The sequence below is a fragment of the Mirounga leonina genome, unplaced genomic scaffold, assembly GCF_011800145.1.
Source record: "Mirounga leonina isolate KUSES-001 unplaced genomic scaffold, KU_Mleo_1.0 Mir_82, whole genome shotgun sequence".
NCBI lineage: Eukaryota > Metazoa > Chordata > Mammalia > Carnivora > Phocidae > Mirounga > Mirounga leonina.
The window spans coordinates 3,389,342-3,511,340 of NW_023270825.1; the positions used below are offsets into that span (position 1 = coordinate 3,389,342).

The window sequence follows — 121,999 nt, forward strand, 5'->3', positions numbered from 1 at the left end:
CCTTAGGCCGGGCCCTCCGTGTTACGCTGTAGGGCGGTCCACCCAGCGCCCCCGGGAACCCGAACCCCGACTCTGCACGGTGCCGGCGTGAGCAGGCCGGGGGGGGGGGGTGTGCGCGTGCGGCAGAGAGACCGGCAGAGACCGAGCGCCTCTATTAGACGCTGCACAGAAGCGGTTTCCTGAACGTGCCCGATGCCGGGGGTTGCTTGAAGCTCCGTGGGCTTCCCGCGGCTGAGAGGCCCACTCCCCCACCGCTCGCTGCTCCTCCCCCGGCACATCGGAGTGGTCACCCAAGTGTCTCCCACCGGCTGTTCTTACTGCAGGAACCTCGGAGGCTTTCTTTGGGGTCACTAAGCGAGGAGGTGGAGGTTAACTAAACTTACGGTGCTCATGTCACAAGACCGTGCGTGAGTCATTACGCGGTGCCCCTGGACCTGACACAGAGCTGCGTGCCAGCCGCATCTCAATAAAACTGGAAAAAAAAAAAAGATGGGTCAGAAAACTCCTGCGATTGACTAGTCATCAGTTATGCATCATCCTATAAAATGAACCACAGAGCTGAGTTCAGGTCCAGCTTAAATTTACTGAGCTGTTTCTAAATGCCCCACAGGAGTAAACCAGGCCACATTTCCCCTGAACCGGGTATGATCAGAAGAAAGATGAATTGGGGGGGGGCCCGGGTGTCTCAGGTGGTTAAGTGTCTGCCTTTGGCTCAGGTCATGACCTTGGGGTCCTGAGATCGAGCCCCAGGTCAGGTCCCCTGCTCAGCCGGGAGTCTGCTTGTCTTTCTTTTTCCCTCTGCCCCTCCCCCCTGCTCGTGAGCTCGCTCTCAAATAAAAATCTTAAAAAAAAAAAACAAAGATGAATTTGGAGATTCCTCCACTACCGCAGAGTGGTGTGGAATTTACGTAATGCTTTTGTGAAGAGCAGAGACACGAGCTTGCAGGCCAGAGTGGGGAAAGGCTCAGCCCTGGGCCGTCTGGGGGCACCGTTCTGCCTCTACTCCTCCCATTTCCTTCCCTAAAAAAGTTAATCTTAGTGGATTTCAAATTTTTGGATCGTGGAATCTACTTCCCTCACACCCCCGAAATGAAATCTTACGTAAAACCCCGTATATTAAACAAAGAGGAGCTGAGGTTCTGATACATTTACGGGTTCACACAGTAACAGGATGAAGTTACGGGGGGCAGAAGCTAAGGAGCTGGTGGTCTCCAGGGGGCTGGAAGTTGGCAGAACGTGCCTGAGTTTGAGTAAACTCTTACAAACCTTATGGAAGAACGGTGGCTTCTGAAGCGCGTGTGAAGGCTGCGGGACTGGATGGTGGCCGGGTTCCTCCAGCTCTAGAAGTGAGGTGCACGGTCAGAAGCGCTCCCGTGTGCAGCCAGCCCCCACCCCTGCGCCCCCGGCCCCACAGGACCCAGGTGTTCCTCCGGTGCGACGTCGTGGTGAGGGGAGGGACTCCGGGGCCACACTGCGTGGGCTGAAAGCTGGCTCCACTCAGTACTTACGTGACCTTGGGCAAGTGACTCGACCTCTGCGTGCCCCCGTCCTCCCCCGTCAATGGGGGTAACAGCGGCAGACGCTTCGGCGGGTCGGGAGCCCCCCGCAGCCCCCGGCCTGAGGCGCTGGTTCGCACGGAAGGAGACACACGGCGGGCTCCACCTGCCAGGCTGACTAGGAGCAGCGCGAGGCTGGGCCCTGGGCTCGTGGCGAGCGTCCATCCCGAGTTCTCTCGGGGGTTCCCGAGCCACGGATGCGAGCGGACACGGTGGCTTCCCCGATTCCAAGACGGGAGGCAAGGGACGGCTGGCCCGAGGACCCGGCCAGTTCCTAGCTGCCCCACATTTAGGGTGTCCTCTGACCAGCGCACCTGCCCCTGCGTGAAGCTCTCCAAACTTCCCCACGGAGTCCCCACGGGCACGGCCCCCCCCCCAAGCCCCAGCTCCGGAGCGACGTCTCCTGCACTCTTGTCCAGGAGGGCGTCACGAGACCACCGGACAGAGGGGAACGGAGGTGCACAGGTGACCCCCGCCTGCTGGAATGTCGATCCAGCGCGGCCAAGGAGATGGGTGGTTTGTGGCAATGACTGGAGGAGGACATACCTTGATTCTCGGCCTACTCTGTTGACTTTTCGCTCACGGCATCAGTGAGGCTGAGGTTCCCCATGAAGAAGGGGGGAGGGGTCAGCTGAGACCCCGGATTCAGATGCCCACTGATTCTACTCTGTTGGCAAGACATTCATTTCTTTTCAAGAATCATTTCAAGCATCACGATTCGGGCTCAAATAATTCCATTTCTATAATTGTGCTCTGACTCACATTTACCTCCTCAAAGACGAGAGGGGGTGGAGAAAGGCACCTCTACTTTTCTCCCTGAGGGAGGTGAACCACGGGCTCACGGAACGAGCTGGGGAAGCTGGGCGGGGGCCTCCGCTCCCCATCTCCCGGCCGCATCCCTGGCGTGGCTGCCCTCGCCCGAAGGGAAGCCTGCTAACCACCAGGCCCGGCTGGCCCGACACCATGGCTAAATTTAGTTTCATGATGAGCAGTAAAATTCACATGTTCTTTATTTAGTCCATATAATACACCGTTTTTAGAGTTTTTCTTTTAAAATTGGATAAAAGAGCATATTAAATGGCACGTGTATGAAGTTTTCTCTTCATAAACAATGTCAGAACAAAAAGTTTTGAGAATTACAAAATGTTAAAAAATATGTAGGTACTTAACATTTCACTAAAGCGTAAAGTTACAGATATCTTCTAAAGAAAAATAATTGTGCCACTTACCTATTTTTGCTGTTTCTATGAACTTTTTTTATTCTGTACATAGGACATTTTGTACAAAATATGAAGTCTACATTTTTATTACTTATTACCATAAAACAAAGATACAATGTATGTACAATATTAAAAGGAAGCCATACTAAAGCCACACTAAAAAGACACTCGGAATAGTGACATTTCAGATGTACAGATACATTTCAGAAAGAGTGAAGATGGGAACGCAGAACTTTATGAAGAAAAACAGTCACCGGTTTATTTTCAATGTAGTACTTTTGAAATCAGTTTGGTACAGAATAAACAGTGTATCTATATAATAATATATAAGTTGAACAATTAGCACAGGGAATCTGAGTACTAACTAGGAAAACTTTAATAGGCCAAAATATTAAATAATAGTCTTGTCAAAGAAAATTAGTCTCTCTCAAAACTTTTTTTCCACCCCCCTTTTTGGTGAATGTTTGTCTTCAATAAAGAGCGGAAATAAAACTTAGACAAGAAGGTGTTCTTACAGGTTGAGCTTTATACAATCACCCAAATCATGGATATTTTGCTTTTTACCTAGGGCAGAAGAGAGTCTTCCCAGAACCCTCTCTCACACACATACTGAACATCCAAAATCAAGGATATTTGAGAATCTATCAGCTAAAGACGGAAGTTCAAACAATGGTATATCAAAATACATAAGACGCTGCTTTATACAATAAAAAGCACCCTTTTTCCCTCAAAAGGAGAAGGCATCTAAACTTTTTTTTTAAATTATAAATTTCATAATGGTAAAATGGATAGATAACTTGTCAAGTTTCTCAGGAAGTGTTTCTTCTCGCAAAGTGGCCTTTCCCACTTTCAGCTGGGGCAAGCTTTTCAGTTAGTACTTGGCTCCTAACCCAGAACCCCCCCTCCCCCCATGATCTTCCTCCAGGGACACAAGGAAATCAACATCGTGGGTGGGCTAAGTGACACCGGGGGCAGCAGGTACCACAGCCACGCGGGGAACCGGGTCTGCTTCCCACAGTGTTTCCGTGGACACCCAAGACCTCGATTAAAATACAGATCCTGAAAGAAGCCACCTTTTATCTTTTTAGGCATCAAGACGTTTAACAAGAACTTAATATAATCTTATGCCAGAGACAAAAGAAACTGGAGTCACTTGTTTAGAAGAGCAGGACGCATCTCAGACGGCTCTCAAGCGGGGTAAAGAAGTCAAAACACGGGCCACCCTGAGAGAAATACGGAGCAGACCAAGCACTGAGTGTAAAGGTTTTTCTCCTCGTGCTATTCCATTCCTAACAAAAAGCTCGACACATGCAAGGAAGTCCGTGAAATCTAATAGCAGCATTTGAAGACCGAGGGGAACTTAGACGCTGTATTTTCCTCATGAGGTGTTTGTAATGTGTGCTCTGTTCACCTGGACACGGTTCACGGTAAGCCCTCGCGCCGCCGCCGCCCGCTGAGGTCTGGGGACCGCGTCCCGGCAGCGAGGGGACGTCAGGGTGGCGCCCCGCACGCACCGTGGCATTTTTGTTACTTTATGCCCAGAGGCAGCTGCAGCTCGCGTCCGGCCAACATGTGGCCTGACTCAAGATGATCTCGTTCTAACCTTCTATAAAATGTAGAAAATGGATTCTCAGAGATGATAACTTTATCACTTCAAGAGCCTTGTGAAAGGGCAACAATGTTTAGAGAAAATAAAAGTCTGCAAACAAACAGAAAATGGGACACATCATTTGAAAATTCCAATTGCGGTCAAGGTAGACGGAGAAAGCTCTCTTTAAAGTAAGTTTCTCCTACGAGCCTAACTCCCGGGGTCCCTGGTGCTGGACCCCAGGCTCGGAAATATGGCTTTAGCTATACACAAAAGAAGTGACAGCATCGATGTCACTAATCAAAGGAAAGAGACACCATCAGAAAACACAGCGGCTGAGGATTGTCATGTCACTTTTCCCAGTAAGTTACGTTAGAACGAGGACAGCAAAGAACCATCTCAATGAGATAAAAAGAAAGGAAAGAGAGAAAGAGAGGAGGAGAGAAAGAGAGAGAGAGAGAGAGAGAGAGAGAGGGAAGCTACTGGCGTAACAATCACGGAGAAACAATGGAAAAGGTTTGTAAAGTCTTCAAAAATATGTAATAAACTTTTTTTAAAAGTGTTCCTTTGATTTGAAGAACATTGATATTATCATAGAACCACTTATTTTTAAATGATCACGAATTCCGGTTGGGTAGAACATGAAGGTGATGACCAGGGTGCTCTCCTTAGCTCTGATTTTGGGAAGTAGTCTCACGGGGGCTGTGCCGGGGCTGAGCCCACTGGCTGGGGACGCGGCCAGTGGCCCTCGGCACTGCCCACCCATCTGAGAGGCCACCATTGTTTGAACTCCTAATCTCGCACTGAGGCAGACGTGCATTATTGCCTACGGGACGGGGTCGAAGAAAGCTCTGACTCTGAGTGTAACTGATTTGTATGGCACAAAAAGGATGTATTTTCTACAGAATCCAGGAAAGAACAGCATCCCCAGCCCGACGCGGTCCTCCGGGGGGTGGGGGGGGCGGCTAGCGCCCATCCTGGGAGACCAGCTCATCAGCTCGGCAGTGAGCCTCCAAGGCGTTCTTGGTGTGGAGGTCCTGAGGCAGCTCGGACTTGCGGCGCACGACAGGCCGGTCCTTCTTCAGATCTTTCTGTGCCTGGAATTAAAAAGGCAGCGGCGTTGGCTACAAACGAAGCCACCGGAGGAGTGAGCTCACGTCTGCATGCTAAGTCCAAGGGCAGCCGTGAGCGGGGTGCCCAGCATCCACATTCTAAGGCTGCCCGAGGAAGTCGGCGGCGCGCGCACAGGCAAGTGCCCCCAAACGGTCTCGGCCGTTGGCAATGATCTAACAGCTAGTGTGAAGGGCTATGTGCGCCACACTGCAGTCTGGGCTCCTGGAGAGGGTAGTTCTGTACCGAGTACTCGGTACCCCTATTTTTGCGACGTCGCCCGTTTTAGGAAATGTCATCAAGAGCAGAACCCCATTGTGTAAGATGTTACCAAAGGCATCTTTATGGCTATGGCCATTGCAGAAGCCTTTCAGAAAGTGGAAATTTCCTCTGGAGGGATATAAAAAGAATGAATGAAAACCACATTAAAACTGGATTTCAAGTCAAAGAAAGGTCTAAAACTTCTACTGAATTTGAAAAAAAGGTCTTTAAGGTAAGAGACATTAAATGGGTCACTTTGGGGGAACAAACCCGCTAGAACTTAGAAAATCTGTACTTAATTATTTACGTAAAATTTCCTAATATTAAGAATAAGAAACAAAAGGGGCGCCTGGGTGGCTCAGTTGGTTAAGCGACTGCCTTCGGCTCAGGTCATGATCCTGGAGTCCCGGGATCGAGTCTCGCATCGGGCTCCCTGCTCGGCAGGGAGTCTGCTTCTCCCTCTGACCCTCCCCCCTCTCATGCTCTCTCTCTCTGTCTCATTCTCTCTCTCAAATAAATAAATAAAATCTTAAAAAAAAAAAAAAAGAATAAGAAACAAAAAACTCCCTTTTCCACACCATTCTCTTCCTGAAGTTTAGGACCAGTGTGGTTTTACTTAAAAATTTTTCAAAAAATGAACCTTAGTTTTGCATGACGATTTAGAGAATTGTGTCTGAAAGAAAGCGGGGTGCGGGGGTGCTCATATGGGGAGTTTACACCAAAGGCACCCATTTCCATAAATAACAGTTAAATGAGTCACTCAGTTTTGAGGTAGGGTCACTGCATTAATGCCAGGATTTCTGAAACAGAACGAGCCACCGAGATCATCTAAACACAACATATACACCAGGAGACTGCCAACTCGTTCTAAACTTCAGCCAGAACCAAACCTTTCTGCTTGGCGTCTCCATTAAAAAGAAGACAGACTTTAAAGAGAACATAATGACTTTCGTGGTGGTGAACAAATGTCTTGTCAGAGAAAATTCGTTTTAAGTCAATCATCTGACAACAAAAAGGACAAAACCCCAGCCACCTCTCATAGTTTCTGGATATCTAACCTCAGCATAAAGTATACATTTCCTGGCTTTTAAAAATGATTCCAGAACCCGCAGAAGTCAGACATGAAAAGTTCACATTTTTGCAGAGCTAATATTTCTTAGGGTTCTTGGCAAATTTATCTGTGGAAACGGCAGTAACATCAAGGTCTAGAAAGAAAGAGCCTTGTGTGACATTTTAGGAATATTTCTAGAAATGTGATGTGAATCTTAAACATTCATTTATGGGAAAGGCGGGAGTTTGGCTTTTCCCCCCTGAAAATTAGTGTAAGGCGGCTTTGGGAGAACCACCCCCGTCAGGGGGACTGTGAAGGGCACGGTGCCGAGGCGTGTTTGCTTTCGGCCCACAAGGAACTCAAGGGGGAAAATTCTACCCTGAAAACAAAGCAAAGCGAAGCCAAACAAAACCAAGACTTTCACAGACTCGGAATATTTCATCCTTGCTGAAACAGGCATTCCAAAGAGAAGAAGCATTTTAGCAGAAAAAGGCCACAGTTGAAACCGTGGACCTGGAACCAGGGAGAGAACACACTTGACCCCGGGAGCATCTGGAAGGACAGAGAGTGTGCTGGACACGTCTGGACCCTCCTGTGTAGGCATCTTAGATTGGTGTGTAAAGCAGGGCTTAAGTTTCACGAACCACAAGAGGAGAAAGATCAGAAACAGAGCAGGTGGGGAAAGATGGGAGGGCGTGCAGACAGTCACCCCGAACGGAAAGCCTGGGTGGAGGGGGCGTGCGGGCAACGGTGGACGCGCGAGCAGGGGGAGCATGAGGCACGGCCTCTGTCTGCCGCGTGTCGGCAGATCTAAGAGGCTTAAGTTTACACAGTAAGTGGGAGCAGAACACGAGGGCTTGGGCGAACATAATCGTGCACGTTTTCACCAAGCAGTTGAGGACACAGCTAACCAAAGTGTCTAGAGGGACCAGATTTGTCTTCACCATCACCAGCTGGAATGGCAGGGAGGAAAGGGAAAATACTTCATGTACACGGCATTAATTTGTCAAGTCTTGTCCTAAGCATATGAGCCTTAAACACACTCTACGTATGGAGTAAGGAGTACCTTCACTTCACACCTCTCCGTCTCTCTACACCTTCCTTATCTGCATGGCTGACACTGCTTTTCTCCCGACCGACTGTTAAAAATGAGAATTGTAAACATTTTAAATGTCTCTGGTATAAATGTCTTTCACATGAAATTTACTTTTCTTTGGATGTTCTATGTAGGGTTAGACACGTTTCTCCCCCCCTCAAAAAAAATGCAAATTATGGTTCTGACAGGTCAATACATAATTTCTCCACAGAATTCCAACTGCATCCCACTTCCTTCCCTCCTCCGGTGCACAACGTTGCCATTTACCGCTCACACGCGTCCCGTCCTGGCCAACGTTCAAGTCATTTTAAAGAAATGTGGAATTATTTCGGAAAAATAAAATTAGCCAAAGATAAAAAAAAATTAAAAGGGCACCGAAAACATTCAGACTTTAATTTTTAGCTGTAACTTCTTATGTAATTTGGTCTCCAAATTGTGCACATGAAGTTCTCCTGCATCTAGGTATTTTTCTCTTTGCTTTAACAACAGTGTTTTTGAGAATTTCAGGAATATAGGACTCCAACATTTTTCAAATTCAGGAGAGTCTATTATATCAAATATTATACCAAAACGACTGCACTATAAATATCTTCACCTAGTTGGGTTGAAATGGGGGGGGTGGTGTACAAGTGATCCATAGAAATCTGTAACAAGTCCTAAAATTGGGTAGTATTAGTCTTCTAGTTTTATTCTTTTTCGAAGTTGTTTGGCTATTCTGGGTCCTTTGTACTGCCATGTGAATTTTAGAATCCATATGTCATTAAAAAAAAAAGTATGCTGGGATTCTGAGATTGCATTAACTTGGGGAGAATTGGTATTTTAACGCCAAGTCTTCGACCCAGGAGCGTGATCATAGAGATCTAAGAGGTAAGAGCGGGGGAATAATTATGCAGAAAACTTAAGCTACTCTTTTTGCAAGAGTCATGCAAACAAACAGGCTACAGGAGTTCTGCAGGAAATGCCCGTCTGCCTCCTGTTACTCAGAACCAAGTGAGTGGATGAGTAGAGACTGCTTCACGTTATAGCGAAGGACATATGCCCCGCGCTAAGGCAGGGGATAGATAAACCAGGGGGGCGTTTTCTAGGGACCGGCTATCACATAAATACTCGGGCCGACTTTCAGAGGCAATTTTCCACTCAAGATGAGAATGCTATTTTGGTTTGCCTTCTTGATCAAATACTTGAGTCCTCGTAGAGTCACCCTAAGTCATAAATAGGACCATAATTTATGTGTTCATTACATTTTGGACATAGGTTATTCTTTTCCTAGCATTCATTATGACCTGCACTGGACCCAAGGATGGACCCAACCCCCCCCAAACCTCCAAACCCCAAATATTTAACCCGTACGAACTGGCTTGTAAACCATCGGTTTCCTATCCATCGCTGAAGGGTCTACGTGACTTAAAAACTGATGTGGTCACAGGTTCCTGGGCAGGCTTTCTGGTATGAGGGGAGCTGATTTGATATCCTGTGTCTGCAAGGCCTGGGCGAGCTCTCATGTCTTTAGTGCGCTTGAGGCCGTAAAGTCAAAATGGCAGTTTAAAAAAAAAAAGACCTCAAATTCCTGTCTCAGTTAAAAAAAATGAAGTAGGGAAATTAACACCCCCCCCCCCCCGCCAGGACAGGGAGAAATAGAAGGATTTTTGGGTGTTTTATTAAATCTGTTCACTGCTAACAATTATGGAATCCAAGTGAACTAAGTAAAAATAAGTTACTGACATTCACTAGGAGCGTATGGAGTCTCTTCACTGTATTTTTGGTATTTTCAAGTTTTGATCTGACGCTAAGGCTGGGAGCTGGCCGGGCAAGAAGGGGCACGAACGTGGCCAATGCAGCCGCCCTCTTCGGGCAGCTCTGTGAAAAAGGAGTCTGGACCAGCGCCGTCCAATTGAAAAATAACGTGTTCCAAGCATGGGACTCCAAATGCCCTAGTAGCCAAATTAAGAGTAGAAAGCACTAAGTGAAATTAATTTTAACAGCATTTTTAAATTTAACCCAATATATCCAAAATGCTATCATTTCAGCATACAATCAATAGTAAAAAGTTACGAATGAGATGGTTTTGCATTCGCTTCTTCCTGCTGAGCCTGGGGATTCCCGTGCTTTAGACAAGGTCAGCACAGCAGAGCTCAGCGAAGGTGGCCGCACTGAGTGCTCAGCAGCCCCGTGGGGCTTGTGGCCGCAAGTCGGGCCAGTGCAGTCTGGGTGGTGGAGGCCCCAAGCCTGTCTGATCAGGTGGGGAATGAAATTCACTTGAATTAAAACCTCTGCTTAAGCGAGTTCCAAATGACATGAGCATCGGTAAACCGCCTGCACCCAGCGCACAGCAGGGTCTAGCCCCTGACCTTTCGCACTTCAGCATCTCAGCGCTGGGTGTCGTTAGGAGTTCTCAAGCAGGCCGCAGGGGCTTAAGGTGTCAAGTCAGAAAGGCCCCTGCCCGCCCCCCCTCCCCTAATCCGGTCAAGACTGCGCCAGTTTCCGTGGACCGGAGAGAGGCAGGCACGCTCGGAGAAACACGGCCCGCGAAAGGCTCCTCAACGCACAGGCAGGACATCTCCCTCTTTAAAGCCTAATTGTATATATTCCCAATTTAGTAATGACAGTCTGTCTCTGAATCAGCGGGGATCTGAATATGTATCTCCACCACCATGGGGACAAACACCTGAGCACAGGTGTTAACCTGACAAAGGCCCCAGCCTTCGGGGGTCCCCAGCTCCGGACCCTTCCTGCAAGCCAGTGTGGTTCTGCTGTCGGGGAGGAAGACTGGGCCCCAGGGACTGCCGTGGGTGGCGGACAGGGGACTCTCCGCGCCAGAGCACGAGTGGGAGACGCCACTTTCCACTCTGCGAAGCGTTTGGGTTTTTTGTTCAGGTTAATAACATTCAGGGGACAGTCAGGAGCTAAGATTGTTACTGTTAATATACATGAAGAAAACACTTAAATCTCAGATTTAAAATGATTTCTAGTAGTTTGCTCACTGAGATGCATGGACAAAGAACCTCCCACGAGCTTAGCCAAACTTAGTTTTTAGCTTGAGCTTGCACAGAAGGCACTGATGGAGATCACATCTAAAATTCTATGCATTTCTTAGGCAAATCTACCAGGGGCGCGGCCCGGCTTAGCTCTGTGCACTTTTACCTGGCGAGCCTCTTCGTTCACAGCCTTTCTCAGCATCTGCACATCTTCGAGTAAAGGCCCATCTGTGTCCATTGCAACTGGAATGGTCATGGTGCTCGCTTGCCTATACACTGCATACTGCAATGCAAAGTGCGGAATCACTCTCTGCTGGCGCTCAGGTTCTGGGCTGCCAGGGGCACATCTTCCCACCGGCGCCCTCCCCAGGGCCCTCTCCTGAATGAAGCCCGTTGGGTGGCAATTAAACCAGCCTATACCTGCAGCGCCTCAGAAACCAGAATACTTCCACTCTTCTAGGCCCTTCTAGGCCCAGTGGCACCAGGTGGGAGTGTGACGTAGGCTCCAGCATCCCCTCCAAGGCCTCCCTGGTCCCTGGGGCCCGAGGGACGGTGGGCGGCACCCCGCCTGGCAGCCTTGGCACCTGAGTCCACGTGCTCACCTGGACTGCTTCACGCTCACAGCCTCCCCTCGCCTCCCAGGCTGCGCACACCTGCCGACCTCACTCCTTCGCCCCTCGCTCTAATTCGCTGAAACACCGTTATCAATCCCACCCCTTTGTCCACACCCTCGGCGTCTCGGCCCTCTAGCAAACTCTGCGACCTGGTTCAGTCCAACAGCTCGGCTGCAAGCTGCAAGCCCGTGGCCGTGGAGCCTCGGCCCGGCCCGCTCCCTCCTTCACGCCGCTGGGCGCCCAGGTGCCCCAGGGCCCTCTGCCCGCCACACACTCTGAGAGCCCCTTCCAGGACACCAGACGAATCGCTGCCGGAAAGAACTTTCCGGAATGCAAGTCTGACTGGGCCACTTTGCCCTTTAGGACACTAACACCTGCACCCATTCTGGGGGATGAAAATCCACACTCGTTGCTCTCCAGCTGCGTCCCAAGTGCGGACCACACCCAGCCCCTCCTCCATGGCTAACAGTCCACCTGTGCTCAACAACTCGGTTTCCTTCCTCTGCTCTCTCTGCCTCGAGGACCTTCCCCGGGTTCAGACCGGGTAGCTGAGACTTCCCCTCCAAGGGGCTCAGCCCTCTTGCGGGGGACACCTCGACTGCGGCCATCCCGCAGCGTGGCTTTCTGAATCCCGGGTGTGCTACAATCTCACCATCTGAAACGAATTCTCTTTGCCTCCGTCTGGCTCCGCTCATGGATCCCTAAGCTCCTCGGAGCTGTATCCTGTTCTCATCTTTGTATCTCGGGAAAGTTCCACGATTCGGGACACTGGTGCCCATCTGCCAAGTGAAGTGGCTGCCTGCTCCGCCCCGCGCCCCCAGGGCTCTCAGAAGCACAAGTAACCGCACGACTCATCAGGCCTGTGCCGAGCGTAGCGTGGGGCTCACAGTGCTCACCGGGGCTCAGGGCAAAGGGAAGAATGGACAAGGATGCTACACAACGGTCCAGCGAAGTGCGTACCACACAGCAGGCGGCGGCAGGAGCGGCTTCTCACTAAGAATAAAAGCCTCTGTCGAGGCTGGAGTCCACAGCAGGGTAAAGGAGCACACATGTCGCCCAGAGAAGCCCACCTCCAAAGGAAAGCGGCCAGCTGGGCCCCGTGCCTCCCCTGAGCCCAGGGTTCAGAGAGGGGCCTGTCTCCATTTCACACAATTCCGACCAAGGTCAGGGAGAAGTAAGCAGCAAAATGTCCCCTGGCCTCTTTGGTGGACTAGGAAAACACATTTATGTTAGAAATCCTCACTATTCCACGACTTAAACAAATTAAACCCTGCGTGACCTTCAAAACTCCAACGGAGCCACCACAACTGTTAGGACAAACACGACTGAAAATTCTGGAGGCGCCGCCGACTCCCCAAGCCCAGCGCAATGGACGGCGCACGTCTGGGCTGAGCAGGGGCCTCGGGGAGACTTCCAGATACAGGCCAGGGGGCAGGTCTGAGACGGAGAGCCACGCTCCAAAGACCCCACTGTTTTCATGACAGAGACAGAAACAGGCTGTACTGTCCACACAGTTATTTACTTTCTGGCGTCGTCGTTATAAATGGCAAGCAGTGACTGGAACTTAGAAAAGATGCCCTCTCTCTCAGGTGAAAACCAAGTCCCGAGGCCTTGCTTTTCAGCCCTGAGACATTATTAGCCCATGAAGTATTTTCCTTTGGGAGACACTGCGCCGGGGACTGCGCATGCAGACGGGACTCAGGGGGGTTGACTCACACACGGTTCGCAGGGAGACGGTCAGCCCAGCGCCCAGTGAGCGCAGGCAGAGCCCGGGTGCGTTTGCTGTCGCCCGCCTGGGGCACCGCAGAGAGCAGCCCAGAGGAGTAAAAACGTCGTGTAGGAAAACTCAGGAGCAGCTCAGAAAAAGGGAAATGAGAACAGTGTCTATTTCGGAAGGGACACCTGTTACCGCAAAGCAGGGAAACCAGGCCACGCTTGTTACACAACCAACCAGCTCCTTCCCGTTTGTGACAGGAAAGCTTTGTGCGGGTTTTCACGAGACTGTTTCCATATTCTTGGCAAAACGGATACAAGCAGGCTCTCTGAGTTGTGTGTATTTCCCGTGACTTTGCGTGCGCGTGGGGCAGGGTCTCTGCCGGCCCTTTGCCCTCGGCCGTCAGGCGGGGCCCCTCTGCCCCCACCTGCCCCAGATTTCTGCTGTTCCTGTGTCTTAAAAACAAATGGCAGTATTTCCACCTCACATTCTGTTCCTTACAGCAGGTCCCGGGAGCTGTCTACCTCACGGGGTCACGGTCACCTTACAACGGCGTTTCTGTGAAGAGCACAGAACAGACGCTGTAAGGGGGACGCTGCCGGGTCGTTCCACGCAGGGACCGAGACCTCACTTAAGAGAGTCATTCCATTTACTGAAGGTTTACGTTTCCTGAATGTGGTTTTATCCAGGGGAATACAATCAATATGTTACACAGATCAAACATATACGTCTAAACCTTGTGTTTAGCGTCACTTTTTAGGAAATGTCAGACTGAAAAACCGGCACAATGAACTTAGTGAACGATTTATGCACACCTCTCACCCAAGAAAACAGACTGCTTGTAATCCAGTTCACCTGAACGAACCCCCTTTAGGATTTTAAGGGTAGCTGTGTGGTTCTCATAAAGTACCGTGTTGTCTTTCCTGGGAGGCTGAGGACAGCTGGGACGGTGCCTGTGGTGAAGATGCGCCCCACGGATTCTCAGGCCCCGAACCAGGAGGAGCACCTGCCAGGACAGCACTCCAGTCCGTCGGGACCAGCGGACAGAACACCAAAGACCACCCAGCTCAGAACCCCCGGATGCCGGTCGCCCCGGGAGCCGGCCCCACGGTGGGCGCTGTGCAGGACGCCGCTTCACCTGCAGGTGGCTCCGGGAGACACGGCACGTGCGCCCGCGTGCCAGAGCGCACTGGAGCCTTCTAGCTAGGACGGGAGGAAGGGTCAGTGGCCCACATGACAGAAGTCAGGCAATTTTTAACAATTAAAGGCTCAGCCTACAGGACCCTGGCTTTAGGAAAAAGGATACCCAACTTCGTACTTGATCTATTTCAAATCTCACTGTTTTTCTTTTCGAATGATTTTGATAATTAAAAAGAAAGGGACGTATCGTTTGAGCGACAGCATCTGTGACATTTGCGGGGAGAAAGCAAACTGCAATCTTGGCCCCCAAATAGAGGCTGTGCCCTGGTTTTCTTTTTACCACAGTCTATTGGTAAGATTTAGATCTTATTGAAAAAGCGGAGGGAAAAAAAAAAGGTCAATTCTGTGGTAAAAACTTTGTGGGGCAAAAATCAGTTGTACAAAAGTCGAGATGTACTTTTATTGCAGACATTTCCATATACAAGGTTAGTGAGAGTGCCCCCCGCCCATCCCGTGAGGAAGCCACATTTCTAGCTCATAAAAACATTCAAGTAACACCCTAGACGTTTTCATGTTACTCTTTTTAGTACCTGGGGGTTTGCTTTGGCTAGATTTTCTATTTTAACCCACGCTTCTTCTCGTTCTTTCATTTTTAGCTTCTCTCTGAAAAATAGTAAAATGTCATTGGTATTAGAGACATGGATCACACGCAAGGGAAGGCGAGAGGTAAAACTGACATGACCAGCAACAGTCACCTACTCTCCTCTGTCACTTCTGGTCTTACTCTGCAAGCTTCAGAGTGGTGAGCACAACGGGATGTGACACGGAAAACGAAATAAGAAAAACAAGCCAGACTTAAAGGAAAAGATTTAACAAATATGCTACAATAAGAACATGCTGAAGACTGTAGGTTCCTAGGAGCACTTATACGAATATCTCAGGTCTGCATCCTTCCTGCTTTAGCTGCTTCTTCGCAGAACCTGGATAGCTCTGAAGACAAGCTTATGGAGCCGTGAAAGGTGAGACCATCCCATGGCATGCGGGAACTGAAGTTAAGGGCCGACATCCCAACAAGGATGGCTTTAAAAAGGAAGTCTTCAGACCTGGTTCTCATCAGATCCCACTGCCAGTGAGTCAGGCGACCTTCTGTAAATCCCTTCACCGGGACCCAACTTTTTTTTTAAATCCGGAGAATGTGTTACATGATCCTTAAGATCCTTTTCAGAAAGCTAAGATATTCGCCATGTGAAAAGCGGAAGGCACGGGTGAACCCTGTGCTCAGCTCTGAGGGAGCCCGGGCCAGAGACTGGGAGCCCGGGAGGCTCCACGCGCACGTGACCCTGGGCCCCTTCCCCGCCCTGCGGACCACACCTCGTACACAGTGTGTCTCCCTCACATGGATGTCCCTGTCTTTCCTTTCCACACCACCCGTGAGGGCAGGGATTTTTGTTATATTCACTGCTGTGCTGTCAGAACCTGCAACAAGGCCTGACGTATGGGTCAATGCGTACGTGCTGTTTAAAGTATGCGCAGGACGGCTGGTTACGTATATCCCACGATTCAAGTTACACTCAAAGTTTCTCTCTCTCAGCCAGCTTCAAGTGACAAGCAAACAAGAAAATCTGCCCAGAGCCCGGACTTGACGCCGACATCCTCCTCCGAGCCTGAGAGCAGGGCCCTGATTTTGTGAAGGACACTGGCTAAGCTCCTGGGAAGGCCCGCATTAAATGGGCTAAAGCTATGTTGAGATGAAGATGCTTGCCCCTTCAAGTAAACCTCATGGGACAGAATTCAAATTCCTGCCTTATAAACCCGAGAAGTTCCTATACCTTCAACCTCTCGCTGTTCCTTGGGAAGTTAAATTCTTGACTGCACGCCGTTTTGCAGAAGTGATTAAACTAGCAGCATAATGGAAAGAACAGCGATGTTCTCTGAAAACAAGTTAATGTCACAAACATTGTCATTTGTTTTCCGAGTATGACAGAACTGATTTTGCTTTAAAGTGAAGAATGTTTTAGGACACACCCATGCAAGAGGTTTATTCAGGACTGAGGATGACAAAATCCTTGGAAGAGTAGCTTTTGAGAAGGGCAACTTACTTCAGTTTCTCTGCTTTAAACTGCTGGGTGCAGTCATCAAACAGTTTCTGGTTCATCTCCATGAAGAGCTTCAGCGCGTTGTAGATCAAGCCGTGTATTGTCCTGTAAGTAGACCTTGGTGTTCAAGTTCTGAACCCTCCATCTTTCTGTCCACCCCCCTGCCCTCCTCAGCCACAGCCCCTGCCCCCTAGCCCTCCAGCTACTTGGCGGCCCTACGTCTCACGCCCCTGGGCTTTCCAACCAAAGCCCGGTACTCTGGATGCATCTGCGTCCACACAGCCTGCGGAGTGCACCCGACTGGCCCTCGCTGAGCACCCCGGCCCTGAGGCCCCTTGCTTTCTGTCCCGGCTGACAGCAGCCAAAAGCCACCTTCCGTGGAAATGGAATAAAAAGCATCGACCCTTGAAGAAATAGAATTCAGACAAACAGCAATGTGTAGGGGACAATAATGGAAACATTTTTACTTCCTATAAACGTCAGTTTCCTTTTCATCTTCTTATTTAAGGGCAGGAAAGTTTTTAATAATGCCAAAACGGAGCCTTGGAAGGCAGAAAATAAAATCACCACGGAATGGCTTAATGAAACTCCGCTTCCCGGCTCTGACATCCACGAGAGGGGGGAGGCACAGCTGCTCCACGGCCCAGTGGAGCCTGAAGAGGACGTCAGTCCCACCTGCCTTCAGGCGACAGCCCACACGGGACCCCCGGCGAGACGGGTGGCAGGATCGCGCCGCGGAGCCCGGGCAGCCGCAGAAAAACTCCGCTCTCGCCCCAAAACTGCTCTCATGGCTGCCAGGACTACTGCTGTTTTTGCTGATGTAGATTCACAGCGACTTCTTAACTCACTTCATGACAGAACCCAACTCGTATTGGGAAACACTGGAGTAACACTTCTCTCTGCAACGGGGAGCGGTCACGGCTGTTCTTGCCTCGTACTAAATGACACACGGGACGGTGGCTGAGCTCCGAGGCCTTTGTTACCACCTGCTACGCATAATAAAAAATGAATGTGGCCAAGAAAAGGCTGTTGACAGCCGATACACTGATGAGGTCCGCTGGGCGGTGCCGGGAGCGCCCCAGTGACCCCCCCAGCCGCGCGCCAATGGCGAACGCTCGCCAGATGCCTGTCAGGGGCCAGGGACTTCCTGTACCTTGACTGCACCTGCATTCACCTTCTCAACAAGGTGAAGGTCGCTGCAAAGTGCTTGTGTATGTTAATGTTAACTGTCTTGGTCGAGGGTGCAGGGCCCCCGAGAACGGGGTGGGCACCATGCTCCTGCAGGGACTGAGCTCCGCGAGCTTTGCAGCGACCTTCAGCCCGTCTGGAGGGGATCTGAGATGAGGCCTGGAAGACGCTGCTGCTGATGCGGCCAGGCATAGTGGGCGCCAACCAAGGCGCCTCCACACTGGCCTGAAACGGGGCTGAGGGGCAGATGAAAGGCCACAGATACAACCCACACTTCATCCCAATTGTAAGCCCACAAAGAAATCAACGTTCCTTTTTAAACTGATATTTTGGACTTGGATTTCAATCCTAATTGAAGTTTCACTGAGATACAGGAAATTTCAAATGCCCCAGTGGACAGCCAGATCTTTCTTTCCTTTTTTTTTTTTTAATTTTTTAAAAATTTTATTTATTTGACAGAGGGAGCACAAGCAGGGGGAGCAGCAGAGGGAGAGGGAGAAGCGGGCTTTCCGCTGAGCAGGGAGCCCGACGCGGGGCTCGATCCCAGGACCCCGGGACCATGACCTGAGCCGAAGGCAGACGCTTAACCGACTGAGCCCCTCGGGCACCCCCTTTCTTACTTGTTCCAGTGGGTCTTGGAGTTGCGGTACAAGGAAGGAAACATGATGGGTAGGATCTTTGCTGCATTGTCACTGATCAGGCTCATGATGTACTCATTGTTCCAGTAATACAGCGCTCGCTCCGCCACCTGGAAGAGAGAGGGCACAGTGTTGTGACCGAGACAACAAATACTCACGCAGCAGGACCCTCCCCACGACTGCCTGTGGAGGTGAATTATACTGGGTCAGCCAATCATCTCCACAGACCCAGCACACTCGAAACCGTCATCCTGAAGAACCCTCGACAAAAGGGCAGATGGTTTCTTGCCCATCAAAAATACACTCATGTCTCCACTCATTCAAGAAATATTTAGGCTGCGCCCTGGGCTCCATGCAGAGGACACAGGCCAAACGTGCTCCTTCCGCCCACCCCCTCCGTCGTGGGTCCAGGAGGTGCCGAGGTGTCAGAGTGGACGAGGCGAGGCAGAACTCCTGCCCTCGTGGAGCTTACGTTCTAGCGGGGGAGACCAATGATAGGAGAATTAATTCCCCAGAAGTGAAAGGCCACGTGGCAGACAGCAGCACAGAAGGGGGCCAGGAGAGGGGTCACCTTGCTCGGGGTGAGCTCACGGTACACGCCAGCACGTCCAAGGGAGGCAGATGGGCTGAACCAGGGTCCTGGGGACGACCCCCGAACGAGGCTGAATGAGAAGCCCAGGAGAGGAGAGCGGCATGTGACTGAGGCCCCCCTCACACAGGATTTGGGTGGGGGGGACAAAAGTCGGAATGTGTATGTATCAGAAACAAGTGCTTGTGGACGGGGAGTTTCAGGGCTGAACAGTTTGTCTACAAGTGTCCGTCCCTCAGTTGCGGAAAGCGAGGTTTTATGCATCTGGGGCACACCGAACAAAAAGACAAAGAAGGCTTTACAGGGGAGCCGTTTTAATCACTCTTAGTGAGAAACAGGTGTTCAGTGATGCGCTCGAGATACTCAACTGTTTTATAGAATTAGCCTCTTAGCATCTTATTCTGAAGTACGACTAAACTGCCCATCTCCCTTCAAACCACACGACAAGCAGAGCGTGACAGTGACACACTGAAGCCGGTCACCTCCGACGTGGACGCCAAATGGGGCCGTTCTCTCTCCGCCCTCGTACCTGGAAGTGTGGGCTGGACACACATTTGGCCAGCTGCCGGAAGAGCGGCTCCATGATCTTCACAAATTCCGATGGTTCGATCACATCTAAGATCTCTTCTAATTCATTTAAGAACATGACTTCTTTTGGACTGTGAGTCTTTGGCCAGTATTTGAGAAGCGCCATCACCACCTGCCAGAGAAAAAACACAAAGCGTGATGCCCGTCTGTGGTTCGTTGACGTGTCCCCCAAGCAAAGCAACGGAATCAGGGGGTGCTTCCTTCCTTGTAGAAGGAAGAGCCACACCGTATATCAGCACTGGGGCTTTTTAGAATCACAGAAACTGATCTAATTTTATATACTTAAGAATCACCACTTTAACGTGACCCACTCCCTCTGATTAACCACCACTGCAGTCAGTCCCTTTAGAAAAAAAAGAATATAAAAAATAAGCAGTTAGGAGGGTTGAGAGAGAAAAAGAACAATGGAGAAACATGGGGCGTATGAATTCGCATGTTCGTTTCCGTGCAGGAGTGGTCCGCTCTGAGGCTGCCAGTCACACATGTGCACAATCCGTTTCTATCTCAAACTAACCGTTCATATATATTTCTACACAAACGTGCATACTGTGTGCGTACACATGGTGTTTTCGATTGTGCTAAAATAAATCAGAAGAGGGAGACGTGAAATAAGCGGATATGGTTGTTAGCTCACGCCGAGCGGGGCTGCAGAGGGACCTGGGGTCGGGCCCTGCTGCCCTCTGTGCACATGACCTGTGACCCTGGGCTGGTAACTGCCTCGGAGGCTGTGAGGACCTTGCCTCTGAGGGGTGCTGGCCCGTGGGACCCTGCCAGAGAGCATCTGGGCTGCCCGCCCCCGCAAGGCATGTTCGGCCAGTCGGCAGCGCCTTCCTCATTCCTGGGGACTGGACGTTACCTTCCTTGCCCAAGTCAGACAGGTGGAAAGAGTTTCTGTGGGACAACCTTTCTTTATCTCACCCCTATAGTTTCCAAATTTCCTACCACAACCACACCAGTAAAGATAGTCCCCGCAGAGTATCAGATTCAGCTCGGTGAGGGTTAGTAACATTTCTAGAGTTTAGCTGTCTTCATTCTAAAAGAGTACCAGGGCCCACAACATCTGCACGCAAGCCCACGTGCACGCTTGCACACGCAGGGCCGAGGCCCATCACGGCCATTTCGGGAACCACTGTCCCAGCCCCTAGCCATCACGGCAAATGCCAGCTCTTCTGGGCTGGCGGGGGGCCTCCACCGGCCAGCCCTCCACAGCCCTGCAGACGGCGCCCAACTGCCCGGCAGGCCAGGTGACACCCTGACCGTGGTTAAAAACACCGTGGGCCTTTGAACAACATCCATTCCGAACAAACAACTCTGCTCAATGCTTTCAGCCTTCAGGCTCCGGGATGATCTTTCATGATATTATGCTTTATAAAACTCCAACATTTATAAAAAAGATCGTGCTCCTAGCTTTGGAGTCTGACGTAAAACTTTACAACACGATTGTCTCTAAAAGGATTTCCTTAAAAAATCTAGCATTTAATGATTTTTGTCCTACTTTTCGATCAAAACCACTGAACAGACATTTAGTGAGCACCTACTACTCCCCAGGGTGGGGACCACTGTTAAGAATACAGCAGATGCCAATCACTTCACAAACCCACTCTTCCTTGCCATTTTGTCAGCGGTACTTTATTAGGAAAAATACATCAGCATGTGAGATACAAAACACACCTGGTTTAGCTATTCAATGTCTCTGCAAGAGGTTTTTTTTTCTGGAATCGGAGCCCCAGGCTGGACCAAGTTATCACACTATCTGGAGCGAGCTATGGTCAATACCGTGGGTTCAGAGCGCGGCAGCTTTTTGCAAATGAGGGGGCTGCCCGGTAAAGCTGATCTAGGCAGAAGTGTCTGTGCTGCTGGCATGGGTCACATGCTGAGCTCCCCTTCGGAGACTCGATGGGCTGTCGCTCTCTGGACAGGGCTGGGGGGCACAGGCAAGCCCCTCCCCACACACCAGGGAAAAAGAGGGTTCCCACCGGGCCCGGTAGTAAAAGTCGATTATCCTAAAGAAACAGGTGGGCGACAACACGATTTTACTTCCCATCCACAATCTGGTGAGCTCCTATTCTTCGTACAATAGTGTACGTGTTCAAGAAAGTTTCTGAGCACTGTACACGGTTTACAAGTAAAAATATTAATTGCAGACCTTGAACAGGAGTGACGCCGGTCTTTTAAACGGATCGTACTGTAAACACTCCCGACCTTGGCCACGCTGACTTCAGGAGAGCCTTGGGCCCAGGACCCTGAGACCCTTGCGGCTGCCGTGTCCTTCTTAGTACTGCCGAGTGGACGCACACCTTCCCAAGCCTTTACCCCATTCACCTTGTTGTCGACAGCTTTCAATGCTGAAATAGTATGGGAATTTCTTTTTTTTTTTTTTTAAGATTTTATTTATTTATTTGAGAGAGAGAAAGAGCACAAGAGGGGGGAGCGGGAGAGGGAGAAGCAGACCCCCTGCCGAGCAGGGAGCCCGATGCGGGACTCGATCCCGGGACTCCAGGATCATGACCTGAGCCGAAGGCAGTCGCTTAACCAACTGAGCCACCCAGGTGCCCTAGTATGGGAATTTCAAAGAAAGGAGTTCACCGAGGTGAGGGTCTGCACGTTTTTGAAGTGCAGAAAACAAAATCTGCTCTCTGTGGTCCAGAGAGCACTAGTATGTTGTCTGTGCTGCGGGAGATTAGGGAACGAAGCGGACCTGGGTGGCAATCCTGGGGCCTGGGTGTGTGGGGGCCTGAAGCTTCTCTGTGCCAACTCTGAGCTTCTGATCTACGATGGAGGGACCCAGCGGAAGCCAGTGGCCGCCCCTCCCCTTCCGTCATACGACCGCAGCCAAGGGCTCCCGCAAACCACTGTCAGCTTTCACGCCAGTCTCAGGGGAAGGAGAGAACAGAGGTGCGCTGGGGCAGGATTAGGACTCGGGCTGTGACAGACCTGGCTGGGGACCGGGGCACTATGGCGGGGGCCTGGCCCACGGTGAACGCAGGGCAATGATTCGTGGATTCTTTAGCCCCTGGAGAGTGTGAGAAATACAGAGAAAAGTCATAAAAGAAAAGTGCATGCTTTTTCTCTCCTTCCATGTTTCTCTTTCCCTTCTTATTTTTGAGGTAGAAAAAGCAAGGTGGGTGTCAGAACTTGTTCCCATACTATGTCTTTAGTAACGGTCGCCACCCGTTAGTGGGGAGCCACCCCTCAACAGAGACGGAGGGACTGAGGACGTGGCATCACTGGAGAAAAGGCTTGACCACTGGGGCCACCTCACGTGTCCTTCCTCCCAGAGACACGTCTTCGGTTTAGTCAGGGGGATAAAAAGAACCCTACCCTGATCGGGAGTCAACACTCAGGGTTTGATACTGAAGTCTGGTAAGTTTGGTGCCTTTCCTTGGGGGCTTCCAGAATCTCAGACGGAGCTGAGGCAGAGGCATGCAGGGGCCGTGGGGACGCGGTCAAGGGCTTTTCCTGAGTTGGTGGGTGACTCTGGGTGTCCACGCATGGGCCAGAAGCTCTGAAGAAGACAGAGATCAGGAGCCGGTGTAGCCAAGAAACAGAACACTAAGGATTTCCCACGTATTTCCACTGTAACACTCATGACCTCACGGGACCGCTGTGGAGGAGGCCACGGGGACAGAGAAGATGCTGGAACGACGACACTTGCCTTTTCTATTCCAACAGTAACTGCGAAAAGTATACTCAAACACTGCAACTGGCACTCAGTACTTCTTACTTTGTTACCGAACAGTAAAAAACAACCCACTTGATGAAAAATGGGCAGTGGATCTGAAGATGTTTGTCCACAGACAGGTGCCCAACAAGTATATGAAGAGATGCCCAACATCTTCAGCCGTGAGGGAAATGCAAACCAAAAAGCCACCGAGAGACGCCACCGCACACTCACTAGATGGCCAGGATAAAAAAAGGGACACCACCAAGTGTCGGCGAGGATGCAGAGAGAGCGGAGGAGAGTGGGGAAGTTCCTCACAAAGCTAAACACAGGATCACCAGTTGACCCAGCATTTTCACCCCAAGCTGAACAACCAATGGGACTGAGAGCGGGGACTTGCGCAGAGCCCTGCACACCCACGTTCACAGCGACCCCAGCATCCACCGACAGAGGAGCGGACGAACAAAACACAAGGGGGTCTATCCAGCCACACCCAGGGATGGAGTTCTGACACGGCCACGGCGTGTCGGAACCCTGACGACAACAGGCATGATTCCACCCACGTGAGGTGCTCGGATGAGGCCAACTCGTGGAGACAGAAAGCAGGTGATGGGTCACTGGGAACCGGTGGGGGGGCAGGAGGGGAAGCGGGAGCCGGTGTTTCGGGGGGCAGAGCTTCTGCCTGGGGCGGTAACAAAGTTCTGGGAACAGTGGCAACCAGCTGCACTGGGATGTAATTAACGCCACTCGCTTGTACAGTGAAAATGGCAAATTCTATGCTGCATGTACTTTAGCACAATTAAAAAAATCACTGACGTAATATACCAAAAAGCCACTGAATTGTACATTTTAAATGGGTGAAGTGTATGGTACGTGAATTATATCTCAATAAAGCTATTAAAAAAAGTGCATTCAAATGCTTAAACCACCCCTGACAGGCTCAACTTGGGTAATCCAGGCTATGACAGCCCTTCATTTTGTCAAGATAACCGGCCAAGAAATCTGGAAATCTACACGTTCAAGGGCAGCCACGTGGCGCTGGGGATGCGCTGATCACGGAGCAGCTACCCTCGAACCTGGAAGGAATGTCGCAGCTCACAGAACCTCTCCGGCGCAAGCATTTCGAGAGCTCACTACAACCGGTAGGACGGAAGGCAGCTGCGCATCCTTAAACCAAGATGGGGAAGTGCCCAACGGCGCGCAATCCAGCGGCCTCGCCCACGCCAGCGCCTCATGTTCAGAGGACTGAGGTCCAGCTCAGACTAGACGGCAATCTGAGCGCATGGAATCATCCTCACCGCAGTAAAGGAACTCATAATAAAGTCACCACGCTCTGAAAACACACAACACGGCAGGGAAATCAGCGTGTTCAGCAGTGGACCGAGCAGCTACCTGGCCAGCAGAGCCATGGCGACACTGACATTTGGGGACGCCCCCACGCCACATCATGGGCGCGCCGGCGCCCGGACCAAGGCCCCGGCCAGAGAGCATACTTACTGGCTCGGTGAGGGTGCTGTCCTTTTCTAAAAACTGGACCACACAGTACGCCAGCTGCAAAGTACAGGAGGGGGGGTATTAGTGTCTCGCTTCAACGCAGCAACGCTGCCCCCACCCCCCCGGTGTGGACCCCCGGGGCGGGCAGGGGCTCCCCTGCAGGGGCCCGCCAGCTCTGGGGGTGGGGTGGGGCGGGGACTCTCAGGGACAGGGTGCGGCAGAAAGCCAAAAAAAATTACGAAACAGTCTTTCGGACTAACATCGACAAGTCAGCCCGGGTTTGACGGGGTTTTTCTCACGCTGTTTTCGGAGACTGTAATCCACAAGGAATCTAACAGCTCGAAAAAACCAAATTAAAATCTGGTTCCATCTTAAAACACTGAACTATTAATCTCTTCTGTGGAACGATTCACAGGGTAACAATCTGGCTGGAGGTAAAGCAACAGCAGGAGGAAGAAAAAAGAAAAAAACCACCTCGAAGTAAAATACTTCCCAGGAAGCCAAAGTGCTTAGAATCACGTAAATACACTTCCTGGAATTGATCCCGCACCACCACTCCTGATAGGAGGACCTGCAGGACGGTGCCTTCCCAAGAGTTTCCCTTGACGCCTGCCATCCACCCCCTTCTCTGTGCTTAGAATGAATTCTGAAATTCTCCATTCCTGAGATGTTCCTGATTTTCTTAAAAGGGAATCTCTTGACCCGTGTGTCCTTTCAGTTATCACCAGAACCAACACTGGCAATGCGGCGTAACAAGAGCGCACTCCCAGGTAACGGGCTGGGCTTGTGTGTCTCGGGCTCAGCGACGTTCACGCGGAGACCCCATGTCAGTGTGCATTCCCACCCACGCGTCACTGCTGGGCACCCCTTACCTGTGGATGGTAGACGCTCAGAGATTTCACTTTGTGCAAAGGTAGCAACACCTTCAATAAGAAAATCTTGTGCTCTTCTTTCAGTGGTAAGGCAAATCCATTAATTATACTGTGAAAACAGAATTTATTCAGAGTTCGAGTATTTACAACTTCCAGATTAAAAAAAATACCTTGCCGGTTTTTTCTCATTTTCAGCATAAAAAAAACTGGTAAGCAAAATGTATGTTGCACAAAAGAGGGTATTAGCAGAAATTAAAAAACTAAATACCTTCCAAGAAGCATAGTCATTTTTATCTTTGTTACATATGAGAGAGTTCTAAAATGCTGGGTTTGCAGGGCAATACCCAGAACAACACAAGTCCCTGGGGCAAAGCCTCCTTCTTTAGACAGGCCGCAGAGGTCGGGCAGCTCCGGTGGGGCCCCCAGTCTAGGTTTGCCCACCCCGGGTCTGCCCACCCCTGGCACCTTCCATTGCCCTTCACCCATTTTTAGGAATTCGCACTTCTCTGGAGCAAGCTGGGTTCGTTATTCTAATGCTGGTGGGAGGGAGTCCAGGTGTGCAGAACGGGAGCTGGCTGACAATCAGCCAGGAGGCAGCTCCCTTCTACTCCTGCCTCCAAACTGAAGCTCTGTGTCTAACATCAAGTAGTTCATCCACTGGTTTTCAGTTGGGTGAGGGGGCTTCCTTATTCACTATTTGTTTGGTTTTATTTTTGGCAAGCACAGACACGTGTTGGAAGTACGGGGCAGTGACAGTGATTTCCAGACTGTTCTGCACCATCCAGGGGTCCTGGGCACGTGTGTGCCGCAGGCAGGGCCCGTCTGAAGTGGGCATTAGGGACAGCCTGCTCATTCGCATCGGGGCAGACCTTCAAGGTCAAACACCTCTTCTGGAAGGATAACATTATCGATCCCAGCAGTGGGGAGCACAGAGTCCTCTCTGTGACATGCCGGGCTGTGCGGACACTTCACGCCGTCCTCACGACACGTAGGAGGCGAGTGGAGTTCCCACACCTTACTAAGAAAACAGCGGTCAGGACTAGTTAAGGAAGGTCATATAACTAGTAAGGGCCCCTCGACTGCTCACCACACTCTACTGAGCGAGAGAAATCGGCTGACTGCGCCGAAACAGGTCAAAGTAGACTTTTCCACAAGGACTAGTGGTTTTTTCAGATTGTATCTAAAACAGCAAGGACGATTTTCTCATCGACCCGATGACACCAGTGTTCCCGGAGAGCGGCTTCCTGTGTTCCCAAAGCTTTGGGGGTGGACAGAGCTTCCCTCCCTGCAGGGCCCCTTGGAACCTTTAGCTGCCAATGCAGCTGAATCCCCAAGGAAGGTGCTGGGGGAGAGCACTTCCAAGCTTATTCAGCTGGGGAACCCCGAGGAACTCCGTTTGGGAAACGGTGGGTTGGAGGTCTGATATAAAATCTACAGGTCACTGATTTAAAAAAAAAAAAATGATAGCAGGCAAGAACTCCACTTGGCTTAAGATGGTAAAATTTTTGAAATGTTAATTACTTTCAAGGACACATATGAAAAATTTATAAAATCAAAGCAATCTGAAATACTAGCATTTACTCAATACCCCCAGTGTACCATAAATGATTCATTCTTCCAGGTGTCACACATAAACCTTCTTAAGGTAACGGTCTTCGATTAGCTGGGGGAAACGGCATCTGTGCGCCGAGCCAGGCACGCAGGCGGGTTTCTCATCAGTGGCTTCTAGCCCCAGACCTCACCCACCCCTTCCATCAAGGGAGAGCTCAGTTCCTTTGGGAATGGTTTCATTGCCTCGCTCTGCGGAGGGCTGCTGGACTCAGTGAACTGGATCATTCTGGAATCAATTCCACTGGCTGCCAGGAACAGAGACGACTCACCTCCCCAGGATTTCCAATAATTCTGCTATGCCGTTGTGATGCTCTGTTTCATAAATAAACCTAGAAGAAGCAACGTACCATTTAGACACTGAAGTTAACAGCTGAAAGGACTAAAATCCTCTGAATAAGGAAACAGATGCGCTTTGGGGGGGGTGGGGGTGGCGTGCAAAGACCCGGAGGGCAGAGCGCACGGGCCTGCTCAAATATCCCAACATTTTATCTTGGATGTTTTCAAACACAGAGAAAGGCTGTAGGGTCTGCACTGTGAGCCCCCCTACTTCAACCGCCCAGATGCAACGATGAGTAATCTGCCGTCTGTCTTACCACACATACATCCCGCGACCCATCCCTCAGGCCTCATTTTTTGCTCCACGTCAACCTAACTCGATGCCCTACTCAGTTTTAAAGCCTCCGACGTTGGCTGGGTCTGTGCCAGGGCAGAAGTCCTTTCCTGCCCACTCGGGCCGTCTTGCCTGCTTCCTCACAGACACCCTCCACGGCCCCCACGCGGAATTCAAGCACCACCTCCCGGAACCCCAACGTGAGCAGCTGATTTGTGTCCTCTGAGAAGCCTTTGTGCTGTGCCCGCCTGGTGGGCTCTTGGGGGGGCCCCTGCAGCATCCGGCCACACCTGAGGTCGGCCTGAGGTCAGGGCAAGGACTTTCTGTCACTGTGTCCCCAGTGCTAGGACTGGGCCTGGCATCTGTCCCATGCTTGGAACACGTGTTGACAGGCTGGGGACGCTGAGAGAGAACAGGGACACCAAGCAGGGCAACGTCTCCCCACCCCCCGAGGACTTCCTCAGAAGCCAGGAGCCCACTCCTGCCCACACCTCGCTTGCCTGGAGTCTGCCTCAGCCAAGGCACGGGCGCCTGCCTGACGTGAGTGGGGTCTGAAAAAGGTTTCTGCCTCTCCATCAACAAGGAACAGTTCAGAGACAGCTCTAAGCCAAAAACAAGTTTGTGATGATTAAAAAAAATCTGACTCTGAAATTCCGTTGTCCTTGTTTGCAACAAACGGACATGGGACCTCAAGGTAAAGAACAGGTCAAATACCCACAGGACGTGAAATACTCCTGAAGGGTGGGCCTTAAGGTTGCTACACTGTCGAATGGGCAGAATTCTCGGATGGTCTGGTGCTTGAACCAGGCCGTGAAGGAGGGTCTGACAGACGTTTGGGGCATGGAGCGAGACGGCAGGGCTAGAGCGAAGGTCTGTGAAATGGAGTGGGGAGTGGGCCGCGGGCAGGAGGTGGGCAAGGCAGACACGCAGGGGAACCCCGAGCGCCCCACACGGGTCGGCTGCAGCCACTGAGCAGAGAACCACAGTGCCACGGAAATGAGTGTGGCCACAGCACGAAGGGGAGGTGGGGAGGTACCCATACGGCATGGGGCACCTGGGTGGTGAGAAGTGGGCGGTATGGTCACCCTGCAGGGGACGTAGCCCTCGACTCCCTGCCGCCCTCTGCACTGCACCCGCCCGGAGACTGGGAGCCGGCCCCCAGGAGTCCTGTCCTCCGTGGCGCGTCTGCACTCAGAAGCGCTTGAATTTACGGAACTCAACCTGAGGGCTCTCTCGTGCATCCCTTGTTTTCTCAGTTTCAATGTACAAAGTTAGAGCTTTGTATAAAGTGCAGCCACGCCCCCTGAGTCACCGCTCCCCTTGACGACCCGGAGGGCTGTGGAGGCAGGAGGGCTGCACGAGGTGCCCGGAGACCTCGGGGCTCGGCTCTGCCCTCCGCCTCGCTCGGGACCCAGACGCTCCAGCCGTCGCATTTGAACAAGGACAGCCTTCAGCTGTAAGCCATTTTGTTTTCCTAAATCAGCATCACTATATTCTTCTTGAAAAATTCTTCATTTCCTTTTTTCTTTTTGTCAGGGCTAGTTTTTTTTTTTTTTTTAATTTAAATTCAAGTTAGTTAACATACAGTGTCGCATCAGTGTCAGGGGTAGAATCCAGTGATTCATCAGCTGCATGTAACACCCAGCGCTCATTACATCACGTGCCCTCCTTAATGCCCATCCCCCAGTTACCCCATCCCCCACCCCACCTCCCCTCCAGCAATCCTCGGTAAGAGTCTCTTATGGTTTGTCTCTCTCTCTCTTTTCACCTTATTTTATTTTTCCTTTGTTCATCCGTTTTGTTTCTTAAATTCCACTCAATTCCATGAGTGAAATCATATGGTATTTGTCTTTCTCTGACTTATTTTGCTTAGCATAATACCCTCCAGTTCCATCTATGTCATTGCAAACAGCAAGATTTCATTTTTTGATGGCTGAGTAGTATTCCATTGTAAACACACACACACACACACACACACACACCCACATCTTCTTTATCCATTCATCTGCTGATGGACATCTGGGCTCTTTCCATAGTTTGGTTATTGTGGACATTGTTGCTATAAACACTGGGGTGCACGTGCCTCTTTGAAACAGCATGATAAATTCTTTGTTTCCAATTATTTTGACCTGATCTGAAGTAGATATAAAAAAGAGAAAGCAGGTATAGTTCTCCTTCTTACTTTCCCCGAGACAGGCAGGAGAGGAAGGTGCAGAAAGGGAAGGAAACCATAAAGACGCATGTGGAGTAGGCTAGTGTTTCTCACTCTTCCAGCAAAAAAGGAATCAGGACTCTCTAAAAACGGAGCCAGAACCTGCTTATTGGAGGCAGTCTCCAAAACGGAAACCATCAATACCTCTCCTCCCTGTAGGCTGTGCCCTGAGCCTCACAGATGAGGCGGAGTCTGTCTCCCTCCCCGTGGATCTGTCGTCCTGTGAGTCACTTTTCTCAGCACAGAAGGTAGAGGAGAGTCTGCTCCAGTTACGGGCCAGGCTCGCCGAGGCCCGGCGGCTCCCACTTCTTTCCTCCTGGAGATTGGCTGAGGTCCTGCCCTGAGCCCCCTGCACAGGCTGGCACCTGCAGATCGCGGGCAGCGGCAGAACTGCCCGCGGAGTCCAGTTCCGATTACAGATGTGTGAGAAATAATCGACTGGGGGTGAGTCCAGCCGCTAGGCTGTGGGGCCGTCTGTTACGCAGACAGAACCGGAGCCCTGGGCTGCCCCGCCCACGTCCAGGTTCCAGGTCGCTGTGGCTGGGCCGTCCACAGCGCAGATCCCTGTGTCGCTCACATCTCGAACACGCTCATTAGAAGGAGAAACTACACGAACAGGGACTTGATGTTAACATTTTCAGTGAGACGAACCAAACAGGTTGCAGAGATCTTTTCTTACAAGATGGGGTCGTGCCGCGAACTTCTCTCAAGGTCTTTCTCCTTACTTCCTTTCTGCATGAAATCAGTGGTGTGGAAGGCGGAGACCAAACCAACGACGGACTCCACGTGACATGCTTGCTTTTGATCGCATCAATCAAAAATGACAGTTACAGAAAAGATCGCTAAAACGCAACAGGGACACACTCCAGCACTGAGCACTCACTGAGAACAAACTAAATCATGTGCAGTAACTTTCTAAAAATTTAAATATTTTAGTTATTATACTGAGGTTCTGCATGATTTGTGATTCTGCTATCTGACCAAAACCTACATTTTAACGAGAAAAAAAAAACACCACCTCATTTTAGGTAGAGCTTAGGCCTAAAAAGTCAGAATTTAAATCGTACCTGTTCTTTGCTGTTTAAATAACGTATAAAATGTTTTGACAGAAAAGTGCCTCAGCCACATAATGATCCTGTTCAGAAGGAAGCATGAGGCCAAGAAGCATGAACTAGGAACATGACATCTAGGAAACCTGACGTCCTTCTCTGATCACAGTCAGCAGGACGGGTTCCAGAAGCCCCAGAGGCTGCTGCTCTCCATGGTGGGATCTCCATCTGTCTCTGCCCCCTCTCCCTTGCTGGGTCTGTTAAGAAGGGACCCGCCTAGCCTCTGTGGCGCTCCTGGCGACGGCCTGCATGTCACCCTCACTCTGGGACTACAGCTGGACGGTGTGAAACCCGCCTTTATCTCACAGGGGGACCTGCGCACGCGGCTGTCACCGCTAGGATCTGTCACCACCTTGAGCCGGCCTGAAGTCAGGGGCCTTCCAGGCAAGCTGACTGGGAAGCCCAAATTCTTAGAATAAACTGCTCACAGGAAGCTTTCCAGGGACGACTAAGACGCATTAACTCTTTCATGCATCAACGTTCATTCGGTGCCACCGCAGGGCAGGCGCGAAGCTGATGCTGGACGTGTGTGATAAAGCCCCCAGCACAAGGCCGGCCCCGCAGGTAGACCTGTCTGCCAAGCCAGGGGGGCTTTCTGGCGGGGGGATGCGTCTGGAAGCCTGCGAGGTTGCGGAGAAGGGCAGGTGGAAAGAATGTTCCAGGAGGCGCTAGAGCAGAAGGAGCCTGGAGGTAAGCAGAGACACGAATGACGAAGGCCGGCCTAGACTGGCACACGGCCACACCCAGGACTTAGGCTCATCCACCCAAGCATGGCCAGTCACCTGTGTGACTCAGGCGGCGGCAGAACCGTGGGGATGGCAGCGGGCGGGTCGCGAGGTGTTCAGACTCTAAGAGTCAATGAGAGGCGGTGGCCAGGACCGGGAGGAAGGGAGTGGAGGAGGGCGGGGTTAAGGTAAATACTGCACTTGGAATGTCATAGAACATTCTTTCATGAGCCATGGGGCTGTGCCCTCCTCCACGTAAACCCAGACAGGGCAACTTCTGCACCCAGCTCCCCAGACCGACCAGTCTCCGTGGTCCCGCAGGCCTAGGGATGGCCATGCCCACCTGCACCTGCTGCTTCCGGCAGGCCGTCCTCTGCCCCGGGGTGGACAGGGGTTCCAGAGCTCCAGTATAGTTCTCCAGCTTGTGAGAGCTGCTAAGGATCCCTGCTTTATTCCTCACTCCTGCCTGCTCTCTGAGATGCATCGGGGAGGATGAAGGAACACGCAGGTGGGAGGACTGACAGCTGGCTTTGGACAGGTTCTGGGCGGAGCGACACCCAGGGTACCGGACAGTTGGGTGAAAATGCAAACCGAGGAAGGCCGTGTGGTGAGATGCTGGGGGTGGGTGAGGGAGGGGAGCAGGAAGAGAGGGAGGGATGGGGGAAGGAAGAAGGCGGCCACTGCGGCCCAGCACGCCACGGGCAGGCAGGCCCACTCCCCAGTCACCTGCCAAAAGGAACGATGGCGGGGGGGAGGGGGGAACACTGAGTGTGAACACGAACATCATCATGCAAAAAGAGACACATCACCCACACACTGACTTACCTATAAAATATATTATTTATCTGTTTTCTGATGTAAGCTCTTAAGCCTAAGAATTTTCCATAGATTCTGTGAAGGGTAGTTTTAAGAAAATCTCTCTCTCGAGGATCTTCACTGTCAAAGAGCTCTAAAAGCTTCAGGAAGAAAAAGACACTTAGTGAACCAGTATTCCCGCTCTGTAGATTACGGCTTTTGTAGCTTCAGCTAATTTGTACCTTACCTGCAATACAAACTTCTGATCAATATATTTCTTCGCTATATTAGGTTGGAAATCTGGAGACTCTAAAAATCTTAAGAAAAATTCATAAACAAGCTAGGAGGAAAAAAACAACAACGAGTCAAATAACATGGTATTTTATTAGATGGCGATTAAAGATATACAAGTTGAATCTCTGTCCAAAAATATTAAGCCTTTAAAAAAAAAAAGCCACGTATCTACAAATTAATGCCAAATACCATGGCTTCATTTAATTATAACTGATGCTGGCAATTGTTTTATTTGGCTCAGAACCACAGACTATATACCCTTAAATGGCATTTAAACAAAACGATACCCACGGTGGGTGTCAGTACGCTTAGCTGACGCTGCTGGGAGACCCCAGCAGGGCGGGACCTGCAGCCTGCCACGAGCACGTGTCCTGGCAGAGCCGGGGGACAGGAAGCTGGGACGGCTCGGTGAGCGGGTCACGGATGCAGTCACCCGGGGCTGGGACGCTCCTCCCTTTCACGAGTGGGTTGCAGGCTGTCATGGTTACACAGCAATCCCACATGCCTTGGGGTGATGTCCTGCCCCCGAGACAGCCCCCTTTTGTGATCTGTTCCCCATATCGCTCGTTCCCAGCTTCCACCTCTCCATCTCCCCTCCTGCAGACAACCCAGGCCCCGGTGAGGCGCGTGGCTTGCTCACACTCTGCTCACACAGGGCTCAGTGTCTTCTCAGGCGTCCAGCTTGATCTATGATCAACTTTTTGCCTTACAAATGTGTGAGTCAGGAGGTGAGCTTTGGGGTGTGTTAAATCTACGTCCTGGAAACAGGGGGAGCATCTATCTGCAAAAGGCCTCGACTAAGGGCTATCACTGAAGAGGTTACTTCCATTACAAACATATTGGCAATTCTGTATCTTTTGTAGTTTGTGTCAAGGGTCCAAACAGACAAAAAAAAAAACCATTCAATGTTCTCACTTCTGCTAAAACACCTTCCTTGTATGCACAGGTTTGCAAGGTCAGAGGTCCATTTGCAATCAGCCGGAGTGAGGCCCTATGGGCCAACACACTTGCTTTAGAGACAAACCCCGTGAACACACACACTTAACTTGCGCCCGTTTCTGGGGCACTCCCAGAGTTCAGTACCTGTAGATGAGGCCAGGCTGCTTCTAACGTGGGCTCGTCTTCCTCGGGGTCAAATTCTGCTCCCGTAGGATTGGAGGAAGGTGGTAATGTTCGAAACATGTTAACTGCAAACTAAAATCCACATATTCTCGAGTTATAACCAGGACATTCAAGGTATTTACAGAAAACATTTAAAAAAGCATTTACAGAAAACATTAAAAAGATAGTTACAGAAAACATTTTAATTCTAATGATAGCTGCTTCCAGTGGTTATGGGGCTCGTCCTTATTCTTTTTCAGAAGCAGTGCGGATCCCCAATGAGATCTTGGGTCAGAAGTGCAGAAGGAAACCTGGCCCGTGGACAGACGGCCACCGAGACTCCTGCTCGATTCTGAGCTGCCAGACTCACGGACAACCAGCATTAACCAGTGCTGGTGGGCAACAGTGAGCCCACGGTCTCCACCATGCACAGTAAGTACCAAGCAAGGAGGCGGGTGTAGTGCTGGGAAGAAAAGGATGAGATTATGCAGGCAACAGCAGAGACTGAAGACCTGACCTCCTGCCCCAGAGGAGCCTGCGATCGGCACCGAGAGAACCATCAGAGGGCAGCTGGCTGTGTGCCCGGGGCTGGACGAGTCTTGGTCTGTCTGGACTCAGGAAGAAATGACTTAGGAAGAGATTTCTCTGGAGTGTGAATGACAAATGTGCTACCTGTTTTTCTTTATATTGTCCTTCACCATGGACTTCCACCCCAGGCTCTGTTTATTTCTGACTTCATAAAAGTCAAGTGTTTTATAGATGTTTCTACATAAAATCTAGAGTTCTCTGGAGCACAAGTATACTTTAATGCCCATATGGTGCAAGCACAACATACACTGATAAATTTGTGATATAAATGTTGTTTTCTATATCAACTTACAACTTACTCTTCTTTTATAAATATGATTAGTTACCTTACAGAAGCTGTGAGCCTGCCACATGTGGGTTACAGGACTGGGCTCCGGTGACGGGCGCTCACATGACCAGAGCAAGGCCTCTGCCCCTCCACCCCCCACAGCACACAATCCAAACACCTGCCGCACAAGGTAAGACTCAGCTCCATGACAACGGGCAGGAGGTATCTGTGGGCAGTCAAGGGCAAACCTGATGCTCAGGTGTCCAGTCTCATAGAGACAGAGCTAAAACTCAAGGTCATCTACTGTGTTTCTTCTCGTCTTTACTGTTACTGACACTGAACTCTGAGCCCTACCATTGTGTTCCGTGAAGGAACATGCCCCCACTTCAAGCCGTCAGCTATAAAAGCCCTGAGCCTCAAACATTTGTTGTCTGAGAGGAGGAGCGGGTGCAAGGAATCACAGCAATGGCGCTGAGATAATACAGGAATGGAAGGAACAAAAAAATGGTTGGGAATCCAGAAACAAAAAAATCCTTTAGTAAAAATAAGATAATACTCCTAAAACCTAAGTCTATAGTAAAAAAGGTTTGGAACCTGTGAACAGGGTCCTGGAGGAGGCCTCCCAAGTAACAGGTGACTAAGGGACAGAGGCTGTGACAGGTGCTGCCAGGTGCACGGGGCACATCCTGTCACCGGCCCCCAGGGGAGGGACTCTCCTGGCGCCCCGATCCCCAAGCCCACAGAAGAGAGCAAGCAGACAGCAAGATCTCTCACACCAAGAAAAGGCCACACTCAGGTGCCCTCCCCCCTCCCCGGGGCTTGCCGGGGGGCAACAGACCGGCCCTGTCACTGCGAACCTTCACCCCTTCCTTCCCAGGCTGGGAAAGTGCGGAGAGCGGGGTCAGATGGAGTCTGAGGCTGAGCCCCAAACCGCTGGGGGCTCTGAGACAGTCACCCAGGGACTGCAGGTGCCCTGAAGAGAGTGAGGCAGAGGAGAGCCGCAGGCCCAGCGTGGGAGGGCAGAGCCCACATGGCGTCCTTCAGTGGCAGAGGCTTCTGTGGACACATGCTGGGCCTGCCTCTTGGAGACTCGTGTGAGCAGCCCGTGACATCTGGGTCCCACGCAGGAAGGGAGCAAGCACGGGGGTGGCGGCTGCCCCCCCTGCTCTGCTCAGGGCCAGGCCCCCCCCGCCCCAGGTCCCTCACTGGCCAGGCGTTACACCGGTGGGGCAGCTGTCCCCGGAGAGACTAACCAGGGGCAGGAAAGCAAGACTGGGCCGATCGTGGCTCGTCTGAGAGCACTCCGGTTTCAGACACTGATGGGAGCCGCACTCTTAGAGGCATCTGTAGGCGGTTGACACTGGCCGTCAGCTGACTCTACGCACAGGAGACGACCCCTGAGGACGTGGGTGGGCCTCAGCCACTCAGTGGCAAAGTCGGAAGAGCAGAACTGGTTTTTCCTGAGGAAGAAAAAAATCCCCCTGTGGGGGCGGCCTTAGCTCCTGCCCCACGGAGTTCCTGAAAATCGATCTCGGGCTCTGTCTCTGTTTCTCTCTCTCTCTTACTGGTTGTTTCTCTGGTAGAACTCTGACACACCTGCTTAGTTACGATTCTTAGTAAACTGGTTAGAGTCTACCAGTAGTGAAGCTGAAGTTTCAAGTTGAAGCCCAGTGTGGGGTGTCTGGTCACCCACGGCCCGAATCCCAGATGCGGAGCTGGGAGTCTGCAGGGGTGGTAGACCACCTTGCTTTTACGGCTTCGGCATCGTCGAAGGACGACCAGCCCAGATCCAGGAAGTTTTACTATTGGCCAACTCTAATCGATAGGAAGTTCTTTCTTTCACAAGATAAAAAAAAAAACAAAAAACCTCACACTGTAACTTCTACCCACCTTTCCTACCACATCACGTTGCATTCATTCGATGCTCAGCTCTAGAAAAGGCTAAGTGTATAAAACTAACATTTGGAAGAAAAGAGCAGAACACAAACGGTTTGCCACCTCGAATTATTCTTGGGTTTCAATAATCCTGAGCACAAAAGCTTCACGGTCAAGCGAGCTGAGCACTGTGGTGCCGACATCCGGGTGTTAGGAGGGAGGACTGAGCTGTCTAGACACGTGGAGTTTAGTCTGAGCACCACAGAAGGCTGGTCTTCGTCATCCTCATGACACAGAAATGGAAGGGAATCTCGTTTGTACTGTAGGTCGGATGTGGACCAGACGGATTCATTTTAACCTCTCAGCTCAACTGAGTGAGAGTGCACCCAGAGGTGTGGACCCAGCCAGGATCAGGCCACACAGAGAGGGTGGCAGGGCCTGGTGGGGACAGCCTCCCGGCCCTCTTCCACCCAGAAGCAGGAACTGTGCCCTGAAAAATCTGCCCACGCTTTGGTTTTCCCACGTGTAGGAAGAGGGTGAATCTTCTCTCTGCACTGGGCCCGCGTGAAGTGGGACGGGGCGTACATGTGTGGTTCCCGCGCACGCGGGTGTGCACGTAGGTCATGCGCGCGGCGGCTGGGTGGGGTGTGGACGGACGCTGTAATATTAGGAAGCACCTGCTTTCACAGCTTTCTCGACACTCCTACTTTCAGTACTTAAAATCAGCCTTGCAGATGCTCTTCTCCAGAGTGCTAAATTTACTGAATTAGATGCAAACCACGCTGGCTTGAGAGGCAACCTTGTGGGAAATTCCTGCGATTCAGCAACATCATGAAGCCTTTCTGTATCTGTGATATTCACGACCAGCGGGTGAAGTAATAAAACATTCGTGCCAAGTCATAACTGCAGTATGGCAGAACATACAGAGGTTTAAGATAATGAAGACATGCTCCAAAGAACACCAATAATCTAATTTCAGAGACAACGGGTCAAGGAAGGTTGATTATTCAGTTCTTCCTTCTAAACACAAAGGTTATTCCACTACTTTATGTATTCTGTTTTATGCACGCAAACAGGTTTTATAGAGGTGGGTCTGCTAAAGGCCAGATCTCAGTTCCTCCAGATGCTCATCCTCCCACAAACAGAAACACTAGGTTCTGAGAGTCATGAAATACGTTCTGGGGGCGGGTGGGCTGGGGGGAAGTGGGGAGGGAGCCCATCAACACCATTGCTATTTTTTAATAGAAAATTGTGTTTGTAAATGTTACAGCATATCTGGAAAAAACAACAGAGGCAGCAGAACAGACCATCGCAGCTGGGCTAGGATACAAAAACCAAAAATACAAAACTAACAACAGCAGCACCCTCTCCATCAACAGCACCGTAATTAGGGAACAGAATTAGTGCGAGGAGCCCAAGAACACAGTTCCAGAAGGGACCGAGGGCCTGGGAACTCGATGCCCAGTTACAAGGCCCCAGTGGAGAGAGCACAAAAACCCTAATAAAGGGCATGTTATAGAGTATCTGAATGAACAGAGGAAACTTCGGGCCCCAGGGTGGGGTGACAGCTTATTACAAAGGTAACTTTGCCACAAAGCAATCTGCACACTGAATGCAATCTTAAATATAATTCTAACCGGATTTTTGATGAACTCAATGAATGTAATATAAAATTTAGGGGAATAATAAAAATCCTAGTGGCAATCTTAGGAGAAAATCTGGGCCTTTCCTCATTTATGACGTTGGTTCAAGCCTGCTTTCATGGTAGAGTCCAGGGGTCGTCCTGGGGAATGCACACACACAGAAGGACAGCCGGCTTAAACGAAACAACACCAATACTCACATTGAAAGTAAGTGGTTTGCAAACCCTCATCAATCAAAAAGCAGAGACCTTCTGAAGGGATAGAAAAGTAACACTCCATGCTGTCTGCAACAAGCCCCCATTAAATATAAGGATACAGATTGGTCAAAAGTAAAAGGAAGGAAAAAGACATACCAGGCTCACACTAGTCAAGAGAGAGCTGGAAGTGTCCATATGAACATCAGACAAAGTAGTTTTTGGAGCAAAGACTACCAGGGATAAAGAGGGCCACTCTATAATGATAAAGGAGTCAACTAATAAACGCTACTATTTATGCACTGAATAACATGACGTAAAACTTGACAGAACCACAAGAAAAATGAGACAATAAGCAATTAGAAAAGAGAAAATGAACAGCCCTAACTACAACAGCACCAAAAGCTGATTTATGAGCCTGAAAAAATACATGTAGGATCCGAATGCTGAAAGCCACAATACATACCTGTTAATGTATGTTCAAGACATACTACGTTCATGGACTAAAAGGTTCAACACAGTTAAGGTATCAGCTCTCCCCAAGTCTACACAGTAATGCAATTCCAATCCGAAGGATATTTTGTAGATAACAGACCGATTCTAAAATTTACATGGAAAGGTACAGTAACTGGAGAGTCAAACAACTTTGAGAAAGAAAAACAAGATCAAAGCATTCACACTACTTGACCTCAGAATTTGCTATCAAGTGATGGGAACGAAGACCATATGGTATTGGTGAGCAGATCCCTAACTGATGGAACAGAATGGAGTCTAGAAACAGACTCACAAATATGGTCAAATAACTTTTGACAAAGGTGCAAAAGCACTTCAAAGAATGATCAGTCTTTTCAACAAATGGAATACTTGGACATCCATGTGCCAGAAAATGAACTTCAGCCAAAATGAATCACAAACCTAAATGTGAAATGTAAAACTATAAAACCATAAAACTCTTAGGAGAAAAATCTTTGTGAGCTCGGGTTAGGCAAAGACTTCTCAATATGACACCAAAAAAAGCATGGTCCATAAAAACAAATCATTAAGTTAGACTTCACCTGCACTAAAACTCTGTAAAAGACACTCTCAAAATAAAAAGACAAGCCGCAGACTGAGAGAAAACATTTGCAAATCACATAACCGGCTTTACATGTTCAATATCTAGAACATGTAAAGAAGTCTCAAGCTCAATAATAAGAAAACAAAACACCCAATGAAAACATGGGCAAATGATTTTGAATAGACACGTCACCACGTAAGACCTACAAACGACAAGCAAAGGAAAAAGTGCTCAGCATCATTAGTCATTAGGGAAATGCAAATTAAAGCCAAAATGAGAGAGGCACCTGGCTGGCTCAGTCAGTGGAGCATGAGACTCTTGATCCCAGGGTTGTGGTTTTGAGCCCCATGCTGGGTATAGAGAGTAGTTAAAAATAAAATCTTTTTTTTTTTTTTTTAAGATTTATTTATTTGAGAGAGAGAGAGAGAGAGAGAGAGAGAGAAGGGGGAGGGGCAGAGGGAGAGGGAAAGAGAGTCTTAACCAGATTCAGTGCTGAGCACAGAGTCTAAAGCCAGGCTTGATCTCAGGACCTGAACCGAAACCAAGAGTTGGGCGCTCAACCAACTGCGCCACCCAGGCGCCCCCAAAATAAAATCTTTGAAAGAAAAAAGGCCAAACCGAGATAAAAGGGCTGACAACCGGGCGCCTGGGTGGCTCAGTCGTTAAGCGTCTGCCTTCGGCTCAGGTCATGATCCCGGGGTCCTGGGATCGAGTCCCGCATCGGGCTCCCTGCTCAGCAGGGAGTCTGCTTCTCCCTCTGACCCTCCCCCCGTCTCATGTGCTCTCTCTCTCTCTCAAATAAATAAATAAAATCTTTAAAAAAAAAAGAAAAAAGAAAAAAAGCCAAACCGAAATAAAAGGGCTGACAACCGGGCGCCTGGGGGGCTCAGTCGTTAAGTGTCTGCCTTCGGCTCAGGTCATGATCCCAGCGTCCTGGGATCGAGTCCCGCATCGGGCTCCCTGCTCTGCGGGGAGCCTGCTTCTCCCTTTGCCTCTCTCTGTCTGTCTCTAATGAATAAATAAATAAAATCTTTAAAAGAAAAAAAGCCAAACCGAGATAAAAGGGCTGGCAACCCCAAATGCTGGCAAGGGGGCATCCTACCCTACTGGTGGGGGGTGCAAAAATGGCACAGTTGCTTCGGAAAGCGGTTTAGAAAGTTAAACATATGACGTGACCCAGGAGTCCTGCCTGTTCTCCCAAGGTAAATGAAAACCTATGTCCAAAACCTGCACATGAAGATTTACAGCAGTTTTACTGGCCCAGATGGGAACCCACCCAAATACCCCTCCAGTGGGGAACGGGGGGGCTGGGATAGGTCATGTCGTCAGGCACTAGTGGGTGGTTCATAGGGACAGACTGCTGGGGCGGATCTCAAACCCACCATGAAGAACAAAGGAAGCTGGACTCCAAGGGCTACAAACCGTGGGAGCCCATCGACATGACTCTCTGGAAAAGACCACACGGCAGAGCTGTGGACAGGTCAGTGGTGGCCGGGGACAACGGGGTAGGAGAAGAAGCCTTGACTAAGGGGGTAGCAAAAGTAGTTTTTTTGGAGCATAATTTTGATTGTGGTGGTGATTCCATGATTCTATGTATTTATCAAACCTCAGAGAAATGTCCACTAAAAAGAGTGAACTCTGCTGTATGTAAATTAAGATTTAATTTTAAAACATGCTATGAAAGGATACTTCTTGGCCATAAGTTCCCAAACCTCGGTTCACAATGCCCTTAGCGTCTCGGTGATTTCTCCACTGTGCCCCTAGATCAAAAGACAACCTTCCACTTCGGAGCTTAAAAAACCCTGGCTTTGCTGAGGTGTAACTGACACGCCATTACTGTGTTCAGTGTCGGTGTTTAAAGTGTACAATCTGATATGTGTATGATACGCATACATCTGTGAAATCATCACACAAAGCAAGATAATGAACATATTCGTCACCCCCCCCAAAGCTCTTAGAAGCCTTTTGAAAAAATAATACATATAAATCATTTGGCTGCAAGTGGGGATGGGCATAGGCAGAATTGGGGAGGGGTGGAGGAAGGAGAAAAATTAACTTTTACTTCCTATGCTTTTATATTTATTTCACTTATTAGAAAACGACATGCCTTTCTTCTATAATTTAAAAGCATCAAACAAAACAAAGGGAAATTCTCCCAAGATAATAAGAACAAAACTCCAAGAAATGGCTTACTGATGATATTTAAAGTAAAAAAATCATTCTCTGGGTTTCAAAAAGCACCGTATGTTTTCATCTTCCTCCAGCTCTTTGCTGATGTGCATCTCTAACCCATGTGTCGGTGACTTTGGCTAAACAAACACAACGAAGCCCAAGAAGGGAATGCACGATTTAAATCCTCACTTGAGAGAAATCTGTACACTGTTTGAAGCTTTACTGGTTAATATACTATCTCCTTTATTCACTACATGCTTTCCTCTCCCATTTCCAAAATATCTTCACCCTTACAGCAAGCAGTGCTTTCCAGAACACACTGTAAATACCAGATGTAAAAATAGACGAAGGAGAGCATCCAACGTCAACCCTGAAGTGAGCACAAGACAATTACCCTGGGGCTGTGGGCAGGACACCTCTCCCAAGGACCCAAGAGACACTGCTTTGCCCTTAATAGAAAATGCTGACTTGAACCCTAAGCATAAAAGTACAAACTTCTAAGGCACTATCTGGTCATTTACAAGCAGTACAGATGAAAATGATGGGATGCACTCGTGTTCCCTGGAAACCCAGCATGCGTCCTGATAAGAACAGCATTACTGTTCACTACATATACAAGGCTTGGTAGTGGTGGTGTTTGAAGAAAACATATTTATTGATTTTTGATGATGACAACGTGGTATGTCATCACTAAAAGTTGTAAAAATTACAAAAATATGGTAAAATGGAAAAATCTGCGTCACCACAGCATCCAAAAGCGGCTGCTATTAACAGCTTGCACTCTACTCCTCTGGAATATACGTAGTCTCCTGGGTGAGTAAGGGTGATGGTGTCAGGGAAGATAGTGTGTCTCATTCACGGTCCTCACCCGGAACCGCAGATGTGGGCCATTCTAGAGCAGTCCATTTGATGCAAAGTGCCTGGAGCCTCCCAGCTCATCCTGCCTCCAATCTAACCTTCTCTGATCTGCAGGTGGCATTACCACTAAGCCTAATTTTAATGTTTTCATCTTTGCAGAAAGCTCCACGCTGAATGAGCATCTACTGAGCTTACAAAAAGCACCAGCCAAACTCAGAAGAAGAAATGGGAAAGCAACACCAGTCTTTCTCTTCTGGGATTTACAGCCTAGGGGAGGTCAGAGTTGTCACTGGGGCTCAGTGAGCAGTGCAGGAAGGCTATTCGGAAGTTATTCTGAAACTTCTGGTATGCTGAAGAATGACCTGGGGAACGCGTGGGAACAGGGCTGAGAAGTGGCATTTCAGGCACCCAGTGGTGCTCATGTTGCAGCCCCTGAGCAGTGCCCTTCTGGAAGAGTGGTTCTCAAACTCTTTGGTCTCGGGACCCCTTTAAACTCCTAAAAATTACTGAGGACCCCAAAGAGCTTTCGTTTAGGAGTCATTTCTGTTGATGTCGACTGTATTAGAAACTAAACCAGAACCACCCCCCAGGAATCTATTAAAAAATAACAAGCCCACTGTCTCAATACAAATACACATTTATATTGACATAAATATATACTATATATTACATATAAATATAAAATGGTTTTTCATAACACTTAATGTTAGTTATTTCATAAAATCTCCTATCTCATAGAATACAGGTAACTCTCCTGAACAACACATGGGTTAGAGGTCTCAACCCACTGCACGTAACTTTTTTTTTTTTTAAAGATTTTATTTATTTATTTGACAGAGAGAGACACAGCGAGAGAGGGGACATAGCAGGGGAGAGCGAGGGAACACAAGCAGGGGGAGCGGGAGAGGGAGAAGCAAGCTTCCCCGCGGAGCAGGGAGCCGGATGTGGAACTCGATCCCAGGATCCTGGGATCATGACCTGAGCCAAAGGCAGATGCTTAACGACTAAGCCACCCAGGCACCCCTAATTTTAAAAATTTTTTAAAAAGACTATTTGAGAGAGAGAGCACACAAGTAGAGGGAGGAGCAGAGGGAGGGGGAGAAGCAGGCTCCCCGCTGAGCAGGGAGGCCGACGCGGGGCTCGGTCCCAGGAATCAAGACCTGAACCCAAGGCAGCCGCTCAACCGACTGAGCCACACAGGTGCCCCAGATTTTATATATGTATATGCATGTGCCAGGCTCTGTTTTGGGTACTGGAAACACAGCAGTGCATAAAACAAAATCCCTGTCCCCATGAGCTATGTGTCCAAGTGGTTTTACTATTTACAGAATGAAAATACAGTCATTAATATATTCCTATAATTATATATATATATATATACTACTATAACATAACCACTGGGTGGTTCATTCTGTTGAGCATCTGCCTTCGGCTCAGGTCATGATCCCGGGGTCCTGGGCTTGAGCCCCGCGTCGGGCTCCCTGCTCAGTGGGGAGCCTGCTTCTCCCCCTCCCTCTGCCTGCCGCTCTGCCTACTTGTGCTCCCTATCTCTCTGTCAAATAAATAAATAATCTTAAAAAAAAAAAAAAATCCATGTATAGCTGGACCTTCCCAGTTCAAACCTGTGTCGTTCAGAGGTCAACTGCATTTCCCAAAACGAACAACAATTTAGGGAGAAGAGTGGCGTTTTTTCCATTTTTGCTAATCTCTTTACTGTCTGGCTTAATAGAAAACAACTGGATTCTCATGTCTGCTTCTACATTCTGAATGTTGGTTTGGCTGAAGTACAGGAAGAACATGTCTCTTACAGTTTGCAGTTGGGAGAAGGGAGGAGTAATCAACGGCCCTTTCGGATAACCGTGGGCTTTTGTGGTACTGCAAACGGTGGTCCTCCTTATCAAGGAGGGGTCTCTGCATCAAGATCCAATGCTGTGTCTTGCACTTTGAATGGGTCTCTGGCCCACGAATGATTATGGAACATCATTTATTGCACATGTGGAAAACACTGGTTCCCTGGATTAGGCAGACCTTCCAGTGGGGACTCATTTCGCCTGCTGGTTCCTATCACCACTGACCTCAGCAGGAGAGCCCGCGGCCCTGGAAGCTCATGGGCGTGAACTTTCCAAAATTCAAATTTCTGCCCCAAAACTCAAACTTTGTCACTGACAACAAACACCGTCAGCTGTTTCCCTTTAAGTGGGCTTCTCATTTTATTTTTCGAGAAGATGCTCACTAACGTTCGTTTGAATAACCAGGCTGGCTGAGGGTGACGACACGGCAACATGGTGTCTGTGGAAACAGTGGTTTTGCTATCGGTGTGTTGACTCCAAGAAAAATGCCAAGGCCTGAAAAGCAGATTAACTAGAGAATCTAATTGAAACAAACAAACAGATGGCTGATTATATTTAAAATATGACTGAAATGAAGAGATAATGGAGTTGATGTGATTCAGGCCTGCGACTCTCCATGCCTGGGGCTCCCCCATGGCTAGCAATCCTTTTCGTCCTCGTCTCTTAGAAGTTGTTTTTTAATCTGAAAATAAATGGGCTGGCTGCTCTGTAACGTTCTCTTACACTCTAGGACTAAAGGCTATGCACACGTGAACAAGATGCTCACCATCATCGGTCCCCGGGGAAATGCAAACCAAAGGTAGAGCGAGATCCCGCTTCACCCCCCACCCCCCAGGGTGGCTGCATCCAGAAGACAGACAACAGCAAGTGTTGCCAAGGTGGACAAACTGGACCCTCACGCCCTGCTGGTGGGGACGCCGAAGGGTGTAGCCTCTATGGAAAACAGTCTGGCCGTTCTTCAAAACATTAGACACACACGGTTAATATGGGACGTGGCAGCCCCACTCCGAGGTAAATACTCAAGAGAAAGGACTACATACGTGCCCATGGCAGCTTGGACACGAATGCTCACAGCGGCATTACTCCTAACTGCCACGTAGCTGAAGTGACCCAGATGCCCATCGACGATGAATGGATAAATAAACACGTGGTTCGTATCCATATAAGGAAATATTATGTAGCAATAAAATGAACCAGTAACACAGGCTACGATATGGATGAACCTTGAAAGCATTATGCTAAGTGAAAGAAGATCACACGTCCTATCATTCCAGTTATGCGACATGTCCGGGTTAGGAACATCTATGGAGACCGGAAGGCAGTGAGTGAGTGATTGCCAGGAGCTGGGGTGACAGGTTAGAGAGCAATGGCAGTGACCATTAACGGGTATGGGGCTTCTTTTTAGGGGGATGAAAGTGTTCTAAAAAAAAAAAAATAAGATGTGATGACAACTGCACAATACTGTGAATATACTAAATACCATGGAATTATATATTTTAAAGGGTGAACTGCATGGTATATGAATTATCTCTTTAAACATTTGTTAAGAAAAACCATACAGCAGTCCAGTCTAACACGCAACATATTTAAAAGAAGTAGCATAACAACATATAGGGGGCTTCGGATTCTTCAAAGTAAGTGGAAATGAATGTCTTTAAAAATTGGGGCGCCTGGGTGGCTCAGTCGTTAAGCATCTGCCTTCGGCTCAGGTCATGATCCCAGGGTCCTGGGATCGAGCCCCGCGTCGGGCTCCCTGCTTGGCGGGAAGCCTGCTTCTCCCTCTCCCGCTCCCCCTGCTTGTGTTCCCTCTCTGGCTGTCCTTCTCTCTGTCAAATAAATAAAAGCTTAAAAAACAAAACAAAACCCTGACACCACACACACACACACACACACACACGCCAGGCAATGCTCACGGAAGCTAGCTAAGTGCTGCCTCAGAAGTCAGCAAAGCACGGGGCATCTGGATGGAACCACAAAGGGGTCCCCATTTCTTCCACCTGCCACACTGGGTCCAGGCACTGCTTGGGGTGGAGGCCTTCTCTGGGCCGCTCAAGTTCTGCACCCACTCTCTACCTCTAACAGGGCCAGAAACCACTGCCAACTATCATCCCCACCATACTTTCTTCTTTATGCCTGTCCCCATGAAAAGGAAAGCTTTGGGAGGGCAGGAATACTGTCCACTACTCTATTTCCTCCCCTAAAAAAGTTCCTGGCCTGCAGTGGATGCTCAGTAAGGGTCTGTAAGTGTTTTAGAGGGCCCACTGTCTAATACTCCAGAGACCAACTTGAATTTTTGGGGATGGAGACAAAGCGAAGATAGCAGGAAGAGAACCCAGTAAGGACACGACTGTAACAGGGAGAAAAGTTAATGACTATTTAATCTAAAAAAAAGTTCCAGGGCTTTAAGTATCCTGGGTAGTTCTGGTAACATGCACCTGCTATGTGAATTCAAGCGACTGTGATCTGAGCAGGAGGGTGGGGCCCCAGTTCAGGGATGGCATCTGACCCAAACCAGGCCAACCTTAGCCTCATGCTCTGCAGACTCTTCCCTCTTCCCTCCTTAAAAATGGAAAAACCTTCCAATCATGTGATTTAATATATAACAAATTGATGTGCTTATAAATTAAAATATATTAATAAATTGATTTAAAGATAAAATAAATTTAATATGCAATAAAGAAGCATTTAAAATGAGTGGGGAAGGGGCTTCTGGGTGGCTCAGTCAGTTAAGTGGCTGCCTTTGGCTCAGGCCATGATCCCAGGGTCCTGGGATCGAGCCCCGTGTCAGGCTCCCTGCTCGGCAGGGGAGCCTGCTTCTCCCTCACCTCTCTCTCCCTCTGCCCCCCACTCCTCGTGCTCTCTCTCTCTCTCAAATAAGTAAATAAAATCTTTTAGAAAAATTAACGGGGATAAGGGAATACATGATGTAGAGACGAGTGATTTTTTAATCACCTTACAAGAAAATAAAGTTATATCCCTCCTCTGTACCATAAAAAAAACAAAGTTCCAGGAGGATTATAAAATGTATTGTGAACAACAAAATTATGAAGGTGTTAGGAGAAATATTAGATTGTTCTTTGAGAGTCTGGCATTTGGGAAACCTTCCAAAGTAAATGAGATTTGAAATTGAGTGAAAAAAAGAGACTTTCTCATTTTTCTTAGTCTGAACAGGAGAAGAGGACACTCATCACGCGGAGTCTGGGGAGGGGACCCACGTGGCCCTTGCAGCCTCGGGCTGGCCACACGCTGGTAAATTCTCAACTCTGAGTTAACAACAAGTTAAAATAATCAAGTTGATCTCAACTTCTGACAGAACAGATTGTGAAAACTACAAAAAGGATCATTACTTTCAAATTCTTTTCCCAAAGCAACGTATGAAAGTGAGAAATAAACATATTTTAGGTCATGAGATTAGTCAATTCTGAAATATATAGCTTTGGGGGAAAAATCAGTAACTTAAGAAGTTCAACGAAAATCAGGATATAAAATTTTACTTTAAGCAACAAGGACTCCCTTATAACCAGGGAGTACTAATTTCAAAGGTGGATAAAACACCAAAAATTCCAAAAAAACTCAAGAGAAAACGAGTTCAGGGTGAAACAAGTATGAGTTCGAAATGGGATCCTGCAGAGGGCCTGGAAACAGGCTGCAAAGTAGGAGACGGCAGAGGACTGAGATTTGGGGGCTGAACGAAACCAACAATGAACTGACCGCAGGATGATAGAGGCCATCAGCCAATCAGGGCGGCCCGTCCCGACACCAGCTTGGTCCCACCACTATTTTAACTCTGCCCCATCATTAGAATTTTCCTGCAATGTATGGACATGTTTACTTTTAAATTATAATCGGCACTATTATAAATATAAATACAAGTGAGAACTCTAACATATCTGGCCATAGGGTACTCGTGGGAGTTAAATGAGTTCACACACACAGAACACTGTGACTGGACCCAGAAGGTACCAATTTCCCTCACTGTTACTGCTCTAACACTGGACACATTACAAAGATTTTCATTCTTCAAGCACACACTTTGCAACAGGAGGGTTTTCTGAGGGAAGCGTTGGGTTAGGCTCCATCGGCTCAGCTTACGCTAAGGATATCAGAGCCCTGTTTATAAGTCAGGGCTGGGACACACCGGTCAAACTGTAATCACTTACCATATGGACTACTTCTGGGTAAATAGGCTCTGTGATCACATTCCGATTATGGGTGATATATTCTACCATTTCACTTAAAGCAGCTCGTTTTACTTCCTTCCACTTTAGGTCACTTAGTGGATCGGAAACAAAGTCAAAGAGGACACAACACTGACGTAACTTCTGGATGAAAAGCTTCTCTTGATCAGCAGGAGGAACATCTGAAAAGCAGAAAGCAAAGGATATTGATCGCAAAGATGCTTAACCCAAAATGACTGTGAAGCACTTTTAAGCCTTCTACTATTTTTATTTTGAATTAATAGAGATTCAAGATGAGAGACAGGGTAGGGATGAAGAGAGGTCAAACATTCCCCCAACAGAAAAACAACTAGCAGCTAGTCACTGCTCAGCTCATATGCTTCTTAGGATAAAATTTCTATACTATTTGCTCTCTGAAACCACATCGAGAGTCCGGTTCAAAATAAACCCTCTAGATGCGTTCGTTCACTCAACAAATATCATCCGAGTGCCAGTTATCACACGCTAGCGCTGTGCTGGGCTGAGCGCTCATGGAATGAGCCGAACTGCAGGCCCCAGTCTGGGGCGCGGGGCAGACCCTCCCACCAGCGACACCTGCGGACGTAGGTATGGGCAAGGTGAGGAGAGTGACAGGGAAGGGCACATGGGTGTCCCCTGGCTGGCTGGCAAACACACAGGGTCACCACCCTGGCGCTCCACAAAACACGCTTCATTCCTCATTCTGGGCCACGGTCAACACATACCACATAGGACACCTGGTGATCTTCATGAGGACAGCAGTATAAAAACAGTGCAAACAGTAAGTACCAACACTCACTTTTCTTAGTGAGTGCTTGTTTGGGCCAGGGACCATACTAAAAGCTTTATCCATATTTACACGTTTTTGGTTTTTTTTTGTTTTTTTCCCCACATAATCTTTACCATGATACAAGAGAGATAAGAAACAAGTCTGGAGGGTCATCTTGGGGCTGGACAGTGAAGGAGCTCTGCACAATCTTCCAGTACTCTGGGAAGTCTGGAAAACTACCTGCCAGCGTGACTCTGACAGCTTCCCTGGGGTGAAAAGGAGCTCGGTGGTGACACAAAGGAGTGGGATTTATCGATATACAGATATATAATGAAATGTGTCCAACATTTGCAAAATGCCTCAGAAGATCTGCACAACTCAGTGAACCAGTATTTTCAAAGTGATCAATAAATCGTGTTACAGTATCATTCAAGGGCAAGCGAACCACTCAGAGTGAAAGTCAGTCTACTGGATTTTTAACGGAATAAAATGTATGGATAGCTCATTACATGATTTGAGACTCTACACTGCAGATTACTTCAAGAAGCTGCCCGTTTAAGTTTTGGTGTAATATCGAGAAAATGTCCATAGCCATCTGAAAAGGCTATTAAGATACTCCTCCTTTCCCCAAACATGTGTCTTTGTACCCTTCAACCGAAACATATGGCAAGAGAGTGAATGCAGAAGCAGACAGGAGAATCCAGACCTGAGAGAGATTTGCACAAGTATAAAACAATGCCGCTCTCTCACTCAGTTTGTCTTTGTTTCATAAAATATGGCTCTTTTCATAAAAACCGTTCTCTCTCTTAACATGTAATTGGCTTATTAATTTTAGCATATGTGCTGCCAAAGCGAGCACATAGGTTTATTAGGTTTAAATGGATGAATAAATATACACTTTATTTTTCTGCTTTAATTTGGAATACGGTCAATATTGGTAGCTAAGCCCACATACACAAAAGCTCCTCAGGATCCTACATAATTTTTAGGAGTGTGAAGGGGTCCTGAGCCCAAAGCTGAGACCCACTGCCCCCCACCCACCCGCACCCCAGTGCGTGCCCCTGGGCCTTGGGCTTTCCTGCCTTCAGCCGCTCATGTTGTCACCCCCTACACACCAAGGGTCCCCTCCCTGCTCCGCCTTCCCTTTCCTGCCCCTAACTGCCCACTTCCTGTTCAGAGTCCTTCTACAAGGCCTTTCCTTACTTCCTGGCTGGCTGAAGTGCCGTGCGTGCTCTGAGCCAGCCGCTGAGCACCTGCTATCGTTTTCAACAGTCAGCTATCCTGCTTCCCCACACATGCTCCTTGAAGGCGCAGGCCAGGTGACTATGTTCCCTAGTTCTCCGTACCCCCTAATGCAAACAGCAGGCACACAGGCATTGCCATCTGAACGGACGCATTTGGTGGGAAACTGCGGTTCCCACAGAAGCAGCAGAGGGCAGGACAAGGGGATTAGGATATACTGCCTAAGGGATTCTCAGGAGACTACGGGAACCCAAACCTGACTCATAACCATTCTGAGTGCTCAATGACTGCTGAATCATTTTAAACGAGTGACCATCACGACAGTGTTTGGGTCCAACCTTTTCCAATGAAAAGGTTTCCTTTTCCGAATTACCTCTTCGCTTGACTTCCATCCTCTCCATGCTACCCTTTGTTCACCTTCCCGTTTGCTAGAATCATCTTAATGCGTTCAGTTTGTCGCCATGGCTTGTATGTTGGGACCCTATCTGGCATTCTCGTGTTCTTGACACTAGAAAGCAAAGAAGCCTGTGTTTACCCCAAGAGACACCTGATGAGGACCCAGACAGATGCCCAGAGCTCCAACGGCGTGCCCAAGGCCACCACGCCATTAAGTGGCAGAGCACAGATATGACGCTGTGATATACTCTAAAGCAAGGGCATGCTAGGGTCACTTGGGGTGCTGCCAAGTCTTGCATACATCAAAAACATCCGAAAGCATCATTCACTCCTTTAACACGGTATAAAGACTGACATTCAGAATAAAGACTAACTTGTCACCAAAAACACTAAAATCTATTCCGACTAAGAAGAGCAGAGGGCGCCTCGGTGGCTCAGTCAATGAAGTGTCTGCCTTCAGCTCAGGTCATGAGCTCAAGTCCTGGGATCGAGCCCCCGCATCGGGCTCCCTGCTCAGCGGGGACCCTGCTTCTCCCTCTCCCTCTGCCTTTCCCCCTTCTTGTGCTCTCTTTCTCTCTCTCTCAAATAAATAAATAAAATCTTAAAAAAAGAAGAGCAGACTAAACTAGTTTTAAAGCTTTCTATCTAAAATTCTTCTAAAAGGCAATAAAATTTCAACTTTCTGGAAATCATGTCAGTCTTCCAGGGTACCAAGCAGCTAAGGTGTTACCATACTATTTTCATTTATAGTTTACAAAGAAGCCTGTGATTATAATCTCATGAACTCTACTTTTTAGAACCTCATCTGGCTATTTTTACAACTTCACGGTTTAAGTTTTAAAAATCTTTTAACTTAGCACTGCTAATTTCCAAAGAAGAAAGAGGTATAAGTGGCATGAGCTGGACCTGTACTTGATGCTACTCCTCTGACTATCCCTGTAACGTGAACCGGATGTTACAAAACCAACCAGGCCTGGCAGTGCTGTACATTACGCCTGGGTATTCAAGACCACCCGACTCTTAAGTAATGAGCCACCACCCTGCATTTGACCCAAACCTTACAATTACTTTCATGAAGCAGAACAAAAACCAAAAATGGGCTCTGCATTTTGCCCACGAGTGACAGTGGCTTCCTGTCCTTTTAAACTGCAGACAGACCGATAACACGGACAAACTTGCTTCAGAACGTGTTGATGAAGTCCTGATCCCAACAGGGACTAACAGCTAAGAAGCACCAAGAGGCAAAACTCAGTCTCAGCCTGTGGGTGTTGCCAGGAACCCCAGTGACAGGCTCTTTAACTGGGGGGGGGGGGGTGGTGGTGGTAAGAAGTACACCTGCCGGAGACAAGCCCAACACTTAGTGTTGAACCTGCTAAGATCAAGAGGGAAATAAAAGATGATCACAGTTTTGGCTAGAGAACACTCTTCATTATTATTTCTTAAGTTAAGAGCTATTACATTCTGCACATATAATATCACAAACACCTTGGGTCTGTATAAATCTTTCAGGTCCCCCCCTTCCTTGTCCTCATGACTCTGTTATTGTGAACTTGGGACACTTCCCAATTGTTTCAAGGTAAAGCCTGAAGGATACCCACGAGCAAAATGTAGGGACACACTCATGCCAAACCGGGAGGGAGAGAGGAGCGGGGAGGACGCTAGCCCACGGAAAACAGCACAAACAAGGCGGAGAGAAGATTGTGTCATTCTTTTAAAAACGTACTCGCTAAGAGGAAGCCAGTCATTTGTAACTGACAGCCGCTCCATGAAGGTTACCATCAGCGCAGGGTGAGAGCACCCTCATGCTCTTAGCCTCATGCATGCTCCTGGTCCCCACCATGAGGGAGGGCAGCATGTCTACATCCACGGCACCAGAGTAGCTACGGGGAATGGGCTCATCACGGCAGAACTTCTAGGTACCTAAACTTCCTTCTTCGTAATCTACAGGGGGACACACACTGGTGGTGCGTGCTTGAGCCTTCTCTGCCGCCAGCACGTGGGGTCGAGCCTGGAGACCACGGCAGGCTTTCCCAAGGGAGCCCTAAGTGGCTAAACACATCACAGCTAGCTTCATCAGTGTGTGCCTCAGTCACAGGAGGGGCAGGGTCCCGGCACGACATACTTTAACCACCGAATCGTAGGCTATGATCTGGTAAGGCTGAATTACTAAATTGTAGCTACACGGGAGGAGGAATCATGTGAACTGTTTGTGGGTAGAAAAAGGATTCAAATAAAAAAGCCAAGCGAGCCCACTTCCACCTGACAAATCTTGGTGGTGAAAAGAAACACTGCAAGATACACTAGAGAACCAGCTTTCAGCACGAGAGCCGCACAAAGACAGCAGAGCCGGCACTGGTGGGACCCAGGTGATGGCTTTTCCCAAATAACCCTGACCCCAGTGAAACAGAGGACGGAACCGCCCAAGCCGTCAGCCCAGAGGATGCCACCTCAAAAGATGCTCCCCCCACAGGCACACACTCATGAGTTGGGAGCCACTTCGTGGTCACTCACAGAACATTGGCTAAGCAGCCGATGCGGCTTGATTTCCAAGGACAGCGACCACCGTGTAACCACAGGACCTCTGTGAGCTCTCGTGCCGTGCTCTCAAAGGCCTGGCGTACGGGTCCCATGGGGGTCTGTGAACATCCGCACGTCGTGAGCCCACAGACAGGAGACAGCTCATATAAAACGGAGACAAACAAGCATCTCTCCAAAAGGAAAGCACCAAACCACCAGCTATGGCGTCATCTTGTCTTTCCAATACATCTATTCTTAGTCCCAGGTGTGTGGGAATAAAGTTGGATTCAACGACTAACAAGATGGAGTAAATCTGGGATTCTTTATTAATATGTGCTGAGTTCCACTTAGCTCTAGTTCTTACATGAGGAAGCAAGGCAGACGGCAAGTTTCTCCCGCTAGAAAACAAAAGTCTAGCAATACTATTTTGTTTTTGAAGGAGGAAATTTATGTGCCATTTCTGAAATGACCCTTCTTACCCACTGCTGCCTGCGTCCCCCTGTCCTAGATCAAGTGTCTGCAGGCACGGACTGTTCCACTGTTGTGCGGACGCCCCTCCCCAGCACCAACACCAGCCTCAGCTCCTAGAGCCTCAAGACTCCATATCTGTTAGACTAAGTTCTTTCACCTTGTTCTGTTCATGCCCTGACTACTCATGGCCCTTTAAATTCCGTTTATCAGTTTGGGAAGAATGGAAGTCTCTGCAATATTGAGTCTTCCAATCCATGGACACCGAATGTTTCTCCTTAAACTCAAGTTTTCCTTAAATGTCTTCTTTTTTTTTTTTTTAAGATTTTATTTATTTGAGAGAGAGAGAGAGAGGGAGGGAGAAAAGGGAGGGGCAGAGGGAGAAGCAGGCTCCCCGCTGACCAGGGAGCCCGATGTGGGGCTCGATCCCAGGACCCCTGGGATCACGACCTGAGCTGAAACCAAGAGTCAGACGCTTTACCAACTGAGCCGCCCAGGCACCACCTTAAATGTCTTTCAATAAAGTTTTATAATTTTCTCTTAAAATGTGTTACATGTTTTTTAGTGGTATTTGTTATGTTCTGATGCCACTGTAAACGGTATCTTTAAAAAGGTTTAATTTTCTAACTGCTGCTGTGATGCACACAAACTGATTCTGGGGATTACTTCTGCATCTAGCTACCCTGCTCAACTCCCATGAATTCTAACACGGCTATCTGTAAATCTTTTCTGTGAATACCCAACCTTTCATCTGCTGAGACTGACGGCGTTCTTTTTCTTGCCTGAGCAATGTGCCAGGATGTGGTGGGAGCAGCCCCCTTTGCCTCTCCCAGCTCACAGGGAAGCTCCCGCCAGCTCCCACTGGGCCTGACGGATGCGCTAGGACCCTGGATAACATTCACCCGATGCAGAGACGGACCTATAGATCCAGTGCTGCCCCATCCATATTCCATCAGAGACTTTTACGGAACCGGGTATGTGGATTCTAAAATGCACAGGAAATGTAAGGGTTCAACACTAACCAAGACCTTCTTGGAGAAGAACAATGGGGTGGGTGGGTGGGGGGCAACTTGCTGTTCCAGAAATAATTAAGTAGACTTACTTAAAACTTTATTAACGAAAACAGCCAAGCCACAGAGAACAGAGGCCAGAAACCGGCATGTGCATATATGGATTCTCGATTTATGAAAAAACTGTATTCCAGAATAGCGAAGAAAAGTGTGTTTTAAAATATAAGACACTGGGACAACTAGGTACCCAGGGGTGGAAAGGAAGGGAGGGAGGGAGGAAGAAAGAAGAAATTGGATCCCATTACATATAAAAACAAAAAATAAGCTCCTGGTGGGTTATGACTTAAATTTGAAAGACAAAACTCTAATCCTTTAAGAAAATAATACAGAAGAGTATCTTTTGTCAAGAAAGAAGTGGAGAAGGACTTTTTTGAGTATAGTTGACACACAATGTGACATTAGTTTCAGGCGTACAACAATGATTCAACAACTCGATAGTCTACATTATGCTGTACTCAACACAAGTGTGGCCGCCATCTGTCTACCATACGACACTGTTCAATGCTATTCACCATATTCCCTATGCTCAATCTTTGATTCCCATGGCATATTCATTCCATAGCTGGGAGCCTTTTTTAAAAAAGATTTTATTTATTTTATTTTAGAGAGAGAGAGCGAGCGTGCACGTGCGCAAGGGTGAGCAGGCAGAGGGGCAGAGGGAGAGGGTGAGAGAATCCCAAGCAGACTCTGTGCTGAGCGAGGAGCCCGACGTGGGGCTCAATCCCACGACCCTGAGATCATGACCTGAGCTGAAACCTAAGTGACTGTGCCGCCCAGGTGCCCTCATCCCCTTCACCCATTTTGTCCATCTTCCCACCCTTCTCCCCTCTGGAAACCATCAGTTTGCTCTATTTACAAGTCCCAGTCTGCTTTTTGTTATGTTTTTGAGATTCCACATATGAGTGAAATCATATGGTATTTGTCTTTCTCTGACTGACTCATTTCACTCATCTATGTTGTTGCAGATGGCAAGATCACATCCTTTTTTATGTCTGAGTAACATTCTACTGCATTTGTATGTACCACCTCTTCTTTATCCATTCATCTATCAATGGATACTTAGGTTGCTTCCACGTCTTGGTTATTGTAAATAATGCTGCAATAAACACAGGAATGCATATATCTTTTTGAATTACTATTTTCATTTTTTGGGGGCAAATACTCACTGGTGGGATACTGGATCTGACAGTATTTCTATTTTTTTTTTTTTTAGGAACCTCCATACTGTTTTTCACAGTGGCTATACCAATTTACATTCCCACCAACAGCGCACAAGGGTTCCTTTTTCTCCACATTTGCCAACACTTGTTATTTCTTGTCTTTTTGATTTTAGCCATTCTGACAGGTGTAAGGTGATATTTCATTGTGGTTTTGATTTGCATTTCCCTGATGATGACTGATGTTGAGCATCTTTTCCTGTGTCTGCTGGCCCATCTGTATGTCTTTGAAAAAATGTCTATTCAGGTCTTCTGCCCATTTTGTAATCCAATTATTTGTGGCTTTTTTGATGTTGAGTTGTATAAGCTCTTTATGTATTTTGCATATGAACCCCTTATAGAACATATAATTTGCAAATACCTTCTTCCATTCAGTAGGTTGTTTTGTTTTGTTGATTGTCTCCTTTGCTGTGCAAAAATTTTTTATTTTGATGAAGTCCCAATAGTTTATTTTTGCTTTTGTTTCCCTTGCTTTAGGAGACATATCTAGAAAAAAGCTGCTATGGCCCATAACAAAGTTACTGCCTGTTCTCTTCTAGCAGTTTCATGGTTTCAGGTCTCACATTTAGGTCTTTAATCCATCTGAGTTTTATTTTTGTGTTTTTGCACGTAGCTGTCCAACTTTTCCAGCACCATTTATTGAAGAGACTGTCTTTTCCCCACTGTATATTCCTGCCTCATCATAGATTGACCATATACGCATGGGTTTATTTATGGGCTCTCCATTCTGCTCTACTGATCTACGTGTCTGTATTGTCTATACTGTTTTGATTACTACACCTCTGGACTGTAACTTGAAATCTGGAATTGTGATACCTCCAGCTTTGTTCTTCTTTCTCAAGACTGCTTTACCTATTCAGGGTCTTTGTGGTGCCAAATTTTAGTATTATTTGTACTAGTTCTGTGAAAAATGCTGTTGGTATTTTGATAGATACTGCACTGAATCTGTAGACTGTTTTGGGTAGTATGGACATTTTAACAATATTAATACTTCCAATCCATGAGCATGGTATATCTTTCCATTTATTGGTCATTTTCCATTTCTTTCACCCACGTTTTAGAGTTTTCAGAATACAGGTCTTCCTTGGTTAAGTTTACTCCTAGGTATTTTATTTTATTTTTTAAGATTTTATTTATTTATTTGACAGAGACACAGCAAGAGAGGGAACACAAGCAGGGGGAGTGGGAGAGGGAGAAGCAGACTCCCCCCGAGCAGGGAGCCCGATGCGGGGCTCGATCCCAGGACCCTGGGATCACGACCTGAGCCGAAGGCAGACGCTTAATGACTGAGCCACCCAGGCACCCCTAGGTATTTTATTCTTTTTGGTGCATTGTTGAATGAAATTTTTCTTAATTTCTGTTACTTAACTATTAGTGTATAGAAATGCAACCAATTTCTGGGTGTTAGTTCTGTATCCTGAATTCACTGATCACCTCTGATAGTTTTTTTGGTGAAGTCTTCATTATGTATAGTATTGTGTCATCTGCAAATGACATCTCATTTATTCTAGAGGCATCTTGTCTGACTGCTGTAGCTAGGACTTCCGGTACTATGTCAAATAGAAGTGGCAAGAGCGGATAGCCATGTCTTCTAGAGGAAAAGCTCTCAGTTTTTCACCATTGAGTATGATGTTACCTGTGGGTTTTTTACATATGGCTTTTATTATGTTGAGGTATGTTCCCTCTAAACCCACTTTGTTGAGAGTTCTTATCATGAACAGATGCTGAATTTTGTCAAAGGCCTTTTCTGCATCTACTGAGATAATCATATGATTTTTATCCTTCTTTTTTTTAATGTGGTTTATCACACTGATTTGGAAATGTTGAGCCATGACCGCATCCCTGGAATAAATCCCACTTGATCACGGTAATGATCATTTTAGTGTGTTCTTGTATGCGCTTTGCTAATATTTTGCTAAATATTTTTGCATCTATGTTCATCAGGAACATTGGCCTGTAGTTTTCTTATTTTGTGGTGTCCTTGTCTGGTTTTGGTATCAGGGTACTGCTGGCCTGGTAGAATGTATTTGGAAGCTTTCCTTCCTCTTCAGTGTTTTGGAATAATTTGAGGAGAACAGACATTAACCCTTTAAACATTTGGAAGAATTCACTTGTGAACTCATGTGGTCCTGGACTTTTATTTTTTGGTAGGGTTTTTTTTTGTTTTGTTTTTTTGGGTTTTTTTGATTAGTGATTCACTTTCATTACTAGTAATTGGTCTGTTCAGATTTTCTATTTCTTCTATATTCAGCTTTGGAAGATTGCATGTTTTTAGGAATTTATTTCTTCCAGGCTGGCTAATTTGTTGGCATACAATTTTTTGTAGTAGTCTCTTATCTTTTGTTATTCTGTGGTGTCAGTTGTTACTTCTTTTTCATTTCTGATTTTATTTATTTGGTTCTGAGAAGAACTTCTTAACACATAAAAATAATAATCATTAAAAGATTGATAAATTTGTAAGTATTCATCCTTTCTGAATTTAAATTAAAGAAAAGATTGATAAATTGAATATATAAGATCAAATATTTTTCTTCATCATGACGCCACCAAGAATGAAAAGGCAGGCCACAGAGGAGGGAGCTATTTGAATACATAAAGCCAACAGACTCCTGCGCTGTGAGCCAGGAACTGCATTCCTGGGCATAATCTATGAATCTCACGCACGTGCAGCACAATATAGGTAAGAGAATGCTCACATCAGCACTAACAGCCTAAACTGGAAACAACCTGAATGTGCATCAGCAGTGGATATTCTAGAACATCCCGAAACTATAGAGATGAATGAGCCCTACACAATATGAATGAATCTTACAAAAACACTGTTGAGTGAAGAAGCTGAGATAAAAAGGATTTATTCAGTATGATTTTGTGTTCATAAAGTACAGAAATAGGCATCCCTCAACCTATTCAGGACCCACAGGGGGCTATGGGGCGCCTGGCCTGGGTGGTGGTTATGTGAGTATTTGCTTTATAATTATTCATTACACTTTGTTTCATGTGCTCTGTATATGAGCTGTAGTTCAAACTAAAAAGGCTGCAGAGTAAGTGCAGATAGCAAAGCCACAAAAACACAACACCCCTCAAAGGCACATAAGAACACGGAGAAATGAGTCCCTTTCCTCCATACCCAACCTGCCTCCATCTCCCCTCCCAAAGGCAGCCACTGTCCCCAGGGTGGGAGTCCCACAGAACCATCCCACATGAGTCCTCCTGGTGTGCACATACACCTAAGTCTCTTCCACAATGGCTTTAGATGAACCAACACTATGATGAACCAACAACCTCTAAATTAACCTTGATCTACTTGGGCTAGAATACATAACATAGACGCACACAAAATCCCAACATATTCTCTATTGTACATAGTATTTATGGTCGAGAATTTCAGCTTGGATATCTTTTTTTTTTAAATTGAAAAACTTTTCTAATCAAAATGCAGTTCTAAGTGACCTCTATTTTTTCCTATTTATATAAAGTTCCTTCCTTTCCTTCTCTCTTGAAGATCAGCAATTATGATCCCAAATGTGTAACAGAAAAATGGTAGTATGACTTGTTTATCAGATCTAAAACATCTGAGATGAAGCCACCAGGAGGTAGAAAGTAAGGTCTCAGAGGAGGCCCCAACCTTCACTATGTAGCCTGGACCATAAGGAATTAATTTTAAAGATTCATCCAACACATACCTGCCAGGCACCGTACCAGGCTTTGATAGCACAAAAGTAAATTAAAACATGATACTGATCTACAAGAAAAACGACTATAACATGTAAGAAGCCCCATGACGGAGATGTGTGAGGTGCTGGGGGACCTGGGGCAATGGATGACAGGGAACCAGGTTCAGGAAAGGTCCTCCTAGGGACTACCTGAGTTTGGTCTTAGGAGCAGAGCAGGAGCCAAGTCAGTTCTGCTGTGGAAGGACTGAGGCCACACTCAGTGGGGAAGAGTGTATCTCTGGGTGCCCACTTCTCACATCAGAGGGACTTGAAGTTATAGGACAAATTAAACAGGAAAATCAATCTTCCTCAAAAAGACAGAATCTTGAATGAGCACAACACTGCTTACATTTTACAAACCCCGAATTAATCACACTGGGTCCTTAATCCTAAGTTTTCACAGAGGAGGGACTCTGTCTTGTTCACCTCGTTCTCCTCAGGATCTACAACTGGACCAGCACATACGTCACGTCAAATATTTGTGGAATGAACAAAGCAGGGAAACACACTCAGGTAATGTAACCGAGAGGTACCATAATTCACGACCTATTTATGTGTCAGAATAGAAGGCAAAGTCTCCATAAACTCTTCAGATAACAACCAGGTCTTCAAAGACCCTGCCTGTGCAGGCATCTGAGCCCTCTGGACGTGCAGAGGTACTCTGCTGCAAGCACACAGATTGAATCACAGAGGGCTGTCACAGAGGAGCAACGCCGCCTGATCTGGGAATGAGAACACTCTCTTCAGAAGTGACAGCGGGACTGGAATGAAGGTGCCAGAAGCAGGAAGCCCTACGTCATGAGAGAAGGGCTGAGTACAGTCTAGACCCCCATCTGTCTCTCAGGAGGCAACCATTCCTCAGGGTGCTGGCTTGGCAGGGACCATTTCTGGTAGCGGTTTATCTCTTACTCCAGAAAATCCAAACTTTCACAACTTGAAAGCATGACAAACACAACTGGATGAGATGTCCACTTCCATGGAGACTTGACTTCAAACGCTGACCCTTTGTACCTGCCTAATTTCAAGACTGAGTCAATCCTCTCAATCTGTACCTAACTTGATTATTTTCAAAAGTATAATAAATCTTTCCCCATGTCAAAATGGGTCTGTCTATCCATTCTTTTTTTTTTTTTTTAAAGATTTTATTTATTTGACAGAGAGAGAGAGAGAGAGAGAGAGAGCACAAGCAGGGGGAGTGGGAGAGGGACAAGCAGGCTTCCCGCGGAGCAGGGAGCCCGACGCGGGGCTCGATCCCAGGACCCCAAGATCACGACCCGAGCCGAAGGCAGACGCTTAACGACGGAGCCACTCGGGCGCCCCACCGTCTATCCATTCTAATGTATACATTTTTCATATCAATGTCCCTGGATCACGTCGTGTCTCTCAGTTGATGGTCTCCCTTTCTTTCTTGGTAATCCTTAAAACATGCTGGACCTACAGTCAATCAGTCGTGTCTTAGATTGGATGAGATATGGCGGCTTGGCTTCACCACACGCACTGTGCCCGTGGCCAGGCTTCTCAGTGGGTGCCACTTCATTCAAATACAGCCCAGGTGCACCTGCCCAGGTTCTGTCACACCACCTACCATGGGAAGTAGACAGGACTTTGAAGAGCCAGGTCTCTACGCTGAGAGCACTCATGTGCTTGAGAATGCAGGGTGCTCTCTGCCTGCACCTGTCCTGTGTTTGGTGGGGTTCCAAGAGAATCCCCCGAGAGGCACTGAGCATTCTTTCCCGTTGTGAGTATACCGAGACCATCCTTTCCCAGTCCCTCCGGGTGAAATTCCAGGGCTCAGACAGAATGAAAGCACTGCCTGCCAAGCTAATTTGGATATAGATTTGGTAATGGAAGACTGGCCAGCAGCTTCTACAGTTACACTTTTGCTTTAAACATGTTTTATTAGAGACAATCTGTGGCTCAAAATCCATCATGAATGTTCCCTTTCAAATCCCAGTTCTGCAGCTCTTTCAGCTTTGTTACACACAGTCACCAAGTTTATATTCCTCCTTCCCAGAGGAATAGACCTGCGGACCCCAGAGCCACGTCTGGGCTGGACGTCTGCTCAGGATGGCAGATCTTGGCTCAATCCCACAGCCCAGCGTCTCCCCACAAACCTGACGTGCTCCTCCTCAGACATTTGAGATCCTCTCTCTCCCTTTTGGTTTTTCTACATTTGCCGACAGAGAAAAGGGTTTCCCCCCCACTGGCCCCCAGCCTGTCATCCCTTCTCATGAAATTACAGCACAACTTAATGAGGCAGATATTTTCATTTCAAAAAGCAGTGGCTGGAGCCAGGCTGTAATCCATTCATGCTTTCAGCCTCCCCGGGAACTGGCAGCCTCCACCAAGTGAGTGGGTGGGGAAGGCACTGGGGCGAGGACAGCCCAAAGCAGTGGGTCGGGCTGAGATAAGACAGAGGCCAGGGGAGACTGGTTTCCTCAGGAAAGCTCCTCATTAAGGCAAGTGAATTTTTCAGTGAAGGAAGTCACACGAGAGAAATAAACTGAATTCTTGTCTAGACTTCACCATAATAAGAACGTGGTGAAGTCATGACATTATTCTCAGCCTCGGGTTCCTGAAGCTATAAAACCCCGTCGACACGCACGTGTCATCAGGAACGGGTCCCCACCTCCTGGTAATACATACGGGGAATTCAAGAGATATCAGCTGAATCTGAAGCCTTATTTTTGGTTTTGTTTTTATAGGGAAGGATGAAGACAATGTCAAACTCCTAGGGATAAAGATATAAATCCAAAACTGTGATTTGTGGACAGAAGGCCGTATCTACTGCTTAAGAGTTCAGTTCTAAAGTACCTTGTGGGGAATGAAGTTAGACAGTTACCATTAATACAAACGAGTAAAGGTTCAACACCTCTGGTTATATCATTTCATCTTCCACTAAGACCAGCATTTCTGATGAAATCTTGAATAACATTATTGCATCTGGCGACCAATAGCTCAAGCAACACAGTAGCTCATTTATCGAAAGCGTGAGGGCGGGCGGCCTTTCAGGAAAAGTCACTGCTTGCATGACATTGACACAGAAGATCCCAGAACTTGTCATACGCTTGCTGGCAGAACAGGGGTGAGCTGTGGGAAGGGTATACTGAGGACATGTACATATTTTTTTCAGCTTTGATTTTATATCCTCTACTTCTTTTCTCTGTATCTCAAATAGATGAGAGAGGCTCTTTCTGGACACGAGCACTCTTACGATGATTCCTGGGCTCTTTGTACATGATGTCTGGCCCAGAGCTGCAGCGGGAACAGTCAACGAAGGACACACTCAGTGAGTCTGGTGGGTGCGTGTGCTGGGACCCACCGAGAACGAGCCCTGGGGATCACAGAGCCCTGGGAAACCGGGAAGCCGTGACCCTGTGTGTGTGTGCGTGTGTGTGCACGCCTGCCCTCCGGGGAGGTGACCCAGATAAAAAGAGGTGCCGACCCCTCCAGTGCCCCTCCCTGGAGCTGCCGACCTCTCTCGGCAATGCCCAGCGCCCCACCCCTCCAGGATGAGTACATACTTAATTAGTGTTAGTATTTTCCTGCTCTGGGTTCCGGTCTTCATCTCACCGGGCCATCAACTAACACCTGCCAAGAGGCCAACAGTGTCAGGGCCACCAGCCAGCAAAGGCGGATGACAGCTCTTCTGTCCCCAAGGGCCAGCGGCACCCTGACGGCAGGGCAGTGGCTGACGCCCTCCTGGGGACCAGACAGGCCTTCCCTGGGGGCTTTCTGACTGGCTCCGGCAGAGACCTCGGCCTCATCGCTGTAATCAGGCGGCTGTTCGGGGAGGAACCCAGAAGCAAAGAGAGGGCGCAGCCTCCCCCACCTCTGCCGTACCCCCAGGAACGGGCGCCCCATGAATGGGCTACATAAGCTAACAACGCTGATGGGATCAAACCCCAGGTGTTCTTAACGCAGGATTTGCACACTTCTGTGCAGGGGGAGCCAGGGGCCGGGCTGGATGGGATATCCGGTGTGGGGGGCCAGAGAGCACTCTGAGGCGTAAACAGAAACCTTCTACACTGCTTACACCTGTCACGTTACTGTCTCAAGTAATACACAAATTCTAAAGAGATGGATTTTCATTCAGAGCTTGGAGACAAGACAGAAAAACTGGAAGGCTGCTGGGGTGGGAAGGCAGGTCTGTGCACCTGGGCCCGCCAGGTGTGACGGGCCCCAGATCCGTGACCCTGGAGGGTGACCTGGAGGACGCGCAGCGCCACATGCCCGCCCACGCCCGCACGTCCTCAGATGTGGGCCCCCTGATGGCGAGGTGGCAGCGGTAATTAGCGGTGACCCACGGCTCCACAACACAGCCCTCCCCCTCTTGCCCGGCACAAGGGATGCCGCGGCTGGGCCAGAGAGTCTAGGTGGGTCCTTGGACGAAGCACACACAGCTGAGGCCAAAAGCCAGGCTCGCAGCTCTCCCATTTCTCCAGGAGATGCTCCTGCAGGGGCCCCCCAACCACACAGGCCCACCGTGAAGCAAGGCAACCCACCTGGAGTGCTTCACGCCCTCGCTGTTCTCCTCCTTTTGTTTCTTTTTTTAGTCATCTCTACACCCGACGTGGGGCTTGAGCTCACGGCCCTGAGATCAAGAGTTGCACGTTTTCCTGAGCCGGCCAGGTGCCCCCACTCTCCCTTTTCAGGGGAGACCCGTGTGCGCTGAGACCCTGGCTGTGGGCTGCACGCACAGCCTGCTGCTTTATCAAAGGGCCCGACTACATCACGTTCCCCAAGTCACACACAGTCTAAATACACTGAGTGCATTATCCAAAGAGTCAACCAAAAGGCTCATTTCTCCCTTGGAGAAGAACATGCCACCTAAATATTTGATGTGTTTATTACTAGTTCAAACAGGAAACACTCCAGTGTTCGGTATGTGTTGAAGGCATTCAGTGGATCCTTTTCTACATATTTGATCCCACGCTGCATGGGAAGCTGAGATGATGCTTCAGATCATGTGTACATGCTTCCATCCACGGGGGGAAACCTGCTGGGGGAAATCTGCTTGGCTGTTCCCAGGCCTGGGAAGAAGAACCTCTGCAGCCAACCAGCGGTCCCTGAAGGACGCCGGGGTGATGCCCCGAGTTGGCCCCAGAGGGTCCCTGATTGGCAGGCACTTCCCGCCCGTCTCCCAGGGACCTTGACTCTCAACCACTCTGTTTGCAGCTCCAAGATTTCATTCCAAAGGGACCACCACGTGGGGGTCGCCACCCTTGGAAATGCTTGTCTGGACACCCAGAGTATGGGTGGGACCTGGATGGGATGCGACCCCCAGGCGAGCTGGGGCCTCGGACAGACTTGGTGATCTGGGCAGGAGCCATCTGGGGAAATGTCCTCACCTAGTCGACGTTTCCGTACAAAGTCCTGCCGAAGACGTGTTCTTTATGGTGCTGTTTTACGGTTAGATCAGAACAACTTCTGCTCCTGGCACTTTGAGGTCGTCACCAGGTACAGCTGCCCCTTGCTTCTCACTTTGAGTCCTTCGCTTGGCAGAAAGCAAGCGGGAATGCCCGGGTTGGAGTTCCAGCTCCACCTGTTACCACCTCAGTGACTTTAGGGCAGAATGCACCACCTCTTCGGGCCTCAGTTTCCTCAACTGTACCCAAATGCTGTGGACGAACCCATGTCATGTGCTCAGAGCAATGCCTGAACAGCATGGCCCCAATCAGCGTTACTGGTTTTTGTTTTTGCTAATCAGATGCAGTTAGCTACTATCACTCAACCTACTTTATGCTCTTCTCCTTAAAAAATGTCTGTTACGGAAGCATCGTTTCTCATCCTCTGCAGGCACTTCCAAGCAGGCCACTAACGCACTGCACTCAGCAGCTACATCTGCACCCAACAAAAGGCGGAATCTGACGGTGCCTGGCTGCGCGTAATTCAATTACGCGGGTGTCCTGGCAAAAACCGAGCCCAGCGACAGTGCTCTGCTGTCCTGGTTCTTAGAACAGTGCAGCTCGAGAGCAGCCACTTAAATGTTGTCTGCAAGAGGCTGAGCGAACCTCAAATCCAATTACTACCCTTGTGCCCGCCAGGTCATGGAGGAGCGAAGCTCGGGCGAGCGCGGGGAACATCTTCGTACTATCAGTTGGTGGCGTAATTAGATTTGAATGGAAAAAATATCCTTGGAGTTGGACAGATTTATGAAGGATTATGGTGGAACTAGATTTCTGGGCGGTGGGTGCTGAAAGCTCACATGGGTAAGAAGATAAAAAAGTGGAAGGTAGCAACAAGATGAGGTGGGTGGGAGGCACGGCTGTGAGACAACTGTAACACCTGCTTGATATTTCTGGGCCTCAGTCTCCACATCTGAACAAGAAGGTCCTTTCTGGTTCCCCGAGACTCTCAAAGCCCAGAGTGCCAGCAGCAGTTCCTAGAGACGGGAAGAGGGGAAATACGACAGGGTCTCTAGACACAAACGGGGTCTACACAGAACAGCCTGATTTTTTTTTTTAATCCCAGAAGAGTAACTTACAAGTGAGTACCATGGGGAGGAACATATAAAAAGCCAAGGGCTTGACCCTACGCGTGACATCGCTTTCTCTGCACACAGTTGACCGCTGGTCTTTAAATGAAATCTGGACTTAGTATTCAGTTGCTAACATCTGATGTAATACATATTTTTAAAAGATTTTGTTTTCAGAAAAATGATGCTCACCATAAAATTAAAAAAACAAAACAAAACAAACCAAACAACCCTCCAAACATAAGAAAGGAAAATTCAGAGCTCAGCACTGTTGGCATCTTGATGCACGTCTCCCTAGGGGGTCTCCCCGTGTGCGCAGATGGGCTGCATCGTATGCACGTGCTATCGAGAACCACGCTTCATACACTCTTCGGTTTTTTACTGCGCTCAACCCTATGTCAAGAACGTCCTGTAGATCAACAAATAGACCAAGAACATTTTTTAATTGTTTGGAATTTCACTCATAGGTGCTATAATCTCATAAATGGAGCCAGTCTTCTCATGGTTTTCTTTTAAAAAAAAATTACAAATAATGCTTTGATTTATGATTACTGATGGAAGACGAACACCCTGATCTAGTTTTGCTCCCTTCTAAGACCTCACTAAAAAGATGGTGAATTTTGTGACGGACTTACACCCTCAAGGCAACGGGGCTGCTGGGCTGGAGGAGGGGAGCTGGCCGGACACCCGGGAGGAGAGGGACGGCAGGACAGCGGTGTGGCCGTGCGATGGCGGAGAAGCAAGCTGACACACTCTGGCAAAGCCCCAGGGGCCTCGGTAAGGACGGCCACAAGCACCACGAAGCAGGGGTGCAAATGGGTCCCGAACAGGAGTGCCGTGGAAAGGTACCTCGCTGTCCTCCACAGACCCCTTTGCCCACGGCCAGGTCTCTCCTCCGGACAGTCAAACGCTGGCTCCTGTCCCCTCAGGGACTTTGCTTCTGGGAACGGCAGAGTAGGTAAGAGCCGACCTCCCGCTGGAGCAGCGAGAAAAGCTTGAGGAAAAAAAATACACAAAGAATCTGTTTAAAGGGCGACCGTGAGCAGGAAAAATAGAAGGACTAAGAAGAAAAGATGACAGAAACCCAAAGGGATGGCCCTGCATCTGGTGTCTGTCTGCCCTCCGTGAAGGCGGGACCAGCCTCTGGGGGGAAAGGGGCAGAAAGGAGCCCCGGGCCCTGAACATAAATACACGTGTGTGAGACCTGACAGAGCAGAACTGGGGAAAGCAGGCAACGCCGTGAAACCTGATAAAGGAAATTAATTAATTAATTCAAGTAGGCTCCGCACCCAGCACGGAGCCCAACGCGGGGCTTGAACTCACAACCCTGAGATCAAGATCTGAGCTGAGATCAAGGGTCAGACAGACGCTCAGCCGACGGAGCCACCCAGGAGCCCTAATAAAGGAAATTCTTTACACCGTCCTTCAACTTGCTAGACGTTTGGGTTTATTTCAAAAAGTTTCAATGACAAGCCACTGAGAATGGAAGCTGAGTCTCACTGGATGCTGCCCTCGAGTGCACAGCGACGGGCCTGCGTCCTCCCTGGGAGCCGGTCCTGCTGCGGACTCTGGTGTCTCTCCTTCGCAGGCTAGCCCCAGCTCTCCGTGCCCTCCCTCCCCGAATGCCGCTCCTGGTGGCCTCCTGCTCTCCAGTGTCTTGGATTGCTCACTTCTGCTCTCGTCTTTAGGGAAGACAGCTCTTCTTTCATTCATTTTGGTCCTTTCCCTGCTCTCCAGTGTTTCCACAATCTCCCCTCATCCCAGGGAATGAGCACGTTTGCACGCGGACTCGGCACCCACCGGAGGCGAGGGGCTGCCACACACGAGCACTCAGACCCACACACTCAAGCCTGGCTCGCCTTCTGCCAGTTCTGGACACGTTTGCTCGCCCGACGGCACATCGGGGACCACAACAGTTCCCTCTTGAGGGTGAGCACTACGGCTGAGCTAACAGAGGTAAGGTGCCGAGAACAGTCCTTGCAGCATGGTCACCGTGATCACTGGGCCTTTTTAAAAAAAATTTTTATTGTTATGTTAATCACCGTACTTTACATCATTAGTTTTTGATGTAGTGTTCCATGATTCATTGTTTGTGCATAACACCCAGTGCTCCATGCAGAACGTGCCCTCTTTAATACCCATCACCGGGCTAACCCATCCTCCCACCCCCCTCCCCTCCAGAACCCTCAGTTTGTTTTTCAGAGTCCTTCGTCTCTCATGGTTCATCTCCCCCTCTGATTTCCTCCCCTTCATTCTTCCCTTCCTGCTATCTTCTTCTTCTTTTTTTTTTTTTAACATATATTGTATTATTTGTTTCAGAGGTACAGATCTGTGATTCAACAGTTTTGCACAATTCACAGCACTCACCATAGCACATACCCTCCCCAATGTCCATCACCAGCCACCCCATCCCTCCCACCCCCCACCACTCCAGCAACCCTCAGTTTGTTTCCTGAGATTAAGAATTCCTCCTATCAGTGAGGTCATATGATACATGTCTTTCGCTGATTGACTTATTTCGCTCAGCATAACACCCTCCAGTTCCATCCATGTCGCTGCAAATGGCAAGATTTCATTCCTTTTGATGGCTGCATAATGTTCGGTTGTATATACATACCACTTCTTCTTTATCCATTCATCTGTCGATGGACATCTTGGCTCTTTCCACAGTTTGGCTATTGTGGACATTGCTGCTATAAACATTGGGGTGCATGCACCCCTTCGGATCACTACATTTGTATCTTTGGGGTAAATACCCAGTAGTGCAATTGCTGGATCGTATGGTAGCTCTATTTTCACCTTTTTGAGGAACCTCCGTACTGTTTTCCAGAGTGGCTGCATCAGCTTGCATTCCCACCAACAGTGTAGGAGGCTTCCTCTTTCTCCCCATCCCTGCCAACATCTGTCATTTCCTGACTTGTTAATTTTAGCCATTCTGACTGGTGTGAGGTGGTATCTCATTGAGGTTTTGATTTGGATTTCCCTGATGCTGAGTGATGTTGAGCACTTTTTCATGTGTCTGTTGGCCATTTGGATGTCTTTTTTGGAAAAATGTCTGTTCATGTCTTCTGCCCATTTCTTGATTGGATCATTTGTTCTTTGGGTGTTGAGTTTAATAAGTTCTTTAGAGATTTTGGATACCAGCCCTTTATCTGATATGTCATTTGCAAATATCTTCTCCCATTCTGCCGGTTGTCTTTTGGTTTTGTTGACTGTTTCTTTTGCTGTGCAAAAGCTTTTTATCTTGATGAAGTCCCAATAGTTCATTTTTGCCCTTGCTTCCCTTGCCTTTGGCGATGTTTCTAGGAAGAAGTTGCTGCGGCTGAGGTTGAAGAGGTTGCTGCCTGTGTTCTCCTTTAGGATTTTGATGGACTCCTGTCTCACATTGAGGTCTTTCAACCATTTGGAGTCTATTTCTGTGTGTGGTGTAAGGAAATGGTCCAGTTTCATTCTTCTGCATGTGGCTGTCCAATTTTCCCAACACCATTTGTTGAAGAGACTGTCTTTTTTTCCATTGGACATTCTTTCCTGCTTTGTTGAAGATTAGTTGACCATAGAGTTGAGGGTCCATTTCTGGGCTCTCTATTCTGTTCCGTTGATCTATGTGTCTGTTTTTGTGCCAGTACCATATTGTCTTGATGATGACAGCTTTGTAATAGAGTTGGAAGTCCGGAATTATGATGCTGCCAGCTTGGCTTTTCTTTTTCAACATTCCTCTGGCTATTCGTGGTCTTTTCTGGTTCCATACAAATTTTAGGATTATTTGTTCCATTTCTTTGAAAAAAGTTGATGGTATTTTGATAGCGATTGCATTAAATGTGCAGATCACTCTAGGTAGCATTGACATCTTCACAGTATTTGTTCTTCCAATCCATGAGCATGGAACGTTTTTCCATTTCTTTGTGTCTTCCTCAATTTCTTTCATGAGTATTTTATAGTTTTCTGAGTACAGATCCTTTGCCTCTTTGGTTAGATTTATTCCTAGGTATCTTAGGGTTTTGGGTGCAATTGTAAATGGGATCGACTCCTTAATTTCTCTTTCTTCTGTCTTGTTGGTGTATAGGAATGCCACTGATTTCTGTGCATTGATTTTATATCCTGCCACTTTACTGAATTCCTGTATGAGTTCTAGCAGCTTTGGGGTGGAGGCTTTTGGGTTTTCCACATAAAGTATCATATCATCTGCAAACAGTGAGAGTTTGACTTCTTCTTTGCTGATTTGGATGCCTTTTATTTCTTTTTGTTGTCTGATTGCTATGGCTAGGACTTCTAATACTATGTTGAATAGCAGGATCACTGGGCCTTTTGTTCATTGGACGACACCATTCAAAGTCTGAGTGCGGGCTGCGCTCCAGACACGGAGCATAAGGCTTTCAATGAGACAGGTAAGCTCTTTGCCCTCACGGAGCTGCCCCTTGAGCGGGGGAGACAGCAAGGAAATCCCCAACTCCAAAAGCCAACAAACAAGACAATCTTAGGAAAGAAGAGCCCCCAGGCATGGGTTTGATGGGGCCGGGGAGGCCTGTCGCTGGAGGGAACTGCGGGCTGAGACGTGAATGCTAAGGAGGAACCAGCTGTGCCGAGACCCACGGGGCGGCGCCAGCTGGGACCCCGCCAGGAGCAACGCCCCCTCTGCCCTGAGGGCCTCCCTGGGATGACTGGTTTCTACCTCTGTATTTATTCCTCTTTTTATTGCATTATGATGACAGTCAATGGTTTCTACTGATTTCAACTTTTTGGAAACCGCAGAGCTTTTCTCTGTGAACTACGATATGTTAAACTCACAACTTTGTGTCCACCGTCTCCTGAAGCCTCTCCTGGCCCCTCGCTGCTGCATGTAGTCACCGCCTGACCCTTAACGGGCCGCGGGGTCTGGGCGTGTCTCCCACCACCCCTCGCCTTGTCCATTCTGCCTTCTAGTCCCTGCAGCTCTTGTGGTTACGCCATCGAGGCCACATATGTCTATGGTGACTCTGCCATCCGTGGGCCCTGTATTCCTGCGTGGTGTGGCGAAGCGATTCTGTCTCAGTGATGCTTTTTCGCCTTGAATTGAGATTTACCCGCTATTAACGACATGCTCTCTGCTTTTCTTTTGTGTCTGCCTAACATATCCCTTACCCTCTGCTTCTTTTTAATACCCAATTTTATTTTATTCATCTCATTTCAGGATTTAAAGCCAAAGTTAGAAGAGCCACATTTGTTTAATTTGTTATATACAGTAACATATATATATATATAATGCATATAGAGAATACATAACCGTATAATATACGTGGTATATATAATAACACATATATATAATATAATATATAAAGGTAAATATAACTTTTAAAATTATGGCAATACAAAAAAATTATGGAAATAATCTCTAAATTTTGCTAACCTAGAAAAATGTATGCCATACCTCAGCCAGATGTTTAGCACTGAGATATATTTAAATAAATTTATTCAGTTTAAATAGCATTTTGGGGAAAAAAAACTGTCTTCAGGTACTTGAGACGTAAATTTCCAAAATAACAAAATGACTCATTTGCAGTAACGGAACACTGTCACAAACACTAGCTACGAGGGTGTGTGTGATCCGAGGTCTAGAGGGGAGAAGGGAGGCGGGGGCAGGGAAGTCCTTGCCTGCAGGCCTGGGCTCTCTGCGGCGGCCTTACAGCAGGGGACCCCCTGCCCTCAGCTCTCCGTCCCGTTCAGCTGACCCCCGTCCAGCTTGGTGGTCTCACAGGCACAGAGCATTTTAGTTGCTTTTTACTGGAAGTCTCAGCTTCTTATTTTTGCTCCGGGATTAAAGAATTTCCTTCAAACAATTCTGAAAATCTGATTTCCCCACAGTATTTTATCTTACTTTCCACCCTGTTTTCACTTCTGGTCGTTTTGAGGAACTCTGCTCGCTCGCCGCTCCTGAGTACGGCCTTGTGCTGGGTTTCCTTCTGTGGCACCACGCAAACACCACGCAAACACCACGCAGGACGATCCGCACAGGGTTAGAGGCACGGGGCTGGCGTCTGAGCCAAGGGCTGTGCTTTCAGAGCCTCTTGACGGCGTCCGGGAAACCACCAGCACCCGGGTGCGGGGGCCGCTCTGGCCTCCACATCAGCATTGGTCAGCTGGCTGGCAGCCCCCCCAAACCTCCCGGGGTGGTCGCCCGCATGCTGCTTACTCCGTACCCGGGCAAGCGTGGTCTCATGGCCCCTGTTCCAGATAAGGATTGTGTCTGTGCCTCAGGAGACTTCAGAAACCTTCACAAAAACATCCTAAGGACTTACAGTTCCTTGATGAAAAAGAAAAAAAAAAAAAGATCCATGAATTAAAATCACTGGGGCCGAGCATACATAACTTTGACGTGGGCCAAGTGCCCCATTAGACCGCAGCAGAGATGAGAAGGTTGGGCATACAAAGGAGCCCTTTACACAAACTTAAATGTCGGGGATTTTGCCTTCACGCCAAGTCTGACTTGGTAACATTACTGCCCACCAAAATCCGAATCATCAATTTTTCCTTCTCTCGAATACTCAGCAGACTGCAAGATGTGCCCCAAGCTGGGAGTCTGTGTGCAGTTCAGACGGTTCAGTTCCTTGGTGTAATTCACCTACAAGCGCTCGGCCCGTGCCCAGACCTCAGGCTCTGCCCCCGAGCCTCCTCGGCCACGGAACACCACGGAACACGGTCGTCTGCTGCATCCTCCACACAGTCCTCCTTGGAAGGCCTGGGCCCGGGGGCTGTGCTCTCTGCACTATAAGGTACGGTTTCTGAGGCCACCAGCCAGGCTGGAGTCAAAAGACAGGGGCTGCATTTTTCCTTACTGTGCATGTGCTTTGAATGCACGCCTAAAAGTAAAATGCTTCTCCAGGAACCTGGCAAGGAGGAAAAGCGCAACAGAAGATCCTGCCAGACCAACCCGTTCTCTGAGGCTTTCTCTGTCATGTGCTCGCAGGCGAGCTGAAGTGAAGAAAGTCAATCTCCAAGATTTCAGGACTTTTTCTCAGAGCTTTTTGGCAGCTGTCTTGGGAGAGGAAAGGCTACTCGTCGTCAATTAGGGCTAATTTCTGGTTTTCCCAGCGTGATACAGATTGACTCTTCTAACCCCATCCAGATGCCTGACAGGAACACAGGGGCATCTTAACGCATACATTCCTTGCACCAACGCCCCCAAGCACCCTGACAGCCCTCGAGCATTAAGCACACATTATGGGACCTCACGCTTTTACGAGACTCGCACACCAGGACTGGCGACGGGCCTCTGAGGTTTCACCTACAAGACACCAAGTCTGGGAAGAACGTTCTCTCCTGGAACAGCCGCCTGAGCCGGACAGGAAAACACGGGCTCAGACTCAGGGGTGGACTGTGGGGTGTCAGCGGCCATACTCCGAGGCCTAAGCCAGCGGCCACTTACTGTCGTGATCTTTCACCTCTTTTGGGGAAGACTGTTTCTCGTCTCGACTGTAAAGACCACTTCGTCCCGAAACGAGCCTCTGCATCGCTGTCACTGCTTCTGCCCTCACCAGGGCCTCGCGGCTGGAGCGCGCACACCAGGCCCGGGCCAGGCAGGAGCTTTCGCTCCCCAGACAGGCTCTGGGGCCAGGTGCCACGCAGCCCACTGCTCCGACTCTCATGGGGACCCTTTCCGGGCGCTATAACCGCCCTGACCGGACCACATTTGGGCAAGCAGAGGAAGAGGCCATGTTCAAACTTGGGATGCCACGAAGACGGGAAGTCAAAACCAAAGCCCTTCCAGCCATATTAGAGTGAAATTTAAAACAAAACCATGTTTACAGTACTTTGATGTTTTAGACAGCGTATTTACAAACATTACGCTGCCTGATTCTTAGAACAATCCCATGAGAAAATTCCGTCTTGGAACGATTAATGGACTTGAAAATTAGTTGAGAGAGACGGAACTCAAACTCAGGTCCTTGTCCTTCCTCGCACTACTGTGTGCTCTCCAGAAGGAACCGAATGGAACACAAGGGAGGGCTCTTTGGGGCCAGATGATCGGAGTCAGGAATGGATGCAAAATTAAGAATGGTGGGCTACCTAGGACGTAGTTCCTGAAGAATGTTCAAACCATGTAATTAAATTAATCTCTTAGGTAACTTTGTCATCCTTACACAGTCTAGAAATCTCCCAGCTGACCTGCTGTGACCCCATCTTCTTCAAACACCCGCTCCCTTGTCGGAACAAGCTGGCTACGACTCTGTACCACCAGAGGGCTGAGAGCTGTTCTAGAGCAGGAGCTCACCTCCTTGCTCATGCTGAGGAACACCCCAACTCTGGCCAGTATTAGTGGGGCCTGCTAGCCCCCCATCAGCCACAGAGGCTACTCAGGCTGCAGGTTTTTCTGACACTAGGGCCTCACTCCCAGGCAGCTTGGGTCACGAATAAATATCCTGACCCCATGATGATGCTTTGGCCAAGTCAAAGCTCTTCTCCTGAACACTGAAGCGACCATCACTCAGTTTTCACCAACTGGAATCTGGGTTTGCAAACATGGGGAAGAGCGGGCAGATCTAATCACCATCCTCCGGACATGTCTCATGTCACTGCTCCAGACTCGGTGCCAAGTACTCTCACCCCTCCTGTCACTGAATGCCCACAAGGCTTCGTGAGAGAGATTTATTATTCCCATTCTGCAAGTGAAGAAATAGTTACTCAGCAGGTTACGTAACTTGCTGGAGCTGTACCACTGAGCAAAAGTTGAGACACGCAGAGCAATTACCCGTGAGTGAGGGCACCAGGGGCTGCGACAGCAGAGACTGGGAGGCAGGGGAAGACCAGAGGGAGACCCGAGTCAGGATGGAGGCCACCCTTCAGCTCCACGGTTCAGCTCCTCCGTGGTCACTTACTTGGAACCAAACAGAAGAGACTGGGGGGCTCTGTGGAACAGTCTTGTTGGAACGAACTCGGAGGGGGCCCATCTCAGGGTTTCCCCAGCTCTGCGCACTCACGGACACCTTCCTGACTTCGCTACATCTGTGCAGAGTCGTGCTATTACTTGGTGCTTCTCTTTGAACAGACGTAATTTTGACTAAGCTCTGTCCTGAGCAATAATAACCCAAGAAATCACGGATTTGACATGCTAATTATATATCTTTATACCTGTTAACATATAATTATTAAAATGAGGTCCAACGCCACATCACTTGAAATCATCTCTTGTGCCACCAGCAGGAAGGACCTACCACCCTTGGAGGGATCGGGGCTGCCCCACAGCATAAAGGAAAGAACAAAACCAGAACTCCCCCATTTCGTCTTTATTTATGGATTTCCAAGTTCACTCTTACTGCTTGACAACGTGCAGGCTTTGAGGGCTCCTACCTACTATCCTGAGTGGGGGACAACAAGGTCATTCTACCTGTTGTTGCTGCACAGGGACCAGTCGGATGCCTCCTGGCCGCTGCGGACCCCCTGCCGGTCTCTGGTTCTATGACCAGAAACTACTTAGCACCCCCGTGTGAGGGCCTCTCCATCCACCCCAGCTACCAAGTAGTTCTTTTTTTTTTTAATTTTATTTTTAAAGATTTATTTAAAGACAGAGAGAGAAAGCATGTGCCCGGGTGTGCATGACTGCATGCGTGGGGGCGGAGGGAACGTGGGGAGAGGAAGAGGGAGAGGGAGAGAGAGAATCCCGAAGCAGACTCTGCGCTGAGTGTGGAGCCCAACCCAGGGTTCAAACCCACGACCCTGCGATCATGACCTGAGCCAAAATCAAGAGTCAGATGCTCAACCGACTGAGCCCCCAGGAGCCCCCCAAGTAGTTACTTCTTTTGAGGTTTGCCTTCAAATTCCCATCATAATACTGCTGCGAAAATAAGACTGCCTTTGGACAGATTAAAGTCAACTTGAACCAGTGTAAACAGCTGATGTACTGCAATCTGGAGGCGCGTCCTGTCGTACAAGTGGACAGGAAGAGAAGCATCTTCTTGGGTCTGCCTGCAATGGTTTCAGCACCACAAACCAGGAGGAAGCTTAAAAAGAGGCTAAGCTAATGGGTCATATACAATTTTTCTGACACCGTGTTCAAGAACTCCACCCAGAAGGGGAACTGGCCCTCTGCAGTGGCTTCTAGTTCCTTTCTTTCCTTTAATAGATTGTTGCATATTTTCTAATATTTTAGGCCATATCATATTCTTTTTTGGAAGTAGCCAAAGTATAAATAACACCCTAAAAATATGCAAGCATATCTTATACATTAAGAGATCACAGATACCAACAAGAACAACCCTATTTCATTTGTGGTAAAATGAACAAACACCACACCTCTCTTGCCCAGAGCTGAGTTGAGGTGCGTGCACGGCACTGTTATTTGCACACGGACTGCTGGCCTTTACACACTTCACTGGTGTGCAGCAGGTGTGGACATGGAAGTGCTCAGAAGCGTGTGCAGGATGAACACATCAACAGCAAAATGGCCATGCACCCAACTGCCGCCCCCAAGATCAGCACCCCTGCCAGCTCTCACCCCCGTGCGGTCTGCTCTGCCAGGTCCCCCCCCGCCCCCCCCGCATCACAGTGGCTCTTGCCCTGCCCCTCGCCCCACGGCACCTGTGGCTTGAGCCACTTCCGTGTGACTTTCCATCCCAGAGATTTATGCTCTCTTCCCCACCTTCCTTCACCGCAAACTCCCTGAGGGCAGGCTTCTGTATCTTTGTGCCCCTGCTTTATGGACTTGAATTTTCCACCTACACCTGTAAACACAAGCATCTGATACGGTCGCTAATACTCCGACCCAACTTGGTAGAAACCGTGTTTCTTTTCAATAGAATAACACGATGATGTCCTATTTCGGCTACATACCTTTGCTAGGTATTGGCTAGGACGCACACTCAGCGCACAGACAAAGCCCGCTGCCCATGTCCCTCTCGGACGCATCCCCGCGGGAGCCCCAGCGCGGGCAGATTTTCTGCTGCTCTGGGTTAATGCTGATCTGGGCCAGCCCTCGGCTGTCGTTGGCCGCCACGCGGGACCAAATCAGGTCAGAACTTTCAAAGCCACAATTGAGGCTCTGTTTACAGTTCTGGGGTAGATCATCCCTTGTTAGTGTCATCCCTGGTCTCACATTGAGAGAGCAGTGCGGGGCTCGTCCCACGCGGTTCTGCCAGTGATAACGGGGGGTTTCGTGGAAATAAAATGGGATGGGGTGGCAAAATGTCAACGGATGGGTTTGGAAACCCCCTCTCCCATGGACTGGCGCGTACTGAGTCCTGAAGAAGGGGTTGGAGGACAACTGGACACGTTTAGGGATTACACCTCGGTTTTTCTCTGGGCCAGAAAGCCAGTAACAAGACCTTCTGCATCGACGGCAGGCGGAAGGCAGATGCTTTCCTGACACACACGGCACTCACGGCTTCTGACGCCCCGACAGAAGCACATGGGTCCCGGCAGGAGTGCCCAGCGAGCCGCCGCGCTGGCCAGGGGGCTAAACCCCAACAGCTGCCGAGAACTTTCCCCTTCTGTCACCATGGGCACGGAGCCAGCACTGGGTTTCTAGGAGCACCGTGTCAACACCGCAAACAAGGAAATGACAAGGACAACAAGCATCCCGTAGAGAAATGCAATTGGAAAGCGCCTCCAAGGATGCGGGGGGGGGGGGGGGGGGGGGGGGGGGGGGGGGGGAGGGGGGAGGAACCGCCAGGCAGAGCTGTGGTCCCTTCCTCCCCCTGCAGGACCCAAGTGCCCTGCCCAGCCCTCGGCCACCAGGGGCGATGCGCGGAAACCCATCGAAACGTCGACGAAGCACAAACATTCACAAAGTTTAGTGGCAAAATCATCTTCCTTGAAAATCTCCAACTTTATGGAATATTAAAAGAGATCATCTGTTCTGTTACAAGTAAAGCACAGTCTGTATTTTAAAAGAGGTGAAACTTTCTTTCAGGAAACTAAGAAACCTGGATAGCAGTGAGCAGGTTGCCCCAGATCCCCAAAGGCAGGCAGGGCTCTTGGCCCAGCATTTCCTGGCTGTGGGTTTCCTTCTGGAAGCGGCAAGAAGAGAAAGTCTTAGAAAGAAATACTGTACTCAGAATTCATAAGAATTCCTGCTCCCTTAAAAATAATGTAGGGCCTTTCCTTTTCTGGTCCTTTCTTTTTAGGGGTGGGAGGAGGGGAGGCCAGATCTCATGCTCCCCCTCACAGGGTTTATAGGACAGAGAACGGACTCCCTCCAGCGTGATGGCCGGCGTCGCAGTCAACACGAATAACACGGCCACTAAAAAGAGCAACACGAGGAAAAAAAAAAAAAGAGCAACACGAGAAACTTTATTTGGATTTCTCCTGAAGGTGATTTCAAAATTTTAACTTCCCGGTGTGAAAGGCTGTAAAAAGGTGGGGAAGACATATTGCTTCTGAGGTGAGAATAAAGGGCATCTCTGAGTCTCAGGGCAGTGTCAGAACACACCTTTCTGCTGTCCCGAGGCAGGAAGTCTGTCTCCCTTGTCAGCTTCTGATGACGACGCCTGGGAGCACAAGAACACGGCATATCACGCGTGTGCGGGCGTGTCCCACGCGCACCTGGACTCTGTAACCTGATAAGACACACCCCCACCCACCCTCTGGCCTTCCACATAATGACACCATTGAGCGGAGTTTTTAAATGGAGGTGCAATCACGTGACATCCAATTAGCCATTTTAACATGTACAACCGCACTCTGAGGCATGTGGGGCTCACACAGTGCAGCCCCCAACTAAGTGTGTGGTTTCCACACTCTCATCCATTTCCCGTAATCACACCTCACTCCCCTCCCCCAGTCCCCGGCAACCTCCAACCGGCTTTCCGTGTCTACAGGTGTGTCTAGTCCGGACATTTCATATTAAAGAAATAAAACAATGAGCATTTAGTTACATAAACTGCCTAATATTAGGTGGTAATTCCAAATGTAAATAAGGTAAAAACCTGAGATTTGTGGCTTAAAATGATGTTCTGGAGTTAGGATGTCACAAACCAGTAAAATTTCACAAAGAATCTTGAAGATGGACATTGGCTTACCTCTCTGACAAATAAGAACATTAAAAAAAAATTCAACCAGAAAAGATCTTTTAATAGCACAAAGGACAATCTGAGAATGAAGGAGAGTCCGGCAAATTGAATAAATTTAGCTTTACAAAAACCCATGATTTTTGCCCTTGGCACAGACCTTTGGAAATGACTGATCCTAGACCACCATCCTTGGTCCATTTGAATGCAGGTAAACTAAGTATGCATGCTCCCTGGCCAAAGGGAGCTCCCCCACAAAGACAGCCTAGGGCACGAAGTGGATTTCCTCCTCTAGGAATGAAATCTTTTTGATGGTTAGGAATGACAAGATCTAAATCTAAGCTCAAGAATCAAAGAGGACCGCAGTATTGCAAGAGACACCAACATGCTGTAAGGCAGGGAATGCCACTTCACCCAGTGTGGATGGATGCCAGCCTGTGGTCTGGAGAGCTTACACAGCACGCAGCCGAAGCAACAACCCTGACAAATAAATAAGGGACCTCTGACAGGCAGGTTCTCCCCAGCTTGGCCTTTTAAACCGGGGTATGCATTCTGCGGGCGGGGTGCATAAAGCCACAGGATGAACATGACACTTCCTGGAGCATCGGTTTGACAACGCAGCTAAACCATGCTAAACGCTTTTACTCTAACTATAATAATTATGAAACAGGATACAAGATTCAAATAGCTTTTTAGGACAACACCTGAGACTTCAGAAACCTCAACACCTTGGGGGTTCTCGGTGGATCGAGTCATGAGTCAGGCCAAGGCCCCAGACTCGGACAATAGTGGGCTCGCCTCACTCAGAGTCAGAGGGGCTGCCGGGGAGAGTCTGAACGGTACTATCCTGATCTAACCGACTCTAGCCCACATAGGGCTGCAGGGAGGCCAGAAGGGCGAAGAAACTGGTTCTAAAATTTACATGGAAACACAGGGGACCCTGACTACAAAACAATTCTGAAAAAGAACAAAGCTGGAGGACTCCCATTTCCTGATTTTAAAAAGTTTTGACAAAGCTACAGCGATCAAAGCTACAGACATATAGGCCAACGGAACAGAACAGAGTCCAGAAATAAACCCACACATTATGGTCCACTGACTTTTAACAAGCGTGCCAAGCCCATTCAGTGGGGGAAAGGACAGTCTTTTCAACAAACGGTGCTGGGAAAAATTGGATGTCCGCTTGCAAAAGGATGAGGTTGGACCCTTACCTAAGACCATATACAAAAAATAACTCACAATGGATCGAAGACCAACTAAGATCACAAAACTCTTAGAAGAAAACACAGGAGCAAATCTTTGGATTACGCAGTGGTTTCTTAGGTCTTAGCACCAAAACCACAAGCAGCAAGAGACAAATCAGATAAACTGGACTTCACCCAAATTAGAAACTCCTGAGCGAGAAATGAGATCATCAAGAAAGTGAAAAGATGCCCTACAGATGGGGAGAAAATAGTTGCAAAGCGCATCTGTGATAAGGGGCTGCTGTTCATCTGTGATAAGGGGCCATGAAGACTCTGCAGTGAGTTGTGACTGTCACCCTGGCCTGCGTCCTTCAGGCCCTTCCACACGCCACCGATGTCTGTCAGCTCTTCACTCCTCACTGGTTCCCCCTGGATTCTTGCAGAGGCACCCCCCCGCCCCCCGCCCCCACCGGGAAAACCAAAGCCACTGGGCCCTACCTTCCCCAACCTCCCCTCCCACCCTAGAAACTTCTGAAAGCCCTGTGTGCTGAAGAGGACACTGCACATCTGGTTCTCAGCAGATCTGGTTTTGACAGCTTTGCCATTTCACACATAAGAAGGGAACAGGGCTGACCGCATGCTGACAAGGTCTGAAATACAGCAAAACTGGTTCACTCACCTAGTGAGACGTGATAATGAACGGTCAGTCCAACCAGTAAGACAGGATGTGAGTGAGGCCCTGGCGGGGAAGTCTAGGGGTGACTGACCTGCCCCATCCACCCGCACCCTCGTGCTCTGCCGTCCTCACGAATGAGGGGGTACACTCAAACAGGCTGGGCCAGGGCGGAGAGTGTGCACGCAGGGAGAGGACCAACAGAGTTCAATTCTGGTCAAGTCTCAACACAAATCCATGATCTTTTTTTTTTTTTTTTTTTTTTAAAGATTTTATTTATTTATTTGACAGAGAGAGACATAGCGAGAGAGGGAACACAAGCAGAGGGAATGGGTGATGTAGAAACAGGCTTCCCGCGGAGCAGGGAGCCCGAGGCGGGGCTGGACCCCAGGACCCTGGGATCATGACCTGAGCTGAAGGCAGACGCTTAACGACTGAGCCACCCAGGCGCCCCAACAAATCCATGATCTTGGCTTTCCGTAAAAGCACAGCAGTAATTTCCAAAGCACAGAAAAACAGCAGCCTCAGTTTCCAACTGTGAAGATCAGTAATCAGTGTCCGGCCCCCACTTTTAATGCTACGCCTTTTCTTAACTTTTTGAATAGGTAATAGGTAATACCTTTGCATGGTTCAAATACACACACACACACACACACACTCATGGTGAAAACCCTGATTTCCTCACCGAAGTATCGCTTTTAGTTTGCCTGCCCTTTGAGCTTCGCTGCGGAACCACAGGAACGTACCCAGAGCCCTCCCTCCGTCGTGGGCTGACAAGAGCGGTGGGCCACACCACTGCGCTGTGTCCTGCCTTTCCCCTCCGTCGCTCTGAAGCCCACCACTAACCAGTCCATAGAGAGATGGTACGTGAGAGAAGCCCCTTTCTCAGATTTCTCTCACTATGTCGCCACACCCCATCCCAACACACTCTCTAGTGCGCGAACTAATCCCCCGGCCCCAGCAGCGTCCGGGGACCACCACGGGGCTTACTGAGTGTCGCTTCTCCGGGGAGGCCCTGCCCTGCCCACAGGGCCGGCTCACCCTCCTGGGTGCCGGGCTGAAGCAGGTGCAGACACGCACCTTCAGCACCCAGCACACCGCCAACCACCTGGGGAGAGATTTCTAAATATTTGCCAAAGGAGCAAAACAAGGCTTTAGGTGGCCATGAGGCAGAAGGTCAAAACGAAATTTTGTTCTTTCTGTGTTAGGTACAGTCCATCAAGGTTTCCTCCCTTTTGAAACGAACTCATTTAAACATTTTTCGTCTTACCTTTAACCTCGTTCGGCACAACAAAGGATGTAGGGCTGCATGCTACCAAGGCTTAAGTCAACAAGAGCACACACACAGACTACTTGAAAGCCAGGAATGAGGAAGGAAACATTTGCAGAGCTTTATGAAAATGAGGAACTCGAGTTCACAGACTGTTTTTCTACTACAATGTAAACATCCCCTCAATTGTATACATCATCAATAAATAGTTGTCTTTACTATGGTTTCCCCCTTGGACAAATGCCTATACTAAGTTTTCAGCTAAGCTGCAGACAAAAGATGCCTCTCCCCATCCAGACCTCCATGCTATATACTACTACCAGGAGAACGATGTAGCTAATTTCGTACTAAATTTTAAGAATTACTCATGAGGAATCTTCACGAGTAGTGAGTTTCTGTTCAGCACTGCAAGTACCCCTGTCAGCTTTGTTGAAAATGAAACAAAACACGTGAGTCTCTGAGGATGCACCAGGTCCTTAAGTCAAGTGGAAACCAGTCAGTCCGAGGTCCTCCAATAGGAGCTCCGGGCTCGGCTGAGGGGCGAGTGGGCGAGGGGACATGAGCACCACTGGAGTCTCCCCGGGGTAAATTTCATGCGTGCCCACAAACTCCCGAGGTACGGCCTTACTTTCAGGACCCAGAGTCTGCGTCTCTTTTCTAGATGACGCCAGAATATCAACCAAGCTGGTTTCCGCAGCCCTGCACGCTCCACCACGATACAAACCCGAGAGCAGAAAGTACCGTGTAGATGGTTCTCGGTGGCAGAGGAACCTGCAAGAGCAGCCCCGGTGCGCATTCGGAGGGGTGTGAGAGCCCAGAATGGTGAGTCAGAAGACCCGAGTGCTCATCTGGTCTGTCACCAGCTCCTTGTGGGGACCTCAGGCAAGTCGGGCAGCCTTTCTACTCGGGATTCCACAGCTCTAAAGGTGGGACTAATGATACCTCTCTGCCACCGCATAGGAAAGAGGAAGGTTAATGAACACATGCAGGGAGCTTTGAAGATTAAAGCTTCCTGGGCGCTAATGACCGACAATAACAGTCTGTGTGTCCTCTTCTGATATCCACTCCGCTGCAGCCCGCCGTCCGGACCTCCTCCTAGCAAACCCGTCTCCCCCAACCATTTGTTCTCACGGCTCCACCGTTTTGGAAGACCCTGGAACGACGGTAATGCTCGGTGCCCCGGATGACAGGCAAGAAAGCACGCACAGATGGCGGCTGCTGGACCTGCTCTGGGGCCGCCGTGCCTCGGCTCGGCATGCTCCTAACTGGCATGAATCGTAACACGGGCAGCATGTCTCGCTGTCTCTGGGTGCCAGGGTGAAGGCTGGCCACTGGCTGAGAAGTCCCCGTTTTCTGCCAAAGAACGTTTGCCTGAACATGCTTCTTAAACTTCCCTTTGTCGTTACTGTTTTTCATACTCAGAAGTGAAGTCTGGTGTGGAAAATTATCTGGGGGGCTCCAGGTCCCGCTTCTGTTTCACTCAAAAGGAGGCTCTCCTTTTGTTAAAATAGAGAAAAGGCTCACACAGGCAAACGATCAAGCCCACGTACTAAAGAACAAGACTGTCAACTGCACTGGTTTTTACAGGTTGATATTTGGCTTTAAATAAACACGAGTGCGTGCACACATGCATTCAAACACATGCACCCATCAAAAGGTATTTTTCCAACCTATGTAGGCAGGACAACCTATGTTCAGTTCACTGAATGCAGAGAATTACAACTCACATCAAAATTAAATGCAAAAAAATTTTCAAGACGAGTTATTTTGATAGATGTTTATATGTAACTGATGCACAACATTTAGAAGTAGAAAGTGCAGGGTCTGAACTACTGGAGCTACTGATACTGTATTGTTTGAATTAGAAAAGTCCACCCAAAGGAAGTGAGGCCTTAGGAGGTCAGTTTGCGAAGGCCTCATCTGGGAAACAAAGGACACACAGGAGAAAGGAGTGCTTTAGGGGAGGAAGCAGGGGGCTGGGACAAGGAGGTAAGAATTTCAGGGCACCCTAAATGTGACCTGGTTTCAAGTACAAATTTCGGTTAACCTTTAAGATTAATACCTTTTCAATGCAATGTCATTTGTGACTGGCTTTACTGCAAAGAGGAAAAGTGTCTGGAATTATTAGAGTTTTAAAAAGCCCTTAGTCACTGGACAGCCACGTAAGTTTTCTAAGGCAAAGCATTTCTCCTAAGAATAAAGTAAAAGGAGGCACTTGCTCATTCTCATGACATGCTTTTGTCCTCAGGGATACGAGAGGAACACAAATCTAAGCACCTTTCTTTCAATTCCTTTGAAAATAGGTAATTTAATCAAATGCATATCTTATCTATCTATCTATCATCTGTCTTTAAGCAATCTCTACATCCAACATGGGGCTCGAACTCAGGACCCCGAGATCAAGAGTCACACGCTCCCCCTGACAGCTGGCCAGGCGCGCCTCTACTGCATCTTTAAACTAAGGCATTTGCAGACTCAGGAGGGTATGGAGACTTGGTCAAGGACCCCAGCAAATGACCATCAGGCCCGGACTGTGGATCTAAGAGCTCTGGGTTCTGGTAGGAAGGGGCAGGTCACTAAACTAACAAGACCTCCATGTTTCCAACCTCTACTGAAAGATTTTTAGAGCGAGCACAGGAGGGTCAGCGATGCTTTCTGAAGTAAAATGTCTCCCTGGGACCAGGTCTCAAGCGTGGAGAAGCAAAGAGCCACATTTCTGGCAGCCTGGCGTGGCAGGAGTGGCCTAAGTTCTAGGCGGACAGTTCGAGGTTCCTTCCGGCCTTGCACTCACTGGTCAGGTGCGCTCGGGGGATGGTTTCTGACGCCCGTAAACGAGCACAGAGCTTCTCTCCTGCCAGCCTGTGGGTGTTAAGGGCCTCTGACAGCCCCTGGGACAGTCCCAGGCATGTGGGAGGTGCTCCACAGGTGCTCCTCCCAGGGGCCCACCTGGTCCAAGAGTTTAAGCCCAATTAGCAGGAAGACGTGGAAGACCACACTTAGTTTATGTCACACCCATGTACACGGTTCGATACAGGACAGTATAACGTAACGATGTCACCTTGGGGCATCACAGCGCCGCAGACAGAGATCAGATACTCAAAACCTGTAAAAAGTGTACATTTCTAAAACCGCTCTCATGTCAATCTTTTTCTTAAATAAACAAAAAATACTTTATACTTTCTGTGAATACGAACATATATTATGTATGTGAACAGGCACGCACATCTGGGATGATACACAGTGAACCCAAACAATTAACTTTGAGATCGTAGGAAAGCTAGGAGGCTGATCTGGGGGAGTCAGGCCAGAGAGAATTTTAGATTTGTAAGTAAAACAAATTTTCAAAGTGGCTGTATTCACATATGGATTTTTTTTTTTTTTAAGATTTTAAAAAAGACACCAGGAAGCGGACTAAGGTAGAAAGGGAGGCTCTGTGTCCCGGGTGACTTTACCCCCCCGCGGTGCAGGCTCGGGGCACAGGCAGCATCCTGTCACTGTGGCCTGAGAGACCTGCTCCCACTACCAGCTGACTGACTTTAATTTGGATTTTTTTTTTTTTTTTTTTGAGGTGACGGGAAAGAGAAAAAAATACAGAGGCTTGGTAAAAATAGGGCCAGGGTCACATCCAGCCCAAGGTAGAGAGATTTCCCAGGCCAGTGGCTTCTAATTTTTTTGGTGTCAGGACCTACGTACACTCTAAAAAATTCAAAAAAAATTTTCAAAAAATTGTGGATATCGTTCCTTGATTCTACGCTAACATTCAACAAGTGGTAGTTTCTCAAAAATCAGTTGCAACACAGAAGCTGAAACTATACTGATGGATAGTTTACGCCCAGACCCCATGGTGTGTCCTACACGCTGAACGTCTCTTCTGCCTACACGTGTTGGTAGCATCATTTCCTGCTCATTTGGAACGTGCTGGTGTGTGGGGTTATGCAGACCTTCCACAGAACACATCGGGAAGCCCCATTTGTTAACATTACCAGGATCGTCAGCATGAGGAGCAGCCAAGCTCACGTTGGCAGATACAAGTCTTCCGAAATTCAAATTTTTTGCCTGCAAGCTTGAATTTTATCGTGGGCAACAAGGAGTGTCACTCCTGTTTCCTTTGAATTGGCTGACTCACGTCATTACTTTTCAAGACAGTGTGTCTGCCTTTTGTTCTTTCAAATAAGAATGTCGGTCCTGGAAAAAGGGGCTAGTTCAGCTTGTAACTCGCACAACCATTTCGGCTTTGGAGACAAGCCCCCACGCTCCAGCATGCCAGAGGGCTCCGCGTTCTGTCACAAAGAACATCGAAAGGTGGGTGGCCAGGGTTGAAATGGAATAAAACGAACCGCCTCCAGCTTCCCCAAGGACATTGCCGGGTCAGGCTGGTGGGCACGTGGTGGAACGCAGCATCACCTGCTCTGGGGAAGGAGGGTGTCACCCACCACTGCCTTTGCACCTTTGGGGCAGATGGCCCCACCGTGACAGAGGTACGAGGCCTTGGCACTCTTGTGAAGACAGTTTTGGCCTTGCACATCCCTTGAAAGCATCTCTGGGACCCCAGGGGCCCCAGGACCACACTTGTGAACTCTGTCCTGTGCAGAGACTGAGGACACCTTCACAGCCTCAGAGTTCTGAAACTACGGTCATCAAATGGGTCTACCACATGAAGGTGAAAAAAACCAATTCCTAGTTGTGTATGTACCCAAACTGTCTGCAAACGCAAACCCACATGCATGTGCACACCCTCCCCATCTCCTCCTCCTCGAGGCCTACCAAGAATAAGGGACCCGAGATGAGGGAGATTGGGCTTGTTCCCTCCAGTGAAACATTACTATTCTCATAACTTTGTAAGTCAGAAGACTGAAATCAGAACGCATCGCTCGTGAATGACACAACCAGCAGACAAAAATCCTAAAGGAGTACAGAAGTGCATGTGCATCAGTGACAAAGGACAGATCAGCCGGTGTTCAACGGGGCAAGTGCTATGGTCAACAGCACAGCATGAACACTTAAAACAGTAAGCGTGAGTCCCACATCGGGCTCTGTGCTCAGCAGGGAGTCTGCTTCTCCCTCTCCCTCTGCTGCTCCCCTGCTTGTGCGCCTTCTCTCTCTCAGATAAATAAAATCTTTAGGAAAAAAAATAAACACAACTAAAGGGGAACGACAACGGAAGTCATCCTGTTTGGGACTAATCACAGATCATGTACCTCTGACTCTGAAAACAGCATTCTTCCTGAACGTTAGCGAAAGACCTTCTTCAAAAGCGTTAACAGAGGGAGGGGAGGAACGTAAGCAAACGCTCATCTCCTGTTTCACGGAGCCGACCGAGCAGACCAGACCCGAGGGCGCTGCAGGACTGAGCACAGGGACTAGCGAGGCCACCAAGGTGGTGCTTGCCATCGCCTTACTGGGTACTTTTATACACCGTCTCTAAGCAGGACACAGTCCACATGCCACGATTACCGATGACGCTCGTTTCTTCAGGTGGTGAAATGGCAAGCCAAGCGCGAGAGGAGAGGAGGCTTGGTGAGTGGGGGAGGGAGACAGAAACAGATATGCTTCAAGATGAACCAACCGGGTAACACAGCGGAAGGGAAAAAAAAAGTGTGGTTAAGATGCTGGGCTCCGAAGTCCACGTAGCAAAGGGGTGACAAGTTGTGGGGAGCCTCGCAAGGCTTCAGGCACCATTTTAAGCCCTTCAGATGCACTCGTTCCTTTCACCCTCCTAAAACCGGTCAGCTTGCCCAGGATGGCTCCGCCGGCCAGTGCAGGGTTGGGGACGCAGAGCCCGCAGCACCTCTGCCTCTCCCGCTCAGAGGGAACCCTGGTTTAACCTGCGGGTGTGCCTGAAAGGCTGCTATGCTTTAGAAGACCAATAACAACGCCAACAAACGTCCAAAAAGGTGTACACCCCCAAAATACTGATGGTGACACGATGCTGCTGTCCGGGCGGCATGTGCTTAGCAGCTGTGCCCACTGGCCCCTCAACGCTGCCCGCCCAGGACGGCCGAACCCTCACCTCATTATTTCAGCAACAGCCACTGATTTGGCAAGTGGAATAAAGGCAGAAAGAGGAAAAGCCAAAACTTGAGCATAAAGACCACCGCTCACTGTTTAGGAAACAATTTCTGAATAATTAAATTTCCTCTGTACATTTTTTTCTAAAGCAGAACATTTTCAGGATACTTCTAACATTACGAAACAGTTGAAACCTATGTAGAAGCTGAATGAACACTTGGATACCCATTTCCCTAGATTCAACAGTTGTTCATATTTTAGTGTATTTGCTTTACGGTAATTTTTCTCTGTGTTATTTCAAGAAAGCTGAAGCGCTCTTCATACTGCACTGCTAAATCCTCCATCTCCAGTCCCTAAGAAGAAGGACCGTGTCTACGACACCCCCACCCCTTTGCTGCACCCAGAATACTAACAGTTGATTCCACAGCACCCCGTATCATTCTGCACTCAACTTTCTCCAATTGCCCCCAAAATGTCTTCTACATTGGGTTTTTGTTTTGTTTTTTAGAACAAAGGTCTGATATAGATTCACTTACTGTATTTGTTATGTCTCTTTATTTTTTAACAGACGGGCTTTTGATTTATGAACAATTCAAGGGCCAAATGCAAAACCAGAGTCACCTGCTCTAATTCTCTGTCCTCACGGACTCCAGTCAGTGTCCTTCCAAGATGAAAAGAAGACTTTCCTTTCAGTACGTTAGTGAGAGAAACTAATCACCCCCTGTTGTGGAGCTCTCCACATCTCCACATGCTTGGTGGTCCTATTTCCATCTGCTAGGGAAGAGGTTTAGTCTGAAGCCAGGCCCAGCACAGAGTGGTTACCCGTGTCCACTTTTTTAACCAGTTCCCTTGGAGAGCTTCTCATGAGCCTGACAAGTACTGTCTGACTGATCAAGTAGTTAGCTAGAAAATACACCAAATCAACAGTATCTGAATGGTCCTTCAGAGAAACAGCCTTTTCTGTTCAATCCACCAACACCGACTGAGTGCTTATACTCTAGGGATGATGCTAGAGGTCATGGGAAATATCCAGCTGACCGTGACCTTCCTCAGGATGCTTACAATTCGTGGAGGAGGCCAGAAAAGAAAGCCCATAATCAACACCTGGCAGATGAGGTGGTGAAACAGGACAGTGGGGAAGGGGAAGGTTGTGCTGAGAACGGACGGGCGCAGTGCAGCAAGCTCTCCGGTTGTCAACCTCGTGTCTTTATTTTTCTCTCATTCTTCATATTTTAGTGAAAAAATTCTGGGAGTTTAGCTTTTGCTGCCAGGCAGGAGTCATGATCGGAAAACCCTTGGAAGACATTATACCCAAGTTCAAGGGAAGACTGATGAACAAAAAGAGTGCGGACTTGACGCAAACACCCCCCACCTCGAGGGAGATCCGTTACTTTGGTTACCTTTCACACACCCTCAGGAATACAAAAGAAACGACGTTGCATACAGGATCACTCCAGGTAAGCTTTAAAGGTGTATTTCTAAAAAGTTGCTTCAGAGAGAAGGACAGGTGCACAACATCCAGATGTTTGTGAAGTAGAACTCCTGAGCTGATCTGAGGCACTAGGCAGAGAGACGTTCACGGGTCTGAGCTTTCGAGAGGTCTTTTATTTTTGGTCACCACTGAAACGCTGGGGGAATGTGGATACCACTGGGCACCGCCCTCACTGTGATCACATCGCGCAGGAGAGCGGGCCCTCTAGCCAGCCACCTGCATTGTGCACAGGGGTCAGGAGCTTTGCTGGCTGAGCCACTGGATCCGCTCTGACCTCCACACCGCCTCTGGCCCCTTTTACTCGTGAGAAAACAAACTTCTGCAGTTAGACCTCAACATCGCAGGAAAAATGGGTTCCCACTAAAGGAATAGTTTGCTCTTGAGCTCCCCAAGGGGCCACAGCTAGATCGCAGTCCTTCAAAGACAGACTCATCAACCGAGTGAGTTTATGAACAACTAGACCAAGATGCAGTTGACTCTCTGGAGGCCGGAATTACACAGCTGGAAAGGGGTCAAGAGCTCTCTCCTCTCTGGCCATTCACATCTTTTTGGCCTTAAACCTGATTCTGGAAGTGACACGTTGTACTACACCAACAGGCCATTCAAAAACTCACGGAATGGTCTAGAATGGGGGTTGGCAAACTGGGTCCCATGGGCCAGATCTGGCTTGTCACCTGCTTTTGTAAATAAAGCTTTACCGGAACACAGGCGTGCCTATTCATTTACTTACTGCCTATGTCTGCTTTCCTGGCCAAAACTATTTATCTACAGGCACACCTCATTTTACTGCGCCTCACAGACACTGTGTTTTTTACAAATTGAAGGTCTGTGGCAACCTTGCGTTAGGCAGGTCTGTGGGCGCCATTTTTCCCACAGCATTTTGCTCACTTTGCGTCTCTGTGTCCCAGTGTGATCATTCTCGCAGTGTACCAAACTTTCTCATTATTATTGTATCTGTTACGATGACCTGTGACCAGTGATGACAGCCTGCTGAGAGCTCAGGCAATGGTCAGCATTTTTCAGCAATGAAGTATTTTTAAATCAAGGTATGTGCACTGTTCCTGTCACTTAACGGACTAGAGCAGAGTGCAAACGTGACTTCTGCAGGCGCTGGGAAGCCAAAAACTTCATCAGACTTGATTTGCGGTGACATGAGGTTTCCTGCGGGATCTGGAACAGAACCTGCGACATCTCCGAGGTAGGCCGGCCCTTTTCTGAAAAAGCGTGGACCCCAGTCTAAACCTGCGCTGTCACGACAGAAGCCACAGACACAAGTGTCTCCTTAAATTTGAGTAACTCTCATGAAATAAAATCCCAAATCCAGTTTCTGAGGGGCACTGGCCACATTTTACGTGCTCCCTGGTCAGAGGTGTCTGGGGCCACCGCCGTGGTCAGCACGGAGAACGTCGTCACCAACAGAGGCAGTTCTCTTGGACAGCGCTGGGAGACCAGGATTTAAGTCATCGAGCTAAATTTACAGCCGTCAAGTTCAGGTGACGCGCTCTCCTTCTACAGACAGAAAAGTTTATGTAGATTTCCAACAGTGTGTCCCTCTCACGCTTGAACTTTTATAGGATGTGCCAATTCACCACATTAAATTGCAAACTCTAGATTATTTAATAGAAGAGAACTGTCCAACCCACTGGGACTACTAATCAGTTCAGTGATCGGATTGATTTATTTGTTTACTCATGCCACCCACCCCGCAGGGGGCTGTAAACTCCCAAAGCTGGGCCACGGGGCTCGCTTCCTGTGGTGAGTTAGGGACCTGCTTGGCACAGCGTGGTAGGGGAACTGACAGACAGATGTAAAATAAAGAAAGAAATGGAACCCCGGGCTCAAACTGTCACACACAAGAGGCCAATAAAACAGATAAATGTTGATAAGGCACTGGGAAAAACCGCGAGTATAATCCTGTGGCAAAAGGTTCTACAAACTGCCCAAATTTCTATTTTAAGTTGTTTTTTTTTTTTTGGGGAAAAAAAAAAAAAAAAGATGCCAAACAAGACAACACAAATGCCTGGGTTTGGATTCTGGCCCAACCATGTGCAGGCTGTGTGTGTGACCTTGGAAGGTCATTTTCCCTTCTGTGTGGAAGACCCCCTCCTCCCTAAATGGGAACCGTGGTGCACCCTGAGAGGGAGGCAGCCCTCAGCGTCGCCCCCTCCTGGCTGCCGCCTCTCCCCAGCATCATCACATCAGTCCCTGCTCTCCCAGCACCTGCGTACCCCCTGCACAGGGGGCAGGGCCCCTGTGGGTCTCTCCACAAAACCACTGGCTCTGGGGTGGGGCTGCGCCTCTCAGTCACGGTCACTGACCCACAGCACCGGACATCACAGGAGAGCAGCTGACTGGGTGTTCAGCTGGTCGAGAATCTAAAAACCAATGTAAGTAAAACCAATCTTGCTGAACTGCACACTAACATGCTTGCTCCAAAAACTGCTTATGAGTAAACACAGTGTTCTTCAAGTTTTGAAATTAGAAATTATTCCCATTTGAATTAAGAGTTAGTTTCAGGTCCCTTCAGGTCACCCCCTCTTAAAAACTCAAGTCTCTTTCGGGTTAATACACCCCACTACTTTTTCCCTCCACAGTCAGACAGCAACCAACCAGTGACTCAACCAAAGGTAAAAAACCCAACCTGGCTATAATAAAGTCTTGGAGTGAAATTAAAAAAAAATCAGTGTGGTATCATAGGACACAAAACCAAGTAATTCCATTTCAGAATAAACCCTTAGCTCAAAAAATGACGGGGGCCTTAAGTGTTTACTAAAATCAGAAAAACTCACGAACCAAAATAACCTACGTTATTTGTAAGGTATCTTAAAACTATAAAAATATATTTTATATGTAATAAAATTATCTGATTGCTAACTAGTCAGTATTTAAGAACTAACTTAAACCTAAACACAGTTACATTTTGCTTTTACCCGTTTGGTTCCTGCCATTAAAATAACTACATGCTGTCAACACTGGCTCCTTTCTGGGCACACACCCTAAAACAATGAATGCGTAGCCCAACCTAAAGGTTGGTCACTGTGGGTATTAATTTTCACCAGCTTTATTAAAGAGGGTTTGGAGAGAAAAGCAACACCCATTTTATTCCAACAGATTGAGTATTCGTGTGGTTTATCTTCCCTGGATACACCCTAGGATCTGAAAAATCTTGTCCGGCATTTTAGTCATAAGGACTATTAGTCACCTAGGAATATTGCCCCCACCCTTCCTTAACACGGGTCCTTAGAGGAGATTCTGACAGTGACAACTGTTTTGTCAGGGTGTAGCTGTGACATTTTATACATTTTAAAGTGATCTGATAAAGCTTAACGTCCATTTTCTGTCTCTCTCAATTATGAACAAAAAAATTTTATATAACACGTGCTTGAAAATGCCAACTAAGAACAAGTATACTACTACCCGGATACTTATATTTTAATGTAATAATTATTAATTACTATGGTAATTGTGCTTTTCAGCTCAATTCTGAACCCAAATTTTGTATAAACTACCAAGAAGCAAGCGAGACCCACGTACATCACACTGGAAACTTGTTGCTGTTTTAAATTTTAAAGTCAAACGTCAATACGGAGCCTATTTAAATGCCAAATATTTCCTACTACTCCATGAACCCGCTAACATCTCAGACATTATGACCCACAATAGATTTCTGTATCTCAAAGCTTGAGCATATGTCTCTCTGAGGCTCCACGGCAGGAATGAAAACAACCCCTTTAAAGGAAGTTCTCTTCCGAGCATTTCTGCATTATTTCCTGACGGTTCATCTTCATGACGGAGATGTGCCCCCGATGAAACGTTTGCAGCGTCGAGCGACCCAGATGTAACAGAAACTCTGCGGACAGACAACTTGGCCCGGCGCTGCCGCCCGCCTCTCCTTCCCACCTCCACCCAATACCTTCCCCGGGCAGTGACTTCACATCCTTTGACATCAGCACGGCTCGGAAAGGGGGATGGGAGAGCGAGCAGAAAGCAGAAAAACCAGCTTTGAACTATGCGTGCAAGGCCTCTCTCAAGACTCCGATTCCGCGAGTCTTCGTAAAATGCCAGACCGGGGTGGCACAGCCCACCTCCGCGGGCTAAGTGGGCAGCGCGGCGCGACGGTCTGCCAGCAGGGACTTCCTGCTCCTCTTATCTGAAGCACAATAGCCATTTATTAACTAACCACCGAAGGTTCCGATTCGGCGACACACAATAACTCACCTCGAATATGGAGAAGGGCCACGGGCTGGAAAGGCCCGTTGGAGTTCGCCGCGTCCACCACCATCCTGCTGCCCGCTTTATTACATGTCCACATCTAGACTCCAGCGGGAAAGGCGATGTACTCCTTAAGGCAAGAAACCAGCCTCCATTTTAGTTTAAAAAAAAAGACAAACTGAAGCTCTCTGCAGCTGGAGGGAACTGGCTGCCCCGTGATGTCAGCAGGCATGGGGCTCGCTGATTGGCCTGAAGCTGCAACTTAAAATGACACTAAAAAAACTGCAAATGGAGAGAGCGCCCTGCTCGGCTGTCAGTGTGCACGGCCGGCCGGCTCCCGGCTCCCGCAGGCTTCGCTCCCCGCTAGCTTCCAGCCCGAGAGCCCCTCTCCGAGGGTGCGGGGGCTGGGGCCGGCCCCCCACCCTCCGCCGGACTGGGAGCGGCCTCGAGTGCCAGCCACGGAAGGCAAGTGCGTGCGAGCCGCAGGAACTCCACTGCCGGCGCCCCGGGGCCGGGCCCCCAAAGTCAGAGGCGCCTCATTCCCGCCTGGCCGCCGGCAGCTCCGGGTTCCAGGCGCTCCGACATCCGAGCCGGAGTTAGCACGTGGGCAACCCGGGTTTCGCGGTGTTTAGGCAAATGGCTATTCAAACATTATGCAATCCCAAGCCGCTAGTGTGGACTCGGGCTCAGCCCCTCCTATTGCCGAGTTATGAGCTGGATCCTCAAACGCTGGTTTGTTTTTTTTTTTTTCCCTCGGGATCTAGTGTTTTTATTGGGAAATTCAGTTAAAAAACTGCACGGGAAATGAAAGCTTCCTTAAACTGAATAGCTAGAAAGCGCTACAGATCAAAGGCAGTTAAAGCGATAAAATGAAATGCAGTGTTCGTTTTTTATCTTAGAGATGGCAACACGTTAGATACTTTGAAGTTTATAGAAATTTAAGTTTAAAATCTCTAAGCTACAAAAGGATATTTCCCTTGTTATGAGGCTAATTTTAAAAGCTCTTATTTAGATCTTTGTTTCTTATCTTAAAAAGGAGTTAATGTAAAAAGCTGTGCCAAGGAGACAGACGTTTCTGGAGTTTGAGGAGGGGATCAAAGAGATGATCCCCTAACAAAAAGAAGTATCACTGCTACCTCCAACTAAAAACAAACTGCAGGGAAAGTCACCGACGGGTACAACGGAAAACAGATGCCTCACTTCTTGACACACACACAACCAAGTTTGTTCAAACCACATCTCTTTTCATGCGTTCTCCTACAACTCCCCTGTGTGAACCGGAACAACAAGGCCCTCTGCTCTCTAGACCTCTTCAATAGTAAGAAACAGCTGAGATGCAAGAGGGGTTAGCAGTTGCACCTGTGGGCTGGCACGCCCTGTAATTCGAGGAATGAGTGAGCCGCTACAATTGTCCAGGGGTGTTCAGCAAGGCCCCGTCACTAGCAAGAAGGCAGTTTTTACAATATGCATCAATATCGACCACAAAAATAAATTAAGTAAAGGCAAACCAAATCCCACCCAGGGCCTCCCTCTTTCCCAGAGCTGAAGGATGCTGCTGGATTCCAGGGCTGGCCATGCAGTTATTTACAACAAGCGATGGGGACCCGTCCTTAGCCACCTGCGCATACTTGGCCTTGCACCTGCCTGGCTCCTCCTCTGGCTGAACAAAAACTGCCCGTGCTTCCAGTCAGGTAATGTGAATTTAAATTCTGGCTGCTGACCCGCTGGGTTGTCAGATCGCAGGAAGGACGGCTGTCCTAGGATCACCACCACCTTCTCACCCAGGGAGTGATGTCAGATGAACTCAGACGTGTGTGCAACGAGGAACGAGGTGCGCAGGGGCCTTAGTAGGGGGTCCGGAGCAGATGCTTCCCACAGATCTGTACTTTAAAGAGACAGAGACCTGGCCTCAAATGATTTGATGTTTCATAGGATATGAGAAGGGGAAACGTGCCTGTCCCAAGACTGTGCTGATGAGCGAAAATCAAGAGATGAGGGGGAAAGACTTCTAGGATCTTTACATAAAATATACAGATTAGAAGTCAACGAACAAGTGAAGAGGTTTCTTGATGTATTTTTCCTAATGATCTCAGATCAAAGGATCTCAACTTTATTAGTGATTTCCCCCCATGCTCTTCTGAAGACTTGTACATATAAAGTAGTTCTTTAAAGAACCTAAGGACTGTGATCTGGAAGTCACTGATGAAACACACCCTAAACATAAATAAGCAAAGAAACAAATGAGTAATATGGAGAGAGGAAAAAAACACTTGAACAAATACACAGAAGGCGGGCTCCTGGACTGGAAGGGTAAATACTATAAATATACTGTTCATTTCCCCCCCAAATTGATTTACAGGTGTAAAGCAATTCCAGTCAAAATTTGGTTGGGTCTCTTTATTTTCCTGACACATTTTTTTTCCCTTGACAAAACAGTTCTAAAGTTCCTCTGGAAAAATAAAAAGCAAGAGAATGAGATTACTTGTGAGGGAGGCTAGTCCTACCCACCGGAAAGCTTGTGAATTCATGCCGGTGTAATGAGAGCCTAAGAGTCAGGTCGGGTCCATGGGATGAAGCTACAGCCCCCAGGGCGGGAAGCACATGCATCCAAGTGTATTATTACGACAAAGAATGACTCTCGCATCAGTGGAAATGGGAAGATTAGTTAGATAACTGGTTGGTGATGTGGGGATAAGCCAATTTAAGTCTTCACACCAAAACAAAACCTGAGATGAGTTAAGTAAAAAACCAAACCAAAATCACCCTCTTACCCCCCACGTCCCTACAGCTTTCAGAAGGGAAGTCGAGTATCAAGAGAATAGGGCATTTAAAAACAACGGACAAACCCTTATTGGATATTGCTCACATTAAAAAATTTACAAATTTCTGGATGTTCCCTCCAAAAAACCAGAGGAAACATAGAGGCTGTAAATACAAGGAGTTAAATATACACCAGAGTTGATTATAAAAAACGGGGCCTAGATGTTGAAATGATTCAGTTCACAAAAGACCTGTAAGTGATCAACACTTGCGTAAAAAAGTATTTCTCTGCCCATCAAACCAGCAATCATTTCAACAAATGACAGTTACTCGGCACTGGTAAAGGCATGCCGTGACCCTGCCAACAAATCTGTAAGTTGTTTGGATCCTTCCGGAATTAAAATCATCTGGCAATATGGATCAGGATTCTCTAAGTAATTTTACGCCTGGGAATCTATTCTAGAAATGTTTCTATTCTAGAAACATAGTAGTAGAGTGAGCATCACATTTTAATATGTTAAAAATTGTGCTAAAATACACATTACATAAAATTCACTGTCTTAACCACTTTGAAGTGCACAGCTCAGCGGTATTAAGTCCATTTACATTATTGTGCAGCTGCTGCCACCATCCAGCCACAGAACTCTCTTCACCCTGCAAAACCGACACTCTGTCCCCATTAAACAAGAACTCCCTCTCCCCCCGCCCCCCCATCCTCCGACACCCCCGACCCCCGTTCTGCTTCTGTCTCTGTGGACCTGACCACCCCACGGGCCCCATCCAAGTGGAATCAGGCAGGCTTTGTCCTGGGACTGGCTTACTTCCCTCGGTGTAACGTCCTCGAGGTCCGCCCCATTAGCAGGTGGCAAGAGCTCCTTCCTTTGTAAGACTGAAGGATATTCCGTGGTGCGAACAGACCCCGTGTGTCCCATTCATCCACAGATGGCCGTTCGGGCTGCCTCTGCCTCCGGGCTACTGTGAATAAAGCCGCGATAACATGGGTGTGCCGTGTCTATTTTAAGTCCCTCCTTCCAACTCCTTGGGATGTACCCCCAGAAGCGGAATCGCTGGGACATACGGCATTCCTATGTTTAACTCTCAGAGGAGCTGCCGTGCTTTTTCCCACAGCAGAAGCAGCATTTCACATTCCCACCAACAGCGCACAGGGCTCCAATTTCTCCACATCCTCGCCAACACTGGTTGTTGTTTTTGTTTTTTTAAAGATTTTATTTATTTGACAGAGAGAGACAGCGAGAAAGGGAACACAAGCAGGCGGAGTGGGAGAGGGAGAAGCAGGCTTCCCGCAGAGCAGGGAGCCCGATGCGGGGCTCGATCCCAGGACCCCGGGATCATGACCTGAGCCGAAGGCAGACTCTTTTTTTTTTTTTTTTAAAGATTTTATTTATTTATTTGACAGAGAGAGAGACAGCGAGAGAGGGAACACAAGCAGGCGGAGTGGGAGAGGGAGAAGCAGACTTCCCACTGAGCAGGGAGCCCGATGCGGGGCTCCATCTCACGACCCTGAGATCATGACCTGAGCCGAAACCAAGAGCCCCATGCTCAACCAACTGAGCCACCCAGGCGCCCTGAGTTACTCTCTGGGTGTGGTGTGACGTAGGGGTCCAACTTCACTCTTCTGCGTGTGGACATCCAATTCTTCTAGGGCCATTTGTTCAACAGGCTGTCCTTCCCCCATCGAGTGGGTGGCACCCTTGCCGAAAACCATGTGATGGGTTTATTTCCGGGCTCTCCAGTCTACTCTGTACTGGTGTATATGTCCATCTTTATGCTGGCACCACACAGGTTTGATTACTGCGGCTTTGCAGGAAGTTTTAAAATCAGGAAACTTAAGCCCTCCGAGTGTGGTGTCCTTTTCCAAGACTGCTTTGGCCATCTGGGGTCCCTGAAGATTCCATGTGAATCTTAGGAAGGATTTTTCCGTTTCTGGGAAAAAACTGTCAGGATTTTGATAAGGACTGCCCTGAATGTGCGGATCTCTTCGGGCAGCACTGACATTCTGGAGGTCCTGTCTTCCCGTCCGTGAACACAGATGTCGGTCCCGTGACTGCCGCTGTCCTCAGTGTCTTGGAGCAGGGTTTCGGATTTCAGTGTGTAAGTCTTCTACCTCCTTGGTTAATTCCTAGTAAGTTCTTTTCTAGCGCATCACATTTTTATTTATGATGCTAAAATACTAGAAACCACCTAAACGTCAAAGGGATTATCCCACACAATGAAATATTACACACCCATCGAAAATCTTTACAAGTATATAAGACGAAAATAACTGGAAAGGGCAGTGTCTAAGTTTTCAGAAATAGTATGATCATAAAAAGAAATACTCCCCAAATATCAACTGTTGAGCGTTATGGCAACGGGTGGTTTTTCTTCCTGAAACGTCTGTATGTTTTTCAGTACTGCTAAAATAAGCATGTAACACTTTGATAAAAATGACACGTAACAGTTTTTAAAAAGACACAGATGAAGTTAACGGGCAGGAACCCTCAACGAAGGCAGCCTCTTGGTGCAGGTGATGAGCCGAGAATCGGCTGTGATGGGAAGTATGACCCCCAAGGTTTGTTCGTTGTGATGCGTCCATGAGCTCATGTAGGTAAAAACACAGCAACAAAAACTGGCCTAAATGAGGCAAGACAAACTGCACCAAGAAACTAGAGGATGTGGACTCCCTGCCTCAAAGAATCAGCCATGGACTAGCTAGTTTTTACCACCGTATCTGCCACCTTTGCTGTGAATCTGACCCTCACTTAAGCTACGAGGGTTCCACTGGTCCCCGGAACATCGTCTTCACCGACGGAACAAGCCCTCAGTGGTGCTCCCCGAAGAGGCTCCTACCGCAGCCACACCCTGTCGCTGGGCTGCCCGTTCCTGCCGCCTCGAATTACCCTGGGGCTGGTTCTTCTCACCTGGAGGAGGGGTGTATGTGATCTTCCACCTCCTCGGTTGTGAGGAGGAGCAACGTCATGGATGGAGGCTACTACCCTGCTGGGCTGAAGTGCGGGCTTGGGAGGGAGTGGCTCGAGCCGTTCCAGGTGTCATGCTGAGAACTGTGGACGCCACCGCACTCCAAGAACATGGCCTCTAGCAACAGTGCTTCAGAAAGACCCCCAGGCTGCAGTGGGAGCCCTGCTTAGATGGCCCACCCCCACTCCAGAAGCCTCCCTACTCCCTCTTTGGGCCACAGGCTCTCTCCCCAGGCCAGCGCCCCAGACGGTGCCTGGCACATGGCAGGTGCACCATCCAGTATACTGAATGATGGACGGATCAAGCAGTAACACCTATCCTGGTTCTCCAAAACCCCCTTAATACTCTTTAAACCTCTTCTTCCCTGTGGCGCATAACTAAGAGGGACAGGCCACCTAGTTGCCTGGACACTAACACGCCCCATCCCCTGGCACACAACCCGTCTGGCGTCCCGCGGCGCCCTCCATTACCACCTGGGACGGGCCGACCTGCCTTCCAGGACGGCCTCATAATTGGGCTCCTGCTCTCCCGGGACAACCCCGCCCCTTTCCCTCCCTTCATGCCACTGCGGCCGCACCAGTCCAGCTCACAAAGGGCCTGAGCTGATGCCGAGGGAGGAAGGGCACCCTTCTGGGCTCAGGGGGTCTGCCTTCCAGAACAGAAGGCGGGCGAACAGGCGCCTCCCCCCCATTCTCAGTGCGCTCTCCCATCAAAGATGCAAATGCAAGCATGTCCGTGCTGTACCAAAGCGAAGGCTTAAAAAGGAATTACTCTTTATTCTCTGGTCCCTCTGCCACTTTGTTTTGGTCTTTATTTAAAAGCAAACTGCCTGTAAATACATCCCACTGATTTTATTTCTGATTTAGCATTTCTGAATAAAACTTTCCAGTTTTCGTTTCTAAATTTAGCTCAAGGTTTTATTTTCCTTCTCCCAGGCAATTTTGTCTGCAAATTAAATATGCTCATATTTTAGCGAAGAAGTTTTATAGTTCCCTTCATGAAAAGAAAGTTGTTTTGTGAACCTAGAGAACCATGGTATTGTCACAGCAAAGCACGGCCGTTGTGCTGGCCGGCACTATTTTTTTTTTTTTTGAACTGGAAACTATAGGAGCATGGATGATCTACGTTTTGTTGGGTAAAAGAGCTAACCTAAAACGTTTGGCTTCCCTTAAGAGTTTAAAATAGACTTTTTCCTGGGGCAGATCAAAGATACCTAGCATTCAGCTGTGTTCAAAGGTTGCCAGGGAACGTCTGCTTGCCAAAAGCAAGGACAAAGGGACGGGCGCTTGTTGCCCGTGGATCTGAGCGGGTCCGGCGAGTAGAAAGCGTGGTTGGGCTGGTCCCCAGGGAAGGCCAGCGGGGGTAAGTGGAGTAGACCAGGAAAACTTAGCCCAAGGGCTTGCTGTCGTTCTCCCCACAGCTGGGCTGGAAAGCAGAGCAAGTGCTCACAGCACCCCCCGGTTGCGGGGAGGCAGGGCGCCCACACAAGGTGTATCTCGTACACGTGACATATCCAGGTGCTCTCACGTCAGCTACTGAGAACAAACCTCCTGCTAACACAGAAGAACCTGAGGTGGACGGAGCAGTGAGCCTGGACTGGCTCCTCACGAGAGGGGACGCCAGGGCAGTTCTCTGGAAACTGAAGGAGTGTGGAAGGAGCAGGCAGAGGGCCCGAAGTGTGTCTCCTGCATCCTTGGCAGATGCTGGACTGGGCACCAAAACAGACAAGCAAACAGCTCTGCCCTCGGTGACGCTTCCCGCAAGAGTAACGCATGCGGTGCATTGTGCACCCCGAGTGTCCATCGACGGACGAACACTGTGGTCTAGCCACACACTGTGGTCTAGCCACACACTGGAATATTATTCAGCCTTAAAAAGGAAGAAATCCTGTCACCGGCTACAACACAGATGATCCTTGAGGACACGATGCTAAGAGAGAGAAGCCAGAGCCAGCAGGACACATTCCGGATGATTCCGCTTCCTGGAGGAGGTGAAATCCCAGAGACAGAAAGGTGAATGGCAGTTGCAGGGCAGGGGGAGGGCGAGGGGAGGCACTGTGCACCAGGGGCAGGGTTTAGTTGGGGACGATGAACAGACAGTGGTGATGGGCGCACAGTGCTGTGAACGTACTTAATGGACACTGATACGGAGTGCGAATGATAAATACTTTGCAATGTATATTCTACCATAATTAGAAAAAAAGATGAGGCAGCGCTCAGAGGAAAGCTGGGCATCTAGGGCCGCGAGGGGCTGGACAGAGGATGGGACCGCTGGGTGTGCGCGGGCACGAGCGGGACGTGAGGTGCGTTGAGAAATCAAGGGGAGGTGTTGGGAGGGCCGGAGCCAAACATTAAATGTGAGGCTACAGCTAGCTGGTAGCCGACTCCCAGGTTCTGCCCCGAGACGGCTGGCAGAGGCCTGAGACCGACTGTCCCTTGTAGTAAAAGCCACGTCTGTGGCCCCAGGAGAGCAGACAGGACAGTGTCCCAGAAGGGCCGGGCTGACACGGCACTGGCTCTCGGTCATGCACCCCGGGGGCCCTGGTGGCACCTCTGTTGCCCAGCTGCTGACAGAACGGAGCCAAGAGGAGCCTGAGTTGGAAAAGCGTGGTGGATCAGGGTCTGCTAGCTCCTGGAGTGCAGGGGCCACCTCTGGTCATTGTCCCTGTCCTGGCCACCTCCCCATGCTCCGGACAACCCAGACAGTCAGTAAGTACTCGCTGTGAACTGGCACCGGCCTCACCAAGCCTGGGGCCATTTCCTCTGTTACCCTGGGCAGCCAGGAGCAGATGCAGAAATCCAAGCCCGAGGCAGAAGACAGGACTGAGGAGAGCAGTTTCTTGGCCCGCCAGAATTAGGGCAGGCGTTCTGGCAACTTCTCATGCTGCACTCTTCTAATCCTGCAACTAATGGCCAAGAGGCAGAGCTCCTCTAAATACATGCACAGTTCATTTTTAGGCAGTAAAAATGACCCACTTGTATGGCCAAACTTTCAATGGTATCAGAAAATGAATTGCTTTGAAAAAGGCTGAAGTATTTTATTTTTACAAAACCAGGGCCACGTAAATTCTCCCAACAATAATGTAACAAATTCTTTCATAAAAGCCCAAGTGCTTAGCAACTTCAACTTTCTGTCCCAAGGTCTCCAGCTAATTGCTGTTAAGTCCTAGTTGCTCCTTTATGACCTGACTTCTCCCAGGCTCTTCTTTCCCACAGGAACAACCCCAAGAGACAAACTGCATGCTGCACGTCACCCAAAACATCTCCCTTCACTTAGCATTGAACACTTCTACCTTCCAGACCAAAAATGGTAAATGAAGGGACTAATTCAGGGAAATCTTTGAGTGAAAAGGGCCCGAAGACTACATTCAGCCTCACTGTTAAATGAATAAAAATAGGAAATGCTACTTTCCACTTAACAGATGACTCAGATTTTAAATGGCCCCAGTATGGAAAAGGTGCAATGGGCCAGGCTTCTCATCCGCTCGGGGCAGAGCGTGTCTACCGCCACCTCCCCGGACAGCGTCTGGGTGGTCTCTATAAAGGGATTTTGAAAACACGCAGGCTTTAGTCCAGTACTTCCTTTCTCTGAGACCAGCTTAAGAAAAGGTTCAAAGATGTGAACGACGACAAAAGATTCACATTACAGCATGATCTATAATGGCTGAAAACCGAGGATCACCACAGAATGGAATAATACGGTTGTTTAAAAAATCCAGGTCAGGAACAAGATACACATGCCCACCTGCACCACCACCTGTGACATCTTACTGGAATTTTCAGTCAATTCAGGGGGAAGACCTAGTAGGATTTTCAGAACAAAGACGTGAGGTTATCTTTATGTGCAGATCTAATTAGATACCTGGGACATCCAAAAGAATCAACTGAAAACTACTGGGAACAATAAGATAATTCAGTAAGAAAGCAGGATGTGAAGGCAAGACACAGAAATCAATAGCCTTCATATAAATAATTAACTAGAAGACACAATAGCAACAATAATAGAGTAGCTAGGCATAAAACTTAAGAATTGTGCAAAACCCACATCATGGATACTTTAAAAACACCCCAAAGGAAATGAAAGTGGCCTTCGCATAGCATACTCTTACGCCAGAGGATGCAAATATTCTAAAGATGCCAATTCTTCCTGGACATTTAAAAAATGTGATGGGATCCTGATAAAAACACAACCACTTTTTCTGCAATGAAACGAGCCAATTCAAAGTTCCTACTGTTTGTAATAATATCAGTATTATTGTTGTGAATTATTTTAATAGGATGTAGCAATAATGATGTCAATGATGTTTGAAACCAAGATTTTCAGTATAAAAGAGATATAAAACTGAAGATTCAAGAAACACGTGAAAACACCATGTTAAGGTTGAACTGAAAACGTCAATATGAATGCATAACTAATACGAATATATACTCATGTTCCACCTTCCTCCATTGACAGCACCTAAAAGCAACATCAGTCCAATAGCAACAAGTACCCCTAGTGACCAGATTTTGGTCTCTAAAATCAACCCCCACTAAAAGGAATCAGGGTGTTTTGAAAGTGGCCAGTCCAAGTCTGGGGCAAAGAAGGTACAAAATGAGGCTGGGGGAGCATCTTGCTGTGTCAGAAATCAAGGAATCAAAAACAAATGTGTCCATGTCAAAAAATACACAGGAGTTGGCCCAAAGAATATCCAGTGGTTAAAATTATGTATCTGTACATCAGAAAGAATAAAGATTTTAGTAGGCTGAAGCACACTGAAATCAAATCAGAATACCTAAGTCCATAATGATATCCAAAAAAAAAGAAAACCAGAAAAAAAAAATCTTTAGTTTTCACCATTTGAGGGAAAGTGTAACTAAAAGGCAGAGCATTAAGCCTATCCTGACTTCCAGTAGGAGCTACAGGTCAAGACAACCAAACATCTCCAGTTGGTAAGAAACAGCTCTGCTGTCGGAAGAACACCAGACTAAATGTTAACTCTCTAGTGAGGCTGCTGACTCAAGCAAGGGTTGTCGCGTGGTGTGCACGAGACAGCACAGCGCTGGGGGGAACAGACCAGCAGGATGCCACAACGTACCTTGCAGATCGCCACCGGTACTTTTGGACAGCACGCCTGCAGAGGAAGTGTCGCGGTCCGATGGAGAGGTCAACCCATCATCACCCTAACACACTGCAGAGTCTGGCATTGCTTATGACAGTACCCAGACCGAATGAATGTCCCGCACTAACTAATATCTCCTGGGTCATACAGCATCACGTCTGATGTATCCCATCCAAAAAATAGTTTCTATTTACCGGAACTACAGGGAATAAGCGGGATATTTTATAGGACAACTGGCCTAATTTAACAAGTCGTAATAAACTTGTGCTGTGATTTACAACACCCCCAGACTGCTAGTGACCCAGGTATCTGGCAGAAGCAGCAAAAATCAATCCCCATAGGAGAAGATACTTCTGTTTTAGGTTTTAACTTCTTTTAGTATATGTGCTGCGGAAGCGAGCACAGTTTTAACTTCTTTTAAATAGTTGAGTACAATGACCAGCATACACTAGAAAATAGTCAGGTACTCAAGGAAAGAAGACTTCACGAACAGACTCTGACAAGGATGATAACATCGTCTGACACAGACTGCAAAGCAGCTGTGTTTACTGCACCCACAGAGACGGCAGGTGTGATCTGTCAGAGGACAGGAAAATATGAAAAAGTCATCTTGCAGATTAAGAATGTAACTTCTGTAAATGAAAAAGGATCCCTGAGATTAAAAGCTCAACAAAGGGAGTTCAGCACATACGAGACAGACCTGAAGATTCTCAGCAAGATAACAGAAGTCAAGCATGGTGTTTAGAGATTCTGATAGCAATTCAGCAAGGTAATTTTATGTCTATTAGCTATAATAACACAAAAAGGCTGCATTTCATATTTCATTTGTACAGTTATTTATTTTCACTATGTTTTATGAAGGTATTCCTTCCATGAACGGTTGAAAATTAAGGAAATAAAACTGGTCCTCTATTAGACATAATGTGAGACCCTTTCATCGAGAAAATTGCATGGGAAGTCACAAAAAGTTTGAAAAATACAGGTGAGGCTTAAGACAGTAAATGAAAAAGTCCAATACATGTTTGTTCAAAGCCAAAGAAAAAAGAGAGACGAATGTAGAAGACATAATGGCTGGGAACCTTCCAGTCCTGAGGAAGTATAATAATCTAAGGATGCACAACGAATCCCAAAAAAGCCCAATAATAAAGAAACCCATGTTTGGACACCCAGCAGTGGAACGGCTGAAAATCAATGTTACAGACAAAAATCAGAAAAGTGGCCAGAATCACAATCCCTTCAGAGATTGACTTTGGTTTCTCAATCCTAATGGAAGTCAAAGGCGATGAAATGCTTATCTCCACCGTTCAGAAGGAAGATAATTCCACCTGCAATTCAATCCTCAGGGAACATCTTTCAAGAATGAGGGCGGAATGAAGATATTTTCTAGATAAATAAACAAAGAATTTGCCACCACCAGACTCTCATTAAAGAAAATTCTACATGACGTATTCAAACAGAAGGAAAGTGATCCCAAGATCCCAAGAGGAAAGTCGGGATTGCATTCATGTGGGTGCATTTGTTACAACCGATAGCCAATCCTGACACATCATTATTAACTAAATACCATAGTTTCCAAGAGGGTTTGTTCTTCCTGTTGTATACGCTACAGGTTTTGACAAATGCAAAATTCCATGTATTCACTATCCTGGTATTGTAGAGAATAGGCTCACTGTCTTGAAAATCTCCTGTGCTCCCTCTATTCATCCCTCCAGATGAGTTAACATGTGTGTTATCTACGAGGCTGAAGCCAAACCAAAGATAAGCCAGATTTACGCTCTGTGAGCTGCAGGGACAGCCTGGGTTCCGAGGAAGTGAGGGGCAGGAAGTGTACCTGTGAATCCCTAAATTGCTCCTTCTCTCCAACCCTCCCCTTCCTCTGTCCTTCCCTTCATCCCTCCCCCTGCCTGGAAGGTCTGCACTGAGCCCTTGCTATCTGCCCTGCAGCGTGGAAGGCACTGGAACACACCTGTAAAGATGATGCACCTCCTGCTCCGGGTTCATACATCTTGCAGAAGACCCACTGTTACAGACTGGAGATACGAAGGACGTCTGATGTTTCATTTATTACGCCAGTCTTACATTTTAGTAATATATAGGTTTTCAGAGGCTCATGTTTGACCTTGGGGTCCTTACCCTATGTTCCTTGATTTTATGTACCTCAACCTCAACATCTCCTAGGGGAGTACTTTTAGGGATTGAACACCCTCAGATGGAAAGAGGCGACCATGCCATTTTGGGGGAAATTCAAAGTGAAGGGCACCCTTCCCTGACTAATCTCAAATAGGAAACCCCTGGGCAGTGTAAGCACCAAATGAGTCATAAGGAGAAAGTCCACAAAGGACTATGGTTATAGTTCTCACTTATCCAATACCAGGAAAGCGAAGAGGCTTTACTGTAGTTTGAAAACCTGGCTCCTTTCTGAATCGCTAGCGCTCAGGTGACAAAGGCAAGAGGAGAATTACTTGAAGGAAACAACCAGCTAGCCTGGATAGGATGCACATGAAGAGACCGAAAGTCTCTCTTCTGGCTTTTCTAGTGTGTTATACCTACAACACATTTGCGATTACGTTTTTATCTCAAACAGCTCTGGAATTCGAAATATCAGTTGAGTAAATCAGTTAGTGGCATTTAACAACAGCAAAAAAACCCAAAAACAAACAAACAAACAAACCCAGAACGAAACAAACCTCAGGAAAGAGACCCGAACAGAAACATAAACACAGCAGAGGCAGAACAAGCCGGCAAACTAGCCAACGTGACTCCTTCTCCCTAAACGGGCACACTCTTTTAAAAGACAAGTAATAGAAATTACCTTTTAAAGACGGTAGTTTTTGAAGTTCTCTGTTATTGCTGGCGTTAAACCTGGAAGAATTTTGCCGCTTCTCTTTCTTCACTATGGGCTGAGGGATTGGCACTTTTATTTTGCTAGACACTGTTGACGGGGTGGCAGCTAGGCTGTTTTTCCTGCTGGAAATCTGTTTCCAAAATAAAAACAGAAAGAAACACATGCGCACCTCAGACGGTTGTATTCTGCAGCACAGTTAGCATCTGGAAACTATATACGAGTCTTGCGCAGGGACAGTCCCCTCCACTCCGCTGTAAACACCATCCCTTAAAGTGGCTGGAGTCTGAGCGACATCCCACCTCCAGTAATGCTGGATTTCCAGGGATTCACAGATATACCTCATTTCTCACATCTTCCTTCCAACTTTTTACTTCTAAACATTTCTCACATAGGCTGATGTACATACAGGCTGATGACAATGACCCTTCAAAGACATTCATGTCCGAATCCCTGGAACCTGTGAATATGCTTCCTTACTTGGCCAAAGGGACTTTGGAATGGTGACGACTGTCAGGGTGGGCCCCGTGTAATCACACAGGTCTCGACAAGAAAAGACGAGGCAACACAGAAGAAGATGACAAAGCGGAGGTGAGGTCCTCAGAGAGACTGCAAGAAGCCAGGCTGCTGGCTCGGAAGACAGAGGAAGGGGCCACGAGCCAAGAAGCACAGGAGGCCTCTAGAAGCTGGAAGAGGCCCGGAAACGAATTCTCCTCCAGGGCTTCCAGAAAGAACTAGCCATGCGGACATCCTGATTTCGGCCCCATTTCAGACTTCTGACCTCGGAGACTGTAAGATAGTAAGTTTGTGGTCATTTGCACAACAGCTGCAGGGATCTCACGAGCAGACAGCTCATGGCTTCTTTGCCTACACACCACTCAGCCCTCGGTGATCAGCGGGAGTGACAGAAAAGTGCTCGCCCCTCGAGCCTCAGGAAATGCTCTTCTTTCTAGGCCACCCCCACGCCGCGTCCATCTCCAGGCTCCAGGTTTAGTGCTCAACTCCGCACTGCACTGCATCACCTGGGTTGTCCGAGGACACGTGGCTGACTCTTGAGGGGAGAAGGAGCTGTGCAAACACACAAGCAGAGGTGGGTGGGCATCGAGGGCACACGCAGCAGACACCTGGGCAGGCCCATAGGGGCGAGGGTGCCCAGGGAGCTCAGGTGGGCATGACCTCCAGCGAGTGTCAACCAAGCATCCGCGAGATTCTTTGTGCAAACGTTCACTCCTCCCACACCTCCAGTCCGCCCAAAGGAATGGAGTTCGTATGCGCACATGTGTGCTTTTGAAAAGCCTACCGAGCTCATCCTAGAAACACAAGCCCACCAAGCCTCTTCCAATCACACTGAGCTAGGAGAGAAGACACGCCAACATAAGCCCCCAACCATTTGCTCTCCTCCTCGAGTGGAATTTTTACTAAGAAATCAGAGCAGCTTTATTGTGAAATAAGGTGCTTAGGAATACTTAGGAAGAGTTTTCCAAGATGCAGGATGCCTGCATGCAGACGGGACCCTGAACCGGGAGCGAGGGCCTGGGCTCCCCTCTCTCCCCCAGTCAGCAGCTTCTTCCTCGAAAGGGCTTTTATGGATGTTGTCCTTCACACCTGTCATTCTTTCCACCTGATCGTGAAAGCTGGGTTTTCTTCCTTAAAAACATTGCCCATACCTCTCCTGTTCCCCAGAACCCTAGTTTTCACTCCCCAGGCACAAACGTCGCCTCCTAGGCCAAGTACTTGTTTTAAAATGTTAATTTATATGCACGTATCTAGTAAAGTTGACGCGTCCTTTCCACCTTTCCACCAGCCCCACACACACTGACCCTGAGGACAACAGGGCACTGGCCGGCTCCTGCAACAAAGCTTGGAACACCAGCCCTGGGTGATATGGCTAACTCAGAAAACAGAATTAGCTCCATGCATATCCACAGCCCATGCAGCACACACGCTGAGATGAGGCTTCGAATGCCTGACAGAGCAAAAAGTTATCCCTAAGACCTGCTGATTTGGAGGCACCGGCCCTTCTGCGTGGGCCCTGCTGGCCTCCCTCCCCTGGAGCACTGTCCTCGGGGCAGGCAGAGTGAGCTTCTAGAAAGAAGACCTGGGCTCCCTGCTCGGCAGGGTCTGCTTCTCCCTCTGCCCTCTTCCCTCTCGTGCTCTCTGTCTCTCATTCTCTCTCTCTCAAATAAATAAATAAAATCTTTAAAAAAAAAAAAAAAAAGAAAGAAGACCTGGTCCCATCATCCAGGCTAAGTCACTGTAGTCACTTCCCAGGGCTCTGAGCCCATTGGCTTAACAGTGGTCTACAGAGCACCATGCTCGGGTCACCAGCTCCTGATGTGGCCAGCCCCGTGCCTTGGCCCACTGCCCCGTTGCCAACCCCGAGTGCGGCTCCCCGAGGCCTCCGTACAGCACGCTCAGCTCCGTGGGCTGGTGCCCGCCCAGCCGGGCTCTGCTACGAGCTGGCCATCTTGTCTTTCCCCCGATGGGATGTCAGCTCCGGGAGGGCTTGGATGCCACTCTGGCCTGTTTTGCGAGAGCGGGGAACTGCCCCTCACCGGCCAGGTCAGGGAGGCCCCTCTGAGGGCATATGTGGGTGTGCTGGGGGGACAGCATTCAGGCAGGGCCACCGAGAGTGGTGGCTCAGTGCGACCAACCCTCGCCGCAGACAGGCGGGCAGGCACCGGGGAGCCTGGGGGCCGCAGGTGCCTGCAGAGCCCACCAGCCCAGGTCAGAGTTTGACCTTCACCTGACAGGCCCCTGGAAGCCATGCAGGGGGCTCTGAGCAGGGTGAGGGTGCGAATCCATCTTCCTGTTCGAAAGGCGCCTCGGGCTGCAGTGTGGACTGCGGACGGGAGGGGAGGCGGCAGACTCGGCTAGTGGTCCAGACCGCACACAGTGGTGGCTGCACCGGACCCAGTGGCCAGCAGGTGCACGGGTGACGTGGAGTGCCGGCCTGGGCATGGGGAACCTGCAGATGGGTAGCTGGCGGCACCAGTCACAGTGACGGGAAGGCAAAAGCGGCCGAGAAGCCAGGTCGTGAGCACCCTGGGTCCGAGCAAAAGACAGTGACGCCCCTCCTCGCTCCCTTCTGTGGACAAGGGCTGGAGTGCTGTCCTCGGTGTCCCGGCCACCGCCTGGCCGCCCTCAGCTGCCTTCTCCGCCCGCCCAGAGGCTGGCAGCGTGGCTGTGTGGCTGGCCCTCAGACACCTTGTGCAAGCCGGACGTGAACTTGGAAGTTACCCGTCTACACGGTCACTGAAGTCACCGAATGAGCGAGACCGCCCAGTGGAGGAGCGCAGAGTGCAAAGGGCAGAGGAGGCGGGGGGCTGAGAGAAGGACGAGGCTGAGGGAAGAAAGCCTTGCAAGAAGGAAGAGGTCAACCCCATCAAGTGGCACTCAAAGCTGAAGTCTGTGGACTTGGTCTTGGCATCTTGGGGCTGGTGGGGGCTGCTGAGGGCAGGGGGGCAGCGGGGAGAGGCCGCTGGGCTGAGGCCAAGGAGGGGAGGCTTTGGGAAGGTGGCCGGGAGGAAGAGCATCAGGGCAAGCAGCAGCCGCCACGGCAGGGACCTCGGACTGTCTGGAAGGCGAGGGGCTTGACTGCGCTGCGAGCTGATGGGGGAGGCCACCGAGGGGAGGCCCGGCTGAGGGACAACTGAGCGAGGAGCGGGATCTGGGTCCCCACGTGCAGTGACAATAGAACAGAGGATGGACAGGACAGGACGGCTGTCAGTCTGATGGCCTCCCCTGTGTGCGCAGACGAGGTCACCTGCAAGAAGCACTCTGAAGGGAGGCGAGGCCCGAGGAGGTGAGGATGGCCTGAAGAGCAGAGCAAGGCAGGGGCCTGAAGAAACAGAGGACGCTCTGAACACATCTTTCTCCTCAGGGCCAAGGACGAGCAACCAACTGGACCTGTAGCGGTCAGCGCCCAGAGGGGACACTGCCCACACAGAACTCCCGCTGCGTCCCCTGACAGTCCCTGGGACCGCCCAACCCACTCGCGCCAGCCACTGGCCTGAGCCCGAAGCAGGGCAGGCGCCTGGAGCAGCTCTTACACCGGGACGCCGCAAGGCCCTTCCCTGGAGTGCAGGGCGACCTCCTGGGATCGTGCAGGGAGCCGTGGAGCCAGACTTGGGACCTTGCTCGGTCCCCGGACTTCAGACACCACCTCCCTTGTGTCCCACATCCAAACAGTTCTACAACATCCTCTAAAATTCTCCCCTTCTGCAATTGTATGATGAACTACCACCACTATGTGCCAGAGACCACGAGACACAGAGCTTGAGGAGCCGTACCTGCACGCCTTGTAAGAGCTTTTAAAAGAACATTCACCTGGAAAGTACGGTACTGGCGTAAAGACAGCCACAGGGATCAATGGAACAGAATTACGAGCCAAGACCACTCAACGGGAGAAGACTCTCTTCAACAGGTGGTTCCAGGACAACCCTGCGGTTGGTGACAGTCAGCCTCGAGTGTTTATGAGGGCGAGAAAGGGGGTCTGCAAAGAAACCAAGCTGTCTAGGAAACACCAAGGCCGCCATGCCGGAGCTGGCCCCTCAGAGCAAAGCTGTCCGCACTCCGGCCTTTCAGGGCTGGAAGCCACCAGAGCTAGCTCTCAGCTCAGGCCCAGAAAGCGAGCAGCCAGCCGACGAGCCCACCCGCGTCCAGCGCCCACGGCCCGCTCTGCTGGGGCCTCAGCTCCGGGTATGCGGAACCTGGGGTCCCCTGGTTTCATTTCTTGCCCCTCTACTCCCTACACAGCAGCGGCCGAGATCTTTTTAAATACTTGTCAGATCATCCCCCCTCCCTGCTCAAACCACCTCAGTGGCTTCCCATCACCCTAAGAGTAAAAACCCCAAATCCTGCCAAGGGCTGCTGACAAGACCCTACTGGACCTTTCTTGCCTGTGCCCGTCTCTGACTTTATCCCGTCTGCTCCGGCCACCCTTATTTGTCATCAGCCAGACTGGCTTTCCTTCCAGCGGACACACCAGCTCACGGCCACCTTCGGGCCTCTGCCCCGGCTACTTCCTCTGGCTGGAATGCCCTCCTCCCCCAGATCTTGGCACCACGGGCTCCTGCTTCACATCTGCATGTCACCTTTATGATCCTCTCCTTGGCGAGACCACCCGGACCACCGGAAGCAGCCTCTAGAAGCGTGTGGGCAGCTTTGACACCACAGTGACCGGAGGGCGCCCCTGATGCGGGCAGCCCCAGGGCTGCTGCTCTGCAGGGTGAGAAACCAGATGCCACCAGGGCCCCCTACACCCACCAGCGCCCCCGGCGCTTGCTGAAAGCAAACAGACCCTGCCGCGTGTCCCGCGCCGCCCCCCAGCACCCACGAGGGTCTCAGAGTGCGCCTGCGGGGTGACTGTGAATGAGTCACCTGGAGGGACGAGCATGGCCTACGGAGAGGAAAATGACTTGGGGAGAGAGGAAGGTCACCCCCGTGACGGACAGGGCCTGGCCTCGGCCATGCAATACTTCTTCCCGTAAGCTCTGGACCACGGAGCCAGCTCTGCTCCCAGAGTGTGTGTTAGGTGAAATGAGAGAGTAGCGATTTTTGTACTATTTTAGTTTTTAACCCTGTGTGTTTCGACTGCCAAAACAAATAAAGGTAAAATGTCGAAAAAGGAAGATGGGAGGGATGTTGTGTCCCTGGGTGTCCCCAGGCCCAGTCCCTCGGGAGACCGCGTGGCCTCATCCGCGTATCAGCTGCAGCTCTTTACTACTCGGGCAGTCCCGGGCCTGTGGTGAGCGGGGCCGCCTCCTCCTCGCCCCTCAATTCCCTTCTCTTCCACTGCCCCCTTCCCCTCATTGCATCCACTTCCTTCTAAATTTGGCATTTCGTATTAAGAGTGATAGCTGACAGACTTAAAATCAGTTACACTCGAATTGGAGTCATTTTGGAAGATCCTGCCAGGGTCTTAGGCCACTCTGTCCATCTGAGCTTCCTGTGAAGGACGTGTTCTCTAGCTGCTGTCCAGTGGCTACCAGCCACGTTCAGCTCCCACGCACTCGAAACGTGGCTCGTATGACTGAGGAGCTGAATTTCTAGATTTAATTTGATTTTCATCCATTTCAAGAGCCACATGTGGCTAACGGCTAGCCTCCTCCAGGCATTCTGGTGTTCCCACTGGGCAAGAACAGCACGCGCTCAGAGCTACCACCCCTTTAGAGCCATGCTAAATTTCATCTTAATCAAATATTTAAAATGAAGGAAATCCAGGGTCCTCAAACTAATTACCGCCCCCCCCCCCCCATTGGATTCTGGCCTTGTCCTCTCACTCCCCCAGGTGGAGAAAACAAAGATGACAGCATGGCTTGGATTTGGATCTGGATCTGGACAGCAGGGCTTTCCTGCAGTCGTCCTTCCCAAACCTCACCAGAAGCAGGGCCCCGGAGAAGTCTTCGCTGAACATGACACACCGACGGGAAGGTGCAAGATCATTACCTACAACGTTGTGTCAAACCAGACACCGTCGAGCCCTGACCTTGGTGGGCACCCGATGTTTTAAGGAAACGCTGGGGACTTTTTATAGTTGAAATCTTTCACATGAATTTTCCCTGTGACTTGGGGAAGTATCACTGTGATTCATGTTGGTGGCAGGCTGACTCACGCGGCAGATGCAGGTGGAAAGCTCCCCACCCTGACATGCAGGGCTAGAGGCCTGCACTCACTCCGCAACTGCTCTAACAGGGGAACTCTGTGCTTCTTCCATGAACGGGAACACTTGATAAATTATTTCATGTAATTCACTGAACTCTTTCTAGAATTATGTATCATGTAACGGAGCTTTTCCTGAAGAGGGACAGGAGTGGTGACTACTCCCATCTGCAACACACACCCTAGCTCCAACACGCTTTCTGGGGCTCTGTAATTTAATGGTGATCCTGTGTCTGCTTAGGTGCTTTAAAGCATCTGTTTCCACTGGTTGGGGTCTCTACAAGAAACATGCTCCACCTTGTTCCATGTCTTCAGCAGCTGCAGGGTGTGATGGATGGCGGGCCAAGTTACTCCCAAGTCTACCGAATGCCCATGAACAACAGGTGGGACACTTCGTGAATAACAGAAATGGTCAACACTCGGGCGCCTGGGTGGCTCAGTTGGTTAAGCGACTGCCTTCGGCTCAGGTCATGATCCTGGAGTCCCGGGATCGAGTCCCGCGTCGGGCTCCCTGCTCGGCGGGGAGTCTGCTTCTCCCTCTGACCCTACCCCCTCTCATGTGCTCTCTCTCAAATAAATAAATAAAAAATCATAAAAAAAAAAAGAGTTATACAACAGATTTTTTGCTGTGGGGGAGGGATTGACACCCCTAATCCCCGTGCTGTCCAAGGGTCAACTGTATATGTATGTTCTACTGAGAAAAATTCCCAAAATAAACGCAAAACAAAAATTAAAAAGCACAGGGCGCCTGGGTGGCTCAGTTGGTTAAGCGACTGCCTTCGGCTCAGGTCATGATCCTGGAGTCCCGGGATCGAGTCCTGCATCGGGCTCCCTGCTCAGCAGGGAGTCTGCTTCTCCCTCTGACCTTCCTCCTTCTCATGCTCTCTGTCTCTCATTCTCTCTCTCTCAAATAAATAAAATCTTAAAAAAAAAAATTAAAAAGCACAAAATATCATATTGGAAACCTTATTTTTAAAGGGAAATCCTATTTTGAACTGCTTTAATTAAAATAAGATTCTATGGTGGTACATCTTACCACTGACCTCTGGTGCAAAGCAAAACCAAAACCAAAACCCCTCTTCTTAAAACTTTCACAGGACATTAGAAAAAGACCCAAGTACCATAATCTTCTGTTTTAGTCCACTGCTATTTATTTAGAACAGATTATACTGAAAGAAAACTCTGCATCAAAATTTCCTTAGAGGATCAAAAGATAAAGAAATAAGAGAGATCTTCCCCCCCTTCTAATTTACCGTATCAGAAAACCCAGCGAGCTAATTGATTTGACGCTGTCCTTCCTGAGCACTTTTAAAATCCACCAACAAACACTTCTGGCCTCCAGGTCCTCACGTACATGGCAAGGGCAAAGAAAAATCAAGTTAAATTGCTGTCCTCGAGTACTTAATCTAGTTAGGGAGGCGAATCGAGGTAAATAAAAGTCGTCCAAAGAGTATAAATGATAAGTAACTGCTGGAGCCAATAACTGCTATTCAAATTTAAAAGATGGAAAAAAATAGGGGCCAAGATAGTGAGAAAAGCTTCCCTTAAATTTCAGAATGAACCTGCATTGGAGCTAAGACGACGAAGGGACTAAGATGGGACAGTGAAGAGCATGGGGAGGGTATTCCTCAAAGCAAGGTCTGGGGACCCCTAGGGGGTCCTGTAGACACTTTCTGGGGTCCGTGCTTTTATGAGAACACAAAGCCACGATTTGCCTTTGTAACCATCATTAGGTCAATTTTTCACAGGCTACAAGGCATAGGATAGCAACAGACTGAATGCAGGAGCAGACTCCAGGAGCCAGCTAGCTTCTATTAAGCCAGACATTAAGGAATTTGCAAAAACATGGTGCAATGCCATATTTCTCAGTGAATTTTTGTGACTAGTTATTTCTCATAAAAACATGCTACTTACGTTAACATGTATTGGGTAGTGGTACTATTAAATGAATTAATATTTTAAAAAATTTCAGTTTTAATTTCTAGTAAGAAAAGTTATCAGCTACAACTGACCTAAATAAAAGCTCTTTGGGATCCTAATTTTTAAGAGCATAAAGGGGTGCTGATGCTCCTTTGGTCTGAACACTGCTAAAGGAGAATGGGTGGTAGGCATGATTTGCAAGCAGACGTACATACTTTGTGGAGGAGTCTTTCTAGAGCAGTGGTCTCACCGGAGGCCATTTTGCCCTGCAGGAGACGTTTGGCAATGTCTGCAGACATTTTTGGTTGTCAGTACTGGAGGGGGTGTGGAGCCACTGGCATCTAGTGGGGAGGGCCAGGTGCACAGACCACAGGGCAGCACCGTGGGGAAGCATCTGGTCCACCCGTCAACAGCGTTGAAGGTGGGGTGCCGGCTCAGGGCAGCGGGTCTCGCTTGGGAGGCACTCAGGGTCTGCTAAGCGCCCAGCTAGTCACACGGTCACATGGAAGAGGAGCGAGCGCTGGGAAGGGACGGGAAGCTCACAGAACCTGCTCCTAACTCACATGCCCTCCAACTCACAGCTGATTATCCCCTCTGCAGAGCCTCCATCCTTCCTGAACACCAGGGCGCTAAGCAAAGACGATGCAGAGTGGCTGGGAAAGTGGGGCCAAGACATGGTGATCAAAAGCAGGGAACTCACCCCTATGTAATAGTCACTTAGGGATTTCAAAAAAAAAAATGTAAAGTACGGGTCCTCTGGGTCCTGAGTTTCACTGGAGTCCAGTTTAGGGTTGTGTGCAAAAAAAGCAGGAGTGGCAGGGGAGGCCCCCAGTGGTAGCTCGAGTTCAGAATTCAGCCTGCAAGACAGTGGCTTTGGTGTTTTGGGGGAGGGGAGTTGGGGACTCTCATCTCAGGAGGTGATAATCACAGCCGCCTCCCCAGGAAACACACCTACCAACAAACCACTTCCAGTGTCCTCCAACACTCAGGTTAAAATTCCTGCTACACAGCCGAGTGACTAGAATGTCAAATTTTCTCAAAATATACTTTTCACAAAAATGTTATTTCTGTTACCATGTAACGGGTTATTTTTAAATGAACTAGTATTTTTGAAATTTCAGGTTTAATTTCTCAAACATGACTCCACCAGCTACACCTGTGGGACCTCAGCAAGCCTGGCTCCCTGTCTCTGCAACACCAAGGTGGGCTGGAGGGGATGTAAAGGGACAGATTATAGAGAGAAAAATGTTATGACTAAGGGCAGAAGGTGTCTAAAATAAGCTAACAAGTTGGAGAGAACCATTCAGCTTTCTTTTCAGCAACAGATATTATGTCAGAGTTGCCGTAGAGATTTCAAACAAAACTAAGCTGAAGCAGGATATGTAACATACGTGACCAGAGAACAGCGCTCAAAACAACCTTTAATGTGCTTAAAACAAATCACTTTACAGAGAGCATTAACACTTTTAAAAACATAACTTTGGACACAATATACAAATTAAAACAGCTACTATAAAAAAACACCATGGCATGGTCTCATCTTCCAAAACGGACTTTAGCAATCTCTGAGCGATTGATGAAGATTCTAAATATTATGGCCTAGTTATGTCTGCACAGCTTTGAAGGTGACACTGAGGACAGTTGCTCAGAGTTCCCTCTGTCAGTCTCCCGAGTACCCAGGAGCCCACCTGCAGCCTCGCTCCTTAAAAGTGTGCCACGAAATAAACCCGTAAGTACTGGGCAGAAACTTTTGTTTCCAGGACACACGTGGATAAGTCAAATGTAAACATCCTATTTGAAAGAGAATAAAACAAACAAAAAAATACCAATACACATCATTCAAGGAGCAGAAATTTCTAGAAAAATGTGCACAGCAGCAGTTATGACCTTTAATGGTATTTGGTTACATCGGAAGATATATTCTGCCGTACATCTCGCAGGGAAAACTTCTTTCAAGAGGGGTCATGCCTAATCTATCACACAGCGTTCAAAATGGTCAAATCTGAAACTCCCCATGTTTTTAGAGGTGAGGAAACAGGGCCATGGAAGTTAGGTGACGTCACTTAGGGCACTCAGGAGTCAGCATTTTTACTATCTACTCCCCAGGTTAAAATACTTTCCTTTCTACTGCTCTATCCTTTACTGCAGGACTTCATCTTCTTTACCAAAAACCCCGTGCCATCAAATATTCCTTTGTTTTAACCAAAAACTGTTCTGCAGTATAAGCCACTGTTCCTTTGTTTTCCATGAGGCTGGTTTATAGCCAGCCAGGATTTTAGTATAAGGACCTTTTCCAGTCTTGAAGTGGTGTGTAAAGTCAACCAACCATGGGCCAAGTTCTTTTTACGTGTTCTCTGTTGAGATGATTTCCCAAGCCTGGCCACTCTGCCCCGGATGGACACCTGTTCTGCATGCCCCTCAGGCTGGGAAGTCCCAGATGGGGGTAACTGCCCCAACACAGGCGAGTTCACAGGCTGACCCCAGCAAGAGCCGGCTGTGAAGGTGACAGGACATTGAACGGGTCTGAAAGGCAGCACGGGCATAGCAGTCCTATTTGAACGGTTCAGGTTACAAGTATTCAAGTTCAGAGGAACGTTGACAGGAGAGGAAAAGAGTGCACAATGAGGGTTTCATGCACCTGGGTGGGTCAACCGTATTTGGTTAACTGGGTGGAACCAGAGGTGAAGAAGCAAGATGAAGACTGAGGAGGGAACCGACAATGAACAAAGTGAGGCTCAACCCAAAGTTCAGATGAACTCAAGTGCCTCAGTCTGTACTCCTGCAAAATAATTTACACAGTGATCTGCCAACTGTCATGCTTAATATGCCATGTTGCCTCTGGTATCCTTATGAGGAAGTAGTGAAGGGCCCACCATTTCAGTATTTTTCGGTGGTAATTTCAAGCTCTGTAGCTCCAGCTCTTAGACAGTAGCACTAGAAAAAATACAAAAAGACAAGTGGGGCATCACACTCAGGCACTGCAGGCCACACCTCAAGAGTCTCAAGCAACTGACAGTCTAGGAACCCAAACCACCTTAAAAACACATACTTTACGTACTAGCGGTTTGTTATGTCTAAGTTAACTGATAGACATTGCAGGTTCAAACTTAACATTATCCATCCTCATAGTCAGGTTCTTTCTGCTAAAACGGGAATAAATGAACCATACACACGGATATTCTTTGTCACACTAATGGTAAGAGGAGACAGGTGTGTGAGCAAGAAAGGTTTGGGGGAGCACTGGAAGCCTTAGCAGTTTTAATGAAACATCAGTAAACAAAAGGAAAGAAAATGCATACACCCTTGCAGAGTGACTAAATTTCATTTAAATCAATTTAGTCAAGAAAGTGACACAGAAGGAAGCAAGTCAAAAGCAAGAATACCACAGTAAAACGTGACTATCCGCTATAAAGACAAGGCAGAGGAAGACTGGTACCAATAATCCCCAACTACTGATATTTAAGGAACCTTTTGGATATCTGCTTTTTGCTTTGGGGAGGGCAACATATCTGCTGGAACAAACCACCTGCTGAAGAGGAGGGAGGCTTAGAATGCACCAAATGATAAGGAAAAGATATCCCCCCCCAGGGCTTAAAAAAAAAAAAAAAAGGCTACTGCCTATAATCACCAGTTAACTGTGTTTCCCCAGACAACACTGAACTCATTCTAATTTGACTTACAGGAAGGGGTCTGACACTTGGAAATTAATGTCATCTGTGATAAGACTGGGGACCTGGATGATCCAGCTCTGGAGAACGTGACACTGCAATCAAGTTGCTTCTCGACGACCAATGATCCAAAAGGGCCTACTATTAGCTCAGCCTGGGTCCAGACAGCTCCTGAATCCCTAGCCTGCGGGGCTCTAGTTCAACTACTCACAAGGAAGAAAAGGCAAAGGCAAAGTGCTGGCAACTGCAAACATTCTCAAAGCACAACTGTGCCAAGGAACGCCATCAACCCCACCAGGTAGACCCCGTCCTCACGGAGCCTTCCGGCTGCTCTTCAAGAGCCCAAAGTTGAGAAGCAGAAGTCGTCAGAACTGGCCAACGCAGAGAAAAAAACAAGTGAACGATGATAGAAGATTGTATAAAAATACCCAAACTAGCTAAACTGAGAGGTACCAACACCCCTGGGGAAAGAGGCTGTGGGAATCAGACATCAGCAAAGGAGCTAGTGTGAGACCCAAGCAGCAAAGACAGCACCAGGCAAGCAGAGGTGATAGAAGGAGGAGCCACTGAGAGGGAGGGACCTGACCTGGCCGCTGGCTTGCCAAGGAAGGAAGGATCTGAAAGCTAGAAGGAGCATGAACAACTGTGGTGAAACCCGTCTCTGCAGGAGGGCGGCTAGATTTGAGATTTGGGGGGGGGGGGTTACGAACTTAAAATTACCAGCTGCACAGACACAACTTCCATAACCACATCTGTATTTTCCCAGACTGAAATAATAAAAACCTAAAGAACTAAAATTTCAGGTTGTGAAGGAGACTCGGAGAAAATATCACGCAGGGAAACATTCTAGAAGAGCCTGGTTTTCACCACGCTGTTTTTCTGCCCTTAGTTAAAAGGTGTTCATGAAAAAAAAAAAAAAAAACGGAAAGGGAATATATGAGAGCAGTTACCTCTGATTCTATTATGTCTTGTCCTTCTTTTGAACTTTTTCCACTTTTCCCTGCTTTTGGTGATTCCTGGGAAACATCAAGCAAATCAATTAGGCTTCTCAATTTTTAGACTGCTAAACATCAGATAAACCAAAATGCAGTTTTAAGACGGATTTACACAATTTAACCAGAACTTCTGATAATTTTAATCAGTATCACCAAGAAATTCTGCCTCACGTTATTTAGAGATACAACACTGCGAGGCGACACCCCTACCCCCCAATTCAGGTACTCCTTGTTTTCTTGATGTGTATTTGGCGTTGAAAACTTCAAGCAGAAACAGATAAACCCACATTCACGGTACTCTGGGCGTTTTGATGGATCCACATGGCATCCCTTTCTGGCCTCCCACCGTAAACCCCGCGAGCCGGGATTTCTGGGGTGATTCTGAGATGCTACGAGCTCCACCTGGAGCAGAAACGTACCGCTCCCCCCGCCCCCCCCAAATGCAACGCAGCACTCACAGCCATCACCGCCGCCACCCAGGATGATAACAGTATTTCGGAGCCCCAGAGCGTCCCCCAGGAGAGCTGACAATTCTTCACCAGCGTGAAGCGGGGTCCATTCGCTCCCCTTCCCCCGGCCGGGGTCCCTCCAGGCGCCTGCAGCCCCCCACCCCTCAAGCCCGTGCCCAGGCTTCTGCGAGGCTGGGTCAACTACCTCCGCGCCCGCACCTGCCCCCTCACGCCCACCGCGCGCGCGGCCCTGGGGCGGGCGCCCACGCCGCCCCCACCGCGGCCGCGCCCCCGCACGCCGGCCCCGGCCGTCCGGACCCCAGCCCGGC

At 48.7% G+C, this 121,999-nt stretch overlaps 1 protein-coding gene across 8 annotated transcripts; it reads right to left on the reverse strand.

Annotated features, from left to right (window-relative positions):
• Positions 1–2,543: 2,543 nt before the first annotated feature.
• PPP2R5C (protein phosphatase 2 regulatory subunit B'gamma) lies at positions 2,544–121,256 on the reverse strand. 8 transcript variants are annotated; one of them, XM_034992724.1, is made up of 15 exons: positions 121,177–121,256; positions 107,946–108,108; positions 48,574–48,773; positions 33,891–34,001; positions 32,761–32,853; positions 32,544–32,674; positions 27,332–27,391; positions 25,452–25,560; positions 24,583–24,636; positions 19,366–19,536; positions 18,230–18,357; positions 16,425–16,526; positions 14,916–14,988; positions 11,024–11,140; positions 2,544–5,461 (listed from the first exon to the last, which is right to left on the reverse strand). In XM_034992724.1, the coding sequence occupies exons 3-15, from the start codon at positions 48,640–48,642 to the stop codon at positions 5,330–5,332; spliced, it is 1,350 nt and encodes a 449-aa protein (XP_034848615.1). In that variant the 5' UTR covers positions 48,643–48,773; positions 107,946–108,108; positions 121,177–121,256; the 3' UTR covers positions 2,544–5,329. The 8 variants fall into 8 exon arrangements, with proteins under 8 accessions (XP_034848615.1, XP_034848616.1, XP_034848608.1 ...); XM_034992719.1 differs by lacking the exons at positions 107,946–108,108; positions 121,177–121,256 and adding exons at positions 7,853–7,925; positions 94,300–94,527 and having other exon boundaries at positions 5,394–5,461; XM_034992725.1 differs by lacking the exon at positions 11,024–11,140 and having other exon boundaries at positions 121,177–121,255.
• Between the last annotated feature and the right edge of the window lie 743 nt (positions 121,257–121,999).

What these genes read in the sequence shown, in the direction of transcription:
- PPP2R5C (XM_034992717.1), bottom strand. Translation starts at nt 94,393, where the DNA reads ATGTGGACATGTAATAAAGCGGGCAGCAGGATGGTGGTGGACGCGGCG. An exon ending in GGCCCTTCTCCATATTCGAG is followed by an intron (nt 48,774 to 94,299) that starts GTGAGTTATTGT and finishes TCTGCTTTTCAG; the next exon opens with ATGTTCCTCCTGCTGATCAA. An exon ending in TTTAAAGCAGAGAAACTGAA is followed by an intron (nt 14,989 to 16,424) that starts GTAAGTTGCCCT and finishes ACTATTTTTCAG; the next exon opens with AGAGAAGCTAAAAATGAAAG.